Source organism: Euprymna scolopes, chromosome 27 (genome assembly GCF_053919585.1).
Source record: "Euprymna scolopes isolate OS-2025 chromosome 27, ASM5391958v1, whole genome shotgun sequence".
NCBI lineage: Eukaryota > Metazoa > Mollusca > Cephalopoda > Sepiida > Sepiolidae > Euprymna > Euprymna scolopes.
Genome location: NC_136508.1, coordinates 17,654,969 through 17,799,147, shown reverse-complemented (window position 1 = coordinate 17,799,147; position 144,179 = coordinate 17,654,969).

The following is a 144,179-nucleotide window of genomic DNA, read 5'->3' as shown; positions in this document are numbered from 1 at the left end:
GACTGAGACAAACTACCTCAAGAGTAGCATCGGAACAGATACTACACACTGATCTTAATAATTGTGTCACTGAAGAGGGTTTCCCCTCCTGTGACTGAGACAACCTACCTCAAGAGTAGCATCGGAACAGATACTACATACTGATATTGGTCTGTTTTAGCATTGAAGTGATGACAGCGTTGCTATTCTCGAGTGAAATCGCCTCAAGCAATTAACAATAACATAATCGTTGGAAAGACGATGGAATCGTGCTAAGGCGCCAGAAAGTACCTATCTTCTGATACAATCGTCTACTTTTAAGGATTTAAGGAGACTTGGAAAACTTCTCTATTGAAGTCATACTCAGATTCTGCTAGGCGAACTGAAGAACGGCAAAATATAAAATAATGAAAAATATAGAATAACAAATTCACAAGTAGGAAATGCCAGGAGAGCCTTAAATATGTAGAAGTAAAGGATGTGTCATATTAAATATCTATTAGTTTATGTGATGGAATCCTTTAAGAGGGGTATGGAATTTCCTCAAACGCATATTAATCTGAGAAATCATAAATTCAACATCTGGGAACTCGTAGAATCTGTTGAGATTTCTTTAATGCTTTTATACATAACTCACAGTAAGTAAGCAATTTCGCAGAGCAGAGAGGGCATGAATACAAGTATAAAGATGTCTAAAAATTGCAATAGTTGATATTGTTTAGTATAGTTGTTGATTGCCTCCCTGGATCAATTGATAACAACTGTAGACGGTAAAGGCAGGCGCAAGATGCACATGCGAAGTGGAGTATGAAATACTATTCTTAAATAGTAAACCATGAACTTTTCGCTACCCAATTTTCTTTTGCTCACAACATAGACCCTTTGAATTTGTTTTTATTGTTACTTGCATAGTATCTGCTCGAGTGATCTCAAATCTATGTTCCAACGTTTGTAAAACGTTAGCAACACATTCTCGTCTAGGTAGAACAAACTTCAACAGCTTCTCTCATTCTCTACCTGTGCCTAAAACTAAACAAGTATTTCTTTCCTAGAATTTGATTATGGAATACAATAAAATTAGGCTGCTTCCAGACTTATTTAGAATGATTATTTTCAACACAAATCGTGGTAAATTCTTTTGAGCCGTAGTCTTAAGTATTCAAGGTCTATACACATTTCTCTATTACTAATCACATGATCACATCACCTACACATCAATGAATATTAAGCGTAGAGTGATTCCCGACCTTGATACGCGATAATACGCCAGATAAGAAAAACACTCTCTTACAAATTGCCGCCTAAAATGTTTGCTGATCTTACATTGTCTTTTTTTAATTAATTTATTTGTAAAACAGGATTACCCTAAAAACGTATTATAGATTTAAAAAGTCTGCCCTTTTTTACGGTAAAGAAACAAAGTATACATTTTTTCCTTTTTTTAAAACTAGCGGGGATGTCTGACTTTGCCCGATCGAACACATACTTAAATATTATAAATGTGTTCGTCCAGTTTGGCATAGATTATTACAGAGTCGTTATTTCCGAATAAAAAGAATGTATTTGGGTGGCATTAGCTTAAATCACAACCAAAAGCGAAACTTTGAATTCAAAGATGTTGACGTTACAACTCTGCCAACATGACTCAGAATTTGAACCTATCAAAAATAAATTAAGATGAATCTACAAAATGCAAAGCGATTTTTTTCAATTTTTTACTTTCAAGCAATTTAACCAAAAACAATATACGTCACGATAACATACAACAAAGACATTGGGAACTAGACATATTCTCATGCATCACGTTTAACCAAATGACGATAAAGATATTGATCAGGCTTGAAGGAGCGATGGAAGCACTAAATTGTCCTTCACTGTGGGAATCACTGGGACTCAGAGAGGCTTGTTGCACCGAAATCTGAAGGAGAAACTAATGGTGCTTTGCCCCTTGAATCCAATATTAAGTTACTTTTGCGATAGTGTAAACTAATTTTAACTTTTTTTTCACACGAACCACGGCGTTGTAATACTTGGTTTTGAAGGTAGCAATTAATAGGCTCGTGCGTATAGGAGAGACGATGGGGAGAGTTTTCTGACTATGATAATTTAAAAATCTGCATTTTCATCAGTAAATGAAGTAACATGAATGAAGGTCTAATGTTTTTAAAAGAAGCGTAGAACAACCCAGGTGAACATATTGTTGCTCATACTCTAGCGAATATCAGTTATTATTCCCATGGAAGGATGAAGGCGTGGATGATAACTAAATAAATACGCAAAAATAAAACAGGATTTTCATAACTTGTTGTTGTTTAATCATTTCTCCACTGTCAATTTTGTATTCTAATGTTGTATGAGTTATACAAATGCAACACCTGAATATTGGCTTCTCCTTTGATTGTATAACAAATGAATTGTCCTTTGCTTAATTCTTGTATGAGACAACAACAAAAAAATGAAACACTGCAATTTTAAATCTCTAAAATTCTCGCAGCCTCTAAGTCGATTGCCCGGGAGGCAGAACAGATTTCAGACCAGATTTTCCAATCCTTTTGTTACTTTTCAATTAGATTACACCAGACAGTCATATGCAGTATTTTGAAAATTAATTAAAACTTTCTGTCAATTCAGAAAAATATCTCAAATCTCGACAAAAGTCTCTGTCAAGTAGCTTCTGGCTATTTACAAAGTCAAGTCAAGACTTGATTTGATGAAAAACATTGCCTAAAAAATAATGATTACTATATATATATATATATATATATATATATATATATATATATATATATATATATATATATGCATACATGCATAGCTTTTTAAATATATTAAATACATTTATATATGTTTGTGTATGTGTGTAAGTAAAAATTCATATGATATTCGTATGCATATATTACATCAAGTTTTAGCATTAACTGGCACAGGTGTATTGCAATAACAAACAAAATATCTAAAATTTATGCTAATAAAGGGAGCTACTACTAATCACGTACCCTTAAAAGCTTATGTGCTCTCAATATCAGCTATATTTTAGTTGTGTAAAAAAGAAAAATGAGAAATTTAATTACGTTAATCCGTTTAAGTACACAGACACATACACACACACGCATATATATATATATATATATATATATTAGGCATTAAGAGGCTATTATAGATAGATACATAAGTACCCGTTTATATACACCTTTCACGATAATATATATATATATATATATATATGTATGTATGTATGTATAAAATTAAAATTACAACTGAATTTACCAAACTGATTAAAGATGGTAAAATTAAAGAATTAATATTTATAAAATTATCTCAGCCAGATATAAAAAGCTCGATTAAACCAACTAGGAGATAGAGCTTATAATATGAGCAAACAGTTAATAAAATATGTTAAAATCACTTTGAAATGCGATACAAACCTATTTAATCTGAAAAGGGAACACTAGATAAAAAGATAGTCCTTAATCCACGGAGTTTCGAAGAAATGCTCTCCTTCTCATCAGAGGGTAGGAATTAGCAAAATGCGGGATCGGATTTTCCATTAACAAGTATTTGATGAAACAAGTCAAGATCTTACGGTAAAACAAAAAAAGTTAAGCAGAGGGAATATGGTAAAGAAAAAAGGTGATTACACATGAATGGATAGTCTGGTGGAAAATAAAAAAAATCAAGTTACGATAAAATCCAAATGTAAAACTTCAAGAAAGTTAAAAGAATTTCCATTTGTACAAGTAAACTCCAAGGAAATCCCGTAATTGGAAGAAGATGGTCCATAATAATCAGAAGGCAGAAATCCATGGAATAATTCACAAAAACGTGTACAAGGAAAACAAGAAAAGTTTCCTATAATATTAATAAAAGAAAGAAAAAATGTGCTTTTAATCCGGAAGTAGAGTGATAAGCACATCTTATTTTTCTTTTATTAATATATATATATATATATATGTTTTAACTAATTTACAAGTATTTTTAACATATTTTATTAACTATTTGTTCATATGTATACACACACACATATATATATACATATATATATATATATATATATATTTAGATATATAGATATAGTAATTTATGAAATATATACGGCGATTAAGCTACACTGAATATTCAGTGTTTCATTCACTATAGGATTCGTCAGGCTTATGCGCACAAGCCTGACGAATCCTATAGTGGATGAAACGCAGAATATTCAGTGTAGCTTAATCGCCATATATATTTTATAAATTACTAACTAGCTCAACCTATGTATTGAGCACTTTTGAAGTAAATACTTAAATTTTACGCATAAATCTATACTTTCGTATATTAGGTTTATGTGAGTAAATGAAGTATATATATATATATATATATATATATATATATATATATATATATATATATATATATGTATATATATATATATATATATATATATATATATAAAGTGGGTCATACTTTCGGGAATCATCAGTGCAGGGTACGACGATTAACACGCTTGATTTTGATAGATTCGAACACGGCAACGAAGCCTGCTCTCTCAATATATAGAAATATATATATATATATATATATATATATATATATATATATATATATATATATATATTTATGTACATGTGTGCATGTAAATACACACTTATATACATATATATATTTACACAAACACGTATATACATATATATATATATATATATATATATATATATATGTGCGTGTATAACTTCTTTTACCTACACACACCAATAATACAATAATCTATAACACACTAAACAAACTAAAAAGTCCTCTCGCACAAACCACATCACTAACCATAAAACATATATTAAAAACTACGAAACATCTCTATAACAAACCAGTTTCCGCTGGAGGTATATACTGTTCTTTGCCATAATTTTCATCATAAATACGTTGGTGACACTCAGCGTAAATTGGAAAAAAAGGCTCAATGAACATAAAGGATATATAAAAAATAGCAATTTTCTTAGTGCATTATTCTCTCATTCATTGCAACATAACCACACCTTTGACTTTAAATAAGCAAAAGTAGTTAAATTTATTTAGTTTTAAAATTACATTAACGACTATATGACGTCACTACAATTTCCTTGTCTTTAACAGCGTCAGCCACCCCTCGTTTTTGAATTTCCAACGTCTTTTTTTTTCCGTTTCTCTGAAATAGAACTGCGACAGACTGTGCACGTGAACCATTTTCAAATATTTTGTACTGGTATTTTTTGTTTCTTAATCTCATTAATCCAGAGGAAGTCTCGAAATAAAGACGAAACGTTGATGAACAAATAATACCGTTTGTTCCTTTTTTATTTTCTCTCTCTCTTTCTCTCTCTCTCTCTCTCTCTCTCTATATATATATATATATATATATAATTATATATATGTGTGTGTGTGTGGGTGGGTGGGTGTGGGTGTGTGTATGTGTGTATGTGTGTGTGTATACACGGTGTGTTTCAGTGTTCACATTAAGAAATCATCCTTAAAAACAATATTTCATAAGATACTGAACTTTGGAATTTATAGCGCAGGTTACAAATGCAGTCATCTTATAATACCGATACATAATAAATTCATAGGAATTGGTTCATATTCTCTACATCTTCTCATATGAAGGTTGTTGTATACGCATATATATATATATATATATATATATATATATATATATATATATATATATATATATATGCATATGTGTGTATATATATATATATATGATTGCAACGTCTCGTCAGACGAGTGCCACTCCCTCAGTCACTTAGTCCATTCCCCCCAAAATGACTTCCATCCCCACAGAACCATTTTAATACATAAATGCCTGAGGGAGTATCTATAGACAGATGATGTTACAGAGTTTTAGCATTGTACTGCATCCAAGTCTCTCTCTCGTTGTAAAATGTTGAGATACAGCAACGAGCAACAGCAAGATAACCAGCAACAAGTTAAACTGCAGACCAGATTAATGCGGGTACTCACGCTTTATGTTTTCTTTTTATTCAGAGATTTGCTTTTCCTAGAAAGGTTGACTTCACAATGACTTACGAGATATGTCTCCACCCCAACACACACACACGAACACATATGTCTCCACCCCAGCACACACACACAGAAACACATATGGTGCTAGTTGGCCGTTGACACCGGAAAAGGGTTCATTCGCCTTTTGTAAGGTCTTGTTTTTAATCCTTCAGGGAGAATAGCCACCCACCTCACCAAACAAGTCTGGTGGGGGAACATGTTTAGTCGACGGTGATCCGACTATGAGGCAGGTAGTACTCGATTACATGCTACCAGTAGCCTATGATATTACCTACACTATATGGTTTGGGGGAGATGCTAGTCTAGCTGCACTGATGATTTGGGATACAACAAGACAGAACTTATGTCAATGACTACAAAAAAATATATATATACATATATGAACAAATGATTAATAAAACATGTTAAAAGACATCTTGAAAAAGAGTTAAAAACATATTTAATTTTAAAAAAGGAAGCACAAGATAAGTGGATAGTCCTTAATCCGCGGAGTTTCGAAGAAATACTCTCCATCTCATCAGAGGGCAGCTATTAGCAAAATGGGGGATCGGATTTTGCATATAAAAGTATTTAATGAAACTACAAGTAAGTCACAGATCTTACTTGTTTAAAAAAAAAGGGTGAGGTAAGGGGAATACGAGGTAAAAGAAAAATGATAAAAAGATTTCACATGAATGGATAGTCCGGTGTAAATATATAGGCGTCTACTCTAGCGGAACTAATGAGTTGTGATACAACGAAACAGGACTGTATGTCAATGACTACAAATATATTTTAAAAAGACCCCCCTCTTTGGGTAGAGCACCGTCGTAAATACTCTCACCCGCTACTTAATTGGCTGAAAATACGAAGCTCGTTGTTTGTTTGTTTACAAACAGACGATTTGAGCACTTAAAAGGTGGTGGCGGTTGTCTATTTAAATAGATATTCCGACGAGTTATTTATGGGCGTCAATTCCATGGTCGAGTGGGAGAACCGCCCACTGTCAACACGACGGGTCTTGGTTCAATCCTTGGCTTGAGAGAGATGTTAGTCTAGTGGCACTTATGAGTTGTGTTAAAACGAAGCAGGACTGTATGTCGATGACTACAAATATATTATATATATATATATATATATATATATATATATGCATATATATATATATATATATATTTACACACATATATATATGTGCGTATATTTAATCAGTGCTATTTCATCTGTTAATAATATTTGATTACATGGCAGTGATATATATATATATATATAATATATATATTATTGAATTATATTTGACTTTTGTAACATTAATAAACTGTCATCGTGTATGCAATTATGTTGCCATACATATTTCTATAATATACATTTACACACAAACACACACACACACACACACACACATATATATATATATATATATATAATTTAAAGGAGATTAGAATAATAGTCTAAAGAGCTAAGTGTATTTTAATGTAATAGTGAAATTACTAGTTTAATTAAAATACAGGAAATGCTCGTTGTATATATATATATATATATATATATATATATATATATATATATATATATATATATATTATCCGAATCTCCTACTTCTAAATGGTCACCGTAGTAATTCGAAATAGCGTGCTCGGAAAATATATTATCATTTTTTATGGTTTTGCACATGCAGGAAATAGGATGACCCTGACGAAAGCCGCATGTGCGGAGAATAATGTAGGGTTTACGTGGCAGTTGTTTCGGTTTGGCTTAAAAATAAACGAAAACTATGATAAATTTGAACAAATATCGCCGTTTTATGCTTGTCTTCGTGAATATTTATATAAACACATTTACAATTGTCTTCCAATTTTTGGAGACCCAGATAGATAGAGTGTGATGTGGTTTTATTTTTATTTTCGTATGGCGATCTGTTTCTCTTCATGTCTGTGGGATTTTACATGGCGTTCATATGGCTTGCAAATCTTTCTGAGAACGGCCAAATTGCACCCTTTGTGGCCAATGTTTTTATAAAGAGATATTGTAGATATAAATTACCAAGGCCTATCATGAAGCCTACAGATAACAGTGTCGACGATAATCAAATTGGTAAAAACTTCGATACTTGGCTTTTATATGGTGCTTTTCGAGCCTTAGCAAACCACACGCACACACACATTTTATATACATATACACACTTTTATATATGCATATTATATAGCTGTATAATGATGCGTATATACATATGTATATACACATACACACAATCACGCACACAAACTCGCACACACACACTAACACCCCCATATATATATATATATATATATATATATACATATATATATATATATATATACACACACACTCACACACACACATATACATATATATATACATATATATATATATATATATATATATATATATATGGGGGGTGTGGGTATGTATCATTCATATAACACCTATTACATGAAAGGACTTGACCGTTATTTTGTTGCAATATCACAGGAAATTGTGCAATGTGGCTGTGAACGTTCTTACTTATGTATTTTTCGGCATCTCTCTCATGAGTATCAAAAATCGATATTTGAAAGAAATCGATTAAAGCATAATCTCTGTGTTTTATCCAAAATTAAACAGTCACAAAGAATTTAACAGGACATGGCCAATTGAGGTGTTGATTTACTGTATTGACAGAAGTCCCAGCCATAAAATCATCTAGATTCTTTTATACAACAGGGACACGTTATCTTGACAGCACAAACACACGATACTTTAATTTTGCATACTAATACTTTAATTAACTTTGTTATATTAATAGTTGCATACAACCACTAAGTGTGTGTTTTTCAGAAGACCGGGAAGACACTTTCCCGTAGCCAGAGATCGAACCTGCAAGTGTTGCATTGGCAGTCGGCAGCTCTTACCAGCAGACCACGATTCCGTAAATATTTCTCATCGAGTGTGTATTAAATATACACTTCCACGTCGAAACAATGCTCTAACCATCAGCTTGTGTACAAACAAATGAGCAGTTGGTTTCGCTCTCTCTCTCTCTCTGCCTCTCTCTCTCTCTCTCTCTCTATATATATATATATGTATATATATATATATATATATATATATATATATAAGCGAAAATGGGTGTGTATGTATGTAAGTATGTTCCTTTTTGTGTATGTCTACCAAAGGCTTTTTTCGTCGGCCTTCTCGGGGGAGGGGGTTCTTCAAACTTTTCATATCACACCTAAATGATATATTGTACGACTTACCAACGGGGGTGGCCTGTCTATTTCATTTGCCCGACTTTTACCAGCTCGCCGCTTATTTGAAAAGCGATTGATTGGGCGGTACTTTCTGCGCAAAACTAGTTCAAACATCACGACACTTCCCCGCACCTGTATATTTTAGTTTATAATCTTAACTGAACACGCTAATTCCTCTCCTCTCGTGGCCCAGATGGTTATCTGCCTTTCTTTTTCCCCTTTCGTTTCCACCTTCATGCAAATGCTTCGGGGTTCAATCCTGCCTTCCTACTACAACTTTTTTCTTATTTTACACCTCCAAACTCCCGCTCAACGTTTTTTTTTTGTTGACACACACACCTCAAAACACTAGAGCAACGGTGGGTACCCCTCACTAGAATATCTGCATATATAAAAGACAAAGTATGTGTGTGTATATATGTATTTTCGCTTTTTTATATGCCTGCAAAAGGCTTTTTTCGTTGGCCTTCTCGCGGGCTCATTATTCTTACCATTTTTTTATATCACGCGTAAATGATAATATCTACGGCTTTAGAAGGGGTGGGGTGTGTATATAATTCGCCCGAATTTACCGGCTCGACTCCTCTTTGAAAAGCGAATGATAGAGCGGGGAACCAGTTACTGGCTTTCATCGCAGCTTAGGTCAAACATTACGCCACTTCGTCGCACCTATATATTCACATTTTTTTTTTTACACAGAGATCACCACTTATCAAGGCCCGAAAGCAACTCAGGGATAAGGGCTATTGTAAGTACATTACGTTAGTGAGGAGATTTGATTAAGTGTTTACTTAAGGGGGCGGTTCATTAGGAATTTGTTAACATTAGACTTGAAGACATCCAAGTTGTAGTCCGGAGGGAAGCAGGTAGACGGAACAGAGTTCCACAGGCGTGCAGTTCTAAGAAAGAAGATTTGTTCATGAAATCCGCGTTTTGATTTAGACACAGATATAGAGTGGGGGAAATTTTTCACAGTGGATTCAGCTAGACGAGTGTTTTTCGTGAAAGATTGGCGAGGGGGGACCAGGGATTGGAGTTCAGACGAGCACCTGCCATGAAAATAACGATAAAACAAGGATAGGCTTGCAACGTCTCTTCTGTGGAAGAGGGGTTGCAGGGTATTGAAAAGGGCATCCCCACTAAACCACGAAGTCTATTTTGTACTCTGTCAAGGCATGATAGGCTGTTTTTAGCAGCTCCTGCCCAGATATGGCAACAGTATTCCATCCTTGGCCGTACTTGGCTTTTATATAGATAGAGAATTTCATCAGTAGTGAGAAATCTTCTGGAGCGGTAGAAGGATCCCACCATCTTTCCAGCGACCTTGGCAACAGACTTGCTGTACGTGTTCCATTTCAGATCAGGAGTAAAGGTCAAACCCAGAAGCTTGTCAAAACACGGGGCCTCACCCAGACGAGAGCCATTCATCACAATTGATGCTAGCTGGGGATCAGAGCGTTGAGGATGTAAGGATAGGAGTTTGGTTTTGGATGCATTAAAGGTAACTAGCCACACCTTCCCCCACTGAACCACGCGCTCGAGATCAGAGGAGAGAGAATCAGAGAGAACTTTGTCATTTACAGCCTTTGATGTGTTGCCATAGATGGTCGTGTCATCAGCATAGATGTCAACGAATGATTTAAGTATGTGTTTTGGGAGGTCATTGATGTAGATCAGGAAGAGAGTTGGGCCCAGGATTGACCCCTGAGGGACTCCAGCATTTATATTGCAGGCCTCCGATTTTTGTCCATCAACGACTACTTTTATGGGCCTATTAGAGAGAAATGATTTAATGATTGAGAAAACATTTCCAGTTATACCGTAGCTGGAAATCTTGTGAAGTAGACCCTTATGCCATACTTTGTCGAAGGCCTTTGATATGTCAAGAGCAATTGCCCTAGAAAGGAAGCCTTTGTCAAGAGATTCACTAATCCTGTGAGATATAACCGTCAGCACATATGCGGTAGATATTGCAGAGCGGAAACCATATTGTGTGTCACTAAGAAGGTTATTCCTGCTGAGGTGGTTGACTATTTATCTATTTAATATGGATTCCAGCAACTTACTCATAACACAGAGAAGACTTATAGGTCTGTACTGAAAGGAGATGACTTATCACCTGAATTCTTAAATACAGGGCAAAATGATGAGGTCTTCCAGGGGGTCGGAAAGCACTTCTCCTTAAGGCAGCGCTTAAATAGTTTCGTAAGTATGGGAGCAAGTTCTGGTTGAAGCTTTTTAACACTATAATTGGGATGCCACCAGGGCCAGTTGCTTTACTGGAATCTAGGTTTTTTTATTAGCTTGGCGACCTCATGCACGGATATTTGTATGTTACCTAGCTTGTTCTGTGTTATAGGAGGAAATATGGGGAGTTGATGGCCTTCGTCGCATAGGGTAGAATTAGCTGCAAAGTTCTTTGCAAATAGTTTGGTCTTGTCTGACGCTGACGAGATGACCTCTGGTCCATTGATAATGGTTAGGATAGAACGCACACTTCTGTTCAGGATCCTATTTGTTATTTGCCAAAACTGGTGGGAACCAAGCCGCTGATCAGCTACCTTTGATGTAACAGACTGGGCATATAGCTCTCTTGCATTATAATCCTTAATTGAACACGCTTATCAGTTACTCTCCCCTTGTGGCGGAGATGGTTTGGAAGCTGGCTTTTTCCACCTTGGAGTCAAGGCTTAGGGGTTCAATCCTACCTTCCTACTAAAGTTTGTTTTTTTCTTCTTTTACACTTTAAAATACCCGGCCAACGTTCTTTTTTAACGCACACACCTCCAAACACCCGGGCAACGCCGGGAAACTCCCATAGTATATATATATATATATATATATATATATATATATATATATATATATATATATATATATATATATATATAAAACAATGTGTGTACAGGAGTTCGTGAGTTGCTCCACTTTGAACTGTGAAACTGATAGGCCGATTTTTATGACAATTTACGGTTATGAAATTCCTTTTCGCGTGAGGGGCTTTTTACAAGTTTGTGGCGGGAATTTTGAAAGAAGCACCGGAAATCGTTAATCTATAATCGAACAATCTAGTAAAAAAAAAGAAAGAATCTGATGTTGAACGAAATTTCCACCTTATACACCACAACATGAACAGTGTATTTGTGAAATTTTCTAACCCCAACGGCTATCAAAACAACAGCGAATGCTTTAGAAATCTGTGTAACGTTCACACTATGAATATTAATGTTTAGAACACGAATACTTCATCATAGTTTACGGTTGCATCTTACATTTTCCCCCAAGCAATTATACAAATATTTTTGTAATATCAACCCTAGGTTATGCAATTAAAATACATGCATAATTTACAAACTTATTACAGAAAATCACGCCGTGTTTAATCGTGGACAATCAATCAATTAGGATTGAAATCGACATTTTAATCAATTCCCTTTATAGTAAAAGTATGTCGGCAATTTTTCATAGACATTCAATCCCGGACAACGTCGAGTCTCTATTTTGTATATATATATATATATATATATATATATATATATATATATATATATATATATATATATATATATACATACATATATATACACATATATATATTTATATATATATATATATTTATATATATATATATATATATATATATATATGTTATACATTTATTAAAATGTATAAGTTATTATTTTAATGATTTTAAGCCGAGAGGAGATATATTTTTAATATATTTTTTTACTGTATATACTTCGCGCCAAAAGATGCATTCTGGTCTACTCGTGCACATTTAGTAAATAAAATTACAAAATATGTGAAGAAGGAGGCCTGCGAGCAGGAGGAGAAGGAAGGGACAGAGATACTGTGAACAAAGGGTGGAAGAGGAAAGAGAAAACAAAGATCATAGACGAGAAAGAGAGTAAAGAAAAAAAATAGAGAAAACTAAACCGTATATATAGAGAGATAAACTGTATCGAGAAAGAAAGAGATAGATCGTATATATTGAGAGGGGACTGAAAGAAGTTGTCAACAGTCAGTGGAGCATCGTGTTCAAAGCGACAATACATAAGTAAGCGAAGGTCGGGGTGATGAAGCCAGCGAAAGGCGACGACAGCGTGGTAGCGGCGTCGTGGAGGTAAATATCAACGACACAAGCTGATGTTGGCGGCGACGGTAAAAATATGTTTTGATCAGCGGTCAAAGTTAGACTATTGACTGAACAAAAGAATGAACTAATCAAAGAAAGTATCAATGGAGCAGTGAAAATTTTCTATAAATCAAGGGCTTGGATGAGCTTCGGAAACAAATACTTGGAGCAATTAACACGCACGCTTGTAATACACCGTAAATAACCCGAAGGAAAAAAAATGAAAATTAACCTGATCGCGCGTAATCAAATATAAAAAAATTACAGGAAATAAATATTTATAAAAAAGAGGCAAACGAAAGGTCACATTTCAAAGGACATTCAGTGAGTTTTTCAACCAAAACTTTAATTTCTCCAACATCTCTCTCTTACCCTAGAACCTGTATGTAATTGAGCAGAATATTTCTTGGGTTATGTGAACATTGATTATAATTCGAATCATTACCTCATTTCATTTAGTTAGACATATTTAATTTTCTGTTCTTGAATTGAATTTTATTAATTTTTTTGTAAACAAAAATTTGTTAATTTCTCGACGATACTTGTCCTCGTTATTTCTCATGTGATTTCGTTGTCCAGTACATTTCATTTTATTGTTGTCTTCAAGGCGGTTTTCCTATTCCCATAACAATGCATTATGAAGAGATCTGGGGAACTTTTTTTAATATATATTTCGTTACGTCACCCATCTCTACCGATACGCCGTAACAATATATATATACACACCCACACACACACACGCACACACACACACACACACATATATATATATATATATATATATATATATATATATATATATATATATATATATATATGTATATATATATATATATATATATGCATTAATTAATTGCAGAGGGTTTAGGGTTTTTTAATAGTTTACACATAAACAATTAAAAAGAAACTTTCGAAAAGAAATATACACTTCTAAAGTATATTTCTCCTAAGCATAACTTAGATGAAGAGGATAAATAAGAGTTGGGGCAGAAATACGCCCTGCCAAGACGTCTTTCAGTCGAACCTTTTAAAGATTAACGTTATCACCGGGGAGAAAACATCGTTTAAAAACGTGGTCAAAAGACCACGAATTAATAGCAAGGGTGAAAAAATTGTATAAGGAATAGAAGAAAAAATGAGTATACAAAGAGTATATAATTTAGAACCTGTGTGTATTCGCTGAGATTATTTCTCTTTTTTTCTTCTATTACCTATACACTTTTATATATGATATGGGTAACAGAATATGCAAAAGATAAAACGACAGAACAGCAACCTGGAGGGGGATCGTTTTGTTTTTATCCTGGAAAGTCAACATTCGTCGAGGTGGATAATAACGCAGCGTTATTAAAGCCTGAGACTGACATATCCGAACCGTAGATTCGAAGCCTTTATACAGGCTTTGGATATGCATTACTAGGAGAATCAGAATTTTGGTGGAATTTTTGATACACCTAATACAATACTGCGAATAAAATATAAAAATAATTTGTTATTTCTCCTTTTAAATTGGGGGGTTTATTTTCTTTATGGAATATACTTCCAAATAGATTATTAAAGTTGTTTACAAAATAGCATAAATATCATTTTTTTTATTTAAAAAGAAAGTGTTAAAAAGGGGCGGCGCGCGTCATGCAGCCATGTTTTTTTATGTATGAAATAAATTGAATTTCACGAGTTTAATTTGTTTCAATTCTTACGTTTTAAAAATCTATCAAAATGTTTTCATAGTTTCAATTTTTACGATATTTTCAGGGTCAATGTGAAATTGTATGCTCTTTCCAATAAACCGAATATGATATTTAAGACAAACGTTTCTGTTATTTAATGCACCCATTCCATGACTATTAAAATGTCAATCATTAATTCACTCGACAAAGTTTTATATATCACCAATTAAAAATAAAAGACGTAGTAACATTCAAAACAGAATCAGAAACTATGTCCCAGAGCGTAGCTGGAGTCCCAACAGGGTACCCTCGTAATAATAATAAAGGGCTGGGTTCGAGACTCCTAACAAACAGTTCCCAGGTCGATACAAAACACCTGATTAAGGCCGGAGGGCAAAACGGTCGATACGTTGTGACTAAAAAAAGCAAGATGATGAAGTCAGTTCGACAATCTCACTCAAAAATGGATACATTCTCAACAATTTACAATAGACGTACTCATTGGGTAGTATTTTATAGGTAAATCATTTTTTCGAATTTATATATATTTTTTTATAATCGAAGTAAGTAAAATTTCATTGATATTCCTTAAATCTTTTTTAAAGAAATCCGTTTTAATAAAGTATTCCATAATTTACTATTAAACCTGTTATTTTTGTTTAAATTTGTCTTTGGTCATTTAATTGAAAAATAGCGTTGTAATTATATTTTTCAAGTAGTTACAAGCTTCGAAAGACAGTAAGCTGAAGTATTCAAGTTCATATACGGCTTCTGATAAATCTAATGTATTACTGATGCGTCCAAATGAGTGCAAACTCGAGTCGTGGAATTCTGGTTAGTTTGCTGTCATGGCGCTTGTAGGCTGCGACGTTGTTTTGCTGTGGAAATAATTATAATCTCTCACATTTTGAATATATATATATATATATATATATATATATATATATATATATATATATATATATATATGGTTATGTGTGTGTGCGTGTGTGTCTATGTATGCGCGTGCGAGGGTATGTAAATATATGCATAACTTTTTATATCTTTTTTGCGTTTTGTGTTGTTATTTTATTCATTTTTCTCCACTGAATTCACCAATCTTACTTAATTTTTCCTTTTTTATATGGGTTTTCTTTTGTTTTACCGTTTATCTTCCTTTACTTTCATCCTTTTCATTCCCTATTTTTCCCCCTTTTTTATTTGGCTATTGCCATTATTTACTATATATTGCAACAACCATTTTTGTTGTGATGTGTGCACTATATTTTTGTACCGACGCCTTAGGTAAAATTTGCCCTTTCATATATCTTTTTGGGATCATCCCATTATCCAATACATTTTTGTAATCCTGGTGACGGATCATTTGTCTAATCCCTAACCGATTTTAGCTAGTCTATTACAGGTATAAACTCAATATTTATACATTGTAATTCTTATGAATGATTAGGCTTTCATTCAAATAATTAAATTTTAAATTTGTGTGTTTTTTTTTTTTAATATTTCGAACAATCATGGAGTGCATAAACAAACTAACCACTAAGTATAAAGAGGAACTATATATATATATATATATATATATATATATATATATATATATATATATATATATATACAAAGATGCATATATATGTATATGCATATATATATATATATATAAATATATAGATATATATACACACGTATATATATGTGTAATATACATATATATATATATATATGTATATATATATATATATATATATATATATATATATATATATATATATATAAGTATATAGAAGCTAGAAATAACGTTAAGATAGAAATAGTGACAACTAAGAGAGAATTTACGGAAACCACTAAAAAATGCATCCAAGCACAAAAACTAGGAACTCGAGACTTCTGGAATATCTAAAACAGTGTAGTAAATAATGGGCAATCAACAATTCTCCCACTAACCAACACTCACGAGGTTGTCTCCTCAGCCACCGACAAGGCGTACATGCTTGCCAGTCAGTTAACCTCAAACTCCACACTGGACCCTTCCAACGACCCCCTACCTGACTTTCCTATGCGGACAGGTGCCACGCCAGACGATCTGAAAACCACCCCTGCTCAGGAGAATGATATCATAAAAAAAACCTTTAAACTTCAAAAGCATGTCGACCCGATCTTATCCCAGATGTGCTATTAAAAAAGTTCCTTGCCGAAGTAGCTCCAGTTCTATCCAAACTATACAACACATGCCTTAATGAAGCTTGCTTTCCGGGCTGTTGGAAAACTGCTTCTGTTGTATCAGTATTCAAGAATTCTGGCGAAAGAACTGACGCATCAAATTATCGCCCCATTAGCCTCCTCCAATTTTTTGCCAAAATATTTGACACCTTAATTAACCATGGTCTAGTCCATCACCTTACAGATGCTACACTTCTGACTGACAAACAACATGGATTTAGACAAGCCCGTTCCACAGCAGACATCCTAACTGTAATCTCTGAACGTATATACCATTCACTGGAGAACGCGGGGGAGGGCAGAGCAGTAGCTCTAGATATATCTAAGACATTGGACAGGGTATGGCATAAGGGTCTCCTCAGGAAAATCAGATCATACGGTATCACTGGTAAAATACTTAGCATAATTAAATCCTTCTTAGTTAAGAGAAACATCCAGGTTGTCTTCGACAGTCGTACATCGAATCAATATGATATAAATGCGGGGGTGCCCCAGGGTTCTATCCTTAGACTTCTATTGTTCCTGATATTCATAAATAACCTCCCCGACAAAATTGCCTCTGAGATTGGTATATATGCTGATGACACTACACTCTATCGCAGGCACGACAGGAAGAAGAATGAACACATTTCTAAAGAGATGGCAGACACACAAGAGGAAGACCTCCAATCTGTGGTGGAATGGGGACAAAGGTGGTTGGTCGCGTTCAATGCTGCCAAGACTAAACTAGTTTCATTCAATAATTACAATAAACCCTCTCTACCACCTATAGCAATTGCCAACGACTCTCTATCTGAGAGTACATCTTTCAAACTCCTTGGCCTAACGTTAACAGGAAACATAAGTTGGAACAATTACATTGAAGGCATTGCCAGGGCCGCTGAAAGAAAGGTGAACTCTCTCTACCGTGCTAGACAACTACTAACACCCGAAAGTATCCTGTACCTCTATAAGGCCACCATTCGCCCATGTATGGAGTATTGCTGTCACATCTGGGCTGGTGCATCTGCTACTAGTCTCTCGCTCCTTGACAAGGTTCATAAGAGAGTCGCAAATCTTATAGGCCCTGAACTGGAATCTAAGCTTCAGCCTCTGTCCACTCGACAAAATGCTGCATCCCTCTGCCTTTTCTACAAGTATGTTAATGGTGAATGCTCTAACGAAGTGCAATCACTTGTGCCCCCACGACGGGAGCATCCACGACAAACCCGACAGGCTGCAAAATCCCACCCCCACACTGTAGAGATCCCTTGATGTAAAAGATTTTTTTACTCCAATACTTTCTTCCTCAGAACCGCTAGACTCTGGAATTCCATTCCAGGTCCCTGCTTCCCCAACAGTAGTGACGTGCAGAAGTTCAAGTGTAACGTGAACCGACATCTCGCTGCCCAAATCCCTACATAGTACCCCAGTAGTTGCTGCCCCTGATAGTAGCCCCCCTTTCACCAAAGTGGCAATGTGCCTTGTTTGGGTGAAAATGTAATAAATATATATATATATATATATATATATATATATATATATATATATATATATATATATATATATATATTTCGAACAATCATAGAGTGTATAAACAAACTAGCCTCTAAGTATAAACAGGAACTATATATATACATATATATATACATATATATATATATACATATATATATATGCATATATATAAATATATATATATATATACATATATATAAATATATATATATATATATATATATATATATATATATATATATATATATATATATATATATATATATGTAAATAATACCTCAACAAAGCTAGAAATATGTCTTATTTTTTTTTTAAATAAATAAGCCTCCACTTTCGAAAAACAATGTTTGTATCATTGATAGGATATTTCATTTTTACTGCTGAGGAGGGCAGAGTTAAACCCAAGGTCGGTTTTTCATGTGGGGAAAATCCAGTTCCCACAAAATAAAACAGTTTAGGTAGGGCCAAAAATAAGCATTGTCTCAGTCATGAACGATTTCTTATCCACTGACTTAGGACAGACAATTTGAAGCTTAGCGTTGTTGCCAGATGGGAATTTAAATTAAGAATCTTAGAGGGGGATAAACCGCGTATGAAAAAGTGTTTATATTCATCTTCAATCGAAAGATACAAATAATATTTTATTAATGCAGAAGTCACTCAGATTTCATGAAAACGCCCGGTCATTATCATGAAATGCGAACCGTCTATTACGTAAACGTAGAATTTTTTATAACTGATGAGTGAAAATCTCCAAAAATTATGTGTAATTTTTAGAGTTGTTGTCACTAAGACGCTAGGTAATATTATCTTATCTTGAAAGTAAATGTATTGTTCACAACGAATCAATAAATCTAATTGTGTTTTCTTCTGTGACTAACGTTAGTTTTGTTCGTTTTTATTGTCGAAGTCACATCGCGCATTTTGTTTGAAAATAATTCAAATTATTTTTTTTGACCAAAGAAAACAAAAAAAAACAAAGAATTAATAAACGAAATAAAAAATATATAAATGAACGTAAAAAATTGAAGACAAAAAAATAGACGATAGCATAAGCGATATTCACTGTCTGTTGGCCGGTGAAAATCAATACAAGACCTCAGGTCGACGCCAACATAGAGTGTCGCGCCGTTTCTCCTCTAGTATTGCGTGCGGTGTTTCAAGAGATTTTGTATGTTATGGATAGAAATAAGCAAACACGCACATCAACGGACAACGGTATACGCACATGTAAATTATATTTACAAACACAAATGTTGGTTTATTGCAAACTATAGCATAACTACAATTCCAGCCCGAACGTATTCAGTCGATTGTCGTAACGTATACATAAGTGTTTCTTACTCGCATGTATTTTTTGCAATGTACATAATTGTATACAGCTTATTTTTAAAATAGATATGATATATCAGAAATGATGATCCATATGTTTAAATCTGCCTTCCACTGTGTTGGTCAATATTATAATAGAATCACAATAGTAGTTATTAAACTAAGCACCGCCAAAACTGGGGCGGGGGCGGTAAATAGTTTTTTGAGGACCGTCTTTTTGAAAATCTACCAAAAATCAGGTAAGGATCCAATCAATAGGGAATTTTCAGCGATTTATAAGAGAAAAATGACCTTTATAACAGTGTATTATTATTCATAAACGATATATATATATATATATATTTATATATATATATATATATATATATATATATATATATATATATATATATATTGGCTTAGAACCCCCCTTTGTTTTGAGGGGGTTCCAAATATGCTTAAAATAATCATCTGAAACTGAACAAAACATGTTGTGTTGTTGTAAGGGACAGAATTATGGACAAAAAAAAACTTGTTTGCATACCTTAATTTGACGTATGAATATCAGATCTCCGATAGTGTTTAATTATCCAGCTTTTGAGTTTTGAAGGGTAAAATTCGGTGAATATGTTAAGTAAAATAATTAATTTAAGTTAGGCAAAACAAAAAAAAATAATTTTTATATTAAAAAAGCCATTTTAAAATTTTTGATGAATAAATTAACATTTTTTTTAGCGAACCTAATAATGCATGACCATCATAAAACAGGGCATGCTTTGAGGAATCGATACAAAAAAACCGATAAATATTGTGCCCTTTGTGTTAAACATATCATCATTTTTTTCGATCCTGTTTGTAAGCGTTAGCCGCCTTTCGACTACGGTGGACCAAACGCGCTGAAATAATTGTGTTATTATTCTGCTTTAAATCCCCCCTCATTTTGGGGAGCCTGCCCCCCGCATACATACACATTAAAAACCTAACTCATACAAATGGTCACCTATTTTGCACTGGCTAACCTCAGCGTTAATAATATATTGAAATTTTCGTCACTGAAAAACAATTTTTTAGCCTGTTTGGTCGTCCATAGTTTGCTTTTTATCAAGTACAAACGTAAACATTGTCTAAACCGACGCGAAGTAACAGGTTGCCTATATGAATAAGTGGAATTATTTGAAATCCAGGTAGTTATATTGTAATATTTGTGCATATTTTCATAGAAAATCACCCTAAATCTTAATAAGACAACAAATAAATAAATAAATTATTTCAAAACCCTTTTTTAAAAATATTTATGTACGTTTTTTGTGCAAGAAAAAAATGTCAATTGTTAACTTTTCGGAAAAATTGAACATTCAAAATTTAATTAAAAATAGTAGAAAAAGATTTACACTATTCTGCTTTGTATATGATAACTTTCAGTGTTTTATCTTTCGGGAAAAAAAGTTACGCAGAAATAATGATTTCCCGGCAATTTTTGGCAGTGTCTATGTTAATCTCTTTATTTATTTACGTTTTTTTTAGGAAGGGAAATATACATAGATTGTGGTTTAAGTGTAAGTGTTTTTAGGGTAACAAACTCCACAAAAGCTTCGATTACACAGGCTTTCATTCCTTAACCAATTACAAACCTCCACTCGCCATAGAAATTATGTTATATCGTCTAGTACTCTATTTGCCTTTCGATTAATTGCAATTTTGTTTATACTCCAGCCATGTATAATTTATTTCCTTTTTTTAATTGCATATATTAACATGGAATTGATATGTTGCCTTAGATAATAACATTCTTAAAAGATTATTAGCTATTATAAATCTATCTATCAATCTATCTATATATCTATCTACCCAGTGATATTGTAAAAATAATTTACATTTGGAGTTATTTATGATTTATAGAATAAAGTGGAGCAAGGGTTTTAGCTGAGGGTGTTTACATAAATAAGCAAGGTTAAATACACAAAATATCCTTCGGCAGGCATCCGTGGAAATGTCGCATGTGGAGAGACGTGTGCTTTTTTATGATATCGTAACGTACCTTAGATCAAGAGGTCGGGAAGTTTAGTCAGTCGGAATGTTTGAGTATCGTCACAGAAGTCACCAGACGTACTTCACGCCAGGGAGCGAGGTTGCAAATAATAGCATGTACACACAAAATGCAGACTCTCTGAAGACCATTTTATACAACAGAAATAAATTTATATTTTAAAAATATAAAGTGTTGTTCTGTGGTTTCACAAAATAAGAAAGAACAGAGCTGTAATTTTTTTTTTCATGGAGTTTTAGTTATTTAATGTTTCATCACGGATCCCAGCAAGGAATATAGAAGAACTCTTGAAAAAAGAAAGGTGTGCAGCATATATAATTCCCCTTATAAGAAAATGATACCTTTACGTAAATATGAATTGCAATATATATATATATATATATATATATATATATATATATATATATATATATATATATATATATATATATATATACCCGTGTGATAACTCTCTGATACAACATGAATCAGTTTATACGTCAATATCATATCCTCTAGCTAAACAAAAATACATAAAATTCATAAGTTTATAACGGATGCCATTATAAGAACAATATCTCACCTGACTGATACAACATATGACTGTTTCGGTACCAATCTCAGCTCTCAATACAGCAGTTGCATAAGATTAACTAACAGAAGTGCAAGAAAGAGTTGCATAATGCAAATTGGCTGTCAAAATGTTACATCTAACATTTTGATATAATAAAGCGTATAGTATAAGCTCCTCGCTCTATTTATTGTTTTGGTTTCATTTTTCATATATCTCTTATACATAATCTCCTTCCCATATTATCACTAGCCTTTCTTTTTCTTTTCCTGCTATTCTTCTACTTTCTCATATTTCTATACACACTATTCTATGCATACGACAAAATCTTGTCCTTTAGAGGTTGAATTTGCATGTGTAGACTTTGACACGTGCAACATATCACGATTTTCCTTTCTTTCTTACTCTCTCTACAAAATGTCTCTTGTAATCGAAATTTATTCAGAATGAAGAATGGAAATTAAATTTGAGATTTACTTTAGGTGTAGTAACTGTAAATATTTTCACTAATGCGGTTTTATAAACATGTTCAGCAAAGCTGCATCTGATTTTTTAATGATTATAACGCTTTGATAAACCAATATTTTCTTTGCTTCCGGATATATTTTTTATTCAAACTTTATATGAACCACTTCGATTTAATTTTTGATTCTTATATAAACAAAAGCTTTTCATGACATCTTTTATAGGCAGCAGTGAAACGAAGAGGATGTGTTTTGCATGGACTGCGACCTAATAACTTGGAAGGGCTACAAGGCGCGATGGATCTCGTTACTGAGTTACTATCAGGAATTTCCTTTTCAGTCTTTAACATTCATTTTTGTCTTAAAGATGTTTTTCCTCAATATCCCATTTTTTATCTCATATATCTAATATGATTTAATAATTCTCATTTTGCATGTTAATTTATTTTAGAGAAAAAGGTGCAAACCAATAAAAAATGATAATATGTTTTCCTATTAGGAGATACATTAGTATTTTAGTTGTTTTTAAATAATATAAAGCCCTGTATTTGAAGATGAAAATTTTCAAATTATAACATCTAAATATATACATTTTTAGTCATTTGCTCTATATTATATATTGAACTGTTTGATTTGGCTGGGATTTTGTTATATAAAATACTAACCTTGGTGCGCGACTTTTCCCGGGAATTCGGAAATGTGTGAAAAAAAGAAAATATTATTAGGCAGTCAGGCTCGACCCATACCGCGAATGGCGAAAAGAACGTGAAAAAAACTGACGTATTTGCTGTTTCGTCCATCTTCAAACCCGAAATGGCGAAGGTATAAATTAAGATTAGTCAATCGAAAACAGGGGAGTACTTTCAAAATATCTACGAAAAAAGCGAACTCTATTTATAAAAAGTACCCTGTTGAGGGTGAAGTAATTAATGCGTTTAGCCAATTGTTCGATATTTGTCGCGTGAAGCTTCGAAGTTGAAAACGATACTGTTCTCGGGAAAGCCCTCTGTCGAAAGCCTTTTGCGAGACACACATACATACATACATACATACATACATACATTTTAAACAGGCATATTAAATTTATATTATAGATTACGCCTAATAATATTTTGTAAGACCGGAAATCACTATAATTGCATATCAGAAGATATATTTTATTTAATTGTTGTTAAGTATCTATCTATCGATACATCTGTCTCTATATATATGACGGTAATAATTTTTTAAATCTGTGCATAAAAACTCAACCAAAGTTAGTAAATTAGACAGGAAAAATGCATGGCAATACTAAACTGCAAGAAGAAAACAAAACAATGTAGTGGAATCAATATTTCGTGCTTGTTTCGCCAGCCATCTTTGTTTATAATTGTAAAGTTAGACATAAAGTGTTTATAAAGTCCTTTTTTATTCTACTAAAATGCACTTCCTATTATTATTCCTATTACTGTATTTCTATTATTTTTTTTGGTAATTGGTAAACTTGGGTTATATCTAAATAAGTTTTAGGTCGGTTGAAAATACAAACGTAATTTTTTACTTTTTTTCGTAAACTTTGATTACATCTGAAACAGAAAGATATTATGTATAATATAAAAAATAGGTTTATTTTATATAGAGCCGCATTTAAATTACTAATTTTCTTTAGTTAATTGGACCGTGGTACTTAAGTGTTTCATTTAACCCTTTAGAAAAGGGTGTATATGAAACAAAAAACTCAATTTAGTTGTTCACTGTGCAATGTATCCTACCACGTTTCGTGTATTAAGTGATTACGTTATAGCATGTGAAGCTTTAATTCTGTGCTTCGATGTGTGCCTAATTTAAATACGTATTAGAAGTATTGAATACCCGTTGATACTTATTACATCCATGGAATATATATATATATATATATATATATATATATATATATATATATATATATATATATATAGATCGATAGAAAGATAGATGAATAAATAGATATATAGATATGAGTAAAAAATACAAAAAATAAGGGAGAAATTAGCAAAATGCTAACACAATAAATATTTAATTGATGGATTTTTAATTTTCTATATAAGAACTCTCTAAACAAATTTCATATATTCTAGTCTGTTTTATCCAATGTTTTGCGGTTAACATAGACATCAGCACTGTTTCCGCTCCTTAGTCTGCTTGAACGAGACTTTGTGAGAGAAGTCGTAAGTCTCGTGGGAATTAACACTCTTAAATCGTGGAAATGGCGTAGAGGTAGAATCGAAATCTATACAACCGAGTGTTTGGTTTCAGAAAAGTGATAATTAACTGGTGTTTATTTTACATTAGTGTATCGTAAAAATCGTCGTTATTTTGTCACTTTCGTAGAATTTACTTAATTTTAATCAGAATTTGATTGCAAGTTTATTGTGGATGAGAATTTGTGACAAACAAATCAGTATGACATTTGAAAGGACACCCATAGTTTTCTTTAATACATGGTAAGACTTGATAGTGCGATGAGGAAAGGTCGATTTAGATCCAAATATCTATTTTTAACAGGCAATGAAAAAGTATAGATTACTAACTAACTAACTAACTATCTCTCTCCCCCTCTCTCTCTCTCTCTCTCTCTCTCTCTCTCTCTCTATATATATATATATATATATATATATATATATATATATATGTGTATATATATATATAAATACATATTACAGATTATAATAATAGTATATTACCATCTTTAGCTTACTAGCATCAGAAACGTTACAACACTTACTAACCCATCGATAATTGCTCCTAATCTCTAGTATGGTCTTACGGTTTATAATCCATAACATATTAAAATCAAACACCCCTTCTCTAAGTACTTACATAGTTATTTCAGTTTCACCGAACACCCCATCGTCGTATAACATTATATTAACTTTCTTGCCTTTTGAATAAAAATTAGTACGTGCACACCTAAACGCCACTTCATTTCCCATATTCATACGAAAAATTATCAACCGATAATTTCAAAGAAATGCGCTGATTATTATACTCTTTAATGGACCAGGATATTTATTGTGATAATTGATAAACTTGCCGAGTCAGAATGGGAGAGGTGGTAACGCACTCTGGCTGATATGGGGCCGATTTACTGTAAGGAAAGTATGGCGGATACCTGGAATAGATGGATTATATAAACACTGTAGTGGCTGTGTTTCTAGCCGTAAAGGGTTCTTTGTTTTAATATTCTAAACGGACTTTCAATAAATTATTTTTACATGATCACCGACGCTCAGGTGGATGTGTTTTAAGCTGGCACGTTCACATGAAAACATACATGCACGAAACCAGTAAAAAAAATCTACCTGAACGACTGAGAACACTAAAATTAAATTGGCATAAAGGTGACTCTCCGATGTGTCCCAACTGCGGACAATCTTGCTTAATATATACCTGCTATGGTAAGATCCACCTAGTTAGCATACCTGGAGTGTCAATCAATATAAATATGCTTGGTATTGTAAAGACGGGAAGAATTCAACGAGGGTCCAAACGAGAGGCGTAGAGAGACAACGAGATCGAAAGTCCACGACTACCCACCCGACACCTTCTCTAGGGGCAGTCTGCCAATGAACATAACAATTGACTTTATGTAAATATTGTATATACTTTCTTACTCCTATTATATCTGTTCTATTTAACTCTTGTGTTGTAGTCATTTATTCCCATGTGTTCAGTCGAGTTTCAACAATCATCAAATCTTACAAGTCCGTAAAAGACTTATAAAAAAAAAATTAAAACACGTTTTTTTGATTTGCACAAGTGATCTGAATGAATAAAAGAGGAATAGTCTTCCTTGTTCCCTCACGAGCCTAGTTGCCTTTTCAGGGTTCTGATGGAGCATGTAGGTTATTCTGTGTATTATGTAGTTGATACTAAGACTTTAACTTCTGAATGTAAAATTTGCCCAGCCTTAATAAATAGATCAATGTGACATTTTGGGATCAAATTTACCAAACTTTCATTACTAATTATTATTATATTGTCCAATTTCTACTGTACACTCTTTAACCCTTATCCTTGAGTGACCTCTTGGCCTTGATAATGTGTTGATACCTATGAAAAAAAAAGAAAAAGTCCAATGTGAACAAGTTCTAATCGAATCGTCCCCCTAAGTAATCCAAGTTACAAAATTCCCACTGTTTACTATGCTAAAATCACAATGACTAATGTATACCTATTAACCCTTATCCTCGAGTGGCCTCTGGGCCTTGATAAGTGGTGACACCCATGTAAAAAAAAATAAAAAAAGATCGTAAGTTGCAGACTAATAGCTACCTGATCAAAATAATACAAAAAAAATGCTTTTCAGTAACGCCGAACTTTTGTTTTTCTTCCCACCTTCCCCATCGGTAATGTAATTCTGACACAACTATTATACGTATACTTTGTGTGCGAAACTGCTTTCCTACTCCACAATTCTAAAATACTTATTGTTTTATTCTTTTCGTAATTATAAAAAAAAAATCTCACTTTTGTTTACTTATTTAGCTAAAAGTGTAATGCATTTAAAATCATCCTCATTATAATAAAAACAACAACTACAACAGTAATAGTAAAAGTAACAACAACAGTAACTCTAACAGTAACAGTAATAGTAATAATAACAACAATAATTATAGTAATAATAATAATAACAGTAACCGTAACAGTAACAGTAATAATAACAGTAATAGTAATAGTAATAATAACAGTAATAATAACAGTAACAGTAATAGTAATAATAATAGTAATAATAATAGCAATAATAATAATAATAATAATAACCGTAACAGTAATAGTAATGATAACAGTAATAGTAATAATAACACTGACAATAACAGTAATATAATAATAATAATAATAATAATAATAATAATAATAATAATAATAATAATAATAATAATAATAATAACAGCAATAATAATAACAGTGACAGTAATAGTGATAGTAATAATAATACTAACAGTAAATTAATAATAACAGTAATAATAGTAATAATAATAATAACAATAACAGTATTAGTAATAATAATATTAATAACAGTAATAATAATAATAATAATAATAATAATAATAATAATAATAATAATTAGTAGTAGTAATAGTAGTAGTAGTAGTTGTAGTAGTAGTAGTAGTATTGGGTTGTACTATATTATTAGTATTTGGATCTTTTTAAAAATTATTTTCACAGTAATACAAAACTAAAATTGTTATGATTCAAATATCTATAGTCTTTAAAATAAAAAAAAACAAAAAAAACAATACATGTATATTTCATCATGGAGGAGCAATCAAGCATAGTTAACAGATACCTTATTTTAAGTATGGTTTTCCTACTCATAACGTTATTATGTCACATTGCATATTCACATAAGTATTGTCTTTTTAATTACTGTCATCATTATTATTTTTTTCTGGTTTTAATAGTTTACGAGGACTTCAAATAACATTAACAACAATCAGATACAAATGAGATTTGTTTTAAAAGAAAAACAAATCTTGTCTTAGAATTTTTAATCAAAAATCAGAAAAAATACATCAAAATTACTTAGCAAGATTTACTCGTATAATATACATCCAATCCGTAAGTGTAGATGTGAAGTTTTAAAAAAATTATGCGAACATTGCCCAATATGTATGATGTTTTCTGAATCATTGTAAAATATTAATATCAAAATTCCTGTTTCCTTTTCATTGGCTAATTACTATTCTTGAGGGTCTACTCAACCCAAAATTGGCATTGCCCTCTATATATATAAATGGCAAAATGTGTGTGTGTTTGTATGCCTCGCAAAATTTTCGACCGAGGGGACGGATCGATGCTAAATATCACTTTAAACTCGATTTCTCAAACCAAAAATATCGAAAAATCGTCCAAAAATATTCATTCCTTCACCCACAACTGGACAGTTTTTTTTTTGTTTTATGCGTCACTATTTTTGCAAGTCATCGTATCGTTTGCGTTGACTTTGTTTAATTCCAACGTTCTGAAGTTCCGGCCGCGTCATGAGGCATCGGCAAAACTTCAGATTTTCTTCCATATTCTATTCACCCTTCGCGTCACGGGTTCGAGCCTTCCTGCCTACTACCACATTTTTTTGTTTATACAAAATACACTGGCTGGTTCTGTTTTTTTTTAATTCCCTCCCTCGCACTACTACCATTTTTGTTTACACTTCTCTCCACATGGGCGACCGACTGTTGTTTTGATTCCCTCCATCCGCTACTACTCATTTTCTCTTTACACGGCATTTGTACTACACCACATACACGCACCAGGGCAACGTAATTGTACCCCCTACAACTAACATTTTTTTACCCTTCTCTCCACCTGATCGACATACTGTTGTTTTGTTCCCCACTCCGCAACTACCCCATTTGTTAACAACTATCCACATCCGAATTTACTACAATTGTTTAAACCCCCATACACACACCTCCCCACACCTGGGCAACACATGGCACCCCGGTATTTTATAAAAAGAAAAAAAGTTTATCCAATCTAAATGAATTATCGGTAGATGAAGTGGCTAAACCGGAAACTTGACTGTACCAAGCTTCAATTCTCTTGCAATGATATTCACTTAGAGACGTTATTCGCCCTTTAAATCTAGTGGGTTCCACTTTGATATCTAAGCTCCAACCAATACCCCCACCTGTGCCTGTTTTTACAAATACTTTAATAAAATGCTCTCTGATGAACTCGTTGCATTTGTGCCCTTTGGACGTACAAAACCCGAACACACCTGCTGAGCCCTGTAAATGTCAGAAATCTTTCTACTCTAATGATTTCTTACCTCGAACAGCGAGGCTTTGTAATTTCCTACCTGCTTCCTGTTTCCCTGACGTTACTGATATGAAGAATGTAACGTCATCCAACATGTTGCTAATATTTTCTAGGATTGGTCCCAAATAGTAGCTCCTTATGTCCAAGTTGCGAGATGACTTGTTAGAGGTAAACCTGAGTAAAATCATCCAGATATTAATGGGTGTTTTTCTATAAAGATTTCTGATCATAAATCATCGCATGAATTCATAACAACGATAACCTTTATCATATGTTTACTATGCATGACGACATTCTATTTTAGTAATTGGTTCCCCCGGAACTTTCATAGTCAGAATTATTTTAAGAAATTCACCGGAGATTGTGAGAAAAAAAACAAACACTTATAGGTTGCCACCATCCTAGGTAAAATAAACTTTGCCAACAACGCCGACAATGTTCTTATATATAATCTCTGCCAATCGAAATACATGATGCACAACACTAAGTACAACTGGACTCATTTAAAAATAGCATAATTCCGTATTTCAAATTCATATCATTAGTTGATGCCTGGCGGACGATAGCTCTAATGCACGTGAGTCGCCGCGTTTGTAAAGACATTACAGAAGCAAACAGAAACTAAGAAAGCGAGTATTTAATTGCAGACAGACTGTGCAGACAAAAAGCAAACAATATGAAAACAAACAGACAAAAACAAACAAACAAAAAAACAAAGAACATCGTAGAGTTGTAAAATACAAAAATAAATGATCACTTTTGCTAATCGATTTGGGGAAAATCAATAATACGTCTCCAAGTGGATTTCACTTTCTATTGTATGGAACCGTGTGAGTATTTCATACCAGCCTTTTGTTTCTAGGGTGGTAGTCGGTAAGCGATTATTTATTATTATGTTTTTCAACCATTTAATTAATCTTTGCTTCCTTGAAGTCAATTCATTTTCACCGCAAAATCAGGCTTCATTAACTTAATCATTCCAAACCATATGTATCTCTAAATTTATTTCCGATTTTTTTGGGGAATGGGATTGATTATTTGTATTTTTGGATACTTAGGACTTGTATTCTCATCTTCCAACGTGTCGACCGATTTACGCTGCGTATGAATCAATGTAGATATTATAGGTACGTGCAAAATGAATACCGATCCTCAAAATGTATAAATATTTTAACCCCTTCACTTTACTTACAATTCACTGAAAATTAGAAGTAATAACCAATACTTTATTTATCAAATAACGTTTACGGAATATAATGGACACAGTATTTTACTTAAATCTTAGTGAAAATGATTTTTCCTTAACTACCGATATTATCATTGAATTAATCATTGTATATTCAATATGTTCACACAAGAAAATTATGATTGAAAAAAAAACAAACTACTTTGTTGCTGAATTACAAGTTTCGCATAATTTTTATACGTATCATTCTAATATCTTCTGATTTGAATGAATGCGATACTTTCGGCGTAACATAATTTTTATATAACCTTGAAAAATAATTTTTTTTTTTTATTATCGAAAACAGGAGCGCAGAATAAAGTAAAAAATGATAAAAATTAGACAAATATTTAATATGTAGATCTGCAGAGAAAAAACAGAAAAACAGCACCCCTACCTCACTTTAACTACTTGAGGTCATTTCCATATAGCCTTTAGGCCGTCTGGAATAATGGACTTCCATATGTGAGAAATAATGTGTTTTCTTTTGGTTAAACAAAGCGATAATCATTTGCGTGTGTGAGCTACTTATGTTAGTCCTTTTTTATTGTTTTATTCAATATCGTAGGACTTTACTTTACAAATCATCTTTTAAATAGACGCAGAATATTAATATTTATATTTCAAAGGATTTTTGCAATGAATTTATTAAACGTTCAAATTTAGATGAATTTATTAGCTCGCCGGGAGACATTTTTAGTGCCTTTTTTAGGTGTAAAAATATTTTACCCTTTGGAAATTAACTTTCGTCTTTAATCTTTCAAATGCAATAAAATAAAATACAAACATACAAAAATAATATAATTCGGCTTGCAAACCTATGCCCCCCCTAAATTTATTCCCCCCATTTTTGCCAGTGCCTAGTATAATATCGAAATCTGATATATTTTCATATTAAGGAGTATTTAAATATATTTGTGCTGAACTATATTTAATTATAAGCACGTGAGCGGTTACTGTAATCAAAGCGTTTAACTACACATAGTCACAACTTCTGTGTTCCCAATTCGAATTCAGTGCGTTCTACAAAATCATTTTTAATTAGGATGTTGGCAATTTTCAAGAGGAGTTCCTGTTAGGAGTTAATCTCCTTCAAGAATGTATTATGTCTATAAATACATCGAGGAGGTGCTACGCAACAATGGAATCTTCGTATTTGTAAAGTAGAATGATAATACTCGGGTGTACCGTACTTTTTCCCGTCGGCAAACATAAGAAAAACTCTTATATATAAGGCGGGCTGATAACTATGTCGCCCAAAATAAAACGGCCTTCAGTCTCAAAAATCGTCTAGCTACGGGTCCGGAACTGGGGCATGCATTTTCCACAAACGGTGGAGGCGATCAGGCTTGCTTTGGGGTTGTGCGAGGTCATGTCGATGATATTATCGACGTATGACCAAACGATGTAGACCGCGGCTTACGGTCGGGATAGGATGGGGTTCAATGAGAGAAGAGTTCAAAGTTGTAGCACCTCTTCTGAAGCAAACCCTCGGTCTCCTTGGACTTGTAGGCCGGTTCTGAGTCCTGCTGTTAACACCCAGGTTCTGGTAGCGGTCGTCTGATTGCATCAAATTATCACCGCATTCTACTATACATCAGTAGATACTTTGGTGTTAACTTTCAAGTCAAATTTGAAGATGTGAGGTGGCATGATATTACCCTTATACAAAACCAGACCAAGAATCATAACCGTAGTCGAAACCTTGAATTGTCTGAATTTTAATTTTGGGAGTACTGGCAATGGTCCTGTTTTCATATCTTGGATCACAGAAAGCATGAATCATAATTACACATGGATACTCATTCGATCCATGAAGTTAAGTAATCTTGAGTTTTGTTAGTAGCAGATTGGCAGCTATATAAAAATATCAGGCTCTCTATGAAGATGGACTTCGCCACAAAACCTTATCGTCCTCATCCCCACGTATAAGGTTATTCAGGATACTGACGACTACACATGAAGTTTATACTCCAATGAAACTCCGTTAGAATTTCTAAGTGTGAATGTGTGTTTGTGTTCAATGATTGTTTATAAAACATAGCAGTTCATCAGTTACGTCATATGGTTTTATATAAAATCGCTAAATTTAACACGATGAATATCAAGAATGCAGGAGGTTAATTGGGCTACATCTCTTGGGAGGGGTTCTAGATGGGTTGATAAACTTCTCTTAATTTACTGACTGGATATAGAGTGCGTTTCGCTTATCATTTGTGAACTCAACTGGTGACTTTTAATCTAATATTTTGAGATCGACGTTACTAAAGTTACATGTCGTTCACGCTAGCAACTTTTAAGTAGTCGGTGATCAAACGTGTTTTGTTCAATGCTAAGCTCATTTTTTACTGTTTGTAAGGACTAAGTTGGATATCTTTAGGATGGTTTCAGCCAGGATCGGTGATTATAATCTTGAAAACAATTGCATTTAAACTTGCTGTGGTACAGTCCTGCAACTAGGTATTTAATAGGCGAGAAACCTTCGCGAAGAAACCCGTTTTGTGATAATTTAAGGAAAGAAAAACCGAGGAAGTCTAGATTTTCTGTTAAATTAAAACCCAGAGATTGTAGTTTTGCAGTAGAGGTTGCATATAGATACTCATTTAGTAATAAAATATATCTTCTGTAAGAAGAATGATCTATTAATAGGGCACCCATTAGATTTTTTAGATTAATCCGTATATTGGCGTCCTCAATTTGGCTTTTTTGTCTCTGTATTCTGCCGATTTGAGAAAATTTAGTGAGGTGATTGGTGATTGACATTTTTTAAAAGTAAATTTGGATAGTGTTTTAGAACAGCAGTAAAGTAAAAAATTCCAATCGGTTAGCAGTAAGATTAACATCCGGTAGATGATTGTAATTTCAACCCAAACTGATTGTAATTGTTTACCTCATTTTGTCTTCAAACTTCAATCTCAACTTACATTATTATATACCTTGTTACATTTTACGTCTATCTTATTTGTTTATTATTATTTTTGTAAATCACGGAAGTTATGCCCCCAAGTAGTCATCATTATTACATCTAATCTATATGCAGATGTAAATTGAATATTCGCATGCTGCATTGTCTATCCACTACAAATTTTTGTATGTAGATTGGTTTACAAAAGCCTTGGAACATTTTGTCATAAAGCACGTTTCCAGCAAATATGAGTACATCTCTTTTTTTCCATTTTTTTATTTACTCCATAACAATTGTTTCTATCAACTAAGTCTTTAATTAAAAAAAAAAGTTACAGGTATTTCGCTCTCATACAATATCCACTGGCACGTTAGTCACATACACCAGGAAATTTTGTTCATATTGCTATTCATGCTCTTATTAACTTGTTATTTTTTTAACTTTTCTAGATTTTTCAAATGCATTACGTACTAAATTTACATGGCTTTAAACCTATTAATTGTTTTTACTTCTTTCATAGAATAAAGAAAGACTGTGTTGACTATGTAATGCACAGGCTCCAATTTGTAATCAGAATTTTTTTCTCACGACAATGCATATCATAGCATTGTATTTATTCTATAAGACTATTGCCTTATGTTTGACTTGAAACTAATAATATGCATTACTTATGTAAACATGCCGCAACACATTTCGTTCGACTGGTTTGTTCGCCATTTCGCATACATTTTCATACACTTTATTCAAGAAAATTGTTTTTATATACATTTTTATAGTAACATTTCCGTAAATAATTACGAATTCATATTTCTCTGAATACATACCCACTTTATTGAGAATGCATTCATTTGCGCAAGATCTTTAATTAAATATTTTTAACCGCAATTAACACGTTACTTCAGTACGTGAAAACAAACTGAACATATGCGGATTCATATATCTAAATGCTTGTCGGCCAGCGTTTGAAAGGGTATGTATACTTATCGTTAAAAGCATGTATGACATGTGTGCTATTACAAAAATACTTCAATGACTACTTCTTGATTTGTGTTACTGTTTCGCTAGGTTGTCGAGTGGACTTTGTTTTCATTGATTTTATGTTACATTATTACTGTTACATACACAGTGATATTTGCTATCAGCGTACATTTTTCGGTCCTAATCTTGGCTAATTACATGTAACAGCCTTGAAAGTACTCATGAAAAAGAATTCACAAACCTATTTCCTTCCTTATAAAAATGGAATTTCATTATATTAATTCAGTATCCCGATAAATTTCTCAATCTCTCGTACGTGACATATGTACGGGCAGTTTTCTCTATTGAATTTGTAAAGAGAGGAAAAAGAAGAACATAAAAGGAATATATATTCGAGTGAAAATGTATATAAAATTTAACGAACGAATACTAGAGAAATCTTAGAGAAATCTAATAGGAAAAAGGTATGTCTCCTTTCCATGTAAATAAGTAGAATATTAGATAAATGAAAATGAGATTAGGATAAGCCGAGACTCGAACATTGTAAGCCAGGTTAAGATATATAATGTTAGAAATCAAAATGTTAAAAAAGTGTATTGTTAAATTCTATTATATATAGTTAGATATTGTTTATATCGTAAAAATAATTAACGATTCATTCTTTTATAAAACTGAATATTAAAAATGTCAGCTAAAAAGAATGAAGAATACAAATAAAATATGCACGTTTAAACATGCGTTAGGTAAAACAATAGGTTAGGAGATGTTTATTTGTTTGTAGAAGTGTGTTTTGGACAAACGTGCATAGTCACGTGAATTGATCCCGTTTTGGAAATGCGCTTATGACGTTATAGACAAAGGGCGATTCTCCATATAGTACGGTTGGTTCGGATTACAGAAAGAGTCTGCTAGTCAGTCAGAGAGAGAGAGAGATAGAGAGAGAAAGAGAGGGAGAGAGTTGAGAGCCAGTCAGTTTGCAGTCTGTTGTCAGCTGACCCTTTGGAAGCGAAGGGAAGTACATTAATCTACGAAGATATCGAATTTGAATTGCTGACGTCATCAGCATTCGACCAGTCGAATGAATAAAGAGTCATGTTTGTGTCTTTTTAAAACTGTTGTATGGGTCATCTTTTAACACGCAAATTGTAACTGTTATTATCATAATCTATATTGAACATTGTGTAACCCTTGGAAGATTATGTATCTTCCCTCCTCTGTGTTAAGAACTTTTATACATCTCCATTCAGTATATATATGAAGTCCCCAAGAAATATAGGAAGGGATGTATGAATGTCTCTCCCTCTCATCATCATCGTCATTTCTGTATTATATGGCCCCAATATCACGCCCCCGTTTCACCTTAATATAGAACCCCACTATACAACAGAAATAAGAATTTTAGCATTCATTCAAAGTGTAAAACAGATTAAAAAAAAATGAAAATTGCCAAGGCCTTGAAGGTGTTATTATAATTTTAAAGTGAATATCTTTACAAACAGTTCACATTACATTTATTGCACTGTCTTTAACGTTTCTTGAGTAAAGAAATAGTTCAATGTTATGCAATTTTGAGATAATTAATTATATAATCTAGGTGTGACTTAAAATGTTGAAACTATATCATCAAAATAATTCAGACGATGTAAATAGTCTTAAATGAAACAAACAAACAAACAAACAAATAGGATATGTGCAAATTGAACAAAGTGAGAAATATATGTAATTATCCGATATATTTCGAAAGCTGATATTTTTCTTAACCGCGCAAGATATATAGTTTTATTATTTTAAAGAGAAAAACAGTAAAACTCAGCAGATAGTAGTTTACAATTATATGCAATAGACTCCACTGTATTTTAAATATAAAACTGACACATATGAGATAAAGTAATAAGTATTATAAAATAGGGAGATGGTAATGTTGCGTTGCACAGTTCAATACAAGTTGGTGATTGGAAAGCGCCTTATATTTTTTTTAATATTGATTATATTATATAATTGAACGCACGTTACGCTTTGCAATAGGATAAGAATAATATTTGAAAGCAAAACAGCATCGGAAAATCACATTGGAAGTCGCAATATACTATTACTAATATACTTAATATACATTTATTGTGTAGGAAAGTTTGTTCTGTTTTGTTCTGTTGTTTCGAATGTTTTTTTTTTAACGTTGCATTTTGTTGATCTCTATCTCCGGTGAAAAATCGTGACACGTCGAAATTACTACTAATCCCTTTCTTAAACAATTATTACAAACGATAGTTCATTAAAGGTGAGCTTACTTTCATATCAGTATTCTAGGTTACCAGATTGAATTTTAGATAAAACATTTCTCTAATTTTGCCTTTTTGGAACAGTTTTGCTTTCAAATAATGTCGTTGTGGTTTTCTCCAAACGTAACACATGACTAAGCAAAAAATGAGCGGAATATTGTGTAAATAATACTAGGTTAATAATCAGCTTAAATGTAGGCATGCATATAGCGTTGTAATAAAAGCAGTTTATCGTGTTATAACACATGCTACTAAAGCAACTAAATTACATACAGGAAACGCATATATTACATTTACATATTGAATTGACAAAATCACATATTCTTAAAAAATAATTATTATATACTTTATTCAGCCCTAAAACATTTCAAAACCCTTTTTTATACCATAAATCATTTACAGTGAAACAGTTTTATTTCTTAATGGTTTATTTCAGAATAATTTTCTGATACAGTGTAAGCCAGACAAAAGAAATCCGGATATAAGTGTTACCTGAATATAAGAGAGCTGAAGGATCCGGATATGAAGTCTTTTATATCCGAGTTCCACTGTACATAAATTATTTTAATTGAATTCTTTTTATACCCCGCATTGTAAACACCGGGGCACGGCTCATTCTACTATGTTTTTTTTTAGTTCTTTTAAACGCACTATCTCACAGTGTTGTTGCATTTTTTAAAAATATTTTCTTTTTTTTTTTTCTTTTTTTTTTGGAATCGCCCGTGAACAGCAGTGGTAATTTATTTCTGCCAGTTTCGATTTCGGATAACTATCAGTTTAAGCAGGTGTTGTTAACGCGCACCATGTTGTGAAGAGTTCTCTAAACTTGCGCACTGTCAGAACCCATCTTGCAATCACACTCACTGTGCGCTTATAACCGATACAAGCCACTGGTCGTGTGGACGTGATCGCACTGCTCAAATTGCTGTTACACGGTGTTCATTAGCTGGACAATTTAGAGCTGTATTCATCCGTGTTGGCTGCACTGTGGGCATGTATTATTCCATCATTCAATTGTGTAGCAACAGCACATGTAATTTGCTTCCAAAACAAGAGAGCACAAACCATTGGGGAAAAATTACACGGACACAATATCTTATGAAATACTCAGAAAAGACGCGAAAAAACTGAAGGGTATCCTGCTTGTTAACAATACATTTAACCGGATACTGTAGTTCTTAAAATTTTGTTCAAAGAACATGGTTATTTATTTGCGGACTGGTATTCTCATACTTGTTGTTTCACGATGTTTCGGCCAACAATTACTCTGCCCTTCCTCAAGCAGTAAACCGTTACGGGATAGGAAGGCTCTCTCTCTCTCTCTCTCTCTCTCTCTCTCTCTCTCTCTCTCTCTCTCTCGTGATTACTGAGGATACATCCTCAGTGATTACTGCCTTCCATAGTTTTTTTTCGTCTTACCATATCATAGATAACTAATTCTCTGGTCGGCTTTGAGTCAAATTGAAAGCGCTATCTTCAGACAATGCTCAACTGGAACCGTAGAGCGGCAACGTTTCTATCTAACGGGCTAATGATAAAAGAAGGTTTGCAATATTTGAGTTCATGGTCTTATAAATCCAAGTATTTCATTCTTATCTAGTCCTCTATGATCGGTTCCGAAGCGAATGATTATTTTATATATTTTAGAATAGTAAGAATAATATTTTATCACTAAAATTTTTAGGTATTAGTAAATTATATATTCATTTATTTATTTGTCGACTGTTATCCTTATGTTTTTATGTTATATTATGACGTGAGTGTATTACATATAATTTACAGTACATTTATACGTGCCCTTTTGTCTTTTGGCAGTAACCTGGGAAATTTGTCAAGGTCCCGATGAGCAATAACAAGATCGCATACAATACACACAAGACGAGTTATACTTTTATGTATAAGTATATTTCACTTCCAAGCATCTAATCTTCCGTAGCATTGAGTGAAATAGACGTTACCAGACTTGTGCCGTTTCTCCGCATTCATTTATGGGTAAACCGGTTTTACCAATATTTTTTATTTGACTTCTCGGACCCAACTCATTAAAGTTAAATCAGTTTATTCAAACAATAACTATTGATACGCAACGTCCGGCACCTATTCGGATAGTCCGGTAAAAAACTGACTGTTAAACCAAGTTAGATACACGACGGGACCCTTTTTCCCTTTTCTGCACCTGCATGCTTGCTCTACTTATTTTTTCCCACAGCTCAATCTCTATAATTTACTCCGCTAGTGATCTAGAAATGTAAATAGACCGATAGATACATAGTTAAACAAATACATGACTAAATGCACTCTCATCCGACGTTGCCCAGCTTCCAACTTACAATCATCTGGGGAGAGCCAAGGGAATATTTGACCAAAACCATATTTAACAACTATGAAGATGCGGATAACAGCCTCTAAATAAATAACCACAAACTGTATTCTACTTCAAAGGATTCCAATAATTAAATAAACAAAATCTGTCCAATGGCATTACTATAGAGCATATATTACTAACTAAAAGTTAAATAAAAGAAGAAACGCGACTACGGAAAGAACCGTCATATTTTTAACTTTCCCATAATTGTTGCTAATGTACTTACTCGAATGCCACGTGTATTTTTGTTTACATAATGATTTACATATTTCTTTAGAACGCCTTAATACGGAATATGATTTAAGCTAAAACTGAAACTGTTATAGTTGTTTTTGTTGTCGTTTTCATCATTTAATTATTTCTAACTAGCATTGGTTCCCGGCGTTGCCCAGGTTTTTGAAGGTGTACGTTGACCAAAATTTTTTTAAAAAAGTGGTAGTAGACAGGCAGGCTGAACCCGTACCTCGAAGTAGAAAAGGAATGTGAAAACAACTGACGTCTAATTTTTTTGCGCCTATCGCCAAACCGAAAATAGCGAAGTTTAAATTTAAGGCTAGTCAATGGACAAGACAAGAGGGGATGACATTCTGAAATGTCGGTGAAAATAGCGACTATTCCCTGTAGAAACGTGTTTAATTGAAGGTGATGGAATTAATGCTTTTAACCAATTTTTCGGTGTTTGTCATTCAAATGGTCGAGCTTCAAAATGATACCAATCTCTCGAAAATCAGTCGTTTCTCTTGAAAGTTTTAGGCAAACTTATAAACATAAAAACTGACATATGTACTTACCTATATGAACAGACGGGTAAAATTTATTTTATAGATATGCCTGGGTGTCCAGCGTGACCCTTGTGTTTGGAAGTGTGTGTTTAGCAGAAAAAGGAAAACAATGGGGTAGAGGCAAGCAGGCTCGAACCCCTACGACGAAGGAGGAGAAGATCGTGAAAAAAAACGTGAAGTATTTGCTGTTGCGTCCATCGACAAATTGGAAGTGACGTACATTTAAGTTAAGGCTAGACAAGCTAAACGAGGAGATGACTTTTGTAAATATCGGCAAAAAAAGCTATCCTTCCCTGTAGAAAAGTGTCAAGTTGAGCGTAAATGAATTAATATTTTTTGGACAATTTTCCGATATTTGTTGTTCGAAGGGTAAGGCTTCAAAACGCTACCGATCGCGTAGAACATCCGTCGCCTCTATCGAAAGTTTTAGGCAAATATAAAAATGTACATACGTACATACATGCATGTATACACATATACATTCAAACAGGCAGGTCTGATTTGTATCATAGATGAATCAGAAATTTTTTTTTTAATTTTTTATATATTTTCGAAGACTTTGATACAAAGCTTCATAATATGTGCATACCTTGTTTTTGCGGACTGTTATCCTAATCTTTATAGTTCTGGTCGTTTCACTACATTTTGGCTTACTCACTCTCTATATTCTCATATGGTTTAGCGCGACGACATTAAAATGGGGAGTCTTGTAACTCAGTCCCCAGTAATGACTGCTTTTCATAGGTGTAGTTGTCTCAACATGTTTATTATATGCATAATATCATTCGGTAAAGATCCGACAATAGAATATCGAATAAGAACACAAAACTGTATTTATAAGGCTATAAAATCCAGTTTGGCCAAGCTTCTCGGCCCTTAGTGTAGTTGAATAAAATGGCATTGTCTTTAGATAACAGTTACAAACTTACGCTAAGTATGCCAGATTAATAGTTGGTAAAAGTATGGCGAGGTATAACAATTAAGAAAGGCAGTAATTATTGGAGATACAGTTACAATACTCATCATTCCTATCCCGTTGTTATTAGCTACCTCAATTACTCCATATTTTAGACTGAGCTTTCTTTTCACAAAAGAGTAACCACTTATAAAGATCAAGATGATACTCGAGGATAAGTGTTAATGAATGTACGTTAGTCAATGTAAAACATATTGTAGTACATATTAGTAGTGTAAATTGACAAATTAGATTACATAGAGCGACGGGCATTTAACAACTTACTCAAGTTGGAATCGGAGACGAACATAATGTAGTCAGTTGGAAAGCCGGAAAACGGAAGACGGATCCACAGGGTTGCAATTCTACGAATAAAGTTCTGTTCATAGAATCGACCTTTAGGTTATTGAGGGCGGGAGTATTGATTATGGTTTCAGATAGACCTCAAGGATAAGGGTTACAGAGTGAGCAGTATTCACAATGGCAATATACTAATCGATAAGAAGGGAAGTTCGGTAAATGTGTTAACTTAAGTGGAACGGCTCATCAGAAACGTGTTTACGTTGGACTTGAATAGAACCATATTATAGACAGCTGGAAAGCAGGAAAACGGAAGACAATCCCACAGGCGTGCATTTCTAAGAAAAAAAACTTTGCTCATGGATTCTACGATTAGGTTTAGGCTCAATTAAAGAGTGGGGGGAATTATTGATAGTGTTTTCAGCATGACGCGTGTTTCTTGTGAAAATTTTGCGAGGAGGAATCATAGATTGAAGTTCAGTTAAAATCAGCCACGAGAAAAACCATGAGATAAGAAGAGCACTTGCCATTAAAATAAAGATAAAGGTGAGGCAGACTCGCAACGTCTCTTCTTTGGGAAAGAGGTTGCAGTGAGGAAAAACGGGCATCCTACATTAGGTTACGAAGTCTATTTTGATCTAAACTTTGTGAAACAACAGAAATATGAATATTAATGTAACAGTCCTCAAAAAGAGGAGTACATAAATCAGAAGAGTATAATATTTCTTCATTTTTCAATAGTATTTGATTAATAATATTCTTAATAGACAGGCATGGAAGGAGACCTTATGTAGGTTGCAAGCAATAAAGGTGTTTCTATGAAACAAAATTTGTCAGCGTAAGTTTTATAACCAATTACGAGTCCCCCACAGCTATGTTTTATTTCTCAGCATTTGCTCTTGCATCACGTGTTGCTGCTATAGGGGAAGAATTAATTCCAGCATAGTCCATATGAAACGCCAACGTAGAAATAGCGGCATCTTTCAGAGAGGTTTACATGATTCGCTGTCTATATGTTCCTTTATTTCCTTTCGTTCTTATTTACTTAGATCCCCCCTCTCGCTATTTTTATTTTCATCTTTTCTATCTATTTCTCATTTAGTATCTCTCTCTTTTATTTTTCAATGTATTTTATTCTATTCTTTTCTCTGTTCTAAAACTGTATCGTATGATAATGTTGATCCGGATTACAGTGATCAGACCTCGCGATAATGCTGTTACACAAAGCGATTATTAAAGCTATTTCAGAACTAATTCCCTTCCTTGGTCCGTATAAACAGATTACTTACGATAATTTATTTGAGGTAAGACGTTTTGCCAATATTTCCCGTACGGAGAATTGATTTCCAAAAATCAATTTGTAATTGATAAATCATGAAATACGTCAAGTGTCCATAACGGCAAAAACCTTTGAAACAACTGATTACATCAATAAATTATTGATTAGATTGGTCTCGTTTCGTTGATTTGTTTCACAGCATTTACAGGTTATTTAATGCCGAATCCAGTTATTTTGGAAACAGTTTTATGCTTCAAGTTCTGCATATCTTAATTATTTACTAGTGGAGTTTAATTTGGTTGGGTTTTTTACATAGGCGTAACCACGTATCAAGGCCGAGAGGCACCTCAAGTATAAGGGTTAAAGAGTAAATAGTAGTCAAAATGGCATCGACAGTAATGGAAGTTCGGTAATTTTGTTTACTTAAGTGGAACGGCTAATCAGAAACTTGTTTACGTTGGACGTGAATACAACCATATTATAGACAGGTAGAAAGCAGGAAAACGGAAGACAATTCTACAGACGTGCAGTTCTAAGATAGAAGCTTTGCTCATGGAATCTACGATTAGGTTTAGGCAAAAATAAAGAGTGGGGGGAAATATTGATAGTGTTTTCAGCTAGACGCGTATTTCTTGTGAAAGTTTGGCGAGGGGGAACCATAGATTGAACACAGTCTAACGCTTTCCATGAAAATAGCGATAAAGCAGAGACATACTCGCAACATCTCTTCTTTGAGATAGAGGTTGCAGAGAAGAGAAAAGGACATCACTCACGAGGCCACAAAGTCTATTTTGAACCCTATCAAGGCAGGGCAGGTCTTTTCCAGCAGCTCCTGCAAATATGTGACATCAGTATTCCATCCTTGGACGTATCTGGCTCTTATATTATAGAATTGCATCAGCAGAGATATATCTACTGGATCGATAAAAAGATTCGACCATTTTTCCAGTTGCCTTGGCAACAGATTTGATGTATGTATTCCACTTAAGGTCAGGAGTAATGCTACAGACCAGAAACTAGTCAAAACATGAGGACTCCCGAACACGAGAGCAATTCATTTTAATTGATGCCAGATGGGGATCAGAACATTGATGATGTAAATATAGAAGCTTGGTTTTAGATGCATTATAAGTAACCATCTACTCCTATCCACATTGTACCAAGTTATCAAGATCAGAGGAGAGAAAATCAAAGAGAACTTGGGTTATTTACTGTCTTAGATGTGCTACAATAGATGGTAGTGCCATCAGCAAAATATCTACGAATGGTGTAAGGATGTGATTAGCAAGATCATTAATGTCGATAAGGGAAAAGAGTTGGGCCCAGGATAGACCCCTGAGGGATCCAGCATTAATACTGTGAGCTTCTGATTTTTGTCCTTCAACTACTACTCTTATGAACCAATCAGAGAGAAATGATTTAATAATTGAGAAGACATTTCCAGCTATATCATAGCTAGAGATCTTGTGAAGTAAAACTTTATGTCATACCCTATCAAAGACCTTTGATATGTCAAGAGCAATTGCCCTAGAAATGTTGCCTCTGTCGAGAGATTCGCTAATCCTATGAGATATAACCGTTAGCACATCTGCGGTAGATCTTGCAGAATTGAAAAACAGATTGCGTGTCACTAAGAAGGTTATTTCTGCTGAGGTGGTTGACTATTTCTCTATTTAACACAGATTCCAGCAACTTACTCATGACACACAGGAGACATAGTAGCCTGTACTGAGTGCGGGATGAACGATCACCTGAATTCTTTAATGCAAGGCACACTGATGAGATTTTCAGGGTGGTGGGAAGAAATTCTCTTTAAGACAACGTTTAAACAGTTTTGCAAGTATGAGCGCTAGTTTTGATAACGTTTATAGAGTACTATAATTGGAATACGATCAAGACCGGTTGCTTTACTGGAATCAAGGTTTTTGATTAGTTGGCAACATTACAAAAAAAAATATGTGTATATAACATAGCGTGTTTTCTGATACAGGAGGAAATATTGGGGGTTGGCGGACTTGGCCGTAAAGGGTAGAATTAGCCGCAAAGTTCTTGGCAAAGAGTGTGGCTTTGTCTGATGCTGATGAGATTACCTCAGATCCATTGATGATGGTTGCGATTGAATGCACGCTTCTATTGAGGATTCTGTTTGCTATTTGTTAAAACTAATGGGAATCAAGCCGCTGCTCAGCTACTTTGGATTTGACAGACTGAGCATACAACTCTCTTGCGTTCTTTATTACTTTCTTACAATGATTGCTGGCAGTCCTGAAAGCGGGTTTAGTTTCCATACATGTATTACCTTGGAAGCAGTGGAAAAGTGATTTCTGTGCGCAATGGCAGCAGCACATTCTGAAGAGAACTATGGCTATCTGTTAGGTTTTTGCTGGAACTTTCTTGGGGGGATGAAACTGTCGATACCTACAATTAACCATTCCGTCAGGTCTTATACTATAGAGGACACATCCTTTTTTAAACATGGAACGTAGAGGAAGATCTGATATAAATGGACGAAAACTATCCCAGTCAGCCATAGTGTATTTATATACTGTACTATGGAGATGTACTCTGAGGACTTATTACATTTTATTTTTATCTTAATTGATACAGCTGAGTGGTCGGAAGATCCAAGAGGAGACAGAACGGAACTGAACATAGTTCACGGCAAGTTGTGAGAAAAAGGTCTAGGAGACTCGCACACTGACCGTATATGTCGGGCACACGGCTGAGTTCGTGAGCAATCTGAGTGAGGTCATAAGCAATTGAGAAAACCTGACAGAACCTCCCCTCATCATCGGTCTTATTTGAGTGGGTCAACCATTAAACACAGTGAAAACATTGAAGTCTCCACATATGTGAATGTTAGCTGAAGGATAAGCTGGTAGAACGCTCAATTTTCTCAGATATGCTTGTTTTGTTTTATGGCATATCAACCAGTTTCGGGTTGTTTAATTCCGAATCAAGTTATTTTGGAAACAGTAATTATGCTGCGTCCAACGATTTGATAGATTATTTTTTTAAATTCCGCAAGCTCTTGGTATCGTTAATCGCTTGTTTGTAGTGTCTGCTTAGATGATTTCATAGTGGTTATTATTGTTTTTGTTCCCTGCTCTGAAAAACATGAATGAGTGTTGGAATTGAAGCGGGAAAGCGTTATGTTTGTACATTTTAATTTAGGAAACCATTCAAGAAGTGGGGGAGATAGAAAGAGATAGGGGAAATGGCAATAAGGAAAAGGAGGAAAAGGAGAGTTGTTTTTGTTTTTGGTTTTACGGTTCATAATTAAGATTTGCAAAAGGAAGAAGAAAAAGAAATGGCATCAATTTTAGGTGCATTTCGTCTCAGAAGGTCAATATCTTCAGACAGCTTTATCTGGTAGCGCCAATATTGAGTATAAATTGAACTGTAAGAAATGTGTGTTTGTGTGTGTGTGCCTGTGTGTGTGCACAGAGTAGAACGAAAATATTTTCGCCCTAGAAAAGACGGCATTGTGCCATTTTCGTTTACGTATGATGAGGAGCGGGTGCCGTTTTTATTTATTTAATGTGTGTGTGTAGGAACTTTCTGTCATGTTTGAAGTAGCATAATGGTCTCGTCTGATCAACGTTATAAAAATAGAACAATATCAAGCACCTAGTGAAATCAGGTTGACGCATTCAGACACTGGGTGTGGCAGCTAGACTCGGGTCCAGAAAACAAGTCCAAGAAGACCAAGGTTTTGCTTAAGAAGAAGCGCCAGTACTCCGTCTCCTTCATTCGCTGGCCCCCGCCCCTTCACCGGCCTGAATGCGCAGGACGGCATTTTATCATATGTCGAGATGATCCACAACATGGCCTCCTACAACAAAAGACAGCCTGATCAACGCCATCCGCCGCATATTCTACAAAATCAACTTACCTAAATTGATATTTTGATAAAAGTTTAAACAAAAATGTGTGGTGTTTTTTTTTGTCTGTAGAGCGACAGATTTATCGTTACAATCTATCTATCTATCTATCTATCTATCTATCTATCTATCTATCTATCTATATATATATATATATGTGTGTGTGTGTGTGTATATATATACATATCGTCCTATCTCTCTCTTTCAATATATATATATATATATATATATATATATATATTATGTTTATATGTACATAAAGCCATATTCTGCAATGATCTTCAGACCGTTTCGATCATTATTGATCTTATCAGGCAAGAAAATAAAACATTAAAAAGGTACAAGAGCGATTTCACGTTTAGAGGAGAAAAAACATATGTCATGTCTGATCTGAGGCATGGCTATTTTCCTAATTCTTTTCTTAAAAGTATTAAACATCCCTAAGGTCAGCAAAATGAAGAAAACAATTTGGTCTCTTCTATTGATCACTATCGTATAAATTCAATGATTCTAATGTTTTGAATATTTTTCACATTGAAAATTATATATATATATGTATGTATATATATGTGTGTTTGTGTGTGTGTGTGTGTGTGCGTGTGTGAGAGAGACAGAGAGAGAGAGCCATAGACAGAGAAAGAGAGAGAGTGTGTGCATGTGTCCCTAAAACATCTGGCCTTTTAAAAGGGAAGACTAAAATTTTCAGTTCATTTAAAAAAAATAGGGAGGGGGAATTGTATTCCAAATATTTCTTATATGATATATCTCCTATATATTGGAAATCAGATGCGGTTATAGATTTCTCCAGTATCAAATTATCATTATAGACTACCGAATTTGTTGATGTATAAAAACAACACAAGGGAGATATAGCATATGGGAAACACTTGGAATTTTCTTTTGGGCATTTATTAACATTGGCTAAACAGTGGCCATGCATTATTTGTCTTTTATCTGTTTTTTAACTGATGTAGTAATTCCCGTTCAATTTTCTCAAAAAATAGGATTGGAATTGGGTAACTTTGTGAGTTTATCTTATAGAATATAAGGTATGGGCAAAAATCGGGATGCAAAAATAGAGGGGGTCTAGTAGTGACAGCTGATTTATCATAGTTTTATAGGTTTCCGACTATTTTTTGATTTCATTTGAAAGATTAGAGACTGAAGTTTATTTCCTAAATGAAATAAAATATTTTTACACGTGAAAAAAAATGTTATGAAAATGTGTTCACTGCGAGCTAACAAATTCAGCTACAGTTGGAAGTTAAATAAATTCATTGTAAACATCTTTAAAAAAGAACTATTAGTTTTCTGGGTCTATTCCAAAGATAATTAGTAAAGTCAAGTTCTAAGATATTGAATTAAATAAAGAAAACATCTTGTTTATACAAAATACAGTTTTATTAGCCCTCAAAAAGCAATAACTATTCCGTTCCGAAAACACAACCGATGAACGTTTCTTAACAGGAATATACAGAAGCCCAACATTTCAGCCAATCAAAACGCTGTTACAAAATGATGCCATGATAGTAGAAGGAGGTAGGTCTGTCAGATTCCTTTTTTCCAAGATGTACACCCATACATTCCTATTTTGAACGTTTTTATAAATTTTAAGCATTATTTTTATTTCATTATATTTCTATTTTGTCTCAATTTTTAATTATTTTTTTATTATGCTCGAGATTATACAAAAATGAAGTTACGTCGAAAGTGTCACATTCTTGCGAGCAATGAAATTATATAAATCTTGAATACAAAAATTATGCGAAATCTGTAATATAAAAAAAGTAGAACAAATTTTGCTATTATAATTTTGTTGTGGAAAATATTAAATAAACAATGCTTACTTCAATGGCAATATCGGTAGTTTTAGGAATTCATTTTTCTTCGAGTTATATTCAATTCCTTAATACGGGAGTAAGGGCTTTTTACAAAAATTTCCTGTAAAAATTATTTTATTTTTTATTGTTAAAAATTACGATATTTTATGTATATAAAAGAAGCAAAAATAAATTCTTGTGTTTAATATTTACCCCTGAAAACATAACTTTATTAAAGATATTTTTGTTTAAACAAAATAATACATTTACGCTAAGATTTAAATAAAAATAATTAGTTCATTCTATTCCGCGATAATTATTTGATAATTACTGAAAAATTCACTAAAATTGGTTAATTCCCTAATATTTGATTTTTAAGTAAAGAGAGGGGTCCAAATTTTGAGCATCGGCTTTCATTTTGCCCGTACCTATAGAATACAAATGAGGGCAACGGCAACGTAAGTTAATTCCATGGAAAGTATTCAAAAGGCTTCAGTGCTTGTTTTAAAGCTTTTTTTTTTCTGGATGTTTTTTTAGTGCGATTAGAACTGAAATTTATTTTTCTCGTTCTTTTTTTATAGGGGAAAAGGCTTCTTGTATGAAATAGATAATATAAGTTTGATGTATAATCTTGTGAGAGAAACACTTTCTTTCATGTTGAAATATTGTGCAATTGAAAACAAAAATAAAATTGCGAAAAACATGTGTCCATGAAGTTCGTTTGCATTAAAATTCCTAACATTACGTGCATTTACGGTACGTTCTTTATATCGCAAATGCAAATCAGAGTTATAATATTTTTTTAAGATTTTATTTCACCACCCTATGTGTATACACAGACACACAGATGTGTGTGCGCATGTATATATATATATATATATATATATATATATATATATATATATATATATATATATATAAATATACTATATATGCATATAATCATATACCCATTTATAATGCATATATACGTGTGTGTGTGGGTGTGTGTGTATAAACATGGATTTCTATGTGAAATCGAAAGATCAAACATCTGTTGAGATGTTATACCATCACATATTATATATATACATATATATACATATATATATATATATATATATATAGAAAGAGAGAGAGAGAAAGAGAGAGAGAGAAAGAGAACAAAAATGTAATACATTTACGTACATTTTTCCTGAATGTATTGCTCGGCCGTATACTTAGTTTTAAAGATATGCGTTCTTCTCCTCGCAGGAATGAATATTATAATGAAGCTATGAATTGTCTTGTACTGGACTACATCTAATTGTATTGGAACTAATTGTAAATTAAACTATTTTGCGTGCAAAAAAAAATTATAAAATTGGGGAAAACAAATTAAAATGACAAGATAATTTATAATCGAAGAATTAACAACTCAGGTCAGAAGATTATAGAGAGGCTAAATATTTTCCTGCGAGATCGTGACAAGAGTCAATAGTCTCTTAAAAAACAGATTAAAATTGTTTACAAATAGTAATCGTCTGTATTTTGAGATGAGGTGTGTCCTTAGTTTAAGTTTGTTGTTATAAGTAATTGATAACTAAATTGTAGTGTTATTTAATATAGAACTTTATTGATATATACATAAGAAGAGAGATTGAATGTACGTGTGTAGAGGTCTACGCCATGTTGTCGAAAATGTATGTATTAGGCGGTTGACCTCAATATTCATACACCATCTGCTTTGCCTATGGATTTCACGGTCATATCTTGTTATGATTGGTGTGTGTTTCTTAGTGTTTATTTGGTTTGAGATGCTTGTGTTAGGGAGTCCAGATTGAGATTGTGTTTGGTCATTGAAGTGAACATGTTTATGGGTTTTTTCCATCTGCTCTGATATGGACTCTGTTACGTCTGTTTGACGATCCCTGTTGCAATTTGAGAATGTACGATCTAGGTTCTGTACATTTGCTGAGAATTGTTGCTGGTTTCCATTTTCCAGTTTGGTTATCCCACATACGTACGTACTGTCAGGGACAAGTGCTAGTAAGTCATGTGATGTTTTGTCGTGATAGGCTGTTCGTATATCCTGTCTGTGCTTTAGTTCTTCGTGGATATGGTCACGGTTGGGAAATCTATGATTCGTGATTTTTGCAATCAGGTTCGATTTCATGATGCGACTGTTTAGAAGTTCAGATGGGCTTGGAAGTTTGTGGTTGATAGGCGTTGTTCTTAAACACAGCATTGCAAGGTTAACATCTCTTCTTCCTTGCTTTGCTTTGACTATTGTTCTTTTAATGGTTTGAATCTCTCGTTCAATAAAACCATTTGATTTAGGAAACCTTGGGGATGATGTGATATGATAGAATTGCCATTGTTGAGCAAATTCTATAAAAGCTTCACTGGAGTACTGTGGTCCGTTATCACTAATAACTCTGGTTTGAATACCATGTTCTGAAAATATTTGCTTCATTGTTGATATGACCATGTTGCTTGTGGGCATGCGATTCATTTTCCGTATGATTGGGAATTTACTATAATAATCGGCAATTATGAGGTATTCCTGGTCGTTATAGTTGAACAAGTCAGTGCCACAACTTCCCATGCTCTGCTAGGGATGTCATGTGGTTGTAAAGTTTCCTTTGGTTGTGCTGGGAGTTTTTCCTAGCATATTGAACACTTTTTGATCATGTTCTCAATATCAGTGTTAAGTCGCTCCCAGTATACAGTATCTCTAACTTGCAGACCTATCTTTTCGATACCTTTATTGCTGTAATGTAGTTGGTCGAGGATAGTTTTCTGCTGGTTTTATGGGATAATAATCCTTGAGCCATTCATGATTATGCCATCACTGACAGATAACTCATCTCTGTATGAACAGTATGATCGAATTGTCGGTGGTCCTTCCTTAATTGAGTCTGGCCATCCTGTTGTTATGGTTTCATGTAATTGGTTGAGTATTGGATCAGCCTTTGTTTCCTTTGTTATTTCATTCAGGCGTTCGCTCCTGAATCTCACCAAGTCAACTCGAATATCTAAGTCGAACATGTCAGTGTTTTGAGTACTGGGGAGGCGACTTAGTGTATCAGCTACAGTCATTTCTTCGCCTGGTATGTATTCGATTTGTATCTGGTATCCCTGTAATTAATCATCATTCCTTGTAGCCTAGGAGGTGCACTGGCCAGTGGTGTCGGTAGTATCATGACCTAAGGTTTATGATCGGTGTGTACCTTGAACTTCCGTCCATATAGGTAGATATGATATCTGTCGACACCAAATATAATTGCAAGTAGTTCCATTTCTATGAATACATACCGTTGCCCGGCTTCTCTTAGAGACTTTGATGCATATGCAATAGGTTTTTTGTTTTGCATTAATGCTGCTCAAAGTCCTTTTAAACTCGCATCAGTTTGCAGTATTGGTACTTCATTCGTGTCGAAGTACGTTAGTGTGGAATCTTTGGTGATTATTGTTTTAAGTGTTTCAAAGCATACCTTGTGATGCATCTCCAAGAGAAAAGGTGCGTCTTTCTTCAACAAGCCTCTTAATTTATGTGTCTTGTCGGCCAAATTTGAATGGTGATAAATATTTGACACGGCATAAGCATTCTTGTAGTTCTTTTTTGCATGTTGGATATAGCATGTCTTGTAAGTCTTTAAGTTTTTCTGGGTCTGGGCTAACACCATTTTCACTATATATCATTCCAAAGAAAGATAAATTTTTGATTTTATTTTGCATTTTGCTGAATTAAATCCACGACCATTTTTTGCAGCTACTTTCATGAGCCTGTACAAGATCTTATCATGCTCTTTGTCCGTTTTACTATGGACAACAATGTCGTCTGTAATTCCAATTGCTCCGTCAATTTGTTCGAGTATCTGGCCCATTTTCATTTGAAAAATGTCCTGGGATACACTTAACCCAAATGGTAATCTCTGGAAACAGTATCTGCCAAAAGGGGATAGCAATGTTGTTAGCAGCTGAGATTCCTGATCAAAATGTATGGACCAATAACCAGCTTTGGCATCAAGTTTAGAGAACAGCTTGGCACCTGCAAAGTTGTATGTTAGCTCCTCCACTGTAGGGGTTGCATGGTGTGAACTCTTTAGCGCAAAGTTAAGGCGCCTTGCGTCTAGACGGATTCTCAGGCTTCCATATTTCTTGTGTGAATAAGCTAGGGTGGAACCCAGACTGTTGGCTCTGTGACTTTTCTAATGATTTTGTTGCTGACCATTTTATCTAGTTCCTGTTTTATGTTGTCCTTTAGGGAAATTGGGGGTTTTCTTAGTGGGTCAATGTGAAGTTTTACCTTTTTGCTCGTTGTTAACTTGACATGTCCAGGCACAGAGCCTATTTTGTCGAATTGATCTGGATAGATCTGTATCAAGTCTTCGATTTTGTTCATTGGTTTGATTATATTTTTTTCTTTCACCGTGCAGTGAAGAGTGGCAATTTTCAGTATTTCCAGTAATGGTAGTCCTAGAATTGCTGGTCCATTTACATCTACTATTTACATTTACTATAGAAGGTGCTTTCGTGCCAATTAGAGGGTTGGTAGTTGCATGGTATACTGATATTGCCATAGCACTTCATCTGTGTTCCATTGTAGGCTATTAATTTTTGTCCTTACTTTGTATTTTTTTAGTTTTGGGAAGCAATCAGTGGTGAATTTCTTAGGATACATTCTAGGGAATGTAGAAATTGGTAATGTATTACCTTGGCCTCCAGTATCGACTTTAATTCGTAGTCTGTGAGTCCCGTTTCGATTAGATAATTTCATATTTATACAAGCGAAGGCTTCATATCTCTGTGTTTGAGAGGGTGTGTTAATGGTAGAAAGAGTAAATTTTCGAATTGTTGATTTAGTTCCTGGCTGTTGTTCCTGGATAATATATCAGTTTGGATGAAGTGTTTTTTATTGGTATGGTTTATGTTTAATGGTTTTTGTTTTCCACGGTCTCTGTTTGGTGACCTTGACCTTGATTTTCTGCTATATAAACATAATGTTGCCCAGTGGTTAGATTTTCCACACGTTTTACATTTGGAACCAAATACTGGGCATGTTTTACGTCGACGTTCGTGACTTTTTCCGCAATTAAGGCAGTGGTGTGTCTTTCTATTTTGATTATATTTTGTAATTGCTTGTATGTCAGTATTGGCGCTATTGCCCTTTTCGTCATTGGTGTTTAACATCTCACTAAGCTGTTTAATATGTGCGTTTGTTCCTTCGTACGTTTTACCAATTCGGATGGGTTCATCCAGTGTTAGCGTATTATCTGTTCGTAGTAGTTCTTTCTGGAATTCGACAATTGGGGTACTCGCAATAATTAGTTCTCTTATTCACTGTTCTAGTTCAGTGTCGGTTAGTGAGCATTTTAACGCAAGTTGACGACATCTAGTGACGAAGTCGTCTAATGTCTCATTTTGTTTTTGTTTACAAGACATTAGTTTTAGTCTGTTAATCCTAAAGTTTTCTTTAGGTTCTAAATGCTCCAAGAATTTATTAAAAATAGTGTCGGGAGAACGTTTTTCCTGATCTGCAAATTTCCAGGGGTTAAATATTCTGAGAGTTTTGTTGCCGGTCTTTAGCAGTATGTAATTCACTTGTTGGTCGGTTTTTATTTTGTGTATAGCAAAATATAGTTCCAGCCTCTGTTTAAAAAGTTTAAATGTTTCCGCTGGAGTTGGCATTCACCAGTCCATAAACGGAACAATGGCATTATTCGTAGACATTATTATTAACGACTATGTATTTTTTCGATAAACAGAAAATCCAATATGTCTACCGGTGTGCGAAAATCCACTCGTTTACAGGGACATATACGATTACAACAGTTGACAAAAATTCAAAATGTATGTATTGTGCAAAAATTCACACGTGTTTATAGCATATACTAGAATGACAGAAAAAATTTATTAAATGCACAGGTGAGTAAATAAATGAACATTGGTTTACATGCCTTGTTTTCTCTTTTGTAAACGTATTTTTCCTCTCGTGTCTGTTGCCGAAGTTTTGTCTTTTGTGAATGAAATGTTTTTCCTTACTGGTCTGTTGCCGATTTTTTTTCGTTTTCTCTTGTCGATTGCGACTAGTCAATCCAACTGAGCGAGTTTTTGTTTTTAAACTGTTATAAATGTCCAGTATCATTTTCGCTGCTACCATGTTGTTAGTTTAAGTTTGCTGTTATAAGTAATTGATAACCAAGTTGTGGTTTTATTTAATATAGAACTTTATTGACATGTTTATATAAGAAGAGAGATTGAATGTACGTGTGTAGAGGTCTACGCCATGTTGTCAAATACGTATGTATTAGGCGTTTGACATCAATATTCATACGCCATGATTTACTTGTTACGCGTATGAAAGTAGTTCTATTATAACACTACAAGGTGTTTTCATTTACTGGGATTTTCGGACTGACTTCCTCATCTCGGTTGTTATAGTCACAACGTTACGGCCGTTTTGCCCTCCGGCCTTTATAAGGTGTTTTGTATGGAAATGGGGAAAAGTTTGTTAGGAGTCTCGAACCCAACACTTTATTAGTATTACGGGGTACCGTGTTTGGCTCTGGGACATAGTTGTTATTCTCCGTTTTGCATGTTACTTTTCACTGCCTTCGTTTAGGATTGGATACAACGTGTATGTTCACTCGACTAAGACAGAGAGAAAACCTTGAATAACAACATAGGTTTAACCTTAAAAAAACCAACTAAGAATTGTCCTACTGAATTATGATAAAATATTATAACAAAACAATGACAAATTATTATAATAAAATAATAATAAAATATTTTATTAAAATAATGACAAAATATTAAAACAAAATCATAATAAAATATTATAATAAAATAATACTACAATATTATAATAAAAGAATAATAATATATAATAAAATAATGATAGAAATAATATAATACAACAATGCTAAAATATTATAATACAATAATGATGAAATATTTAAATAAAATAAAAATCATAATTATTATAACAAAATAACGAGAAAATATAATAATAAAATAATGATAAATATTATGAATACACATTGATAAAATATTATACTAAAATAATGATAAAATATTATAATAAAATAATAATAAAATATTTTAATTAAATAATTATTAAATATTTAAAAAAATGGGACAAACTAATAATAAAATAATGATGAAATATCTTATTAAAGTAATGATAAAATATGATACTGTAATAAAATAATAATACAAAATTATAACAAAATAATGATAAAATAATACAATAAATAATGATGAAATAAAATAATAATAAAATATCATTATAAAAATATTCTGAGATAATAATTATAAAATATTATAATAACAAAATAATAATATATATTACTAAACTAATTATAAAATATTACAATAAAATAATGATAAAATATTATAATAAAATAATAAAACATATTTTCTTAAAATATTCATTAACTATTTTAATAAAATAATGATAAAATATTAAAATAAAATAATGATAAAATATTACAATAAAATAGTGATAATAAAGTGTAATAAAATAAGGATGCATATGATCAAAAATGATTATGAAATATCTTAATAAAAAAATGATGTAATTTTTTATAAAAATAATGATAAAATATTATAACTTAATGATGACATATTATAATAATTAACAATGAAATATTACACTGAAATAATTATACAATATAATACTTAAAAAATGATTAAATATTATAATACAATTCTGATGGAATATTATCATAAAATAATGATAAAATATTATAAGAAAATCATTACAAAATATTATAATAAAAATAATAAAATATTATAATAAACCATAAAAGAAATATTATAATAAACTATTAATAAAATAGTCTTTAGAAATAATGATACAATATGATAACATCAGGATAAAATATTATAATAAAATAGTGATGAATTATTTTAATACAATAATGATGAATATTATCTTTAAATAATTATAAAATAAATATAAAATATTACAATACAATCATGATAAAAATATAATTAAATAGTGATAAAATATAAGAAAACAACGGCAAAATATTATAATGAAATAATAATAAAATAATATGATAAAAATGATAAAATATAATAACCTCATAATTATAAAATATTATAATAAAATTATTATAATATTTTATAACAAAATAATGATGAAATGTTTTTGTTTAAAAATAGATAAATATTATAATAAATATAATGAGAAAATATTATTATACAATATAGATAAGATATTATAAAATTATGATGTACTCTAATAAAAAGATGATTACATATAAAATAAACTAATAGGAAAGATTATCATAAAATTATGACAAAATACAATAATATGATAATAAAAAATGTACAAATACCATAATGATAAAATATTTAATAAAGTAATGATAAGATAATGCTACACAATAATAATAAAATATTCTGATATAATAATGATTAAATATAATAATAAAATAATAATAAAATATTACATTAAAACAATGCTTTAATATTATCATAAAATAATACTAAAATATAATAATAAAATAATGTTAAAATATTATAATAAACAATGATAAAATATAATAATAAAATTACCATTACATGTGATTACAAAACAATATTAAAATATTTTAATAATATAATGATGACATATTATAATAAAATAATGAAAAAATATTATAATAACAAAACTATATAATATTATATTAAAATAATTATAATAATATATTATTATAACATAATAATAATAACATATTATAATAAAATAATTGATAAAATATGGTAATAAAATAATACTGAAATATTTTAATAAACTAATAATGACATATTCTGATTAAATAATAATGAACTATTATAATAAAGCAATAATACATATTATAATAAAATAATTAAAATATATTATAACAAAATAATGAAAAATAGAATAATAAAAAACTAAATTATTTTAATAAAATAATGATAAATAATATTATAAAATAATGATAAAATTTTATAATAAAAAAATGAGTAAATATTATAATAAAATACCAAAACCATATTATAATATAAAATAATAAAATCTTAAAATAAAATACTGATAAATTATTAGAACAAACTAATGATAACATATTATAACAATATAATGATGAAATATTAAAAGAAAATTATCATGAAAGATATTATAAAAATAATGTAAAAATATTATAATTAATTAATAAAAAATATTATAATAAAATAAGGATAAAATATTATAAACAATGATGATAAAATATTATGAGAAACTATGACAAATTACTATAATGAAATAATAATAAAATATTATAATTAAATAATGATAAAATATAATAATAAAATAACCATTCAATGTTATAATAAAATAATGATAAAAAAGTTTTAGAAATAACGATAAAATATTATAACTCCATAATTATAAAATATTATAATAAAATACTGATCGATAATGTTAATTAAATAATGAGAAATATTTTTTTAAATATTATAATAAAAAAAATATCAAATATTATAAAAAATGATAAAATATTATAATAAAAAGTGATTAAATATCATCAGAAAATAATGAAAATATTATAAAAAATTAATAATGAAATATTATAATAAAATAATGAGAAAATATTAAAATAAAATAATGAAAAAATATGATAATAAAATCATAATATAATATTATAATAAAATAATGATAAAATATATTCTTAAATTATAGAATATTATAATAAACTAATACTAAAATATAATAATAAAATAATGTTAAAATGTTATAAAAATTATATGCCAAGCAAAGATCAAGTTGATCATCCCATTAAAATAAGATAAAAATATATTCAGCCTATAAAAATCAGAGCTGAGGACTTAATAAATCGAAAGAAAACAGGTGAAGCATGCAGGATCTCCCGTGAATGTACAGCGAACGAGGCATAAAAAATGACTAAGTTGAGTATTAATAATATAATAATAAAATATGTTAATATAATAATGATAAAATTTTATTAGAAAATAATGATACAATATTATAATATAATTACGAGAAAATATTAGAAAAATAATGATAATTTTTTAATTAAAATTCTTGTAAAATTTGATAATTAAATGATAAAAAATATTATAATAACATACCATAATGATAAAATGTCATTATAAAATAATGATAAAATATTATAATAAAAATAATAAAATATAATACAGTAATGATAAAACATTAATACAAAATTGTAATCCAATATTATATCAACGTAATGATTAAATAGTGTATTAAAATAGCGATAAAATATTTTAATAAAAAAATGATGACATATTATAATCCAATAATTATAAAATAGTACAATAACATAATAATAACATATTATAATAAAATAATAATAAAATATTATAATATAATAATAATAAAATATTATAACGAAATAATGATAAAATATTTTATTAAAATAATGATCAAATAATAAAATAAATAATAATAAAATATTATCATGAAATAAAATGATTACCAAAAATTATAATCAAAATAATGATTAAATATTATAAGAAAATATTTATGAAATATTTTTATAAAGTAAGGATTAAATAATTTAATAAATTATAATAAAATATGATAATATAATTATGATAAAATATTGTATTAAAATACGGATAAAATATGTTAATACAATAATGATAACATATTATAATTAAATAAAGAAAAATATATAAGCAATAATAAAATACTATATCTGTAAGTATTATACTAATTAAATAAAAACAAAATATTTTAATAAAATAATGATTAACAGTATAATAAAATAATGATGAAATATTTTAATAAAATAATAGTGAAATATTTATATAAAATGATAATAAATATAGTCATTTTAAATAATTATAAAAAAAATAAAATAATGATAAAATATTATAATAAAATAATAATATTATATTATAAAAATAATGATCAAATATTTGATTAAAATAATTATAAAATATAATAATAAAATAATAATAAAATATAATAATAACATGAAATAATGATAGCATATTATTATAAAATAATGATTTAATATTATAATAAATAATAATAAATATTGTATTACAATAATTATATCATATTTTAATAAAATAATGATAACATATAATAATAAAATAATGATAACCATTATAATAAAATAATACTAAAATATTATACTAAAATCATGATAAAATATTTTATTAAATGATGATAAAATATCTTATTATAATAACGATAAAATATTAAAAGAAAATAATTTAAAAATATTATAATTTAATAATAATAAAATCTTATGATAAAATAATAATAATATGTCATAATAAAATCATAATAAAATATAAAAATAAAATAATTATAAAAAATTGTAATAAAGTAATGATAAAATATTATGATAAAATTATAATACAATCTTATAATAAAATAATGATCAAATATTGTATCAAAATTATGATAAAATATATCAATAAAACCATTACAACATATTTTAATTAAATAATTATAAAATATTATAATAAAAAATGATAAAATACCATAATAAGGAATGATAAAATATTGCATTAAAATGATGAAAAATAGGTTATTAAAATAATGATAAAACGTGGTAATAAAATAATGATTAAATATTATAATAAAATAATAATAAAATATCATAAGAAAATAATAATAAAATATTATAATAAAACAATGATAAAATATTATAATAAAATAATACAATATTACAATAAATAATAATAAAATATTATAATAAAATAACAATAACATATAATATTATAATAAAATAATGATAAAATAGTATAAGAAAATATTTATAACAATTATAATAAAAATAATAAATTAATAATACTTATTATTATTATTGTATTACTACTACAAAATGTATAATTAATAATATTACTCCTCCTCCTCCTCCTCCTCCTCCTCCTACTACTACTACTACTACTGCTACTACTACTACTACTAATACTAATACTACTACTACTACTACTTATAATAATAATAATAATTACAATAATAATAATAATAATATCGTAATAAGAATATGTATAATAATATAGAATAATATATATATATATATATATATATATATATATATATATATATATATATATATATATATATATATATATATATATATATATATATATAAGCAATAATAAAATTATTAATCTGAAAGTATTTGTATCGTTATTTTTCATGCAACGGTTGGAGTAATTGTTAACCACACTGTACAGAACCTACTGTGTAGTTTAGAACATAAACTATAAAACCTGACTTTACTGAATGATGAACGTTGATAAATACTATATCATGATTCAATTGAGCTGTAAACAGAATCATTCATTTGGGGCGGATTACTGTTTTATAACAAGAATCTACAGTAAATTGTATATGCTCGGATTGTGTGTGTGTGTGTGTGTGTGGGGGGGGGTTGTGTGTGTGTGTTTGTTGCGGAAAAATCTAACAAAAATCCACTTGTGATCTTATAGAAGTTAAGATTAGTCAAAATCTGATCAGATTTTCGATGATCAATTTTCGATATTAATCCCTTCTTTTTTTTTTTATTACATTTTCATCCAAACAAGGCACCTGCCCATTTTGATGCAGGGGGCTACTATCAGGGGCATAAGCTACAGGGGTACTCTGTTGGGAGTTGGGCAGCAATCTGTCGGTTCACGTTACACTTGAACTGCTGCAGGTGAGAGCCGTTGAGGGAGCAGGGACCGGGAAGCGTATTCAAAAGTATAGCGGTTATGGGGAGGTAATTACTGGAGTAAAGGTTTTCTTACATCTAGGGAGCTCTACTGTGATTAGGTGGGATTTAGCTGCTCGTCGGGTCTGTCGGGAGTATTTACGTTTAGGGAGTGCAAGTGCTTGACGTTCGTCGGAGCATTCACTGTTTATGCAGAGGGATGCAAAATTTCATCGATGGGACAGAGGCTGAAGCTTAGATGACAGTTCATAACATATCAGGTAGGTAACTCTCTTTTAAACCTTGTCTAGGAGCTAGAGAATAGTAGCAGATGACGCAACCCAAATATGACAACAATACTCCATACATGGGCGAATGGTAGCCTTATAGAGGTACGGGATAATTTTGGATCTTAGTGGCTTTCTAGCACGGTAGAGAGAACCTACCATTTTTCGTGGCGGTCCTGGTAATGGTCTCAATGTAATTGCGCAAACTCATGTTTCCTGTGAACCTTAGGCAAAGGAGTTTAGATGATGTAATTTCAGATAAAGAGTATTTGGCCATTGATCTTGATGGTAGCGACGGGTTCTTGTAATTATTGAAAGAAACAATTTTAGTCTTGACAGCATATAATGTGACCATCCATTTTAGTCCCCATTCCACTAGAGATCGGAGGTAATCCTCTAGTGCTCCTTCCATTTCTTTAGAAAGGTGTGCATTTGTTTTCCTGTCATGTCTGTTATAGAGCGTGCTGTCATCAGCATATATACCCATCCCACCGACAATTTTGTCAGGGAGGTCATTTCAGAATATTAGGAATAGACCCTTGAGGCACTCCCGCATTTATATCATATTGTTTAGATGTACGACCGTCGAGGACAACCTGCATTTTTCTCTTATCTTAGAAGGATTTAATTATGTTAAGTATTCTTCCAGTGATATCGTATGATCTGATTTTCCTGCGAATACCTTCATTTCATACACTGTCAAAAGCATTACATATATTTAGAGTTACAGCTCTGCCCTCCCTGACGAATTCCGATACAATACCGACATAAGCCTACTCTAAGCCACATTATGCACTCTTGTAAGTAATACAAAAACCGGTACAACAATTTTCAAGTCTATTTTGAATGAACACACACCGACTATTAAATATTAAGCAATAGCAGATATATAAACAAATTAAAACCAACCGTTTGTATATATTAAACAAATTGTAAACACACAAACAAACAAGCACGAAGGAATACGAATATATATATATATATATATATATATATATATATATATATATATATATATATATATATATATATATATATATATAGATATGAGGGATAGGGATAGATCGCAGGTCTGCACGCGCATAAACTTCCTATCAAGGGATGGATAGGACTTTAATTATACTAGGTAGTGCCATCGAGTGTCTGATGTCTTTCTGTACAAGAATCAGGAAAACATTGCAAGTAACTGGGCCTTAACATTGAAAACCGCATACTATTCCCAGCCCAATTGAAGATCTATTTGTTAAGTATGATTTCTAAAGGTTTTTTGAACTGCTACTGAAATTACACAACACACGATTAAAAGACATACACACATGATGTGATTGCAGTCGATTTTTTCAATATATATATATATATATATATATATATATATATATATACATATATATATATACATATATATTAGTGTTGGGACGACTTATCAGAATCGTGTCGGGAATCGGAAGAATCGGAACATTTTGGAAGTATCGGAATCGGTATCGGAATCGGGAAAATTTGAACCTCATTTTGATTCCAAACCGATTATTTTATACTTAAAATTATAAAGAAACAAACAAAGATGTTTTTATTTATTTATCAGAACAATATTTATTCAGAACATACAAGTAAATGAAAATGAACTAGAATTTCTAGGTCCAATTTTATTATTGTATTTCAAACTATGGCATAAAAAGTACATAATCAAGATTTCACTTACCTTTATTGCATTATGCCACCCTTTGAAATTCTTACAATTATTTTAGCACCTAGGTGATAAAAGTCAATACGTTAACCCTCAGATTTCGCAGTTAAACCGCCCCTGGCAAGTTTTATTTTTGATTGTTCTGGCGCCAAACTGGTCGGTTGTGGTCTATAATGCTCATCTTTGAAATAATTTTGTTTTGTTGCATTCATGTACTGTTTTTCCACATGTGAAAACCACATATAAAATCTTATAAATAAATCCAAACTTTGGCTTAAATATGTAAACTATGAACGTTTAGAATTGCATTGAATTATAAAAAAGAAATTATACGTACATTAAAAAGGAACATGGAAAACTCCTCAATGGAAAACTTGTTCACGGAAATCTCGTCCATTTCATCTAGATTAGAAAACTCGTCGATTATTGAATAAATGTCGATTGAAAACAATTTTTGAAGGAGATATTGTTTTTAAAACAGACTATACATCCATAATATTTGTAAGATATTTTTACTTGTTTATTGTTTTTTTAAAAACAGATAAAATCGATTTTTCTTAGTGTTAGTTTGAAAGTTTTTACTGATTTACTTATTTTAAAGCGCTTATTCAGTTAAAAATAGTGTCGAGTGTTTCTTTAGAACAAAAATGCCCGGCAAAAATTAATGTTGCCCCAAAAAGGAAGTTACCTTAAATATATATTAAAACCTTTCTTCCAATCTAAATCCTAAATAATTGTTTTTCTTTCCTCTAAGTTCGTTTTAAGGGTTTCTCACATAAGCACCTATAAAAGTAATATTTCATTTTGTAAATAGGGATTAGCTGAGGGTGGTAATCTACAAATTTGAAATCATTTTTATTATTTTTTATTATTATTATTATTGTTGTTATTATTATTATTATTATTATTATTATTATTATTTGAATCTCGATTTTGTCATTGTGTTTTAATCTACTAATTTTCATAATAAAAACGAACTTAATTTCTTTATAGAGAGAAGGCACAGAATAGTTAACAAAGCCTAGGCCTTACCCATGTTAAAATGTGTTTCTAATCAGGGGTGTTGTTAAATATTTTGTCCCTACATCGTTTTCTTATGTTTGTCTATAAATCGTAGATTATTTTCAACTGTTTCTGAAAAATCACTAGGAGCATGTTAGGCACCAACGAGGACTTATACAATTTGGTTTTGTTTTAAAATCAAAATAAAACTTTTGTTGTTTTATAATTTTCTATCAATTACAAGGATAGCATTAAAGAAAAAAATATACACAAGAAATTTACCCAGGGGGCTTTATAATCATTTAAAAATTTACAAATAAAAACAACAAATCGCTAATAAAATATTCATATTTTTCCAATAATCGGAATTGGGATCGGGAATCGTATCGGAATCGGGAATTTGGAACGGAAGTGACAATTGTGTCGGAATCGGGAAAAAGTAAGGATTCGTCCTCACACAGGCACACACACACACACACACACACACACACACACGCGCGCGCACGCACGAACACACACACATATATATATATATACATATAATATAAAGCTGAACGTCTGTGTGTGTGGGGGGTGTATGTGTGTGTGGTCAGGAGTACGCTCCTCTATGTCTGATTATTTTTAAAAACTGATTACATATGATGATAGAAGATTTATCGAGGATCAGGAATCGGTATGGTTGATCTGGCAGAAGGGTGGTGCATAAAAATTGTGGGGTACGCGCTCGCGTCTAACCCCCAAAGTATGGAAATAAAAAATGAAACCAAAAACGTTTGCAAGTGGTGTCTGCATTTGCGCCTGTACTCCAGGGAAATATGCCACACACTTTAACACAGACTTTTCATATCTATATGCGTAAGTATACTATGATAATTATGTTTCAGTTTGAAGAAATATTGTATAATAAAATTATGTGGTGTTCGTTCGCGCCTGACCTCCATAAAATGGAAATATGTCACAAAGTTTAACAATAACTTTCATCTTTATTCACATTAGCTTTTATTTATTTTTTGAGTTGAGTCATATTGTGTCGAATAAATTCACCTTAAAATTTCACGTTTTTATTAAAGTAAAAGCCCCCCCCCTATGTCTGAACTTTAGACAATTTCGACACAAATTTTGCATAACTCTGTTTTCCTTCTTCACTTGAACGTGACATTCTTTCGAAACAAGATAAATAGATAAATAATAAAAAATAAGAACGCAACTTGTTATCGTGTCAAAAGAAGGAACATCCTGTTCACGTGATTACGTGTCTTTTTTTAAAACCATTTACATAACTTTTTTATTTTTATATAGCTGTTTAAGCTTTTTTGCTAGTGTACTAGAAGGAATTCAGTTTATTACAAACCTTTCTGCGTGTTCTTTACATTAAAATAGGACGAAACTGAATCCGACGGTGCAATACTACGCCGTTTAATACTGTAAAACTGAAAGGAAGCTGATCTGCTTGGAAAGGGTGCCATTTTACTTCTTATTCATATTTATATCGATTCTTTGCTTTAAAAAACTAAAGTAATTACGTGTTTATTTTTTTAGTATCCCATTTTACTGTTTCGGATTATTTTACTAAAGTAAATAAAGCTTCATTATTTTTCAAAACAATTTTTGTTTCTTTTTTTTTCGATATTTCGTCGATATTATTTAGTAAGAGTGTTTAGCAGAAAAGCCAAGAAACGACTACCCGAAAATATAAATGCAAGAAATAAATGTTACCATAGTCAATAAAAGTTCAGTTCATGTTTTATTTTCTTTTGAAAATAGTTTTTAATGCCCTTTACTTGAAAAAATTCCAGCGAACAAAAATTAAAACGAAATTTGAGGCGATAACTACTTAAATAAAGTTTTATATGACCTACACATACCATAATCGAATATTCCTCAAGCACAAACTAACGGAAAACATAAATTTGTGTATAAATATTCCTTACGTTGACGGAACTCTCTTAATTTGTTAACACAGACTGCTCAGGTGCCACTTCTACAAATTGAAAACGGGGCTCTCCATTTCAAAGTCGCTGGAATTTAATTGTATTTTTAATCGGTTTGTGAATTAAAAAATATTTTACAAACTACTAAAAAATACAAACCAATGAACTTTTCTACATAAACAATTACTTTTATTGACTATAGTAACATTTATTTCTTCTATGTTCATATTATTATGTACATAACATTTTCTCTTTGTAAGGAAACATCATTTTGTTTGTCACTCTTGGCTACGAATGGAAACAAAGTTGATATAAAAAATATATTTTCGCGAACATTATCTTTACATTCATCATCTTTTGCTTACGGTAAAATTATGGAGTATCAAAACCTATCTCTTTACAACCCCGATTGTCTGTAGGCTGGTTTTGCTATATATATATATATATATATATATATATATATATATATATATATATATATATATATATATATATATATATATATATATATATATATATGCAAACCCTCCCAAAATGGTATGTGCAGCTGAAGTTTACAAAGATCAAATAGTAATTAATGCTATATATATATATATATATATATATATATATATATATATATATATATATATATATATATATATAATAGTCATATTGCACATTTGCGGTCCATTTTTCCAAGATGACATATATACAATGAGAGTTTCTGATAAACAACGCAATATTATCTCATGCTAAACAATTTTCTGAGAGATTCACTCAATAAACCAGGGTAAAAATATATTATATGGTTTTATCAGGGCTGCGCAATATGAATTCTAAAGGAAATGTTTCCGAATTGAGTTATTTGCGTGGTGGTATTGTTTGACTTGTAAGATCATCTGATCAAACACCCTACGATGTTTTTCTCTTCTGGAAATATTTGAACTCAAATATATTTAGCTACAGCTTCAAACCTTTGCGAACTGGCAGCTTGGTAATTTTTTAAAATTGTTGTTTATTTGACTTCACATGATCTATTGAGTAATTAAAAATGTTCGAATATGCCTGACCTTTGGGCAGAGATCAAAGTGTAGTATTTATTCTTTAGATGCTGCACTCCAATTTCTTGTTCTTTGTCAGTAGATAAGTCCTTCACGACTGAGACAAGTTTTCATTTTTGTTCATTTTCTCCACGTTAACAAACACTCCTGATGCCTAACTCTGCCCCGTTAGAGGGCATTGATCTACTATTGTATGTAAGCAAACACGAGAAAGATTGACCGGTGTCATATTCGAAACTGTAGAATAAATAGCATCCTACGTACATTAAAAAAATGAAAAATATTTTGTCTTTTCCAATTAGTCTTGAACCATAAATCTGTCAGAGCATTGAGGACACCCTGCATATCCTTTTAAAAAAGGTTGTAGAAATATTATTCGAAAAAAAACAAGAAAAACGTTAAACTATATCAGAAAAATAGATATTGCTCTTTGCGTGTTCTATGACGCTCATTGTTTCACTAACCTCCTCTACCGCTCTAGACACTAATGGAATATTTAGAGGTTCATATTATCTGACAGTAAACGTCGCCTGCATTATCCATGCAGAACGGACAAGCCCTTCTCCATCCAATGGAAAGCCAAACGACTCAGATTCTAGTAGCATAAAATTAGGTTCTCCTATCGAGTCTGATCCCGATAGTACGCTGACCTTACAATACGCTAAAAGAAGCACATCTTATGAAGAAAAGTCCATCCGAACGAATCGATATATTCCGACCAGCGGGTACCGTCCGTATATGGCTACTGCAGACCGTGGAATACGGACAGCAACCTCCTCTAATACGGCCATAGACATATCAATTATGGATTATAGAGAAATGGCGACTGCTGCGCACTAATGTAATTCTAGATTTTTCAATCTCCATTCTCTAGTCAAAACGAAGAATAATAGCGTTCTTATATTCATTTTATCAAGAATAGACACATACTTATTCTAGCAAACATTACATATCTACTCAACAATCTCCATCCATCCCGCACACAATGCAATCATATGGACTAATACATGAACACACGAATACATATATATATATATATATATATATATATATATATATATATATATATATATATATATATATATATACATATATACATATATATATATTTATTCATCTATATATATGTATATATATGTATATATTTATTCAGCTATATATATGTATATATATATTTATATATATATATATATATATATATATAAATATATTTAGTAGAAATGGTAGTTGATAAAAACCTGAAGAATGTGCTCAATACCGTTGTAGAACAACTATGCGTTTTATTTTATATTACCGTATTTTTCTGTTAAGTTACATGATAGTTTCGGATACACGAGCGTTTTTTGGCAATCATGTACTTTCCTCAGACTTTTACAGAAATGTTCATTCCACCATAAACGAACATTTCTGTAAAAGTCTGAGGAAGCTACATGACGGCAAAAAAAAACGGTCGTGTAGCCGAAACAATAATGTAACTTAACAGAAGAATACGGTAATAAAAAATAAAACCTGTATATATATATATATATATATATATATATATATATATATATATATATACTTGTTTATTGTTATATAAACATGCTCACATCCCGCTGCTACAAATAGCCACTTGTTTCAATCAAACAACAGATATCATCAGGCAGCGACCTGACTATTCAAAAGTCAAAAAGTTCAATGAATAATTATTATTCATTGAACTTTTGAATAGTCAAGTCGCTGCCTGATGATATCTGTTGATGTGAGCATGTTTATATAACAATAAACAAGTATTATCAGCTCTTTTTATTGAGCACTATCTAACAACCTCGTTGAATTCATTAGCCCATTACTTTTGAATAAAAAAACGAGTATATATATATATATATATATATATATATATATATATATATATATATATATATATATATATATATATATATATTGTTCCTCTGACAAAATGAGTGTGGGCATGTGTCCGTTCGTCCGTTCCTCGGTCCGAACTTCTCTCAACAAGTTCGTCTTGGCAACAAACATGGTATCAGTGAAAAATGTAACGGGGTTCCTTTCGGTTTAAAGCAGCTGAAATTGATACTTTTGCTCTTATTAAACAAATGCTTATTTGGATTTTAATGAAACTTTCTGAAAAGTTATAACTAACTGATTTTTATATAATTTTTGAAATCTATACTTAAAACATTTGGGTGTGCCGTAGCGGCTGTTTTAGGGTTAATGAAACACTCCATTTTAGGACTGTTTTCCCATATTTGTCCAAAATATTTTGTGTATGTCTATGTAGCAGTTTTTCCTGGTGCTGACATCAAATTTAAATATATTAAGGCCTTTGTGATTTTTTGTGGTTAAACGGGGACCTGATGATGGAGTTCTTTTTTGCATGGTGCCGAACTCAAATTGTTAATGCCGACAACTTCACCGTTTGTTAATTTTAACCAGGAGTTGACGCCCACTCCAAACATTAGGAGCTATTTTTTTTTGGGGGGGGGATGCTGAACTTAATAATTTTTTTTTTATGCCTGGATCACTGTGCACTCACATGCTTCACTTGTTTATTTATCTTAGTATATATATATAAAGCCGGTGCCAGAAACATATGCAAATCGATATCGATATTTTTAGGTTACCTGTGTAATGGCGAGCAAACGGTAGCCATTTTGGTGACTTACAGATTTTTTCAGCGTTCCAACTTTATATGAAAGATGGAACGTAAATGTGCTTTAAGTCAAGCTGAGAAGTTTAAATATGTTCAAAGGCTTCCTAATAAGAATCCCCCCATAGAATTCGCCAACGAATTACACCGTTATCATCGTACAATAAAAAAAATATATATTTTATTCACCCTCAACTTTGCAACGGGCGTTCTGACAAAGGGAAAATTCGTAAGAAATCATATCTGTTACTCCGAGCAATGACGAAGATCAAGAGAGAAGTTCGCCTAGACCAACTTGAAACTAGCAATTACTTTTTTGAAAAAGCCGGCGTTCCGGATGTGCCCAAATCAACTCGTTTCCGAATCCTGAGGACGATTGCAAAATTTGGATAGCCAGACGCCCGCCCTCAGTTGAAGGATATCCACAAGAAAAAGACGATGGAGTGGGCAAGAGACATGAAGGTGAATTTTCTAAACTGGTTGGTTAACAGATGAGTGTCGACCGACCCATGATGGACCCCGTGGGTTGAGGAGAGGATGGTGCCATAATGAGGATCCACATCTTCCAAGGATAAAGCGTCGACAGGGAGGTGGTGATGTAACGTACTGGGCTGCAATCATTGGCAATGAGCTGGTAGGATAATTCAGAGTCGCAAATGGATTAAAAAATACCGACAAACTCTACATTGAATTCATTAAAGAACACTTGGAAGCCTGGCACAAGAAGATGAATTCGGCACTCCGGAACAAGTTTGTATTCATGCATGATATATGCACCGTCTCATTCTGCAAGGATAACCATTGAATATTTGGAGAGAGTGTTTGCCAGACATGGAAAAATAATGCGATGGGCAGCCTTTTCTCCAGATTAAAATCCCATCGAAAATCTGTGGAGCATCTTGAAAGAAAATATTTACTCCGGATGAAGGCAGTACAACTCCAAGGATGAACTCTGGTAGGCTATTCTGAGTGCTTCCAAAGATATTTAATCAGATGAAGTCGAAAGTTTGACATCTTCAATGGGGCAAGGGCGTTTTGCTCTTGTCAATAAAAATGGTAATTTTATAAGATACTGATTGCACTATGAAACCATGTTAGAGATGTTTGTTCTTTATTATTGTTGTTTTCAATTTACACATTCCTAAAATCATCAATGTTTCGATGATTTTTTAACACTTCACCCTATTTTAACATTGGATTGTATATACACTTGTCACTCAAAAAGTTGTAAATCACCAAAATGGCTGCCAATTATTAATTACTGTGCGGATTAGGTTAACATTTTGATATTAGCTAGTGTTAGTGTTGCCATACAACGTGTGAAATTTCACAAATTTTCATTGAAAACTATCAGAGTTAGAACAAAAATATCGATTTGCATATTATTCGGACACAAAGTACACACACACACACACACACACATATATATATATATATATATATATATATATATATATATATATATATATATATATATAATGTGGGGGTGTATGTGTGTATGTGTCTGCATATATATATATATATATATATATATATATATATATATATATATATATATAAGGTTGAGTGCATAGTTTTAACTATTAAATCAGGCGAGTATGCATCAGCCCAGTCTAAATTCGTTTGATTAAAATGAAGGCTAGAAGAATCAGCGTATTTTTCCAATGCAAAACACGATATTTATGCCAGTAAGGAAAACATAACTTTGGTTTTGTTTCGGATGAAGTCGCTAAAGGCGGTTTTTTTTATATGTATCGCTTACGTTTTTGCAGCATTTCTCGCGCAGAAAGTTGTTGAGACGTTTTTCGAAGTTTTAGTCGAAATGTTTGTACACTGTGGTAGTCCAATTTGTTCAACGCCTGCAAGGTTGGTTTTGCAACTATGGTATGTTGTGAAAAATAAGTTGGGAGTTTTCTGTTGAATAATGCTGTGTGTTCTTGTTGAAGTTTATCCTTTTTTTGACAATTCTTTACCGCCGTAATTGTTTTACCTGCATTGAAAACAAGTAATTGAGGGGAGCGGTCGCAACACACAGTATTCATAATATTTTTTTGGTGCAGCTCCGGCCTCTTGATGTGTCATGCAAAACTGCTAAAAAAAACACACACACGGAACTGGACAAATATGATAAAATATTCATAAAAATGCAGTGTTTGTATTATACCTAAAAAGCACACACACGAGTTATTTCGAAGCATAGCCACACAAAATTATATAAATATTGGTTAGTTAAACTTGTCAGAAAGCTTTATCAAAATCCAAGTAATCATTATTTTGATAAACAGAAATATGTCAATTTTGACCATTGTTATACGAAAAGGACCCCTAAAAGAAGTGCAGAGTTTTTTTTTCCCCCAAAAAAATACGAAAATTCAATGCGTAGATATTGAGAAAATTGCGGAAAGACGAACGGATGAACAGAGGAAGGTTAATTCACTGGTTCAACCTCCTTTTAGCCGGGAATCAACACACGCTCTTTAACATAATATATGAAGTAAATGTGTTATAATTAATATTTATTTGTAAATACATAATTTGAAATCCAAACATAAAAGATCCGAAAAACATTATATATATATATATATATATATATATATATATATATATATATATATATACATATATATATATATACATATATATATATATAAATATATGTATATATATATGTGTGTGTGTGTGCGTGTGTGTGTGTGTATACAAAGGTAGTGATGGGAGAGACAGGCATAAGAGGTAAAAAAAAGAAATAAAAATATCTGTTTTGGCGGTTATAGATTTCGTTGCTGAACCATTTCTTTCGCTTCCCTCACCACCGCAATTGTTTCTTTCCTTAGTACTATATTTTCTATATTTCCCTGTTCCTTGTGCTTTCTTCTTTTTTATTTTTATTTTGTGCTTTTCCATTCTAATTATATTTATCTCTCCCACTCCTACCTTTTTAAATTTTAGATCAAGATTTCAATTGGATACGTGTCTCACTTGTGCTAATTTATAAGTATAATGCATAAGCAATTTCTTTTCGTTTATTTATTTAATTTCATTTTCTTTTGTCTGTCTCGAGAAACTGTTTTTATTCATGTTATAAGGGACATAATTACGGATAGCACAGGATACGAAACGGTGTATAAAAGAGCGTCTTGCATTGTCTTGGAGTCAGTTCAGTGGTACGCACTAGCCCGACCGTCTCGCGTTTTACACTCTCCAAGTGTAGTCAGGATTAACCAAGCTCCCAGGACGAGCGTTCCGCTCACACACGTTAAGTTAACTTTTTCCTTTACCTTCATTTACACGTATATCAACTTCAAGTCGAGCAGCCATTTTGTATTGAGTATTATTTTCGAAGTACGAATAAACCTTTCCGTTACGCATTCCACTCGGCGTATTTTGTCATGTTATTATATACCGTCAAAACGGGATATAAAAATTCACAAAAGGGAATTAATTTGAAGTGGATTTTTAAACACATATAAAACAAAATTAAATTATATAAATCATTATATGTTAAAAAAAAACGCTTCGCCGGATTAATATAATAATATAGTTACCGGACTCATCATCTAAACAAAGGAGAAACCAGGGAATTATGCCCCCTTCGGATTGTTACCTTGTGCCGTGGGTTATTTAAAATAATGATTGGATCCCTTTACCTCACTGCTACAAAAAACTTTCAATTCGGAATTTACCATAGAATTTGAATATGAAATTCAATATCTTTTTTCTTTGTAAACCCATATAAATTCCCTTACTCGATGGTTTAAAAACTGTAAACACTTTTAATATTTTTTTTCGATGTTCATTGTATCTAGGAATTTAAATGTAAACCATTATAATATTTGCAAATATGTTCTCCTCTAAGGAGTTGCGTAGACATCGAACACCTATAGATTAAGGAGATATATTTATTGAAATGTATTCTTTGGTTTTCATATAATAAACATTCTAAGATTTTAAATTTAAGCATTTCATGTAATAGAATTCAAATGACTTAATTCTGATTCATTTGCTCTATCTGGTATATTAAACAATATTTATTTAGGTGGGATTGCCTTCATAGAATATTACGACCAATAATATTTTGTAAGACCGATACTCACTGGATTTCCATGCCAGTAGATCTATTCTATTTAACTATTCTGAAGTGTATATATATATATAAATAAATATATATATATATATATATATATATATATATATATATATATATATATGTATGTATATAAGTATATATATATATATGTGTATAAGTATATATATATAATTTGTAATCACCTTTTTCCTCACCATATTCCCTCTGCTCCACTTTTTTGGTTATCAAGTAAGATCTTCGACGTACTTGCTGTTTCATCAAATACTTTTGCATACAAAATCCGATCCCGCATTTTGCTAATTCGTACCCTCTGATGAGAAGGAAAGTATTTATTCGACACTCCGCGGATTAAGGACTATCCACTTTTCTAGTGTTTTCTTTTCAGATTAAATATTTTTAAAAATCATTTCAAAGTGTTTTAACATGTTCTATTAACTGTTTGCTCGTATACATATATATATATATATATATATATATATATATATATATATATACAGAGAGAGATAGAAAGAGAGAGAGAATTTTCCATGCACCTTTAATGATAACATTTCACATTTTATGATGTACGTCTTTCGCGTGTTTTTTTTTTTTTAATAAAAACAGCATCTTAAAACCTGGTGTATCTCCCTCAGTAAAGGGTGAAGATTTGCATCGGAAAAAAAGAAATTGTATATAAAAAAAAGTGATATTACAGCTTTGCAGAAAAATTAGAAGGAAAGCTATGCCTGCAATTTTTATCGGAACTCATCTTCAATACAACCAAGTACGATGAATTCAAAGCATATTATGGAAAACCCGCGTTTAGCTTCTTTGTATTATTATTGAAAAATGTTATAGTAATTTTGATAGGACTTTTGATTATACTTCAAACGTTAACTACAAGTAAAGACACAATTTTGGTGAAAAGTATTTAGAAAAAAATAGACAAAATTTTAATTAAATCCCTTTCTTAATAGAAAGTGTTGATGTTTTGTTTTAGAAAATTAATGTGGAAATAAAACTATTCGACTTGTTGGTATAGTTACAAAGCATAGATTATATTTAATTTTCAATTTTAATGTTAATCTTTTCATTTTATTGGTAATGTTTTTATTATGGATTTAGTTTCAACGATATTATGTACAGACAGATGGATGGTGTGGCCATAGGTTACCCATTGGGACCAGCCTTGGCTAATATCTTTGTGGATTTTCATGAAGAGGACCTATTGTATTGTTTGCATAAACCAGGCATTTATTTTCGTTACGTTGACGACACTTTCTGCTTATTTGACAACAAGGCGAATGCGGATGCTTTTTTTGTGACCCTTAATAACGTTCATCCAACACCTTAGTTTACGGTATACAAGGAAACGAATTCTACTCTTCCGTTTTCTGATGATTTTGTATCCAAGACATCCTCGTGTGTTCTTACTTCTGTTTGTCGTAAGCAATCTTTTACGGGTCTCTATACGCGTTGGGACTCTTTTTGTCCTATAAACCAAAAATATAATTTAATCAAAATAAGGCCATGATGATTTGTTCTGAAGATAATCTGGATGAGGAACTCACATTTATCACTGAAACCCTTTGTAATAATGGTTAGCCTTTGGATCTTGTTGAAACTACTATCAATAAGGAAGTTTCCAATTTTCATAGACCTAAAGAAATTATAGTTAATATATGCCTGTGTACCTACGTCTTCCTTGGCTAGGTAATATCAGTGACCGATTTGCTAGGCAAATGTCTATTATTTATTTATTTAATTTGATAAACTCTATTATTTATTTATTTAAATGTAGTTGCAGTGCAAACTATGTTGGGCGAACATTGCAAAGATTAGGTTTTCGTTTGAAACAACATGTGCCTTCAATGATTCGTTATGCAAATTTTTCACCCTTAGATGTTCTTAGTAATACGTATGGTTCTGCGATTTGCGACCATTTTATAAATAACCATGCGTGTGTCACGAGTTTCAGTGCTGACATGTTTACGATCCTTAGTAAGTCACACTCTCCCTATCATTTGAAAATTTTAGAGACTCTTTTTTATCAAGTCGTTGAGACCTTCTCTTTCAAAGGAAAAAGAAAATCTTCTAGGACTTATTATTTTCAATTCTCAGGAAAAATGTTTATTGCTTCATACTTTTCCAGATATTTCTACTTCTCTTACCTCTTCCAACATCGTGCAATTTTTTTTAGAGTTAACAATTATTAGGAAAATATACCATTAAATTTTTACTAGATACGAAAAAATCACCGCATTTATCGAATAGTCCTCACATTTTGCTTAAGAATTGGAAGAAGCTAGCATTTTTCGGCCAATCACAGTCTGAATAAATGTTTTTGCTCGGGCATTCACAAATGATTGCAGCTGGCGCCAAAAAGATTAATCAGTTTAAATTCACCATGAACCTATATGTATGTATGCGTGTATAGAGATATGTGTGTATAGATGCATGTATGTATGTATGTATTCATATATCAATATCTACATACATGGGGGTGTATGTATATATATGTAAATATGTATATGTATATTTTTCTCTCTTAGTAAACACACCCATATGTATATATATATATATATATATATATGTATATATATATATATGTGTGTGTGTGTGTATAGATGTGTGTATGTATATAAATATATTCGTGTACTTCAATCAAGTATAATGACCCAAATTATACTCAGCATGTTTTGAAGGCTGTCACGTAAACCATCGACCTTTGTAGACGCTAGGCGCCTGAAACAATAGATGCTGATGCTAATTGAGCTGGGAACAACAAGTGTTAGTATATTTTTAATGCATAAGAAATTGAGAATACAGGGATTTTCAGTTTTATTTATTCGTTTGCAAGTTTGACACAAGGTCGCCTTTCAATGTCGTGAAAGTCAGGTATCAAATAAAGTGGTTCTCCGGATTGTAATACACATTTAAATTGCCTCGGTTTCTACAGCAGCGTACTGTATACCGATACTCTATGGCTGACTGGGATAGCTTCCGTACATTCATATATGATTTACCTCTGCATTTCATGATGTAAACGGAGGTGTCCTCTATAGTATCAGATCGAACCGAATGGTTAATTGTAGGCATAGACCGATTCATACCATCTAAAAAAATTCCGACAAAAACCTAACAGCCAGCCATGGTTCTCCCCAGGATGTGCTGCTGATATCGCGTCCAGAAATCACTTTTTCCATACCTACACACTTAATAGATGCACTGAGACTAAAGCTGTTTTCAGGAACGCCAGCAACCACTGTAAAAGAGTAATAAAAATGGAAGAGAGCTATATGCCTAGTCTGTTAAATCCAAAGTAGCCGATCAGCGGCTTGGTTCACACCAGTTTTCGCAAATAACAAATAGGATCCTGAACAGAAGTGGGCGTGCTATCCCAACCATTATCAATGGACTAGAGGTCATCTCGTCAGCATCACACAAGGCCAAACTATTTCCAAAGAACTTTGCAGCTAATTCTACCCTATGCGACGAAAGCCATATATCCTTCTATAACGCAGAACACGTTAGGTAGCATACAAATATATGTGCATGAGGTCGGCACGCTAATGAAGAACCTTGATTCCAGTAAAGCAACTGGCCCTGACGGCATCCCTATCATAGTGTTAAAAAAGCTTCAACCAGAATTGTCCCCCATACTTACAAAACTGTTTAAGAGTTGTCTTAAGGAGAAGTGCTTTCCGACGCCCTGGAAAACCTCATCAGTATGCCCTGTATTTAAGAATTCAGGTGATATGTCCTCTCCCTCTCAGTACAGCCCAATAAGTCTCCTGGGTGTAATGAGTAAGTTGCTGGAGTCCATATTAAATATAGAAATAGTCAACCACCTCAGCAGAAATAACCTTCTTAGTGACACACAATATGGTTTCCGTTGTGCAAGATCTACCACAGATGTGCTAACGGTTATATCTCACAGGATTAGTAAATCTCTTGACAAAGGCTTCCTTTCTATGGCAATTGGTCTTGACATATCAAAGACCTTCGACATGAGATGGCATAAGGGCCTAAGTCACAAGATTTCAAGCTACGGCCTAACTGGAAATGTTTTCTCAATCATTAAATCATTTCTCTCTGGAAGGCTCATAAGAGTAGTGGTCGATGGACTAAAATCAGAAACCTGCAGTATTAATGATGGGGTCCCTAAAGTGTCAATCCTGGACCCAACTCTCTTCCTGATCTACATCAATGATCTCCCTAAACACATACTTTAATCATTCGTTGACATCTATGCTGAAGACACGACCATCTACGGCAACCCGCCAAAGGCTGTAAATGACAAATTTCTCTCTGATTCTCTCTGCTCTGATCTAAAGCGCGTGGTTGACTGGTTCCCTTTAATGCATCTAAAACCAAACTCCTATCTTTACATCATCAACGCTCTGATCCCCATCTGCCATCAATGTAAATGGATGGCTCTCGTTAGGGAGACGCCCCATGTCTTGACAAGTTTCTGGGTGTGTTCTTTACTCCTCATCTAAAATGGAACATGTAGATCAAGTCTTTTGCCAAGGTCGCTGGAAAGATGGTAGGATCCTTCTACCGCTCCAGAAGATATCTCACTACTGATGTAATTCTCTATCTATATAAAAGCCAAGTACATCCAAGTTTGGAATACTGCTTCCATATCTGGGCAGGAGCTGCTAAAAACAGCCTATCCTGCGTTGACAGAGTACAAAATAGACTTCGTGGCTTAGTGGGGGGTGACCTTTACTCCACCCTGCAAGCTCTCTCCCACAGAAGAGACGTTGCGAGCCTATCCTTGTTTTATCGTTTTTTCCATAGCAGGTGCTCGTCTCAACTCCAATCTCTTGTCCCCCCTCGTCAATCTTTCACGAAAAACACCTCTAGCTGAATCCACTGTGAAAAATTTCCCCCGATCTTTATATGTGCCTTAATCAAAACGTAGATTCAATGAAGAAAGCTTCTTTCTTAGAACTGCACGCCTGTGGAACTCTGCCGTCTGCCTTCCACCCACCTGACTACAATCTGGATGTCTTCAAGTCCAACGTTAACAAATTCCTAATGACCTACCCCCTTAAGTAAACACTTCATTAAATCTCCACACTAACGTACTGTACTTGCAATAACCCTTATCCCTGAGTGGCTTCCGGGCGTTGATAAATGGTAACCACCGTGTAAAAAAAAACAAACAAACATATATTGGATTTTTCTGAAAGAAGACATCTGGAAACATGACTCTCACATATTTCTCATGAATAGGACGATGACGGGGAATCGATACTCGGAAATAATCAAAATCTTTTTAGCTGTGTCAGAATTCATGTTAATCTCATTTTTTATTACTATAACTGTTTTTTACCTTATTTCTATATATTTTATTTTTCATTTTAGCCACAAATTAGTTTCTTTATTGTTGGTACAAGCGATAATATAATAAATATCCCTTGATTTTATCCTATCGAGAAACTAAAATATAGCGATATAGGGATTTTGTGTACATTTGACACGATAGAATAGCACCAAAAAACATTACTCGTGTGGATAAGAGAATAGGTGCATAAATATATTTGATATAATATATAAAGGGAATACTTTACGAAGTTTGCTAACAATATATATATATATATATATATATATATATATATATATATATATATATATATATATATATATATATATAGTTATGTGGTGAAATGGTTAAAAACGAAAGCAACACAGGAGTTTAGGAAATGAACATGTATTCCCAACTGAGTAGAGGCATAGCGAGTAGAGAAATACCGTTCTAAAAGGTAGGGACAGTGCACACTCGAAATGACGGGCACTTGTACTGGAAGTGACATCACCGGACGAAGTGACGCCATGAGATAGTCCATAATCCCATGGAGGGGCGTTTCCAACGCCCCTCTCCCTAAGCTTTTTTGTTCGTAAAAGCTGTCAGTAACTCTTCCTTTTATACTTTACCATAGTGGCTTGGTAACCTTTCTCTTAGGGAACGACCACCGTAGTTCAGGTGTTGGTTGAGGAGGTTCAAGGTCAACAGTTTCGAAGATAACGTCTATCAGCTCATCTTCCACCGGTGGATTGTGGATGGTTTCAAATGATCGACATATTCTTAATTGGTTCAGGTGACGTTTGTGGGCATATGTTCGTTCTTGGATGATATATACCATGTCACAGACTCTCTTAGTAATTGTACGCACCTCCTAGAATTAGGTGTTGTTTTTATAACTTTTGAAACACACTTTTTCACCTGGTATGAAACGTTTACTTGGTACACAAGTGGTTTATCGTGGCCTTGACTGTTTGGGTAAGACCTTGTCAAAAACAGCTCTAACTTTCCGCGCTAACATCGTTTCTGCAGGTGAGACTGCTGTTGGAGTGTTTGGGTTGGGTGTAATCCTATACACGTGTAGAACTTTTTGGGGTGCTTCCTTTTAAAGTGGCGCGGGGGTTTGCTTTGCAGTTTCAGTTTTTTTGCAGCTTTCTTTTTCGATTTCTCTTTTGCTGCAAATGGGACGTTTCGTTTCTTTTTTAAAAAGGGCTGAGCGTTTTTTTTAGTTCGAATCTAGCGGTAGTCTGTGTACAGTTTCCTAGTCCAGGTGAGAATACTTCTGAAAATTCCTCTATTAACTCGTCCTTCATTTGTTACGCTTCCGTTGACGAGTCTTCTACCCTATGAATAGGTCCGCATATCTCCGATACAAAGCGTCACACGTCCCCTCCAACGCCACTTTCTTGTTGAACGTCTCTATAGCGTTCCATATAGTAGCTTGAGAAAAAGCAAAACTGTTGTAATTGTGTTCCGTTCTTTGGAATATTTTTTAACAATATCCCTACTTTTTCCTGTTTTTGAAGTAGAATAATCTCCTCCAACACGTGTTGTATTTCTTAAACTGTAACTGGAGCTATTTATCACGTTCTTTTAAATTTTACTCAGCTTTCTGCTGCTAGTCCATCTGAAACTTTATTTATGCTTTAAGGTCCTCCTTAAATACTGGGAACTCAAGGAAAACATACATTCGCCGGTAGTCGAATGGAAAAAATAAGACAAGCCACCAAGTGTAGAAACCTAGAGACCTATGTAGATTATGCCTCCATGAAAAATGTTCTATGCTGTACTTTAAAGAACCCCAACATCTATTAAACTGTAGAAGAGATAAAAATAATCTAGGATAGCGATACAAAATAGTTTTAAACTAATAAAAAACAACAGAAAGTAAACAATAAATAAATTAAATAAACATGAATATACATAAACGATCACCCATATATGTACGTGCACATATATATATATATATATATATATATATATATATATATATATATATATATATATATGTATATATGTGTGCTCATATATGTATGTGCATATATATATTTAGATATAAACTAACATAAAAACTAAAAAAAACTAAAAAAACTTAACCTGTATTTAAAACAGGTCAAGAAACTATATATCTAGGCTAAATAGAGCACGCACAAATGGACAGGTTAACCAGAGATCAAATAGGTCTTTGTACGATAAGTGCATGTTCATTGGCTGATAGGAAGGGCGCGGTAGATACTAGAAAGCTGATTGGCTACTAAAATCTCATTAGAAGGTGCGTATATAACAACGACAGACAACCACAAAATTTGCGCATAAGCCTGAAGAGTCCTAGAGTGGAGGAAACTCGGAATATCTAGTGTAGCTTAATCGCCATATATATTATATAACTTATTAACTAGCTCTACCTACGTATTGATCACTTTTGAAGTAAATACTTAAAGTTTACGCATAAATTTATACTTTCGTATATTAATTTTATGTGATTAATAAAGTAGTTATATATATATATATATATATATATATATATATATATATATTAATGAGTGTGACTTTTTTGGAAACACCGACTAACAAATAAGCAACCATAACAAAACTGTCTCGGGTGTTTAGTCTGTTTCAGAATCTGAGTCGGAATAAATAGCACAATCCACAACAATTTATTTGGAATTGGTAAAGTTTTAAAGTGGAGCATCCCTAGTTGAAACGTCATTGATACTTTTTTTTTCGAATATCTTCTTTCTGTTATGCCCAATATTTTCTTTTATTTCGATCTCTGTATATCTTGGACTATTTTGCATTGCTACATTAATTGTCTAGTACATCTAATTTGAATGATTATGTGTTTCTTAATACCAGCTTCACTATCGCAATTTATTGTATATAAAATAATGAAGGGTATCTAAAAAAAATAGGGATATATATGTATTCTTCGTCGTATATTTTTTCATTAAAACGTTAGAAGCTGAAACTAGCCTTTCGTGTAGTTTTAAATTTAAAGCAAACACTTTTTAACCGGTCAGCGACTGAACGAAATATCCTCATGTTAGACACATTTTTCTCATGCAATTCTGAATTTTCAGATCAGCTGTAAATATTTATATTATTTTCATTAATGGGATAATTATTCTCATTTTTGGTCTTAATGGACAAACATTTCTTTTGCTGCGCCCTGCGATCTTCTTCGGGTGTTAATCACGTTTCCTTTTATCTACTAAGAAAAAGAGAGTCGCTCTGCGTTGCAAGAATTTGAACCGTGGGTTCCTTAATCATAAAGAAAGTTTAACCATCAGAGTTCACTAGGATATTGTTTAAGGCTTTCGTATGACTCATTTTTTTGGATATCTGTACTAATTGTTAATATTAGTGAAAAAAAATATTTTACGAAACAGAGTATGGTTACCGACGTATATTTTCGTATTTTAATATACACAACGCAAGGGAGATAACTCGAACGGACGTTGTATTTTTGTGAAGTTACTTCTCTTGGGTTGGGTATATATTTAGATATTTCTTGTTTTTTCCTATGAATTTGCAATTAGGGATAACCAAATGCGATTAAGTTCTATACTAGGACGAATTATGTTATTTTCTACCGTATGTGCAGCCTCTTTAAGTTGTCTTATCGGACACATTTCTTCTATATCGATCATTTTGACATCATTCCACATTGGGTTACTTCCCTCGATCAACACATGTTCAGGTAGGGCTGATTGTTCGATTTCTCCGCGCGTGACAGCTTTTCGATGTTCTTCTTGTTTTACTTTGAAGAGGCGGCATGTTTACGCTTTTTAAAATTTCCCAAATTTTCGCATTTTGTTGAGCGAACCGTTTTCTTATTGAGAGCTCGTATTACGCAAAAGAAACTTACATACCCGAAATAGAGAGCATCAACTTATCAGACGCAGCTTCCATAGAGTGTATGTTGAAATATGTGTATGAACATTCACTAGGAAAACACGACCTTACAAACACCGAAATTATCTGGCACAATGTGATGGCCTGGATGAATTGAAAGTTTTATTTTCAAAAATTTTGCATGGATTAAATGGAGTAAAATTTGTAGGAGAAAAAATAAGAACAATACCATTTAACGACTAAAACATTTTGGGGACATACGGTTTTCTTTTAAAACGCCTGTTTTTTTCGTTTTTTTTTTTTTCAAAACTTATTACTAGAGTTGCTTGTAGAAAACATAATAAAAGGAAACACCATTTACTTTTTATAATTTATAATCCAATAACTTAAATAACGAAAATAACGGAAACAGCGGAAGATGTAATGTCGATTACAAGACAACAACATTACAACTTTCTTTAAAAACTTTTATTGAAAAAATTAATTCAGGTAATTTGATTAATTTTACTGGAGCAAACATCTATTAATGTAGTCGCCTTCAACCTCAATTTCCGCATCCATACGAGTTTAGAACCGGCGGCATTTATTTTCCATGAGCGCCGCGGGATCTCTGCGTAGGGCGGGGATATTCAGATCCCAAGAAAAGCACGGCCCAGGGAAGGAAAGGAACAAGTCGTAATACTCTTTTGGCCCTCTTTAGCCTCGTGTGTGGCACCCAATCCTATGGCCACACCCAGTGTCAAACAGCGGGAACCTGATTGCACTAAGGGATCACCATACTCTTTAGAACATCCATGTAGACTATAGTGTTTAACTTCAAGCCGATTTCGAAAATGCGTGGTAGTATGATTTCAGTCCTATTTGAAACCACACTAAAACCTATAAACGTAGCCGGAAATTTCACTGAGTTGTTTTAAGTTTTGGTCAATTAGGATTTGCATTTTGAAGGTGCTGGCAATGGTTCTTTTCTTTATATTAGTTTGATCGGTAGAAAGCATGAGATTTACAGCGGCGCATCTCCGATCTCGCACGTTGAAAGTTGTGTTTCTTTCAGACATCCTATCGTTTATGGGATGTGTACATACCTGCCCAACTAGTATATGATAGGAAACAAAAAATTAAATCATTTGTTTAATAAACGGAAATAGACTCATGTCGATTTTTCGAGGGCAAATATTTCATCGTTGCTGTCTATAATTAGAATGTTTTAAAATTTATATCATTATAAAGTTTCTATCGTAATTCAACAAATATGGTAACTACGACCACGAGCATTGATGGGTTATGTCAGTTCAGAATAAATTTGATTCCATTGATATTGACATTGATTGATCGTATAGTTTTACTGAAAATTGTTTACTTTGAAATGTATTATTTAATACATGATAAATGGTATTTTTCAGTTTTATATATATATATATATATATATATATATATATATATATGTATATACACATGTATATGTATATACCTATTTATATATATATATAAATATATACACACGATATATATGTATATATAGATCGACAAATTATATATATACACACACTATATATATATATACATATATATATATTTATATATATATTTATATATATATATATATATATATATATATATATATATATAGTGCAATCATAAAAGAATGAAGAAACTTCATGATTAAAATGTTAAAATGCAGGAGAAGAAAATAAAAGGAGGAAAAAAGGGCGTGTTAGTTTACCGGTTTCGCCCTCGCATTATCAAATCTATATCGAGGGATTTTAGAGACCAAAATCACGAATCAGAATTGCGTTACGTAATGTTTGAGGAAAAATTAGGGAAAGCGATGTAAATGCAGCAAGGTTCTATTACTCGAAGATCCTAGAGACGAATTACGCTCAAACCTTCGAGGCATAACTTCTATTTACAGAGGGGCGGCCTTCTCAACTAGACGTGAACAGTCTCCAAGATCTTCAAATAAAATAGTGAGTGAGCACGACTAAAGATTGTAAAAGAATCCGTGCTAAAGTTTGCTGCACAAGACGGGTTTTATGAGCTGGTCAGTAATTGAAGACTAGGATGTGTTGGCAATTGAATCTGTTGTTTGGTATGCCCAATTTCTGATGTTGGTAGGTACGTGTAGTTGGACTTTTCCGCCTATTCTTTATGTTGTTCGACCCATATAGTTTTACACTGCAATTACATTCAGTATTGTAAATTACATTATTATGATGGGGATGGATAGACATCTTTTCAAAAGGATAGCGTAACCGTTCAAAATTCGATAAGGAATTACAAATAATTACTGATCCCTCTCCAGAAATGGGTACCCGTTGAATGTTATGTCAGTCATGCAGAGGAAAAAAAAAGCAGAGTTTCGGTTAATAAAAGTCCAGTGTTTATGTGTTTACTTTGGCTGGGGAAAGTAGTTGATAAATTAGCAAAAAAAACCAAATAAACAGTGCAAAATTTTTATTTTGCTTCAAACATACGTGGTGTGTTCTTTGCAGGAAGGTTAATGCCATCCTATGGAAAAGATGTCCTACCCCCATTATATATATATATATATATGTATATATATATATATATATATATATATATATATATATATATATATATATATATATATATATATATATCAACAGCCAAGAAAAAAACGCTGTAGTCCACAAGAGCCACGCCAACCAACGGACTGGAAGACTAAGACTCGAGTTTCGCCATCATTTGGGCTAATCAGTCGGACATAACCGCAACCAGGATTAGAAACCACAGCATGTTGCATGCGAGGCAAGCACTCTACCAACTGAGCCAACGCCCAGTAGACAAGGCTGCTCGGGTTTCAAATCCCGGATTCGGATATGTATGACTGATGAGCCTACATGACGGTGAAACTCGAGTCTTAGACTTCCGGTTCGTTGGCGGGCATTGCTCTTGTGGACTACGGCGGTATTTGGGCTGTGGAATAATTATATATAATCTCTCACATTCTTAAACTTGCGACGGTTGTAGGTTAAATGCACGGCTGGGGAAAGATGTTTGTCTAGCCGCACTGATGAGTTCTGATACAACGAAAAAGTACTGTATGTGGATGACAATTAAAAAGTCCCCCTCTTTGGGTTGAGCCCATTTTAAATATATTTTCACCCGACGCGTATTTAAAAGCGATTAAGCGAAGCCCAATATTCATTTGTTTGTAAACAAGCTAATGGTTCGAGCGCTGTGTGATGGGAGGGTGTGAATTTAATACACACTCTATGAGAAATATTTACGGCACTGCTTCGTTGCTGAATGATGAGAGCCGCCGACTGTCAATGCGACGGTTGTAGGTTCAATCCACGGCTGGGGAAATGGGTTTGTCTTGCCGCACCGACGATATATATATATATATATATATATATATATATATATATATATATATATATATATATATATATATATACAGTTCGTTGGCCCAAGACAGGACTGCCACCTGTTGTGCCACAAGCAGCTATGAGAGCTTAGCCGCCGAGCAGGGTATTATTGAAAAAAAAAACAACAAAAGTAAACTTTATCCACTAGAAAAAAGAGAAAAAAATATAGTAAAAATACAGTCTTTTCATGACGTATTTCAGGTATCGGTTAAGTCCTACTGAATGTATTCGATCAGAGCTCTTCAAATTTGCGACCGTTACAAATGACGCGTTTGGAATTGTGGTAAAAAAGAGAGAAAGAGAAGAGAAAAAAAAGGAAAAAAGGGAGAAAACTTAAATTAAACGTGCGAGTATACACGCAAAAAAAGGTGTTTTCCCCTTGAATAAGATATTTGGAGATTTGAGTAATCTCCCTTGTAGTTTGATAATGTAATTTCCGTAAGCGAAGTGCATTTTATTATTCGAAAAATATATAATGTCCCGTGACTGTAAGTTTGTTGAAATAGACTGTTTGTGAAAAAGAATTAAAAAAAAATGTTTTAAGTGAAAAAAAGGAAATAAAAAATAAATAAAAAAATAATAATAAATAAATAATAAAATACGAAAATTAACAAGTAATTTACAGAAACTATATGAATAAATTTACGTTTTGGGACGGATAATTTACAACACATATTTAAAATATGTTTACCTAGCTTCGGACGGGTAATTTTTTAACATATATGAAACAATTTAACATAGTCTCGACAGGTATTATACAACATATATGAAATACTTTCTCTTCCAACCAATGCTACCATAATGTTCAAAAAAGTTTAAATCATTTTTTAGAAGATAGATCATTAAGATTTCCAAATACATGTTGTTGATTAATGAGGTCGCAAACCTTGCTTCAGCAACAATTTCAACATTACTGCATTATTTTCCTTCCTCATTATCGGCACTATTATTGTTAGAAAAAGTATGTAATTTTTGGAAGATGCCTCTTCAGGATATCAAAATTAATGCATAAATACGTTGACACAGTTAAGTGATTATACAACTCTTGCTTCATTATCAAATACCAAATTACTCTATTTCATTTTCCCTACTACCGACAACAACATGTTTTAAACAACATGTTTTAAAAAAGACGTGATTTTTGAAGATCACGCAAAGAAATACAACTAATATATTGAGAAGCTGTTTTATTAGGAAACACTTGCTTTACTACAAAATTCCACATTACCGTTTTCTGTCCGTCCCACCTACTGATACCATCATTTTAAGTGAAATTATATCATTTCCTGACAATAACTCAGCAGGTCTTCTAAATAATTACACCAATGCATTGACGCGAATGACCATTAGGCAACTTTAACTTTACCACAATTTTCAATCCCCCCTCACTACCACATCCACCAAGAACACATTAGCCAGAGAAACCATGTCTTTTTTCGAAATATGATTACATAGCTTTTTTTCCATTTTATGGGATTACTACATTGTGAGAGATTGCATAGTGACCCCGAAATGCGCATAACTCTCTCGAGCCCCATCCCAAAAGTGAAGGTATGTTAAGTCACAATGAACTCTTGAGCACATTAACAAACAACATAATGATGTGCCTTCTAATCACAACTACACTCTGACGTCATTTCCTGAAGTTAACATAGAACATCTAGAAAAATATTGTTGATTACCTACAGAAACTGATAAATTGTCTGGGCTTATTATTTCATTACAAACACACCAATCAATTAAGAATAATTTCATTATTTTTCAAAATTCTTTAATATGTTACTAATTTCTACAATGAGTTCTTATAATATTACCCCACATTATCGCCCCCCCCCTTACAAAAAAATAATAACATTCTTGTATTGTATGGGTTGATTATTTCATTAAAACACACCAATTTATTAACACACATTTCATTATTTTTCATAATCCATTGATATATTACTAATTTTGGCAATCCATTTTCATAATTTTTACCTATATTATCGCCCCCTTACGGAAATAATAAATTTGATATATCAACTGCGTTTTTTATTTGATTACAAACTGACCAATCGATTGATTCACATTTCATCATTTTTCATGAGGTTTGGATATATTAATAAGTTCGAAAATCATTTTTGATATTTGTAACCCACGTTATCGACTATACCTTTACTAAAATAATAGTTTTGATATATTGTCTGGGCCGATTATTTCACTACAAAAATACTAATCAGTGACTCACATTTAATCATTTTTCATAATTCATTGATATATTACTAATTTTGGCAATCATTTCTGATAATGTTTACCTATATTATCACCCCCTTACGGAAATAATAAATTCGGTATATCAACTGCGTTTTTTATTTCATTACAATCTCACCAATCGATTTATTACATTTCATCATTTGTCATAATTTTTGGATATATTAATTATTTCGAAAATCATTTTTGATATTTGAAACAATCGTTATCGACTATTCCCTTACTAAAATAATAATTTTGATATATTGTCTGGGTCGATTATTACACTACTAAAATACTAATCAATGACTCACATTTCATCATTTTTTTCAAATTCATGTATATGGTACTAATTTCGACAATTATTGTTTATAAGTTGTACCCACATTATCGTCCCCCTTATGTAAATAATGAATCTGATATAATATCTGGCTTTATTGATCCATGAAAAACACACTAATCACTTACTTATATGTCATTTTTCATAATCCTTGGATGTGTTACTAATTTCGACAATCATTTTTAATGAGTAAAACTCGCATCACTCCCCTTACAAAAATAATAACTTTGAAATGTTGTAGGAATTAATTATTTCATTACAAACACACCAATCCATTACTTAACATTTCAACATTTTTCAGAATTCTTGGACATGTTATTAATTTCGACCACAATTCTTTTATAATTTTGACCTACATTATCGCCTACTCCCTTACGAAAATAATACATTTGATATATTTTCTGGGCCGATTATTTAATTGTAAACGCACGAACTAATTAACATTTACTATTTTTCATAATTCCTGGTTATGTTATTAATTTGGACAATTATATTTTATAATTCTAACACACATTATCGCCCCCCTCCCTTACGAACATAATAACTCCGATTAATTTTCTGGGTTATTATTTCATTACAATAGCACTAATCAATTAAGTCATATTTCATCATTGTTCATAATTCTTGGGTATGTTACTAATTTCGACAAGAATTTTTCATAATTTTAACCCACATTACCACCCCTCAATCTTACGATAACAATAGGTTTTTGGTATGGTGTCTGAGTAGAATATTTAATTATAAACACACCAATCAATTAACTCACATCTCATCATATTTCATTATTCTTGGATATGTTACTAATTTCGACAATCATTTTTTTTAATTTTTACCCACATCATGACAACCCCTTACGAAAATAATAACTTTGATATATTGTCTAGGCCGATTATTTCATTACAAACACACACATCAATTAAATCACATTTCATAATTTTTCATAGTTCTTGGATATATTAGTAATTTCGACAATACGTTTACATAATTTTCACCCTATTATCAACCCTCTTACGAAAATAATAACTTTGCTATATTGTCTGGGTTGATTATTTAATTTAAGAAAATACCAATCAATTAACTAACGTTTCAGCATTTTTCATAATTCTTGGATATTCTACTAATTGAGACTATCATTTACTTACGAAAATAATTACTATGTTATAATGTCTGTTCAAAATATCTATGAAATAAAGTAATGTTTAAATCGTAAAAAGGTTAATCATATCTGGCACTGATTTCTTATACCCCACCCCACTGTTAAAATATACATTAAATAAATTGATGGCAAAAAACGTAAAATTTTAGAGGCATTTCAAGGACTGAGACTATATTCCCCACCCCAATTAAAATATGAATGAAATACAGTAATATTTAACTCGGAAGCTGTTTCGCACATTTCCATGACTGATTTCATATTCCCCACCCCACTATTAAAAACATACATGAAATAATGCAATGTCTAAATCGTACACTGTTTCAGCTTTTATATATTATATAAAGTAATTTAGAAATCGTAAACTGCTTTAGCCGTTTCTGAGCCTGACTCAATATCCCCAATTCTTTTTTTTATTATATATATATCAAATAAAGTGATTTTGAGATCATAAAATGCTTCAGCTATTTCCGGGACTTGCTCTATATACCCCTCCCCACCATAGAGAAAATATGCTGTGTCGGTAATTTTTTATTTTTCTTCAGAAGGAGGTAATATGTGGTAGCAAAAATGTACGCGCATACGCACAAAATCAAAATGTCAGCTAATACTTAATGAACAATTTACATGTAAATTTGCCGATGTCTGTATGCAATATACATGCATGTACGCGAAGATATTATTCGCTATAAACTTGGGGCATGAATAATATTTGATAAGTCATAAACAAGAACAACCAATCTACCAACCAACCAACCATGTACACACACAAATATATATATATATATATATATATATATATATATATATATATATATATATATATATATATATATATACTAAACTACCCGTGACCTTTTGGTCAGTATGTTATATTAGATATAAAATTCATGTATGAGCGTGGCACTTGCGACGTAAAAAAAAAAATAGATTTTTTTTTGACAAAACAGAAACATTTCTATGTAAGTATATAAAAATGAAAAATCACTGATGAATCACTCAAACATGAAAAAAAATCCTCCCTATTCGTGTAAAGTTACCTATTTTTCCGAATAATCGCTCAAGAATCGAAAATTGAACATGATTTTCCTACGAATGGAACGCCGACGAAAGTCATTTGCCAGCAAAAACGCACATGACTCTACCGATGAGAAATATAAAAATGAATTACCCATATTGCAGTCCTTCAACCAAATTATAGAAACTTTAAATCTAAAAAAAAATAATTAATAAAACCTGAAGCAAAAAAATAAAACCTAAATAAATAAAATAAAATAAAACTAATATTGAAACCGATTAGTAAATGTATCAACAAATTCACCGTTCTCACACCACTATTTTGTATCTAGAAATGTAAACAAAACATAAAAAGATAAGGAAGGAATGAAAAGGGGCACACAGAGTGTAATAGTAGAGTTCAATAGGCGCGTTCTAAGAAAGTTCACCTTTCTTTTACAACCTCTTTATTTGTGTCTTACTTATTATTCTATAGTTCGCGGTCCTGGATATGACCTTAAACTATATCAGATGGTGAGGCCCTAGCTTGCGGGCTCTGGGGAGTGTGGAGCCACCCTTTAATTGCCATTGCTCCCTGGTCCACTCTGACCTGGAGTGGTAGTACCTGTTAGGGTCCCAACTATGGATTAAATAGAAACTGACTTGCAAAAAACAAATATATTCTATTAAAAATGTTTCTTCGATATCACCGGATTCAGAATTAAATAACCTGAAAAGGGTTGATATGCCGTAAAACAAAAACAACCAACCAACTAAATCTATATTTCGCAGTAGCTAATCTACATATTCTACCCTTATTACAATTTTTTAGATTACATAATTTTTCTTACTTTTCTAATGCTGGTAACAATTCGCACTAAATAACGCAATTCGTGTTTTGTTCCGAACGTGACTAACCAGAATCAAATCGAGTTAACACAAACCACTCGGTTTCATTAATATATAAGATACCCAGGAGTAATTCGTGTATCACATGAAAGAGACACTTTATTCGTCTCACATAAACGTCTTTCTGTTCTTTTTGTTTATATATTATATAGGCTTCATAGAAGTGTTCCGTGTAATCTTAGATTTAGCTCATTTACATGCACGAGAATAGTAACAACCAATGCAGAGAAAACAGGATAAATTCTGCTTAAAAAATCATGATTTCATAAACGATGACGTTAGTCAATCTTTATAAGAACAAAATCACATGCAAACGAAATAATCACCAACATTGTAGTCATATATTGTATTAATCGAATCCTGTGAGATGTGTAATTTGTATATTTATTTGTTTCCGGATAGTTATACTCATCTCCGGATATTTTTTTTTACTTGGGGACACCACTTATCGAGGCCCGGGGCCACTCAGGGATAAGGGTTATTGTGTGTACAGTAATCAATGAGATATTGCTGTAGTAATCATTAGTATTGGAGATTTGATAGAGTGTCTTACTTAAGAGGGCGGTTTGTCAGGAATTTGTTTATGTTGGACTTGAAGACATCCAAGTTGTAGTCAGTTGGGAAACAAGCCAACGGAAGAGAGTCCGACAGTCGTTCTCTTCTGAGAAAGAAGCTCTGCTCACGGAATATACATTTGGATTTAGTCATAGATAAAGAGCGGAGAAAAATTATTGACGGTAGTTTCAGCCAGACGGGTGTTCCTCGTGAATGATTGGCGAGGGGGGCGATATATTGGAGCTCAGACGAGCACTTGTAATGGAAAAACCGATAAAACAAATACACGTTCGCAACGTCTCTTCTGTTGGAGAGAGGCTTCAGGGAAGAGAAAAGGGCATCCCCCACTAAGTAACGAAGTCTATTTTGTACTCTGTCAAGGCAGGGAATGCTGTTTTGGCAGCTCCTGTTCATGTGTAGCAGCAGTACTCCATCCTTCTACGTACTTGGCTTTTATACAGATAGAGAATTGCATCAGTAGTGAGATAGCTTCTGTAGCGGTAGAAGGTTACCACCATTTTCCCTGCGTCCTTGACAACAGACCTGATTTACGTGTTCCATTTCAGATCAGGAGTAAAGGTCACACCCAAAAGCTTATCAAAACATGGCGCCTCCCCAAGACAATAGCCATCCATTTCAATTGATGCCGGATTGGGATCAGAGCGTTGATGATGTAAAGATAGAAGCTTGGTTTTAGATGCATTAAAAGTAGCAACCCGCCTCTCAACCCCCCTATACCACACGCTCAAGATCAGAAGAGAGAGAATTACCGAGTACCCTTTCATTTACGGCCTTTGATGTGTTGCGATATATGGTCGTGTCATCAGCGTAGATGTCAACGAATGATTTAGATATGTGTTTTGGGAAATCATTGATGTATATCAGGAAAAGAGTTGGTCCCAGGATGGACCCCTGAGGGGCTCCAGCATTAATATTGTGAGCCTCTGATTTCTGCCCATCAACCACTATTCTTATGAACCTATGGCAGAGAAATTATTTAATGATTGAGAAGACCTTAACAGTGATGCCGTAGCTGGAAATCTTGTGAAGCAGGCCCTTATGTCATACCTTATCAAAAGCCTTCGATATGTCAAGAGCAATTGCCCTGGAAAAATGCTATGCCAAGAGATTCACTAATACTATGAGATATAACCGTTAGCAAATCTGTTATATATCTTGCGGAGCGGAAACCATACTGCACTAAGAAGGTTGTTTCTGTTGAGGTGGTTGACTACTTTTTTTATTTAATATTGATTCCAACAACTTACTCATGACACACAGGAGACTTGTTGTGCTGTACTATCATTTACTTTTCACCTGAATTCTTAAATACAGGGCTTACCAATGATGTTTTCCAGAGTGTTGGAAAGCATTTCTCCTTAAGGCAACGTTTAAACAGCTTTGTAAGTATGGGGGGACGCCCTGATAGGAGATGTTGATGTAGTTTCACTCTGTTTCGGGCAAATATACTTCAGCCGTCTCCCAGTGGTAAACTAAATTGGATAGGAGTGATGTGCTGCTAGAAAAGTTGGAAACAATTAAAAAACTAAAACATTCGCTAATTGATATATATTGTAAAACGTGTCTGTTTTTTATAAGTATTATTTAATCTTGGTTATATATATGGATAAATATGTACTTATTATATATATATATATATATATATATATATATATATATATATATATATATTTGTGTGCTGGTGTATATATATATATATATATATATATATATATATTTGTGTGCTGGTGTATATATGTATATATATATATATGTATTTGTGTGCTGGTGTATATATATGTACATATATATATATATATATATATATATATATATATATATATACATATATATATATATATGTGTGTGTGTGTGTGTGTGTGTGTGTGTGTGTGTAAATTGCGTGAATCACTTTATTGCAGATTAGTCAAATATCAATATTTTACTACATATACGTCACAACAAAATGAACATTATATAAAAAAACAGCTGCTTTAAGATAATTTATTCGATAAATTTTATTAAAATCCATTCGATATTCTTTATCCTGGAATTTCGCACCGTTATCCGCTTTTTCCAGGCCTCTTAGTATATTGTTTTAGGGCAAAAATACAATGTTTTACCATGCGAACTTTTTTGTTTATTGGAATTTTCTGAAAAAAAAAACCCTGAAAAAGCACAAGCTACATATTCACCATTTTTTCTTAAATAAGGTGACATAAGTCTTTTCTGTCCCGTTGAAGTCAATTGTTTGACATTAAACGACATTATGGCTCCAGCAATATCAACTCTGTGCCTGCACAAGAATGCTTTTAAGCAACGGGCACTACTCCCTCATAAACTCCTCTTTTTAATATAGACTAAATATATTCAATGGAGTAAAATCTGGACAACACAGTGATCAGGTGATCTGGTTATGAGTTTCCTCAACGAATTCCATGGAGTCCCTTTAAACTGGACGGCCAAGAATAGCTTGGGCTTCACTCCAAGTAGAACCAGTTGGAAATCAATTTTCCTGTAATTTTGCGTCCCAACCTTACGTTTTTTTTCCCATGTTGTTTGCCAAATTGATGTCTTAGGAGAGGTTTAATGTTCCTTGCAATCTAATTGAACATATTTTATCCGGCCTGTCTGGGTCTTATAAGGACTCTAGCTTTTTCAAAACCAAAAGCACTGGTGCTGTTTGTGTTTTGTTTGACTTTCGCTAGAATTTTCCACAATCTGAAACGTTTCTTGTGGTTTCTTATTTTTCTGGATTTGGTGTTCTGGTTGTTAAAGAACGAAGCTAAGTTATTTTTCTCCCATTCCAGTTGCGTGACTACACCTTTCTATAAGTCTAGCAACTATCATTTGCTTATCAATATTCTTTAATCGGCCAATCTTTGGCACTTAAAGAGATATGCAGTTATGGCCAATATTATGACCTTGATTATAAATAAATTACCATAACTTCGTGAATATAGAATGATTTTTAATAACATTTTGCGAAACAATTGATTTTAAATAGTGCTTTGATGGTACACTTTTTTTCTGTGACGTGTATTTAGTGAAATATTGATATTTTACTAATCTCACAAATCTGCAACAAAGACATTGACACTATCTATGGATCTATCTATATGTCTCCCTCTCTCTCCCTCTCTCTCCCTCTCTCTCTATCTCTCTCTATATATATATGCATATATATACATAAATATACATATATATAAGCATATATATGTGCATATATATACACACACATATGTATGTATACCCACATATATATATACATATATGTATATATAGGTATATACACACACGCATATATATACACACACACACATATATATATATATATGTATATATATATATTTATATATATATATATATATATATATATATATATATATATATATATATATATATATATATATATATATATATATATATATGTTGGTAACATGTCGGGGGTATAGGCAAGAAAACAAAGCAAAAATAAACAAAAAAACATATAAATTAAGAATAATTTATCCCAAATCCAGCAAAACTAATGCCGGCTTGAAAGGAAAGTCTATTTACATATTTTTGCATATTTCATAGCTTTGAAATGATTTTTTTCCAATTGTGATACAATGTTTATAATAGAAAAATTAAATAATCTCTAAAAAGCCTGCACATTCATGTATTTTTGTCCCAAAAAACAAAATTTATTATTATGGCAATATATAATATTGCAACGTTTATACACACACACAGAACACACCCACATACACACACACATACACACACAGACACACACATCCACCCACATGTGTGTGTGCGTGGTGTGTGTTCTTATATTTATGTATACCCAACGAATATGAAGAGTGTGTATTTGTGCGTGCATATATATATATATATATATATATATATATATATATATATATATACATATATATATATAACTTTTTTCATTAGTTCTGAATATCAGCAATTATTGATCAAACCTTAAAAAATAGAAAATGAGGTATATCATATGAGATTTCTCTAAATATCGTACATTAAGGGGATCATCACCCCCCAGAGCTTCTTGTTGGAACTTTCTTACAGCAATATAATGTTTCAATAATAGTCAGTATTGTTTATAGTGGTTCATATGAATGTTAAACAATATCTGATATTTCTGCAAAACCTTGAGAGAGGGGAGTCCGCGCATGGCTGATATGGTATCAAATGATTCCGAATATTTATCATAATTTATATCTTATATCGTTGGTTTTACAAATATAAATTATATTTACAGCGCGTTAGGAGGTTTTGATGCTTGGAATATTAATGACTCACCCTCTTTCCATATATGAGTAGTTTTGGATATATATATATATATATATATATATATATATATATATATATATATATATATATATATATATATATGTATATATATATATATGTATATATATATATATAAATATTAAATAATGAATAACAATTAAAATAATAGTAAAAATGGATAACGATGTTAAACCTCTGTACTTTATTTGAAACCCAGTTTCTTGAAACCTACGTATGAACACAAATATATTAAACTATATGTTCATACGTACATATATATATATATATATATATATATATATATATATATATATATATATATATATATATATATATATGAGAAAATACTATATTCCAAAGTTTATAGTATTTACTATCTCATAATGTATATTTTCATTCAGGTTACCTTTACAATTATTGTTAACTGAATTAAAGGTTTAAATGATAAGATGGTCAACATCATGAACTTTGCAATATATTCTTTTTGTCATTTATTTACTATATTGTTCTCTAATTGCATTGAACTTCTTAAATAAGGATTAGTATATATCATAAGGAACCGAAATATATTTCATTATATATATATATATACATATATATATATATATGTATATATATTGATTAATTTATTCATTTATTACTCACCGCCGACTTTAATCCAGAGATATGGGTACACTTTAATACTCCCTACAAATCTAACCGTAAAAAAGGGGTGGCCATATACAAAACCTTAAAATCTCCTGAGTCAGTACTGTCTGATAAGATTGGGAATTAATTCAGGATGACTGGAAACAATGCAGAAATAAGCAGAGACGACATACGGTATATGGTGTTCTCATATGATGATGCGTTTAGTACTGAGCAGGCTTAACATGGCTGAATGTCGTTTATATATATAAATATATATATATATATAAATGTGTGTGTGTGTATATATATTTTTTTTTTATTTACATATATATATATATATATATATATATATATATATATATATATATATATATATATATATATATATATATCTGTGTTTACCGTTTGATAGATACCGTCATCGGACATCAATATTTATATAAGTAAATTTTCTATTCTTTTATGTGTAGAGTTCGGCAGAGTGGCAGTTATCCATTGAGTAATTCAATGGCACATCTCTGCTTCTAACACAGGTGCATGGGATATTTTTTCTTACAGTTAAAGAAAATTAAAATATTCAACGGAACGATGAAGCTTTCAATTCATGAATGCATGTGTAAAATCATCATACAGGTTTTTTTTTTAATTAGGCACAACATGATGGATTTATACATATGCTGGAGTTATGGTCACAGAAATTATATGCATTTTAAAACGTATTAGTTTCAACGCAACCTGTCAATTCTATGTGTATATATGTATGTATTCAATGTATATATATATATATATATATATATATATATATATATATATATATATATATATATATATATACATATATATACGTATATGTATATATATATATGCATGTATATATATATATATATATATATATATATATAGATATACATGCGGTTGATTTTTTATTACCGTAATTTTCTGTTTAGTTACATTATAGTTTCAGCTACAGGGCCGTTTTTGATCGTCGTGTAGCCTCCTCAGAATTTTACAGAAATGTTCCTTTATGGTGGTATGAAACAGTGAATGATGTCGGCGGGGTGCGTGAAAAGCAGAAAAAGAAGAAGGGAAAAGGGGGAAGGCGGTGCTTAGTTGGTCGGTTGTGTTTCACGACGGCCAAAAAACGGTCGCGTAGCTGAAACAATAATGTAACTAAACAGAAAAATGCGGTAATAAAAATCAAACGCATATATATATATATATATATATATATATATACATATATATATACATATACATATATGTATATGTATATATATATATATACATATAAAGGAGATTAGAACAATAGTCTAAAGAGCTGAGTGTATTTTAATGTAACAGTGAAATTACTAGTTTAATTAAAATACAGGAAATAGAAAGTGCTCGTTGTAATTTAGATATATAATAAGCTCGATAGTTAAATGTCCTAGAGATAATTCAATATTAAGTAATGTGATTTATAATTTAAAATTTAAAAATCAAATTTTAATTAAATTAAAAATCCGTTTCATAAGAAGGAACAACAACAAAATCAATTTGATTTTGTTGTTATTCCTTCTTATGAAACGGATTTTTAATTTAATTAAAATTTGATTTTTAAATTTTAAATTATAAATCACATTACTTAATATATATATATATATATATATACATATATATATATATATATATATATATATATATATATATATATATATATATATATACATTGAATAAATCAACCCCCCTAAAGTAAACACATCATCAAATCTCCACACTTGGAAATAACCCTTATCCCTGAGTGGCTTCGGGGCCTTTGGTGACCACCTTTTAAAAAACAGAAAAGAAGCCACACTTAATATGGTGTTCTTTATCCTGCAACATCTACAAATCATGTAGTTACTATTTATCTATGGCCTCGCCATCTAGAGCAATATATTTAGGCATATCTAACCCATTAGAAAGAGTTTAGCGGAAAGGTATACTCACAGGTTTTCTACCTTGAGATTACTTGAAATGATCTTTTCAACCATGAAATTATTTTTCTCTTGCAGGTTTATACAACTCGTTGTTGATAGGTTGAAGTCCGATACGGAAATTACCAAGCTTGTTTGCCTCAAATGTTCTTCTTTATCTTCATACATGATATGCCAATGTTTTTTTTTTGTGCGTGTGCAATCGTTTGACATAGAAGCATACTAAAATACCATCTATGCTAACACTTCAAAGAACACCAATAACCAAGATTTCTCTATTCTTTTTTCCCTGACCTTAAGCTGGTCGTGTAATAAACAAAATAATGCTGGTTAATTTTAACGAACCCAAAACCAATGATCTAGTTTCCACTGCCAAAGCTATATTCCAAAGTTGGCGTTATGGATATAAATGCACCCTGTCTTTTTTTTACATGGGGGTCACCACTTATCAGGGCACGAAGGCCACTCAGGGATAAGGGTTATTGCGCGTACAGTAATCAACTAGATAGTATTGTAGTAATCATTAGTATTGGGGGTTTTGATAGAGTGTCTTACTTAAGGGGGCGGTTTGTCAGGAGTTTGTTTATGTTGAACTTGAAAGCGTCCAAGTCGTAGTCAGGTGGGAACCAGGCAAGCGGCAGAGAGTTCAACTGGTGTGTAGTTCTAAGAAAAAAGCTTTGTTCATGGAATCTACGTTTGGATGTAGGCAGAGATAAAGAGTGGGGAAAATTATTGACAGTAGTTTAATCTAGACGGGTGTTTCTCGTGAACGATTGACGAGGGGGGACCAGAGATTGGAGCTCATACGAGCACCTGCCATGGAAATAACGATAAAACAAATACAGGCTCGCAACGTCTCTTCTGTGCGAGAGAGGTTGCAGGGAAGAGAAAATGGCATCCCCACTAAGCCACGAGGTCTATTTTGTACTCTGTCAAAGGAGGATATACTGTTTTTAGCAGCTCTTGCCAATATATGGCAGCAGTACTCCATCCTTGGACGTGCTTGGTTTTTATACAGATAGAGAATTGCATCAGTAGTGTGATATCTTCTAGAGCGGTAGAAGGATCCCACCATTTTCCCAGCGTCCATGGCAACAGATTTGATGTACGTTCCATTTCAGATCAGGCGTAAAGGTCAACCCCAGGAGCTTGTCAAAACATGGAACCTCCCCAAGACGAGAGCCATCCATTTCAATTGATGCCAGATGGGAATCAGAGCGTTGATGATGTAAAGATAGAAGCGTGGTTTTGGATGAATTAAAAGTGACCAGCCACCTCTTCCCCCACTGTACCACGCGCCCAAGATCATAAGAGAGAGAAGTAGAGAGAACTTTGTAATTTACGGCCTTTGATGTGTTGCCATAGATGATCGTGTCATCAGCATAGATGTCAACGATTGATTTAGATATGTGTTTTGGGAGATCATTGATGTAGATCAGGAAGAGAGTTGGGTCCAGGATGGACCCCTGAGGGACTCCAGCATTAATACTGTAAGCCGCTGATGTCTGCTCATAAGCCACTACTCTTATGCGCCTATCAAAGAGAAATGATTTAATGATTGAGAAAACATTTCCACCGTAGCTGGAAATCTTGTGAAGTATGCCCTTATGTCATACCTTATCGAAAGCATTCGATATGTCAATAACAATTGCCCGGTAAAGAGATTCATTAATCCTATGTTATATGACAATTAGCACATCTGCTGTAGATCTTGCAGAGCAGAAACCATGTTGTATGCCACTAAGAAGGTTGTATCTTTTGAGGTGGTTGACCACTTATTTATTTAATATTGATTCCAACAGCTTACTCATGACACACAGGAGACTTATTGGTCTGTACTGATAGTGAGATGATTTTTCACCTGTATTCTTTATACAGGGCATACTGATGAGGTTTTCCAGGGTGGTGGAAAGCACTTCTTAAGGCAATGCTTTAACAGGTTTGTAAGTATGGGGGCAAGTTCTGGTTGGAGATTTTTCAGCACTATAACTGGTATGCCGTCAGGGCCAGTTGCTTTACTGGAATCAAGGTTATTGATAAGCTTGGCGACCTCACGCACATATATTTGTATGTTGCATAGCTTGTTGTCTGTTATAGGAGGAAATACAGGGGGTTAATGGTCATTGTCGCATAGGGTAGAATTAGCTGCAAAGTTCTTGGCAAATAGTCTGACCTTGTCTGATGCTGACGAGATGACCTCAGTTTCATTGATGATAGTTGTTATAGAACGCACGCTTCTGTTCAAGATCCTCTTTGCTATTTGCCAGAACTGGTGTGAACCAAGCTGCTGCTCAGCTACTTGTGATTAAACAGACTGAGCATATAGCTCCCTTGAATGTTTTATTACTCTTTTACAGTGGTTGCTGGCAGTCCTGAAAGCAGATTTAGTCTCAGTACATCTATTACGTTGGTAGCTATGGAAAAAGGTATTTCTGTGTGCGATGGCAGCAGCACATTCAGGGGAGAACCATGGCTGGCTGTACGGTTTTTGTTGTAATTTTTGAATGGTATGAATCGGTCTATGTCTATAATTAACCATTCGCTCAGGTATGATACTATAGAAGGCACCTCTTTTTTAAACATGGAATGTAGAGATAGGTCAGATATGAATGTACGGAAGCTATCCCAATCAACCATAGAGTATCGATATATAGTATGTTGTCTCCAAATATCTTCCTTGTTCGAAAATCTACTGCAACTAAACTTCACGTCTTATATAAAATAGAAGACTTACATCAAAGCTGTTGCTCAGGTCACTGGAAAAATTGCCGTGTCATTCCATGACTTCATACGGTGTGTGTATATATCTATATACATATATATACATATATATATATATATATTTATATATATATGTATATATAGTCTTTGAAGTTTTTAACCTTTAAAACTATAAAATAATATTTTTTATCATTCGTTAGAAAACTATCTACTCAGTAAGTCATTTAATCGCCTGCTATCACTACATCAACTCACTCTCGAATTTACTATAATATCAATAATTTATTTTACAAGGGATAATCAGTTGTTTACCATGAAACACTGTTTCGGGGATTTAAAAACTAAACAGTATATTACATCATGGCTCCCCAACAGTGTTGATCAAACATCACCACCCTTAATCTTAGGAAGAAGACATACATATAAATATATATATATATAAAAAATTCTCGACGAAATTGTCTATATTTATTAATCGATTGAGACTTAACATGGGGTACTGTTGCATTATCTGGACAAGAGTTGCTTATTGCACTATATCCAATGCCTGCTATTTCTTTATCGATATTCAATGCAAAAATATTTGTAAAGATTCAGTCTCTCGCTTCCCAAACCAAACCTTCACAACGCACTCTTCTACTTTAGGTATTACCTACAATTTAACGTACAGTGTTTTTGAACGCAGATTACTTTTGCAAAAATTCCACTAGAGTTGCCTGCTTTTGAAATCGGCAATATGGTATGCTTTCCAACTGACTGAAACATCCAAACAGTTTTTATTCATCGCTTCCTTAAACTATTATATTCCTACAACTAACCCACTTATCTGTTGTTTCATTGCCCGACTACCTTGGCATAAGTAATCCTTATCTTCAAATATCTTTCAAGCGTGTTAAGTAGTGACTACCCCTGTTTATTTATTTATATATATATATATATATATATATATATATATATATGTGTGTGTGGGTGTGTGTGTGTGGGGGGTCGGTGAATGTGTTTGCGTGTGTAGGTGTGTATGTGTGTGTACGTGCTTACTTATGTATACGTTTACGTATTTATAAATACATACACACGAATTTACACACACACACACACACACACATATATATATATATTTATATAGATGTTTACATACACATATATCTATATACATTATATATGCGTTAACATACGGAGGGAACCAATGAGAATTAGGTAAATTCGTATAAAAAAATTATCGGCATAATAGAAAGATCGACATTTTATGTGGAACTAATAGAGAAACCCATTCTCTATCAACCTTTACCTAATATCTTCTACCTCTCCTATCCAGCTCGATTGTAAGTCAATATCTTTATATAAGATATGCGCATTGCACTCATTCACCTTCGCGTATTATGTCAAGAACCTAAATTCCATGGCATTCTACTTATATCCATTATGTGATAATCCGAATTATGTCATAACAGCTTAATCATTTTACTTCTCTAGCTTTTCGTCCCCTCACATACATACTGCTTACATTCTTCCTCAGATATCCTATTGTTTCGTTCCTTATATATTTAGTTGTAAACGTCACCTTTCTAACCTGTTATATAGCATTTATCTCCTCTTCAAATTAGAAACATTACACTTCAAAATGTTTAGGTATAAAGATCATATATACGCTTTAGTCTTAATGATAGAGACTCCTTATTGAATGGATGATTAAATGTATATGCATTATTACGGAGTGTCAAAAAGGGACTGAAAAGTTGTTTTTTTATTAATGTAAATAGATGTTTATTGTTTGATGATATATTTCTGTTATTTATACACAATCTGAGTAAGACATTAGAATATTTGAAGAAACATGAAATATTCAAAAATATTTATTTACAAAAAAGCATGTCTTTGAAATTTTGACCATTTTTCAGCTTCGTATATAAATACTATTTGCAAAGCATTATTTATAACAGATTGCAGATCACTGGATTGCGATTCACCTCCCCTATTTCTATATGCGACCTTGTAAACCCTGAAACTTCAAACACCACACGATTCAATAATTTTAGAGAAAAATTGGGAAACAAAATAAGAGACGGTAATTGCAATCAAGAGATTTTCAGATCCGTCATACATAATATTTTTTTAAAATTGCACATGGACGCGAAGCTAAAAATTAACGCGAAATTATTTTTCATAAACAAAACTTTCTTAAAGATTCGCCATGTTTGATTCAAATTTTGTTAAAATTATAGAAAGCTATCATCAAGAATAAAGAATCTATTAAAGTTCAAACACTTCATCACTTTTTGAGCAACCTGTATATATCTTTATAATGTAACTTTTTTATATTCCCTCTGTATCCCTCTCTCTCTCTCTCTCTATATATATATATGCATATATATATATATATATATATATATATATATATATATATATATATATATATGACTACTTCATTTAATCAAATAAATTAATATACGATAGTATAATTTTACGCGTAAACTTTAAGTATTTACTTCAACAGGGGTCAATACGAAGGTCGAGCTCGGTAGTAAGTGATAAAATTATATATGCCAGTTAAGAAACATTTCATAAACGCGAGGATTCGTCAGGCTTAGACATAAGCCTTACGAATACGGACCTGGATAAAACGCGGAATATTCTGTGTAGCTAAATTGCCATTAATATTTTTATAACTTACTACTTAATATATATATATATATATATATATATATATGTATATATATATATGTATATATATGCATATATACATCTCTCTCTCTCTCTCTCTCTCTCTATATATATATACATACATACATACATACATATATATATATATATATATATATATATATATAATGATTGGCGAGAAAATAATTAAAATAGCATCTATTATTCAACTAATACTCTGTGTAAACGAAATCCTCAAAATTATCAATTCCTATCTCCAAAATTCTGAGACATAATATTAATATCCGGACCATTTGCCGTTGAACTGTATACATTTGATATCTATTCTTATGCGCAGTTCTTTCGTCTTCTTCCTGCTACTCCCTATACGTCGCCATTAACTGGATATTCTTGGGCGTTCTCTATATATTCCGCATTCGATTAGTAACAAGTTTCAGCTACAATAATCCATCAACCGAATTATATTGACAAATCCGCGTTCTTAACGATCATCCCTGCCCACAAACTTAAACCGTAATTTCTTCTCCAGGAACAGTGTCTCCATAGAATATCACAGAGCATAGTATGCCGAGGGCAAGGAACATGCGAGCGTTCTATGTTATTGATCGGAAGTTCACTTACACTAACGTTAAAGTTCGTTTTTTTTTCATGTGAAGTCGAGATAAAAAACTAGTTTAACATGAATGCAACACGCAGGAAAACACATACCAACGTTAACAAATCCGTACATAATTCAAGTAATATATATATATATATATATATATATATATATATATATATATATTTCTTTACGTATATATATATATGTATATATTTATATATATATATACATATATATAACATAAATATGCATACGTTTGTTCGTTTGATTGTTTCTTTGTTTGACCAGCATATCAACCTTCTTTGGGCAATTAAATGCATATACGATTTTCATTTGTGATACTTTCAGAATCGATTTTCGCTGGGTATATTCAGCTAATGTTTTGGTATAGTTTTTATTTGATGGTTTTTATATTTTATGGAAAAGATTTGTTTGTTTGTAGAAATTTAGAATGGTTTTAGGATTTTCTTTATCAAAGAGTTCATTTAAGCTTGTAGTAGTGTTGACGAATTTGTGTGAAATCATAGCAGTCAAGTAAAAAGTGTTTCACTGTATAAGGTTCGCGACATGGTGTACATTTGGGACGTTCTTCACTTTTTATTATGTGGGTGTGAGTTTTGTATGTATGACCTATCTGGATACGTGATAAGATTACTTCTTCGTTACGTGATTTTCTGGTATCTAGAAGAGTGTGTTTTTTTTAAGTATAGGGGAAATTTTGAAGAGTTTGTATTTTTCGCAATTGTTCCAATTGTTTATTGACTGTTTGTAATCCGTATGTCGGGCCTTTATGTCGCTTATTTGTAGTTTTAAGGGATTTTTGACTGCCATGTCAGCTTTATTATTTCCGCAGAAACCGTAGTGACTGGGAATCCAATAAAAGACGAAAGTTCTGTGTTACATGATAAAATAGATCTTTTGTAAGAGTTTCATGCGTAGGAGATTTGTTTTTTATTGCTTCTAATACTGATAATGAGTCTACAAATGTTATACATTTTTTGCAGTTTTGGTTTATGATAATATCTAGAGCCAAGTTTTTGGCTGTTATTTCTGCACAATAGATAGTTATTTGGTAACCTTTTCTGATGAATATTGTTTTCTGAAATTGTGGCACATCCAACTTTGTTTTGATCTTTGGAACCATCTGTGTAAGTGTGTGTCTAATTTGGGTAAGTATCAAGAATGTTGTTTAGTTTTTCTCTATAGTCTGCAGAGGTCAGTATTGAATTTAGTATATATTGTAACGTCTAGTATTACTTTAGGTTCATTTAACAGCCACGGTGGGGAATCTGGGAGATTTTCTTCGGTGATGCTGATTTGATCTATTGACTTGTCTGTAAATGGGTTTATTGTTTCTTCCATGTAGAGATCAAAGGGTTAATTGCATTTTCTTTTTTTTTAATAGATGTGTGTAGTTGGGATTGAAAATGCATTAATAGGCAGAATTTTGGGGGGTTGTTTTTGTTTTAGATAATATTGTAAGTCTAATTTTTCACATCTCAATTTTAGTGGAGGTTCATAGGCTTCAGCATATAAGCTTTCTATCGGAGATGTTTTGAATGCGCCCAGAGCAAGTCTTAAACCTGTGTGATGAATAGAATCTAGAGTTTTAAGGTAACTTTTTCTGGTGAAACCATATATGAAGACTCCATAATCTAGTTTGGTTCTTATCAGGGTTCTATATAATTTAAAAAGTGATGAACAGCCCGATCCTTACTCAGTGTTTGCTATAACACTTAATAGTTGTAGAGTCTTGAAACAATTTTGTTTTAAATATTTTAAGTGAGGGATGAAAGAGATTTTTTTTAAACAAAAAATGCCCCAAAAATGTATGTTGATCAGCTATTTCGATTTTTGTTCCTTGTAAGTTGAGATAGGGTTATTGTGCATTTTTCTATGTTTACAGAAATGAACCCATTTAGTTTTGGTTATTGAACATTTAAAGTTCTTGTCGCCCATTGTTTTTGTTTGTTTGTACACATTTGTAGTTGGCGTTCTGAATATGGCTATTTTTGGATCTACGTTAGATTACAAGGTCATCCAATTATAAGAAGCTATTTATCTCATTGTTTAGACAATTTACAATATTATTAATTTTTATATTAAATAGGGTAACTGATAAAATACATCCTTGTGGGGCTCCTTCCTCCTGTATTTTTGTGTCTGATAGGGTTGGTCCGATTCTTACTTTAAACCTTCTATCAGATAGAAACTCTTTTATCAGTATAGGTTGTATGCTATTTAATCCAAGGTTGCAAAGGTATTTTATTATACCATGTCGCCATGTTGTATCATATGCCTTTTCTAAATCCAAAAGGATAGCTATTGCATGTTCTTTTTTAATTAATGGATGTTTGATGAAGGTTTCCAATCGGACTATGTTGCCATTGCTCCTCTTTTGTTTCTTAAACTACTCTGTAGGTTGGCAAATGAGTTGTTGGTTTCCAGATACCAATTCCGTCGTTTATTTATCATTCTTTCACATGTTTTTCCGATAAAACTTTTCAATGCAATTGTGTTGGAAATTCTGTGCGTCTGAATTGTCTTTCTCTGGTTTAGGCATGGGGACCATGGGAGCATGTTTCCAGCTATTTGTCAGTTTTCCATTGAACCATATTTTATTGAGTGTGTTTAAAAGATGTGTTACAGATTTGGGAGGAAGTTGTTTCAGAAACTCATAATGTATCTCGTACACCCCAGTAGCTGTATTATGTGCTTCGTTTATGGCTTTTAAGAATTAATTTTTCGGAAAAGGATAGTTGTATTCTTCTTTGTTGTTTTAATTTAATTTTTTTTTATCTGCTTTTTCTATATCTTGTTTTGTCTTTTGGGAGGATTGACTGTAATTTTTGCTGGAGGAATTGTTTTAAAAGGTTTCAGCTAGAAGATTCGCAATATTTTTTGTCTCTATTATTTTGATGTTGTTTTGTTAGGGAGGGTGAGTTTTGCGCGAAGTTTTCCTTAGCCTGTTCCACACTTGTTTGGGGGTTGTATTTGAGTTTAATTTATTTATATAATCTTTCCATGATACTCTTTTTGCTACGCTAATAAATTTACGAGTCATTGCTCTGTTTGGTTTAAAAAAGGGTTATAATTGAACTATGTTGTTTGGGAGTCGAATTTTCGTGAGGCAGGGTTAGGTTGGCAAATCGTCTTTTGTCATTCGTTTTTAAGCCAGGGTATTTGTTGTTTGTTAGCGCTGCTACTGTTAGGTACACATTCATGTGCAATGGTTAGTAAAGTTTTAGAGAAGTATTCTATGGATTTATGTGGGTTTTCTTCACATGAGCGTTTTTGCTGGCATTTTTTATATTCCTCCCAATTTTCTTTTTTATTTTCCATTGGGAGAGATGGGCGTTTGTTTCTTTTCGATTTGTTAAAATCACTGGAAAATGGGCGCTACCTCATGAACCTTCGAGAAGCTTCCTGTTATAGTCCATGAACATAGGGCCATACAAAGATAAATCTAATGCTGAGTAGGTGCCTGAAGCGGGATGAAGTTATGTGTTGGAGTTATTGTTTATTATACACAAGCCATTGTCGTTAATAATTTTTTCAAGATTCTTCCCCATATATCGTTGTGACTATTGAAATCTCCTAACCGTAAGAAGGGTTTGGGTAACTGATCTATTATTTTGTTCAGTTCTGCTTCGTTTATTGGATCCTAGGGTGGGATGTACATTGTGCAGATATTTATAGTTCTGTGTAGTGAGGTTGCTGCAGCAATGGCTTGAATATTCATTTTGCTTTGTGGATATTATTTCTAATAAGTATAGATACCCCTCCAGGGGTTTCTGTTTAGTATTGTGAATGAAGTTTTATGGTTTGTAGGTGTTTTATAGTTAGTTTATCATCCGTTTTTAAAAAAAGGTTTCTTGGAGACATATTATGGCTGGCTGATCGTTAGTTATAAGAAGTAATTAGTACTTTATGATGCGTTTTAGCCCTCACCAGTTCCATTAAATGCGTTTTTGGATTATAGTTAGGTCTTATGCATTTGGTTTAAACTTTTGTTAGTCGTCGGTGTCTGATTTTCAATCTACCATTTGCTCAAATCTGTTTTGGATTGAGTCTCTTGGTCTGGAAGATGAACGCGGTCTGTTTATTTTGGTTTTAGCTACTTTGTTGCTTGGTGGTGTGCCACATTTGCCTTCATGGACACTTTTACTTGTCTGTGATTTTTGTCGGTGAGAGGGGGTGTTTCTGTGGGTGGTGTAGCACTTTGGGGTTTTGTGCGTCTTTGGAGTTGAGTTTTGGTTTAGACGTTGTACTCAGCTTTGTAATCATTATTTTTGGTTGTTGTTTAATGGATAGTTTTTTTTTTAAATTCATCCATTAGTTCCCTTACTTCAGGAAGTAAGTTCACAATGTATTCTGGTTTCATGTTTAATGGGTTTGCTTTTGTTTTTTGGTTATTTGGTCCGGTGTTATGCTTTATGTTTTTTTTTTTCTTATTTATGAGTATTTTATATTTTCGGCTAGGTTACGAGCTTCTTGGAAGGTTATATTTTGGTACATTTAATTTTTAATAATTTCTTTTTCTTCCTTCCATTTGTCGCATTCTTTTGAATTTGCTCTCTTGCCTTGTGTAAGTTAATACATTTTGGCTCTTTTTGGCAATCTGTATGTGTCTCGTTTTCTCCAGCCCTGAGGGATACTGGAGAGCGTGTGCACCGCTGTCGATGGTGTCCGTACCTTTGACAGTTGTAGCATCTGATAGGGTTTGGTATGTATGGTTCTATGTTTTTTGTTTACTAACCTATTTTGATGTTACTTGAGATTTGATGAGTATAAAATGTTTTAAAATGTGAGTTTTTTATCGATGGTTTCACCGTGATTTTAAATTTGTATCCTTTTTACATCGATAACGTTTGGATTTTTTTAGGTTTATTTTAATTTCTTCCAAGGAGCACAGGTATAGTTCTGAACTTATGATTACTTCTTTACTAGTATTCAGCGTTTTCTCGGGATAGATTTTTACGTTTGGTTGTTAAAAGTCTCCATTTAAAGATTTATGTGATATATTTTTGCTTTCTACTTCCACTAGTAGAGTGGCGTTATTTAGGTATTTGAACATTTTTGGTTTGGTACTTGAGAAATTTTTTTCTATTTTGAAGGGAAACACTTTTGTTATTCGGTTGTTTCAATAATTATGAAATAAGGTAGATTTTGAACGAGGTTTTGGTTTTGTGATTGTGTTTCTGAATCTGAATTAGATTTGTCTGAAATTTCACAATTGTTTCTTTTTTGAGGCTTTTTATTTGCCATTTAAATATTTTGAATCTTTCATTTCTCCTGTTCCTCCCCCGCCTCGGAACCCTATTTGAGAAGTGTTGGGGAGGGAACCATTCGCCCCAACACAACCTCGATACAGGAGAAGTATACTCTTCCTGCTGATGGGCTCAAACACCCGTGTTTCCTTCGTCCTTTCTAATGGCCTCATTTCCAGATTAGATGTTAGTTTTCGTGCCGTGTTTTAACTGTTCTTCAGCAAGTTGATTGACCCTCTAGTTACAGTTTACTAAATCAGTATATTGCCTAATATGGGGAGCGTGAGCGTATTTGTTTCTTGTGTTTGTCTGATTTAGTGCTAGCCATGACCAACTGATTGATTAGATCGGGCCTATCTAACCGCCTGTCTTAATCCAAGTAATCAAAGTGGCGTTTTGCACCTCATGCCCTAATAGGATAGGACCTTGAGCATAATCTGCTCAACCACCAGAATTCCGGGCTTAGGCATTACGGGTTGCCACCCACGGTCAACAGGTGGTCCCATTGAGAGACTTTAATATCTGCAGGGGGCCAGTCGGTTTATTTTAATGTCTCACTGACACGGCGGAAATATCTATATGTGTATCTGTCGGTAATTATTTATATGTAACGTCTGATTAGTCAAAAATGGGAATGTGTCTAATAATTAATGTGTTAAAATAACAGAATCCAAAGAGAATATAAATTTATTCATTCAACGCTATCTGAGTCAACAGTGAGCACATAAATTACAAGAATAAAGCAAAACTTTATAAAACAAAAAAGTATTCATTCACTAATGTTTGTTCGTTTCATGAAGCAAGTAAAAATATAACGAATATGACAGTGAATCACTATTTTAAATACACACTTTGTAGTGATTATCGGTATAATAAACAAAATCGTTAAACTATTTTTGATTTGACCTCATCTCGAAAAAAATAGAGAATTTTTTTTTTTAAGATAGAATAAATATAAAAATGGCAATGAGTTAAATGTACTTAATAAATACAATTTAACTTCAATATAAATTATATCCAATATATAAAAGAATATATGTCTGTCCATCGCCAAATTTGCAAACTCTTTATCTTTCGAAAGTAGAAAACACAGAGCGGCGCTAAGGGCGTCAGATTATTGGATTTTTTACTGACCGATCTTTTATGTGTCTTTAGCCAGTAAAATTGTGTTAAAGGGGGCAAAAATAAGTAAAAATTGAAAAAAAAAACGGTATACATTTTTTTATATTATGTTATTTTTAATTAAATTGTTCATCAGTTATAATGCATGTCACGTTCATGCAGTGGTCATGTAACCAGCATCAAATGCATTGGCATCGATTGTAACTGATGATGCCAGAATACTTTTAATTCACGACTGGAATAAAACGAAATCTTTACATGTTAAAAGATGATAGTCAAGCTATTTTACGGCCGGGCAAAGCCGGGGTAGGATGGGCAAGGTCGAGTGCCTTTCCCCGCTAGTATATACTATATCTAATGTACGTCTGATGGCAAGTTTTCATTTGAAGTGTTTCTCTTTTTAAAGGAGTTGCATTATATTTATAAATATTATGATATGGCTTAAGCTTAGTATTTTCCGCAAAACTATGTTAGAACTGGGTAGTTATTCTACTGAGAGAACTGCCCGATATATATATATATATATATATATATATATATATATATATATATATATATATATATATATATATATTCTTGTTTTGTTATTAACATATATTGGCTACATTCTTTAAAATCTTGTATAATTTATTATTATTATTATTATTATTATTATTATTATTATTATTATAATTATTATTATTATTATTATTATTATTATTATTATTATTATTATCGTTCGTGTTGTATTTATACGTGATATTCTAATGGTGAAATTTGATATCTAATTATGTTAATGTATTTTTGTATTCATTTGTTTGTTCTTTTTAATCATCATCATCGTCATATCATTATTATAATTTTTATTGTTGTTGTTATTATTATTATTTTTATTATTATTATTATTGTTATTATTCTTTAAACAAGCTACGCAGCTAATATGTTTTTTTTTTATATTATAGTATCGAAATAAAATATGGGTGACTTATGGTGTAAGTGAGACAAATGTGTTTAACTATATTTTATCTTAAATATTTGTTCCTTACTTGTTATAAATATATTTTAGTTGCTTATGTTTTTATGTTATTTTTTAATTTGTATTGATATGTAATTGGTATTAATGTGCTTAATTTTATATATTTTTCTTATACTTTTTGCTATAATTTATATATTTTATAATTTGATTGTTTATATATACATATATGTATTAATATTTGTGTTTATTGTTATTATTACTATTATTATTATTATTATTATTATTTTATTATCATTGTCTCAAACTAGCAAAGTAGCTATGAGTTTTTAAATTATTTTTATTATATTATCGCGGTAAAACTCCGTGTAATTACACAGTAAGGGAAATCACTGTGTTTAACTTTATTTCTATTACCGTTTTACTTTTTTCTGACTTTTTTCTAAATACATTGTTTTTGTTGTTTATATTTTTATTTTCTTGGGGCTCGCTGTTTTTTTTTTCATTTTATTATATTCATTTATTTTTAGAGATACTTTGTGGTTTTAATATTTATTGTTTCACAGAGGGGGATGTTGATGTGGGAAACTATACGGCTGTTTGAGTGTGGCGGATATTTTTGTGAGTTTTGATGAGGTGGTAGAAAGTAAGGAGTTTGCTGTTCTTGGTAGTACAGTTTAGCATATAATGTTTGAGCATATATCCTTAGGGGGAAATATGTGATCTATCTTTCCAGCAGTAACAGCCCTCTCAATAAGATCGCCTGGCTTCTCTCCAGACTACTTAAATTCGTACTGTCAACCTTTCCAGCCCACGTCAATAGATCTGGCAAAGTGATCGACAGCCTAAACAGGTTACCTCCCAGACAACTAAGGTTAAACATGTATTCTTTATGCCTAACCATCGCCTACCTGTTCACTTCCATCACGGCACACGCTGCTATCAACCTCATGGCTTACCTCATATCCTTACATAACTTACTCTGCTTCGTAAATATCCCCTGGCGAAATCCACCAACTTATCCGAGTGACTGTTATAACACAAACTGCACATTGCTAAACCACACCTACAAGCAATGTCCAGTCTACCCTTGGCCTCCCGCCTATTCTGTCTCCAAGGTTTTGTTACATGTATAGACTCGAGAGACAATCATTCAGCGATTTCAATTCCTACATCCTCTTCACAAGATATATAGATGCCATCCTCATAGTCACATGCTCTCGCGACGAAGTCATCAAAACTATTTAGTACATTTAACAATACTGACCCCCAGCTGCAGTTCGACATAGATATGCCAAACAACTGTTTTTTTCCGTCTCACTCTTTTATTTCAAACACAACACCAATGAAAACGGTTCTATATATATATACAGGATTCTACAGAAAATCAGCCATCCGGTTTTACACTTTAGATCTGCCTTACCCCGTCAAGATAAACTAAACTACGCACATGCAGAGATTTCATGCACCCGCAACAAGTGCACCAACACAACATACAAAATTCTGCACAATAACAACTCCCTTCACATACTTTCCATAAACGGCGATACCAATTCCACCTTACTTTCACTGAAAAAAAAGAAAAAACAAAAAACGTCAACGCACAAACTATCTCAAATGCCTGTTTATCGGGACCCCTTCTTCGCTAGAATCTCCTCAGCTATTCCTAGAAGCGAGACATACAACTTATCCACACCGGCACCACCATACGACAACACCCAACCCAGAAACACTCACACACACGCGACACCTGCTCTCTATACAGTTGCCCCATCCAAGATACAGGTTTATGTTTGCTCACCAACGTAGTCTACGACTGGCAATGCACTAAGTGGCAGAAATCCTACATAGAGAGTGCAACTAGATTGCTACGCCAACACATAAAAAAACATATAAACACTAAAATCTCTTCATTCCACAAGCTAATTATTTCATGCGGAAACACACAACGTAACAGTCGCGTTAGTATCCTTGCCTCAGTCAAAACTCTCAGAATTGCCGAAGAACTTCTCATCATCAAACACAAAACTTCCCTTAATAACAGGTTGGAACTAAGATCTGTGGCCCCCTAATAACAACAGAACTTATAGTTACAATGATATACGCATTATAAAATATAAATAAATAAAGTAATACATAATCTAATAAAAACATAAAAAAAGAAAAAGAAAATGACTACACAGAGTAAATTACGCAATGACTACGAGACAAATAGAAAATACAACATCTACATTATACATTATAGTAAATTTAGAGGTGAGATTATGATACGAACTAATAAACAGGCACGGACCAAATACCGATATGTGTTGGAGGGTAGTATATAAGATACATATATTAATACACCCTCATGGATAAAATATTTATGTGTATATACCGATTTTTAGATTTCATACTTGTAGACAATAGAATATATTACTCTATGCCTTAATAACACCAAACACATTTATATAGAAAACCAAATTTTAGATAACATCGTCCAAGAAAAAGGTAATTATAGATAAATAAAAATTGATAAAATACGGAATAAAGAGAGAACACGTTAATGGAGACATACGAGTGAATGAAAGGGTATTGATTGACGAGGAAGAGAGATGGAGATACCAAAGTTTACACTTAAACACAGTAAAAAACGTAAATATAAATATAAATAAAGAAAAAATTACTATTGCTACAAAGTATAACAAACACTACAGGAAATTAAGCCAGGTTAGTCCACTTACACATAAACACAAATAAAATAGAGAAAATACAAGAAATACAACAGACAATATATTAATAACAAGTCCAAAAACAAAAGATAAAAGAAATAAAACTTAAGACAGTTATCTCCCTTACACCGTAAGCCACCAGGAGATTTAATAAAAAATCTTACTTACACCGTTAGTTTGAAACAACAACCAACATAAAAATAATAAGAAGAAGAAGAAGAAGAAGAAGAAGATGATGAAGAAGAAGAATGAAAAATGAATATTATAGCCACAAAGTATGAATAAAAATACATGAAATTGAGTTCAGCTAAACACCTTTATCAAGTAAAAAATAGAAAATAAAAACATAACGAAAAATATATTATAGCATGTCAGAAAAAAGGTAAAAGAAAGAACGTTAAACATATTTATCCCCCTTTCACCGAAAGTTAGTCAGAGTTCCACACGGATATTATGATAATAATAACAGATCTTAGCTTCCTCTCTAGTTTGAGAAAATAATAATAATAATAATAATAATAATAATAATAATAATAATAATAATAATAATAATAATATGCGTAAACAAAAGCGAAATATTATAGGCACAAAGTATAACAAAGACAAATGACATTAAGTCTAGTTAGTCGCATTACGCTCCAATAAAAAAAATAATTATAACAAGCAAGACAAATTATATGAGATAAAATAAAGTTAAACACGTTTGTCTCCCTAACACAATGAGTTACGCGTATTTTTGCTGCTATACTATACGAAAAATATGAATAAATATTAGCTGCGTCGCTAGTTTTACACAACAACAACAACAAAAACAACAACAACAACTACAACAATAATAATAATAATGATAATAATAATAATAATAATAATAATAATAATAACAATAAGATGAAGAAGAAACAAATAAATAAACAAAATACTTTAACATAATGGGATAACAAATGTCACCATAAGATTATCGCTTATTAAAAATACAATAATAATAATAATAATAATAATAATAATAATAATAATAATAATAATAATAATAAAAATAATGATAATAATAATAATGATGGTAATAATAATAATAATAATAATAATAATAATAATAATAATAATAATAATTCCAAATTAAACAAGATTAAAAGAATAATCAAGCCAATAAATGTTAATGACACAAAAATAAATAAAGTAAAGTTATTCCAAACTACCTACGGTGTTTATTAGTCACACGCTACTGCGGAGCTACACTACATCTGCGGTTCTGCTCTCTGCGGCCATATGTAATATACATTTGTTTACTTTTTGTAAAGGGAAGCTATATCTCCAAAAATTAATCAAAGTTCCATACCACCAACTGATTTTATATACACCGGACATACCAAATAACTTGGTTGCAAATTAATTATGTAACGAGGGGAGGAGTGATAAATGAATAAACAGCTAGATATTTCTTTACTCGTCTAATTTTTTTTGTTTGTTATGTCTGTCATTTATTTACGTATGTGGTTCCGGCCCTTTCAGCATTGCTTTTAAAACTTCCATACATTCCTTTATCAGCAATGCTTCAAGGAACCTCCCATTTACTTTTAATTTTGTTTGTTTTGTCTTTCATTTCTTTACGTTCGTGATTCCGGCCCTTTCAGCATTGCTTTTAAAACTTCTATACATTCCTTTATCAGCAATGCTTCAAGCAACCTCCCATTTACTTATATATATATATATATATATATATATATATATATATATATATATATATATATATATATAAGTAAATGGGAGGTTGCTTGAAGCATTATATATATATATATATAAATACATATATATATATAAAAATATATTTCATTTAGGCAGCAAAAATAAATAAATAAATAAATATATCTATATATATATATATATATATATATATATATATATATATATTTCATTTAGACAGCATATTTTCATTGAGACATGTGGTAGAGCACAGAGGGTACTTGTTTGAGTATCTTTTTCTGTAGTTTTTTTAGTCGATCGGTGTATGAATGTTTCGAAATCTATTTCATTATTATATGCTGTTCTTGCAAGTACTTTCGACATGTCAACTGTCGTCTTCATGCAGCTTTTGATTTAGAATGTTGTGTATGTTGTTGTTGTTGTTGTTGTTGTACGTTCGTTTTATTTACAGGTTGATTCGGGTGTAAATAGCTGCGTTTTTTGTGTACGTTTTCAATGATATTAAAATAAATAGATGAGTGTTATTTAAATTGTAATTTACAGATTTTTACGTTCTAAAAATGATGCGATTGTGTGTAAAAGGGCGCGTTATTTTTTACATTTTTAAATTTGATACTAAAATAAATGTACGGATGCTATTTGAATTATGAAGTCTTTTATTTTTTTTTTAAATTGTATACCTTCCCTCCCATTGTACATATATACATTTTAAGTGTCAGTCATTAAAAGCAACGATATAGTTTACAGCTATACTAATCTTTATATTAATAATATATACGTGGGCATATGTTCGTATATATATATATATATATATATATATATATATATATATATATACATATATGTGTGTGTGTGTGTATATATGTATATATATATATACACGAACATATACACACGGATATATTATTAATATAAAGATTAGTATAGCTGTAAACTATATCGTTGCTTTTGATTTATTATGTTTATTTATATGTAGGTGTAGGGTGGAACCTGGTGGGGGTGGATATAGGTGTTACATAAACGGTGGTAGAGTCCATAGGTTCCCTATCATTACATTGGTCGAGTTTGTAACCAGGAACGGGTTTTTAAAAATAGTTTACGAGTGACCGGGCGGGGTTAAACAACAGAAGGATGTGTGTGGAGAGAGAGAAAAATACAGTACTAAGGCAGGTAGGCTGGGAAGCGTAACGTGATGGATAAAAAAAACATAACGTGCAGATGTCTGTATCGTCTGATTTGAAGTTCGGAACCTTTAAATTAAACAATTTCAATCCAACCGATACGATGACTTGCAAAAATGGCGAATCAAAACCAAGAAAACGACCACTAATTGTAGAAAATTGATTAGTTAAAGGTGAGGTAATCCAGTTTGTGAATAAAGTTTTTTGGCTGATTTTACACATACTTCTTCTGAAGGGTCTGTGTTTGCTCGGGCGGGGAGGGGGAAGTAATCAAAACATAAGAGTAAGTGAAGTAAATATTTTTTTTTTAAATTAAAATGTTGAAATAAAAAAAAAACACAAAAAAAATTTACGTAAGGCAAACGAACGATGTTAAATGTAAAAATCGGAAAAACAAAAAAAGAAAACGCGAATGTGATGGAAAAAAAAACAGAAAAAATAACGTTAAAACTTGTTTAAAAAAATCTGAAAGATAAAAACACAAAAAAAAAACACTGGCTTAAACAACCCTGTTTCAATATTATTTTTTTAAATCGAACAAAAAACGATGTCTCAAACCACGATTCGAACCCAAAACAGTTAGATAATGACGCCGCCCTCTAAGGAACTGAGCTAAGAAGACGTCGAGGAAATTGGATCGGTTTTTAAAAAATATTTAAAGTAAATAATGTTCCGATGTAATTTGCGCTGACCCCTCCCTGTAGAAAACTGGTAGTTTTTGGGTGAAGGAATTAATGTTTTTGGCCATTTTTTTATATTTGTCGGGCGAAGGTTGGAACATATACCAATCCCGTGACAATCCGTGAGATGTGTCGAAAGTTTTTGCGAAACATACAAACCCACATACATACATACAAACACACATTTTGGCTTATATCCATATCCATATCTATATCTATCTATCTATCTATATATATATATATATATATATATATATATATATATATATTTATATATATTTCTAGCAGTCATCCGCTCTTTGTGTTTACTTATTTTATTTTGTATATGGCTATATATATATATATATATATATATATATATATATATATATATATATATATATATAAATATAAATAACTGTGGGTGTTTATGAATTTTTATACATATGTATATATGTGCATGTGCGTGTATGTACGTGTATGTATATATTTATGTGTGTATGTCTATATCAATCTATATTTAATACTTATATTTAGATGTATATTTTATTGCGTTTTGTTACATTTCTAGTCTTGTCTTGGGAGCGGTTGTCGGAGAATTTGGATGTTATCTCCAATTTGTGTCTTGTCGGGCCGGCGAGCCTTATATCTGGCTTGGTGTGAGTATGCGGGATCCCGGACGGAACGTAGATTGGGAATATTTATTCGTCTGTATTGGATTCTGTATTAGTTCCCGGTCGCGGTTGGGACTGAAGGCTTTCTAGAATGTGCATTAAAGAAGAACAAAATATTCGAGAGCGGGCGCTTGTTTCTAAATTGACAATGTAGACACGCGCCTCAGAATAAACTAGGTGTTTAGATACTGCTATTAATAATCATTTTTAATCTTCCTTATATAAAATTCGTCTTCTTCTACTTCTTCTACTTATTATTATTATTATTGTTGAACAAAAATATTGATCGAAAAAAATGCATCACAATCAACACAGTTTATACAACGAAAACAAGGCTATTTAATCTAGTTTTCTACAAAAAATGCGTATGGTTTGTGATTAAGTCGCTATAAGTGTTCTTAGTACTCCTAACTCATATCGCTATCGAGATGCTTGAAAAAGTAATAGTCGGTAGGCGAGACGTCTGGAGATTATGGCGAATGAGACATAGTTTCGTTGCCCAATTTTTTCAACTTCTGAAGGGTCGGATTAGCAACTTGCGATCGTGCATTGTTGTCTGGGGATTGAGCTTTTTAAAGTTGACTATGGTTAGAAGTTTTTATTTTTATCGAAGTTTTTGTAGCATTTCATCAATTTACTGACAGTATTTCGTCGTAATGTCTTTCCCTGCATTAAAAAATGTGTTATAAACGAGACCGATCGCAGACCATCGTACAGTCAGCAAGACTCTCCTTGGATGCAACTCCGTCTTTGGGATATGTCGTGAAAATCGTCAGCGTATAACTACTATACTTACATATATATATATATATATATATATATATATATATATATATATATATATATATATATATATATATATATAAATATATGTGTATATATACATACTAAGGGTAACATGCATAATTACACACACGCACACACACACATATATATATATATATATATATATATGTATATATATATATATATATATATATATGTATGTATGTATATATATATAATCGAGCCAGAGATGTCTCGTGTCGCGGGATTCGAATCGTTCGACTGGTAGTAATCGTGACACCCTGCACTGAAGAATCCCGAAAGGATGAAACACTAGTGTCTGTAAGTATTTAATTATTATAGTAAAAAATAATTATGAAACCCCCTTTAAGAAATTCGTTTCTTATCGTTGAGCACTTTCAGTTGAATTAAAAGTCGGTCAATTTAGCTCTTATGCGTAGATCATCGTATAACGATTTGATCACTGTTTGTCTGACGTAATGAACATTTAAATCAAAATGTTTAAAATTCAACGCTATTTCACACGGTTAATAGTAGCCGAATGGATACGGCCTCCGCTAATCGAGCCAGAGATGTCTCGTGTCGCCGGGTTCGAATCGTTCGACTGGTAGTAATCGTGACACCCTGCACTGAAGAATCCCGAAAGGATGAAACACTAGTGTATGTAGGTATTTAATTATTATAGTAAAAATATATATATATATATAAATATATATATATAATTTTATTTACACCCCAAATAAGGCAGCGCGCGATTTTTAAGTAGGGGCCTACTATTCAGGGACATCATGAACAAAGACGAGCACCTAGATGTCTGCTCACATTACACTTGAGCTTATGCATGTCAGTATTGTTGGGAAAGCAGATTCCGGGAATGGAGTTTCAAAGTCTAGCAGTTCTGTGGAATAAACAATTGGAATAGAAGGTAGTAGTGTGCTTTTGGCCATTGCTATTGGTGGTAGAGAAGGCTTATTGTAGTTATTGAAAGAAACAAGCTTAGCCTTAGCAGCATTGATGAGACCATCCGTTTTTTGTCCCCATCCCTCTAATGGTTTACCGTGGTGTGTATTTTAGAGCGTGGTGTCATCAGCAAATATACCATCAGCTATTACACGGCTAACAGCACCACTTTAATGTCTTTCTCTACATAACCCAAATGCCATAAACTGTGAAAGATATGCATGCTATGATTTATGAAGGTGTTAACAACGAAAATGTTGATGTACTAAACAACAACCTATTGAAAATAATAGTCTCTTAATCGTCAATATTGAAAAAAATACTTTGGTAACCAGCAACCAATCAGAATAAGCCGTCTGTCACGTTCCTTTGTTATTCTGAAGATTTTTTTTAATCGGTCATTTTATTATAAATTATGCATAAAAAACGAAAATTGACATTTCTTATATTAAAATATACATGAGAAGGTGGATTATAAACTATAAAAATTGTGACCCATCAAGCTTTACAGAAGTTCTAAGCGTCTAAGCGAGTAAATCTGGCGCTTCACCAGATATTATAAAACTATGTCGTGTTGGAATTATATATATATATATATATATATATATATATATATATATATATATATATATATATATATATATATATATATATATCTGGGGCAAGGCAAGATACTTAAGGGAGAAAGATCTGTCGAGTCAAAGGTAGCATTGACATATATATCATATTCTGTGTAGTGAACATTCAAAGTACTTGAGAACAATGCCACAACAAAAAAGAAGATGAGGAATTATATTCAAAATAATAGATGATTTATTCACCTAACTGTATTGCCCCGTTTTGCCCCAAGTATGCGGTAAAATGAGGCGGATCTTGGACTGGATAATCAGTCTTCACAGAGCTCTCAAATGAAGACTGGGGGCTTGTTGCATTCGTCTAGACTTGCACAACCGTAGTGTGCCTATTTCTTACAGCCCCCTGGACAGGCTACCTCGTTTTCTGCGCTCTCAGATAACAGTTCGTCACAGATCAAAATAGATACATTTTGAATACTAAATCTTTTGATGTACGGGGCTGAATGAAACGAATGGTAGACCTTGCCGGCAAGGTGTTACCACGTGATCTCTTGATCACTCCTCACGAAAGATCTCTCTCTCTCTCTCTCTCTCTCTGTGTGTTTCAGTTATCTGTTGTGGCTCGTTTTACCCCGCTATTTCTTTTTGCCCCAGGTTCCCGTATAGATATATATATATATATATATATATATATATATATATATATATATATATATATATATATATATAAAGCTGAAGGTATGTGTGTGTGTCTGGTCACGAATAGGCTCATATATGTTTGATTATTATAGCCAACGGATCACATATAATGTTTATCAATGTATCGAGACACAGCGATGGGTATGTTTGATCTTGCATAATGATGATTCATAAAATTGTGGGGTCAGCGTGCGCACCTGGTCCACAAATATTGAAATAAAAATTGAAAAATTAAAAAAAAATGTTTACAAGTGTTTTTGATATAGATGTGCATAAGAATACTTGGATAAGTATGTTTTAACTTAAATAGGGACGGTATAATAAAATTGTGGGGTCTGCGTTCGCGCCTGGCCTCCATAGAATGAAAATAGGCACAAACTTTAATAAAGACTTTCATATCTATCTGCGTTAGTATACTTTGATAATTATGTTTGAAGAAATATGGTATAATAAAATTATGTGGTGTTCGTTCGCGCATGACCTTCATAGAATGGAAATATGTCACAACGTTTTACAAGGTTTGTTAATATAGATCCACAAAATATTTTGATAAGTGTTTCAGTGCGAACATGTATGGTATAATAAATTATGGGATGTATCTGTTTTATTTTTATTTTCATCATATTTTGCTTTAGTTTTGACACCCCCATAATCGAAGCCCGTGGATCGAATCTACAACCGTCGCGATGACAGCTGGAGAAAGAATCAGTGCTGTAAATATTTATCGTCGTGCGTTCTATAAATCCACACCCGCCCGTCGCAACAGCCCTCAAAACATCAGTTTGTTTACAAAAAAATTGATAGTTGGTTTGGCGGAATTGCTTAAATATATGTCGACTGAAAGTCCCTTTACAAAGTGCTCAACCTAAAGGGGGGACTCTAACAATCTTCTTACAATCAAAAGTTTATAATAGGCAACACGTGTGATAAAATATTTGAATTTAAAAAGAAGTGACGTTAAAAAAAGGGCGCCTACTTTTTTATATTAAAATGGGGCAGATACACTGTTTACTCGTCGAAAAACAATATGTGATATTAGCTTTAATAATAAACTGTCAATAATAGTGTAGATTATTTATATATATATATCATGTTTAATATGTATGAATCCGGGTATATTGTTTGTAAGAAACAAGTAGCAAATTGCTTACCGACTTCCATAAGAAAAATATTAACCTAATCTAGATGTTATCCACATGCTTTGAACAGCTAGTTCGACTAGTTTTAAATAAATGAAATCACGCACCCTACTTTGGCATTATATCAATTGATGTTTCGTAATTTTATTTTGACTAACATTTAAATTATTTCTTTTGACCATATGTCAGGCCTTATGGTGACCTGTAGGAAAAAGGATCTATTCATAATTCCCTTGCGAATATTTGTGTTTGACGGCTTAAGATCTCAGGGAATTTATATCAATGTTTTGCCTTAAAATGGATGTCTTATACAGAGTATACAGCTCGCTTAAGTAATACACGGGTATAGAATATATAAAATGTAAGGAATTTCTGTTGAGAAATTTAATTATTTACATTTTAGTACGTCTAGTTTGTACACTGTTTTTAAATTTACCAGCGGTTTTAATGACAGATTACAGCAATACATTTTTATTACATGAGTCGATGTGATATATATATATATATATATATATATATATATATATATATATATATATATATATATATATATATATATTCAAGCAAATATTATTAAATACAACGGAGACATTTTGTCTTATAATTTTTTTTTTTTAATTTTTCAATTTTTCGTATTGTCTTTTTTGTTTAAAAAATCAAACATATTAATAAAGGATCCATACATGTTGCTGTTACGAGCGCTTTCGATTCGTCCACAAATCATCATCAGGTGTTAAAAATACAGGATTGCGAAAATGAGGATTAAAAATGAAAACTAAAATATATATAGTCAGTGATGAGTTAAAAATAAAAGTCGATTAAGAATAAAAGTCGATTAAAAATTCGAGTGTTAAAACCAGCAAGTTCGTAGACACCATGTACGAAGTCCGTCCAACACGGACTACGCAAGACATTTCAGAACGTTACTGATTTTTTGAAATGCAATGTAATTTATATTAGGTTGAAGAGTTCTAATGTACGACGCTTCAAGAATCTTTAATTTTTTTACATTATTTTTCCGTTGTATAATTTTTATGTTGTCAACGAGGACCTTTCTAACATTGGAGGGGGGACAACTATATCCTTTTTTTAAATGTTTGTAAATCGCGCTTGTGTCGTTAAGGTGCATAGTTATTCGCCGGGACAACGTTGTTGTTGTATGCCCAATGTATGTATTATACGAAGATACTTGACGCCTGTTGACAGTAATTTTAAAATTAAATTTATTATCTATTATAGGAAATTTCGAACACAAAACCTTGTGGTTAAAAACAACTCTTCACCGGCGATAAAAACGTTGGAGCAAACCAATGTAGTGTATAAATTTAAATGCTCTATTGGAGAATGTAACTCCAAAAATAATACATACATTGGGCATACAACAACAACGTTGTCCCGGCGAATAACTATGCACCTTAACGGGCTGTGAGTAATTACGACACGAGACAACAGTTACGAACATAAATGATGATTTATTTATTCTTCTGATCGGCCGGTCGATGAAGTCAGGAATTCAGCGTTTCCGTGTTTTTCATATGGGTTCTATACTGTACACGCGCCTTATTTCTTTGGTATGATACTGCACAAGTACCATATTTTTTGTGTAAGACACTGTACAAGTACCCTTTTCTAATTCATAAATGAAGCAACTGAATACTTTTATGAAATGTTCTGTTGTGCTAAATTTTTTCTACGTCAGGGGTAAGACTTTGTTTTTTTTTATCTGGGTGCTTTAGTGAAGAAACACATTATTTTTCAGATGGAAGTCATATTACTCGAACATTTAACGGGATTTTAGGCCTTAATAATTTATGTACGTCAGAGGTAAGATATTATATGTTTTTTCATGGGAGTACTATACTGAACAAGTACATTGTTTCTTGGGTAGGATACGTAGTAAGTATCCTATATCTAATGTAAAGATGAAACTACTAGAAGATTTTACATAAGTTTTTCATATGAGTAATATACTGTCGAATTCCTTTTACTTGGGTTCCTTGTATACATGAATACATTAACAAAGAAAGTTAACATTGTATATGATTTTTGGAATATGACATCTATAGTCATATACAAACATATACATTACATATAATTTATAATGATCAGTTAATTAGTTTCGAATGGATCACATACACAAAAGAATATAATCATATACAAATAATTAAAATTTATAATGATAGGTTAATTAGTTTAGGAGTGAATCCAATACACACACAGACACACACACACACCCATATATATATATATACTCTTCACATTGATCATGACCGGTTAATTAGTTTAGGAGTTAATCTAATATGTAGAACTATATAAACATATGCATATCCTTAAAATTATTAATGCTCGGTTAATTAGTTAAGGAATGAATTCAATACATACACATATACAGATATATACACATAATAGAAATTCATAATGATTGGTTAATTAGTTAAGGAGTGAATCAAATACATACATACACACACCCACACACACACACACATATATATATATATATATATATATATATATATATATAAAATATATTTTAGTCATCGACATACAGACCTGTTTCGTTGTTTCACAACTCATCAGTGCCGCTAGACTAACACCTCTCCCAAGCCGAGGATCGAACCTAGAACCGTCGTGATGACAGTCGGCAGTCCTACCCCTTGATTACGGAATCGGTGGCCGAAATTAACTTGTCCGAACGATTATTTTAAATAAACATTCGTCCGCTACTCATAGAGGGCTCAAACGTTTGTTTGTAAACAAATCGCGAGCTTCGCATTATTTCAGCTAAATTAAGTAGCGAGTAAGATAATTTACGAGAGTGCTCTACCAAAGAGGGGAGCTTTATAAAATATATTTTAGTCATCGACATACAGACCTGTTTCGTTGTTTCACAACTCATCAGTGCCGCTAGACTAACACCTCTCCCAAGCCGAGGATCGAACCTAGAACCGTCGTGATGACAGTCGGCAGTCCTACCCCTTGACTACGGAATCGGTGGCCGAAATTAACTTGTCCGAACGATTATTTTAAATAAACATTCGTCCGCTACTCATAGAGGGCTCAAACGTTTGTTTGTAAACAAATCGCGAGCTTCGCATTAATATAAAGCTGGATTTTTTTGTGTGTGTGTGTGTGTGTGTGTGTGATCACGAATAGGCTCCTATATGGTTGACTATTAAAAAAAAAAAAAAACTGATTACATATAATGATAGAAGATGTATCGAGACACAGTTATGCTTATGTTTGATCTGGCAGAATGGTGGTTCTTTAAAATTGTGGTGTCTGCGTTCGCGCCTGGGCCACAAAGTATGGGAATAAAGTAAAAAAAGAAACAAAAAAAAACGTTTACAAGTGTTTTTGATATAGATGTACATAAGTATGTTTTAAGTCAAATAGGATGGTCTAATAAAATTTTGGGGTTTGCTTTCGCGCCTGGTCTCCATGGAATGGAAATAGGCACAAACTTTAATAAAGACGTGTCATATATATCTGCGTAAGTATATTTCGATAATTATGTTTCAGGTTGAAGAAATATGGTATAATAAAATCATGGGGTGTTCGTTCGCACCTGACCTCCAAAAAATGGAAATATGTCACAAAGTTTAACAAGGTTTTTTAATATAGATCCACAAACTATTGTGATAAGTGTTTCAGTGTGACCAGGTATCGACAATGTGAATAGGTATGGCATTTATCTATTTTATTTTTACTTTCATCCTATTTTGCTTTAGTTTTGATACCCCCAAATTCAACTCAAATATAAAGCCCTCCCTTTTCATAATCTATCATACTTTCATAAATCATCAGTCCATTTTCTGAAGGTTGTTTTTGACCCCAGTCAACAACAGCTACTTTTGCTAGTATATATATATATATATATATATATATATATATATATATATATATATATATATATATATATATATATATATATATACCTATCCTTAAAATTCAAAATGATCGATTAATTAGTTTAGGAGTGAATTCAACACATAGAAATATATAATCATATACACATATTTTAAATTCACATTAATTTATTGGCGCATTAGTCAACCGGGCATTATTTCTCGTAATATATAATAACCCATAGAGGATTGATTCTATAATAAGAATTATGCTATTTGCATGAATTAAAATATCATGTTTAAGAGTATTATACGGCCCGGTACGCTGGACGGCCAACTAATAATTGATAAAAATTAAACAATTTACAATCGAATATGTTCTAATATATATATATTTTTATAAACACCTAGAACTTGCCCTTTGGGACCTGTGGCACAGTGGATAGTCATGTTCAATCTGTACGGTTATAGGTAAACATTGTCTAAAGATAGAGGTTTCAACCCTACTCAAAGCTTTTCAGAGGCTTGATTCGCCAAAACATGGTGAGACGATTACAACTATAGAATACAATAATTGCTGAGGATAGTGTTATGAGATTCGGAGTTCCTAACCCGTCTCGATTACCACATGACGAAAGCCAGAGAGAAAGTTGGCCGAAACATCATGAAACAACAGCTAAAAATAAATGAGGATTATATTCCGAATAAATGAATCGTTAAATAATACTTATCTCAATAATGAATTCCAATCAAAAAATATATAACTAGAAATTAGTTGTAAAGCAATTCGTTTAAGATTATTGAAGTAAAACCAAAAATACAAATAGTAACACGCTAGCAACATATTATACAGATTAATGTGGATACTGTATATAAGATCTAGGGCATCACAAGCGGTCGTGGGTTACAGATATTTATGAGTAAATTCTTATCTATCAACATTTTAACCGAGTTTTTTTTCTGTGCGTCATATAACCAGGTATTGAACAGAATACCCACATTAAAGTTTCTTAAATCTATACGTCAAATTGTTGTTCTGTTTATGCGCCATGCACCATCAGATTATTAACTCGAGAAGCAGCGGTGTTTTCAACTTTTCTATTGCTAGTAATTTGCTACAGCCTACAGATATAGACGGCTAGTATTATCTCAATCAATTCGTATGAAATTGCCGTTGGCTATTGACTTTGAAGCGGCTCACTTCACATCGATGTATTGCCTCGTAGATCAGATCGGAATGTTAAATGGAGATAGTATGTGAAAAAATACTCCAATAGACAAAAGGCATGACGTTTCTTGATGGTAAAATTGTATCTAGAATGGGATTCAAACTTGATAACGCTTCAAAAATATATAGCTGTTAGTATTATACAACTATGCGAAATCAGTATTTTTACGTCATTGATAACATCAATTTCTACTAAAGATTATTTTAAGAGACGTTATAAAATTAGGTGTATTCAATTAGTGTTAAATGTAGAATTTTCTTTATTCAGATCAAGGATAAAATTCTATTTGACGATCCAGAGAAATCTTATATATAAATTTTGACATGTTAGTCGGTGTCCATATAAAAAAAAAAAAAAACTCTACCTCTTGCGAAAGTAGAAGTCGCAGAGCGGCGCCAGGGGCCCTTTATTACGAGATTTTTACGAACCGTTCTTTTGTGAGTTCTTAGTTGATTTTTTTTTACATGGTGGTCACCATTTATCAAGGCCCGGAAACCACTCAGGGATAAGGGTTATTGCAAGTGCAGTACGTTAGTGTGGAGATTTGATGAAGTGTTTACTAAAGGGGGCGGTTCAGTAGGAATTTGTTAACGTTGGACTTGAAAACATCCATGTTGTAGTCAGGTGGGAAGCAGGCAGACGGAACAGAGTTCCACAGGTGTGTAGTTCTAAGAAAGAAGCTTTGTTCATGGGATCCACGTTCTGATTTAGGCACAGATAAAAGTGGGGGAATTTTTTCACAGTGGATTCAGCTAGACGGGTGTTTTTTTGTGAAAGATTGGCGAGGGGGGACCAGAAATTGAAGTTCAGACGAGCACCTACCATAGAAATAACGATAGAACAAGGACGCAACTAATCTTCTGTCGGAGAGAGGTTGCAGGGTAGAGAAAAGGTCATCAACCACTAAGCCACGAAGTCTATTTTGTATTCTGTCAAGGCAGGGTAGGCTGTTTCTAGCAGCTCCTGTCCAGATATGGCAGCAGTATTCCATCCTTGGACGTACTTGGCTTTTATACAGATAGAGAATTACATCAGTAGGGAGATATCTTCTGGGGCGGTAGAAGGATCCCACCATTTTCCCAGCGGCCTTGGCAACAGACTTGATGTACGTGTTCTATTTCAGATCAGGAGTAAAGGTCAAACCCAGAAGCTTGTCAAAACACGGGGCCTCTCCCAGACGAGAGCCATCCATCCCAATTGATGGCTGATGGTGCTCAGAGCGTTGATGATGTAAGGATAGGAGTATGGTTTAAGATTCATATTTTAAGGGGTCAGAAATTTCTTCAAATTGAAAAAAAAACCTCACATTTTGTACATAACTCTTAGTGTTAATCAGCTTACAGGAGTGTCAATTTGTTACAGTGGTACCGCCATCAGTTTTGAACGCTACAGTTTGGGTCTCATATGTAAGGATGTTTTAGGTCTCGTTCACCCCACCCCCATCGCTCTAAATAAAAATAATAAAATAAAGAAAAGGATTGCATGTAAATCTTCGTATTTAAAAGGATGGGTGGCTTAAGGGAGAAAGTAACTGAGTTCATACGATTTTTACTGAACTTATATTTTCACATCTATTTGCATGAAATGAGCAAAAGAGTAAGACGTTACATATACAGGGTTACCCCCCCCCCCAAACAGAGGACATTCAATTGTTTTTTTGAGCATTTTACAGTCAACGGAGAAAAAAAAGCCTAAATACCCTAACCTTTGATGTGATGTTTTGAATATAATAAACTAGTTATGACCAAAGTTTGATTTCATTCGGACAAACCACTAAAAAACGGGTCTAATTAGAGTTGGGGCCCGGTTTTTTTGAGTCACCGTTTTCAACAATATCCAATACATAAGTCGGTCACCATGGTAAAAAAAGAAACTTGTTTGCATTTTTTTTTTCTTTTTTCTTTACATTATTTTCACTATAATGGGGTAATAATTTATTGATAACTTCAATTAGAGAACTTCAACCACGTCAATACGACAAGATGTGATTCTATTATTGCATCAACCCATTTATGAGGTTACTTAAATAACCTCCAGATATTTTTCGTACATGCATTGTAATCTATATTGCATACATGAAACTCAAGTTCCTACCAAAATAATCTTCTTCGGTTGCAATTCACATGGGATCTTTCCAACACATTCTTGATGCACTCCTATTTGAGCGTGACAATAATCTTCTTACTTGCCTCTATTATCTTCTCAACTGTCTCGTAAAGCCAGCCTTTAAGGGTTTAATTGAGCTTAGAGAATAACTAAATGTCACAGAGAGCAAGATATGGACAGCAGTGCCTGAATTACACAGCTCGACCCTCTCGCTACAACGTTTTTTTTTTATTTTTTCTGACATACTCTGAGCCACGTTTGGACAATCCTCGCGCGAATAATTATGATAATCAACTCTTTGTATTGACTTCCTTACGTTCCTATATCTCTCATCATTCCTCACAGATTCCCATCCTTTCTTGAATCTCTTATTCCACCTGAACACCGCTGCTCGATTATGCTAAACCAAAACAGTATAAAGCATCCCATAAAACTATTAAAGAGTCTAAAGCACAGTACTATTACATAGTGTTATTATAAAATGTTCTCATATCTAGACTGCATTGTTTTTAAATTCACAAGCCGTACCAATGAATATTTGCTTTAGTTGAATATATTCCAGCCCCTGCTGTAGCTCCCCATGTGAACCTGAAATCATATATTTTATAAAATGTATACCAATAACATACTTAATTTTCTAAGAGTTTACATCACTTTTAAATGCCCGTACAATAAAGGTCGGTAGCTTATTGAAGGCACCTTGTGTGTTCTTTTTTTTTTTTAACGCTTTCTGCGGTTGGATATAAGCTACGGTCCTGACTCGAAAACTGACGCACTAAAATAACCGCATCGTGCGTTATACTTGGGAAATCTAATCTGCAAAGGGAATTCAAAATAAATAAGCTCTAAAGAATGGACCGGGAAGTGAACATTCCTTAGATCGTTTACAACAAACTCCTCATCGAACTGCTTTTCGGACACATATGGTTCAGCATGGTTGCAAGCATTTTGTTCTGTAGTCAGAGAAACAACTCTGGTAATTTAGTTGGTCGGGAAATCTCATATAATTTATATCTAACCAGAGCAGGGGAATCAGATTTCCAAATCATAGTACAATCTAATACGAGGGACTTAACAAACGAAATGCCGCCTATGTTTCATTTTCCCGAATGTATCAAATTGTATTGTCATACTAACTAAACATATACATTTATCAGCTGGGAGTTTCATCTCACTGGTGCAGATATTGACCATTTGAGACTTGAAAAAGCACCCCCTGTTGCGGGCATGCATTCGAAGCAGGAATGCGACATTAGATTCCTTCATTTATTTGAGAAAAACCGAACAGGAATCAACGGCCCTTGTTGAACGTTTACGAAGCCGATCAAATTATTGGTAGCACAGTGATAACGTGAGTTCCGCGATTTATAAGTGCCGTGAAAGGTGTGAATAACAAAACTTTTTTTGAATTTTACGACCGAGACATCAAAAGTGTATTGAGAATCTTGTTGTCCCCGTAGGAAAATACATCGTTGAGTACGAAACTTCATTAGTTTATAGTCCTAATTCGTTCTTTATAACAGATGTACGTTTGTTTCTTGGTCTTTAAATGCATTCATAGATTGTGGAAATATCTATGTATTTATAGCCGACTCCCTCTAGCCATTTTATGCAAGATAAAAACACACCAAGTAATAATTTTGTTTTATATCACTGATTAGAGAGTATACATCAATACGTAATGCATCGTTTTTACAGAAATCATTGCGCTCTTTACTTTACTTTACTTTAATCTCTTTTTCATGTCTAGAATTCATCAGAACGAAATGGCATTCAACGTAGATAGGTGGTGCAGTGTGTAACAAATGATAAAGTTTCTAAGAATAACATATTACTGATCGCCTCTCACCCGAAAGTTTAATCGTAATACATCGCCAGATATTTCTATAAGTTCACGCAGCCAACTACTTTTTATATGTGCCTAAAACAAAACGCAACTTTTATGAAAAGGTATTTGCCGAGGACTTCCACGGTGTAAAACTATGTAGCGAGGTTTCTTTCAAGCTGACTATAAATTTGACGTTGTAAATCCAATATAAACAAAGGATTGTGAAAAACTTCTGTAAAGTAATCAAATTCTAAACAATTTACAACACTACCTATCATTACGGTGTTGCCTCACCCGGTAACTGACTGACAAGTATAAAATCTTATCCCCGAATTGTATTCAGGATTTATTCAGTTGGGACTCACCTGTAGAAAAGAAATCAAATCTAGGGTAGTAAGGGTCAACTAAATACGGGAATTTTCAACAGAAATTATTCGAACATGGCTTGTGCAGATAATAAGTAGGCCTAGGACAATATAATATACTTATCATTGCTTTGACTCTCTAATATATATACGAGACAATTAGACACAATTAATCAATCGAGAATCACATAACTCTATGCAAAAATATATAAGATATTAACTGATATATAATCGAAAGTAAAAATAATGAAAAGCATATTCTCTAGTAAAAACCCTACTTATTTATCTATATATATATATATATATATATATATATATATATATATATATAACAGCAAAAATGGGTTTGTGTCTTAGTGTGTGTGTGTGTGTGTTTGTGCGTGTGTTTGCATGCCCGCCAAAAACTTTCCACAGTTGCGATGGATTTTCACGAGATTGATATCCTTTTCAAGCTCCACATCTTGGATGATAAATATCGAGAAATTGGCCAAAAACGTTAACTCCTTCACCCTAAACTGGCCATTTATAACATGTAGGGGGTAACAAAAAAACAGTTTCCTCATGACAAGATAGCTTTTACACATGCGCGAATTACCTCGGAACTTGAATTAGTATAAATATTAAAAAAAAAAAAACGACATAATTTTGTCAGCGTCCTCTTAGCTCAATTAATTAAAGTGATGTGTCATAATCTAAAGGTTGTAAGTTCAAATCGAGATATCTTTTTTTCGATCTTGAAAGTTTTAATATTGAAACAGGGTTATTTATGCTATTTTTTACGTTCGCAGTTTTTTTTTCTCCAGATTTGTAAAAAGAAGTTTTAACATTGTTCCTTTTGCATCACTTCATTTTTTTGTTTTTTTCCAACACATAAGCGTTTTCTTTTTTTTTCCGATTTTAAGGAAGGGCAACACCGTTCGTTTGCATAACGTTATATTTGCTGTTGTTTTTTCGTTTTTTTAAAGAAGTTTTTACAAAATTTTAACATGGTTATTACTTCGCTTATTCTTTTGTTTTGATTTACCCCCTCCCCTCCCAAGCACACACACTTTTAAACACCCGGTAACGCCGGGTACCCTCGGTAGTTTATAATATTAACCTCACCTGTCTTTTTAGGTGTATGTACGTATATTTGTATGTCTGCCTAAACCTTTCATAATCGACGGATTTACACGAGATTGGTATCGTCTTTTAGTTCTACCCATCGGAACACGAACATCAAGAACTTTGATAAAAATATTAATTCCTTCACCAACAACAGTTTTCTACTAGGAAGGGATCGCTTTAAACGCCGATATTTTCGAAAGTCATCCCGTCTTTTTGATTGACTAGTCTTAATTTAAACCTTTGCCACTTCCGGTCATGCGAAGGACTTGACGGCAATGACGCCACGTTTTTTCCTCATTCGGCGTACGTGTTCAAGCCTGGCTGCAACCATCATTATTTCATTTATTAATTTTTTCTCAACACACATCTCTAAATACCCGGGAAACGCCGATCACCCAGGTTACTCGTCAAATAAAGACGGGAATATGCAACAGGCGGTATTACACTCAGGCTTATGCAAAGAATAAGTCATAATCAGCATCTACTTCACAATAACTACATATATCTGATCACTCTACGTTTCTATCCAGATTACGTAATCAGAAATTAGTTACGAGATTCTTCATCTTTTGTCAATCATGCTTGAGTGAACACTATATATCTGAATTAAAGTTAAGAGGTCCATTTATTTCCCCAGTGAGATCCGAGATTCAGCCCAGACAAGCATACGTCTCCCATATTAAGTAGTAGATGTAAATCGCTATGCCTTTAACTCATATTATTGGAAAGTCGGACGTTTTATCATAGGATTGTCTGTGATATGGTCCCATTAGATTTAACCGCCGATGAAAGTTGATTTGCGATCACGAGCCAAGTTAGAAATACCAAGGGATATCGGTTGTGAATTAATGGCTTTTGTAAATACCGTTTAGAATTGTCTTTCTTATGTGAATGATGACCTCTATTATGTTGGGTCTGTTTATAATATATTGTGTCTTTCGTAGGAGAGTTCTAATCGGTCAAAATCAACTAAAGTACATGAACATTTTTAACATAGATAGTTGCCTGTTTGGTAATTACTGTAACGTTGTTCTGGTCAAAAATGCAGCCTGCAAACAACACGTCTATACTCCGGAATATCGAGCAAGTAGGGGCAAAAAGATGAAGGCAAAACGTTATTTATTCTGTTTATGTTGTTCAAAATTACTGATACTAACATCCGAGAGGTATAGAGCGTCTACTAAGTTAAGCTTAGCTATATTACGACATGCCATATGACTATTTAATAGAGGTATTACACTTTCTTAAATAATCATTTTTTAGGTTATTATTAATTATATCAAAATTTACTTGTCAATATGAAAAACTATTTCATGTAAAACCCTTGAAATGTATATTGGACTTGGACATTTTCCCGTGTTCATTGTTAACTTATTAGCGAAAAAAATCATTCAATTATTTATAATAAGTATAGTGGGTGTGAAATCGACAACGCTAGATCGATTATTATCGTTTGTCATAACTTATTCGAGCACACCTAAAACACCAAGTTCATGTAAATGTGATTCGAATCATTTTCTCCACTACAGTCTATTGCTCTATATTTATCAATGCTATATCACATCCATCTCTAGCACACGTAGGGTTGAACTAAAATCCGACAACACTAGGCTAACTCCGACTGTAATACTAATTCTCATATATATTATTACAAAAAAGAATAAAATATAATCCGTCAAACAGAACAAATTTGCATGCGGTGTATGCCCCCTTACAAAAATTGAAAATTATAAAAGTTGATCCTTATTCTGAGAGACTAACTCAGGTATTTGTTTATGATATTTTAAAATGTAGCTAACTTAAATCATAAGCTTACGATCTTTAATAAAAATAAAATAACATTCAGTAATTTTGGAATAGTGTTTTATGAAAATTGGTGTATTTGGATATACAATTTATGTAATTAATTTTCAATAGTTTGAAGTGGTCTTAACATGACTCAATACCCCATTTAAAATATTAAAAAAGACGGAAAAACAGGATATGTGAGTTATTTATATATATATATGTATGTATATGTATGTATCTATATATTAAATGATACCTACATCATATTATTAAAATTTAAAAAAAAAAGCATACACGTACATGGTGATTTTTCGCGGCAGGGACTTTTAATTGAAACCACGTTTTTATTCACTTACAGGTTTGGCAACTATCGAGTATTTCTATATTAGCCTGGTTATAATAACTGACTGACACACCAGTAGCGTTTGTAATATGTGTTTTTTTTTTATTATAGCTGAGTTCAAGCAACAAGCTCTGCATTTTGTGACTTGATATAAGTTATAAAATTCATGAGCAGTGTTACTAATACGATATTCCGGAAGTTTCGTAGCATAAACCTAAACGGAAATGACGAATCTCAACTAAAAGACCACAAAAAATATGGATAGGTACAATGCCCTACACCTAAAAATTATAACGACTTACTCTACGCGACAAAACGCCGCAGAAAGAGGTACGAATTGTATAGAAAATTGTGCGAATGACATGAAAAAAATAGAAACACATTGTAAGGGAAATTATCACAGCAAAAAACACTGAGAAAACGTACAAGACAGAGTAAAAAGGAAACTCAATATTTGAGGGTAAAAGAAATATGGGGAGCGAAATAACTATACAGGCGATTCATAAGGATAACGAAATCACTTGCGCATTGTTAAGATTAAGAAAACGTAGAGATGGAAACAGACTCTTAATAACAGACAAGCGATATAACGCGATAAGAACCAAGTTGACAAAAAACAAAGATCGAAAAAATACAATAGAACAGCAAATTTTATACTTTGGACAAGGAGACAAAACGATCAACAACTAAATAAAGGTATTTAGCAATCTACCCTCCTTCCAAAAAAGACAACGACACAACTGGAGAAAGCATGTAAATAATGCAAACAACTGCTTTCTTGAACACTCATGCAGATTACTCAAGTACAACCCGGCAAAAGCACTTTAAAATTAAATCCAACAAACGGATAGGTGCATTTACGTCCCTAGAAATAACCGCATCTTAAACAGAAGAGCAATCTTATAATAGGTAAGAAACAAGTAAAGTCAGCGCAGATGGTAGATGTTACAGTTTAAGCAGACAGCACGGTGGATATCCAAGAGGCGGAGAATTGAACACACAGAGGGCTGAAAAGAGATAGTAAACATGGAGAAAGTCAAAATAAGACAAATAATATAAGATTACTTGGAACAGTCTCTTGGAAAAGTGTAAAAATAATATAGATTGGAATCTATACAGACTACGATGGGCATTTTGGAACAAAACGGTAAAACAGAAACAAGGAAGTAGCGCATAGAATTAAAAAATAAAATAAGATAAAACCGTAAAACTGTTAGCTAGAAAAGAATGTCCTTAACGGCCAAACGAGGGTAGAAAAACTAAAGAGAGAAAGTATAATCAGCCATCCATGCAATTGCAAATAGAACTAAGACATTGTTGAAAATGTGTAGCCCATAATTCCAGCCAAAGCTAATGGTGTTGGTCAGTAAGAGATAAATTGTAAATTGCAATTTAAATAACGCAAATGAATGTTACAAAAAGCATCGAACAAAATTCAGAGTAGATTATAATTTAGTGAAAATAGTTGTCACTCAGACTTCAGAAACCACTACATGTTGTTTTCGAGGATAAATAGTTGTTGAGTGCTTCTATGAAAACTCATAGTGATTAAATAATAAAAAAAACACACTGACTATTTGATTTAAAATAATTAACACTTTATGAAGAACGGTGTTTATATTATATATAGTGAAAAATAATACCCTTTTTATTATATGTATACCATATATATATATAACATATACACATGTATATATGTATATATGTTATATATATATATATATGTGTGTGTGTGTGTGTGTTTAAAATATAATTACCAACTGAGACGCGTTTCCTCATCAACGACTCATCAGTTTTGATATATCGCGATTTACTTAGATATTATTTGTTTTCTAACCCGCTGACAATATATATATATATATATATATATATATATATATATATATATATAGAGAGAGAGAGAGAGAGAGAGAGAGAGAGAGAGAGAGAGGAGATAGATAGATAGATAGATAGATAAAAACGACATTATATTTGTACCATCGAATAATAATATAAAAACAGACCATGTGTTTAAAGATGTGTCCATGAAGAAGTAGTGAAAAACGATAATATTTTTGCACCAACCTAATTGTTAAGTTCTGTTTATGTTGTGTTTTTTTATCTAGTAAGTTTTTTGATTGCTTGCTTGTCTCCTAGTTCCATTATCGATACGATGAACATACCATGTGACAATAGTCTTATCGCAGTAATCTAACATGTTTGAAAGACGTTGTCTCTTTTTAATTTTATTTCGAACAGGAAGAGTGACTGTTCGTTCAGAACAGCATATATATTCTTCTCATTAATCGGCGATTCAGAGAAACTTCTGAACACAATCGATTAAAACGTTACTCCGAATTTGCGAATATGTTTTGTTTTTTTCACCGCTGCAAACTAGGCAAATAACTATGCATATAATACAATTTGGCGTCTACGAAATTTGACCTCAAAATTCCACAATTTTAACTATTTAAGCTTTCGGTCCGATTATCCTTATTGATTAGAGACTTTATTTTCCGATCAAGTAAAACAATATTTCACGACTTTTTACGTCGGAGATCAGTTTGCAATTATAACATTCCACCTAATTGAATATTTACATCTGACGATAAGCGAGAAAAAAAAAAAACGAAACCAAAAAAGACATTAAAAAAACAGCGGCTCTCTCACGTGACGGGTGAATATTCCAGTCTAAAATTAGGGTCACGAAGAGAATTTTCCCCTACCCCCTCTCTATAGCTGTTTTTACTTTAATAAACCCTTTCTTGCTTGGGAAACAATTATTTATTGTGAATTTAAAACATATTGTAAAACGACTTCTTTGTCCCAAATATAAATGCCATATTGGTAATGACTCTTCAATTTAGTAGAACTTCATAATTGAAAACTGATCCCGACGGTGGATTTCATAAGAATCGTTGTTACATTTTTTTTGTTGTTGTTAAATTTGAAGGTAAATTCTGTAATAAATGAGACTACTCTTAAAAAGAGATAAATGAATAAAATAAGTGAATATAGTTAAATTTAGAGTTGATGGGCAGTCTCGTAAACGTCTGCTTGAAAAAAAAAACAAAAGATATAAAACTTCATAAATGATTGCAAAACAATCTATTCGCCCATCAAATTTAAATAGAGTTCATAGGCCTTATAGTGTGCTATTTGTTCTGACGTTATATTGTATATATTCAGACTTCCCTTAATGTAAAAATATACTGTGTTTAAAAATACGTTCATTAAGAAGGGATGCAAATACGCTGCTTATTCGTTTACACGCCCAGAAAATTAATGTATTCTTATTGGTCGGGCAAATATCAAAGTGTTGTATCAGTCAAATGCTGCCCTTCGACTTTTCTGTCGTCGGTCAGTGGAGGAGAAACTCCTCATGACTGAAACAATTATTATTTTGGTTCCTATCACGAGTGCGCCTTTTTGGGGAGCTGGGTTTCCCCCAAATTAAAAACAAACCAGAGCTTGACTTGGCTCTTGTGAGGAGGCAAGTAAAAAAAAGAAACTTCAGTAGATTACTCCATTCAGCAAATATCTGAAAGATATCGGTTATTGCGTCATAAATAATGAACTGACACAAGCATAACATCATTTATTTATACTAATTAAAAAAGCGACACATAACGCCATATAGATTGTTATCTGACTTTTGAATTTTATTTTAGTCAGGTAATAAGTTTTATGTGTTGATAAATTCACGCCCTTTGTTTATACGTATTTGTACGAAAAAAAATGATTTAATGTTCCCTGACAAAGCATAGCACGCCCTGATTCCTCGTTATTTGTTTCCCATTTCTGCTGATAAACAGTGAGTTATTTATATAGAGATGCTTTGTTTTGTTTTTTTATTCAATTTTCACCCCAAACCAGGCACAATGCCACTTTGAAGCAGGGGGCTACTATTAGGGAATTAATTAGCGGGGTCATTATGAAGGGAGAAGAGTAGAAAGATGTTTGTTAACATTACACTTGAACTTCTACATATCATTGCAGTTGGGAAAGCAGAATCCCGGAAGGGAGTTCCAAAGACCCGCAGTTCTGGAGAAGAAACTATTGGAGTAAAAGGCTTTCTTGCACCTAGGGATCTCCACTGTAAAGGGATGAGACTTAGTAGCTTGTCGGGTTTGTCGGGGGTAGTTACGTCGGGGAGGTACAAGTGTTTGCAGTTCGTCAGAGCATTCACCATCAAAGTATTTGTAGAACAGGCAGAGGGATGCAACATCTCGTCGATGGGACAGAGGTTGAAGCCTAGATGACAGTTCAGGACCTATCAGGATGGCGACTCTTTTTTGAACCCTGTCCAAGAGCGAGAGACAAGCAGCAGATGCACCAGCCCAGATGTGACAACAGTACTCCATACATGGGCGAAAGGTTGCCTTATAGAGGTATATGATACTGGCAGGCGTAAGTAGTTTTCTAGCACGGTAGAGGGAGCCAACCTTCCTTCCAGCAGCGTTGGCAATGCTCTCAGTGTATCTATTCCAGTTCATATTCCCTGTAAACGTTAGACCGAGGAGTTTAAAAGAAGTACTTTCAGGTAATGTGTTCTTGGCCATTGCTATTGGTGGTTGAGAAAGTTTCTTGTAGTTATTGAAGGAAACAAGCTTAGTCTTAGCAGCATTGAATGTGACCAACCATTTTTGTCCCCATTCCACTACAGATTGGAGGTCGTCCTCTTGTGTTTCTGCCATTTCCTTGGATATGTGTTCATTTGTTTTCCCCTCATATCTGTTATAGAGAGTGGTGTCATCGGCAAATATACCCATCTCCGAAACAATATTATCAGGGAGGTCGTTTATGAATATCAGGAATAATAGAGGTTCAAGGATAGCCACCTGAGGTACTCCCGCATTTATGTCATATTGTTTGATGTATGTCCGTCGAGGACAACTTTGATTTTTCTATTACTTAAGAAGGATTTAATTACATTATGAATTCTTCCAGTGATTCCATATGATCTAATTTTCCTTAGAAGACCATCGTGCCATACCCTGTCAAAAGCCTTAGACATATCAAGGGCCACCGCTCTACCCTCCCCTGTTTTATCCAATGAACGGTATATACGTTCAGAAACTACAGTAAAGATATCTGCTGTTGAACGGGCTTGCCTGAATCCATACTGTTTGTCAGTCAGGAGTTTAGCAGCTGTTAGGTGCTGGACTAGGGCTTGATTAACTAAGGACTCAAATATTTTGGCGAAAAGCGGGAGGAGGCTAATGGGGCGATAATTTAGTGGGCCAGTTCTTTCACCAGAATTCTTGAAGACTGGTACCACAGAGGCGGTTTTCCAGCAGTCGGGAAAACAAGATTCGTTAAGGCATTTATTGTAAAGTTTGGACAGAACTGGAGCAACCTGGGCAGAGCTTTTATTTAATAGCACAGCCGGGATAAGATCTGGTCCACATGCTTTTGAGGTGTCTAGGTTTTTTTATAATAGCATGTACCTGAGAAGGGGCGTATTTTCAAATCGTCAAGTGTGGTGTCTGTTCGCAGAGGAAAATCAGGTAGTGAGTGGTGTACCGAGTTCAGTGTGTAGTTTGAGGCAAACCGACTGGCAAGCATATTAGCCTTGTCAGTTGCCGTGCAAGCAACCTCATGATTGTTTGTTAGTGGGGGAATAATTGACTGTCCATTATTAACTACGCTGTTGTAGATTTTCCAAAAATCCCGGGTTCCTAATTTCTGTGCTTCGATGCGCTTTCTGGTGGTTTCAGAGTAATCTGTCTTAGCTGTGTCTATCACTCTCTTACACTTATTTCTAGCTTCTATAAACTTCTGTTTATTTGAGCTGGACTTATGTGGGTTGAATCTGCGGAACGCATGCTGCCTTTGACAAATGGAAGCTGCACAAGCAGAAGTAAACCATTGGGGAGAGTGGGGCTTGCTATAGTATTTCCGTGCGGGAACATGTGCTTCAATAGCAGTTTTGAACCATTCAGTTGTCTCATTTGCACACTGTTCCGCTGGAAGAGTAAAGATATTTTGTCATGGGGCATCTTTGATGAGCTCCCTGATGGCTTCCCGATCAGCCTTTTTGTAATACCTCGTTGTTTTGAGAAGATGGTCTTCAGTTTTAGGGCGAGCATTTAGGCTGATTTCTACCATTATCACAGCGTGATCAGCATTCCCGAATGGGCTGTGGTAATTTGTTGTACAGTCATTGGAAACTGTTGTCAGAAAGAGATCCAGAAGTGAGGCATGTTGATCGTGCTGGTCTGGGAAACGTGTCGGAAATATAACCAACTGAGTTAGAGAAAGAGATATAGAGAAGCTATGAGTTGCGCTACCAGCTACGTCTGTGTGATTTGAGAATCCTAACCAGTTACTGTGGTGAAAATTGAAGTCAACAAATACATGTATTTGTGCGCTAGTATCGAGGGAGAGTGCTATGTCTATGCTGTCTGAGACTTTGTTTATTAGGGTACAGTCTTGGTTTGAGGGAGAGCGGTAGAGAAAATACAAGTAGCTAATATTGTGTTGCATATTTAGTCTGAAGCACATAAAGGCCTGCCCCTCTGATTCTAGTTTTATTTCTCTAGTTAGGGGGAGGGTGTTTCGAATATAGACTCCAAGTCCATGCATATGTCTGTCCGAGTCCTTACGGTAGAGTGGGAGATAACCAGGCATGTTAAAGTGGTTAGAGGGAATGGAGTGAAGGTTAGTTTCACTTAATGCTAAGATATCCGGGGTTTTTACAAGAAGAAATGACTCAACATCATCTAAGTTAGTTCTAAGCCCGCGGATATTAGTAAATGCAAGCCTCAAGGAAGGAGGCAGGTTGGTTTTCTTTGAGTTTGGTTCTGGTTTAAACGTAACTTTTGCTTGAGCTGTCATTTCATTTTATTTTATTTAAAAGTTTCAGTTAGGGTGGATGAGTGAGGGGGTGATGGACAAGTAGTTGTGCAGAATACCAGACATGCAATACAAGTAGACCATCAGCTGTCCTCACCCACAGGATTGTGACCTCAGGAAAGCCCACCGGGGATGAGTGCAGGGTCCCTTTCCATGCGCGACATGGCTCTACAAAGATCCCGATATTTTACAACTGTTGATGGAGCAGCCGCTCTAAGCGCTAACAAAGAGTTAGGGCTCCTGTACTATCAGTAGGAAACAGCAGCCAGGAACTGTCAATCCGGTACCCTCAATCCATTAGACAAAGCCAGCCCAGTCCAACTGCACCGACATATATGGCACTGAAGCACCCCACTGTGTCCAGTTTAGGGGGATGGGATGTGACAGGAGTGGGGAAAAGCGGCGTTCATTGCCCTAGTCAGGAAACAAGGTAAACCACTGGGTGATTCAGACGAGTCCCTGTGAACGTACCTCTACGCCTTGCCAATAGGCAAAGAAGGAGTATGAAAGCCGGGCGATAGACAGAGTCTATCTCCTCCTTTAGCAGTTTAGGTTTGCCAACCGGTGATTTGTTTGAGTCACCAGTTCTAGGAAGGTTGTCGTCCAGGATTGAAGAGGTCTCCCTTCCCTAGGTTTAGTTTCAGAGTTTTCCTTCTCCTAGACGGATGACCTGGGAAGACGTACGAGTCCATCAGCTCCGAGGGGGTTCGCCCCGCGCCTGGGTCCTAATCCAGTTATTTCTGCGACCCCGCATGGATAGTTAATA